This window comes from Dendropsophus ebraccatus, chromosome 1 (assembly GCF_027789765.1).
Source record: "Dendropsophus ebraccatus isolate aDenEbr1 chromosome 1, aDenEbr1.pat, whole genome shotgun sequence".
Classification (NCBI taxonomy): domain Eukaryota; kingdom Metazoa; phylum Chordata; class Amphibia; order Anura; family Hylidae; genus Dendropsophus; species Dendropsophus ebraccatus.
The window spans coordinates 12,298,080-12,442,258 of NC_091454.1; the positions used below are offsets into that span (position 1 = coordinate 12,298,080).

General features: G+C 46.3%; 7 protein-coding genes and 1 long non-coding RNA gene across 14 annotated transcripts in view; 7 read left to right on the forward strand and 1 right to left on the reverse strand.

Annotated features, from left to right (window-relative positions):
- Positions 1-4,404: 4,404 nt before the first annotated feature.
- MRPS33 (mitochondrial ribosomal protein S33) lies at positions 4,405-12,882 on the forward strand. 2 transcript variants are annotated; one of them, XM_069952197.1, is made up of 3 exons: positions 4,405-4,512; positions 9,268-9,498; positions 12,595-12,882. In XM_069952197.1, exons 1-3 carry the CDS (start codon positions 4,433-4,435, stop codon positions 12,695-12,697), a joined length of 414 nt encoding a protein of 137 aa, XP_069808298.1. In that variant the 5' UTR covers positions 4,405-4,432; the 3' UTR covers positions 12,698-12,882. The 2 variants fall into 2 exon arrangements, with proteins under 2 accessions (XP_069808298.1, XP_069808307.1); XM_069952206.1 differs by having other exon boundaries at positions 4,499-4,573.
- A 2,225-nt stretch (positions 12,883-15,107) lies between these two features.
- Positions 15,108-75,292, forward strand: BRAF (B-Raf proto-oncogene, serine/threonine kinase). Of its 6 annotated transcripts, XM_069967368.1 has the most exons (24): positions 15,175-15,334; positions 31,148-31,249; positions 33,422-33,679; positions 36,928-37,031; positions 38,948-39,050; positions 40,328-40,476; positions 40,873-40,992; positions 41,869-42,028; positions 42,946-42,985; positions 46,169-46,288; positions 48,194-48,333; positions 48,409-48,526; positions 48,932-49,016; positions 49,824-50,000; positions 50,099-50,145; positions 50,310-50,428; positions 50,859-50,990; positions 51,196-51,330; positions 52,535-52,688; positions 64,249-64,257; positions 71,556-71,631; positions 73,102-73,290; positions 73,732-73,884; positions 75,230-75,292. In XM_069967368.1, exons 1-24 carry the CDS (start codon positions 15,212-15,214, stop codon positions 75,267-75,269), a joined length of 2,853 nt encoding a protein of 950 aa, XP_069823469.1. In that variant the 5' UTR covers positions 15,175-15,211; the 3' UTR covers positions 75,270-75,292. The 6 variants fall into 6 exon arrangements, with proteins under 6 accessions (XP_069823432.1, XP_069823441.1, XP_069823447.1 ...); XM_069967331.1 differs by lacking the exons at positions 64,249-64,257; positions 71,556-71,631; positions 73,102-73,290; positions 73,732-73,884; positions 75,230-75,292 and adding an exon at positions 58,150-60,824 and having other exon boundaries at positions 15,108-15,334; XM_069967340.1 differs by lacking the exons at positions 64,249-64,257; positions 71,556-71,631; positions 73,102-73,290; positions 73,732-73,884; positions 75,230-75,292 and adding an exon at positions 54,537-54,722 and having other exon boundaries at positions 15,108-15,334.
- Positions 75,293-87,739: 12,447 nt separating this feature from the next.
- On the forward strand, positions 87,740-89,353 carry LOC138772091 (uncharacterized). The gene is made up of 3 exons (XR_011359709.1): positions 87,740-87,825; positions 87,956-88,094; positions 89,216-89,353. It is a non-coding gene; the product is annotated as an uncharacterized lncRNA (long non-coding RNA).
- Positions 89,354-97,123: 7,770 nt separating this feature from the next.
- LOC138772101 (uncharacterized) lies at positions 97,124-98,769 on the reverse strand. Its single transcript, XM_069952241.1, has 3 exons — positions 98,696-98,769; positions 98,319-98,465; positions 97,124-98,177 (listed from the first exon to the last, which is right to left on the reverse strand). Exons 2-3 carry the CDS (start codon positions 98,426-98,428, stop codon positions 97,289-97,291), a joined length of 999 nt encoding a protein of 332 aa, XP_069808342.1. The 5' UTR covers positions 98,429-98,465; positions 98,696-98,769; the 3' UTR covers positions 97,124-97,288.
- A 5,087-nt stretch (positions 98,770-103,856) lies between these two features.
- LOC138788983 (hemagglutinin/amebocyte aggregation factor-like) lies at positions 103,857-110,969 on the forward strand. Its single transcript, XM_069967447.1, has 5 exons — positions 103,857-104,055; positions 105,750-105,825; positions 107,394-107,582; positions 108,033-108,185; positions 110,908-110,969. The coding sequence occupies exons 1-5, from the start codon at positions 103,998-104,000 to the stop codon at positions 110,945-110,947; spliced, it is 516 nt and encodes a 171-aa protein (XP_069823548.1). The 5' UTR covers positions 103,857-103,997; the 3' UTR covers positions 110,948-110,969.
- Positions 110,970-120,900: 9,931 nt separating this feature from the next.
- LOC138788961 (E3 ubiquitin/ISG15 ligase TRIM25-like) lies at positions 120,901-122,832 on the forward strand. The gene has a single exon (XM_069967407.1). It carries the CDS (start codon positions 120,907-120,909, stop codon positions 122,497-122,499), a length of 1,593 nt encoding a protein of 530 aa, XP_069823508.1. The 5' UTR covers positions 120,901-120,906; the 3' UTR covers positions 122,500-122,832.
- A 4,810-nt stretch (positions 122,833-127,642) lies between these two features.
- LOC138788947 (E3 ubiquitin-protein ligase TRIM11-like) overlaps positions 127,643-144,179 on the forward strand; it is a 28,746-nt gene continuing 12,209 nt past the window's right edge. The window contains exon 1 of the mRNA XM_069967382.1: positions 127,643-127,687. The gene's annotated coding sequence lies outside the window, so the exon portion shown is untranslated. The remainder of the gene's footprint in view (positions 127,688-144,179) is intronic.
- Positions 129,825-133,371, forward strand: LOC138788956 (E3 ubiquitin/ISG15 ligase TRIM25-like). Its single transcript, XM_069967394.1, has one exon. The coding sequence runs from the start codon at positions 129,826-129,828 to the stop codon at positions 131,422-131,424; it is 1,599 nt and encodes a 532-aa protein (XP_069823495.1). The 5' UTR covers position 129,825; the 3' UTR covers positions 131,425-133,371.

Sequence of the window (144,179 nt, forward strand, 5' to 3'; positions counted from 1 at the left end):
TTTGTACCCATATGATGCTGCTGCACCCCATATCATCATACTACTACCCCTTCATCCTACCGCTCCTCTACCATCATACTACTACCCTCTTCATCCTCCTGCCCCTCCATCATCATATTACTACCCCTTCATCATCCTCTTGCCCCTCCATCATCATACTACTACCCCCTTAATCCTCCTGCCCTTCCATCATAGTACTACCCCCTTCATCCTCCTGCCCCTCCATCATCATAGTAAAAGCCAGTGTCGGACTGGGCCACCGGGGGACCGGGGATTTCCCCGGTGGGCCCCGAGCAGGAGTAGGCCCCGCCCCCCAGTCAAAGGACACAGGGCTGGAGACCACATCAATGTGGTCTCCACCCAGTAAGCCCAACGGGGCCCCCCGTGCTCCTGGGGGGCCCACTCAGCCGCCGAATGCCGCTCCTCACCCTTTTAACTGGAAGCGATCGCTTCCAGTTAAATGTGGCAGTCTTCCGATTGACAGCGCAAGAAGCCATAGGCTTCCCGCACTGTCAATCACTCTTGGGACCGCAAGCAAGAAGCTGCTTGCGGTCCCAAGAGTGATTGACAGCGCGGGAAGCCTATGGCTTCTTGCGCTGTCAATCGGAAGCGTACCTCCGCCACCCCTGACAGATGTGCAGCTCCTGGTCCCGGGCAGCTCCGTCACCACTGAGCTCTGCGATGCGGCAGCTGGGACTCCGGTACACGCAGCGCATACCGGAAGTCCCAGCCACTGCGGCGCGCACAGAGCTCAGTGGTGACAGAGCTGCCCGGGACCAGGAGCTTCTCGTCTGTCGGGGAAGAGAGAAGAAGAGGCCCGCGACCGACGTCGGAGCGTGGTGACAGGTGAGTTGGGTTTTGTTTTGTTTTTTTATCATAGGGAGACATCACTGGGGGCTATAGGGGGGGGGGGTGGACATCACTGGGGGCTATAGGGGGTGATGGACATCACTGGGGGCTATAGGGGGGGGATGGACATCACTGGGGGCTATAGGGGGGATGGACATCACTGGGGGCTATAGGGAGGATGGACATCACTGGGGGCTATAGGGGGATGGACAATATAAGGGGGGCTATAGGGGGGATGGCCAGCATGAGGGGGGCTATAGGGGGGATGGACAATATAAGGGGGGCTATAGGGGGGGATGGCCAGCATGAGGGGGGCTATAGGGGGGATGGCCAGCATGAGGGGGGCTATAGGGGGGGATGGACAGCATGAGGGGGGCTATAGAGGGGATGGACAGCATAAGGGGGGCTACAGGGGTTATGGACAGCATGAGGGGGGCTACGTGGGGGATGGCCAGCATGAGGGGGGCTATAGGGGGGGATGGACAGCATAAGGGGCGCTACGGGTTATGGACAGCATGAGGGGGGCTACGGGGGGATGGACAGCATGAGGGGGGCTACGGGGGGATGGACAGCATGAGGGGGGCTACGGGGGGATGGACAGCATGAGGGGAGCTACGGGGTTATGGACAGCATGAGGGGGCTACAGGGGTTATGGACAGCATGAGGGGGGCTACGGGGGGATGGACAGCATGAGGGGGGCTACGGGGGGATGGACAGCATGAGGGGGACTACGGGGGGATGGACATCATGAGGGGGGCTACAGGGGGATGGACAGCATGAGGGGGGCTACAGGGGTGATGGACAGCATGAGGGGGGCTACGGGGGGGGGATGGACAGCATGAGGGGGGCTACGGGGGGATGGGCAGCATGAGGGGGGCTACGGGGGGATGGACAGCATGAGGGGGCTACATGGGGGATGGACAGCACTGGGGGCTATAGGGGGATGGACAACATAAGAGGGCTATATGGGGGGGGAATGGACAACATGAAGGGGCTATAGGGGGATGGACAAGATAAGGGGGCTTTAGGGGGATGGACAACATGAGGTGGCTATAGGGGGGGATGGACAACATAAGAGGGCTATAGGGGGATGGACAACATAAGGGGGCTATAGGGGGATGGACAACATAAGGGAGCTGTAGGGGGATGGACAACATGAGGGGCTATAGGGGGATGGACAACATAAGGGGGCAATAGGGGGATGGACAACATAAGGGGGCAATAGGGGGATGGACAACATAAGGGGGCTATAGGGGGATGGACAACATGAGGGGCTATAGCGGGGAATGGACAACATGAGGGGGCTATCTATATTGAAGAAGGACAACATGGAGGGGCTATATATATGGGGATGGACAACATAAGGGGGTCTACCTATATGGGACATGGACAACACTGGGGGCCATCTATATGGAGGACTGAACAAAGGACCATCTATAAGGTGTCTACACAGAGGGGACCATATACTATAAGGGATATATAATATACATATATATATATATATACACACACACACATACATAGAGTCAGGGCTACCCACCAAATGAGGGTGTAATAGGGCCAATTCCGATGTGCAGTTAGTATAGAGATGAGGATGGTGACAGAGTGAGGAGCCTAATATTGTTTGTCTGGCAGATTCTGTGGATTCGTGGCTCGGAGAAGTTCTCATAACGGCCCAGGACAGATGGAGAAGAAGAAGAGGGAAGAACTCTGATCAGAGAAGACGTCCCGTGAGTCACCTGATATAACTGCAGTGTAATGTATATGGTGTATAGAGCCTGTGTAGAGCTGGGTACCTCTATATGACTGGATGAGGTGATAGTGATCTGTGTACAGTGGATTATTCAGTAGCAGCGATGGTATTAGTCAGTATGTGGTGGTGTTAGTCAGTATGTGGTGGTGTTAGTCAGTATGTGGCGTTGTTAGTCAGTATATGGTGGTATTAGACAGTAGATGGTGGTATTAGTCAGTATGTGGTGGTATTTGTCACTTGTAATCCGGTACTGTGTTTTATTGGTCTCAGTATACTGGATTTGGTCAGTAACAATATGGTAGTGATGGTTGTGGTGCGGTGTAATATTTCCCCCTTGTATTCTGGTATTATTGGTATACAGGATTTGGTCAGTAACAGTATGGCGGTAATATGTATGGTGATAATATTTCCCCTTATATACTGGTATTATTGGTAATATCACTCTCAGTATACAGGATTTGGTCAGTAACAGTATGGCAGTAATATGTGTGGGGATATTTGCTCTTTATATACTGGTGCTATTGGTAGCATACAGTAGTATACAGTGTTATCATGCAAAGAAAATTGTCTTATACCCCAATTACACCGGCCAATTATCGGTAACCAGCGCTCCTAGGAAGCCCCATGTAAAAGTGCCAGAGTTCAGCTGACAAGCGAGCAAATGGCCGATAGTCGGCTGATTTGATCTTTTGTGCAGCTGTAAAAATCGTTGTTGGCCGCACATCTCTATGTATTCCTGCCCTGCTGGTTAGCAATGGTTTGCAGCCCTACACTGCCCCATATCACGCTGTGTAACTGGACCCTTATTAATGTTACCATACATAAGTATAGTGGCAGAAGGGTGGGCCCCTAGAATGATTTCCCCTGGTGGGCCCAAGGACTCCAGTCCGACACTGGTACTACCCCTCTCATCCTCCTGCCCCTCCATCATCATACTACTTCCCCCTTCATCCTCCTCCTGTCCCTTCATCATCATACCAGTACCCCCTTCATCCTCCTCCTGTCCCTTCATCATCATACCAGTACCCCCTTCATCCTCCTCCTGTCCCTTCATCATTATACCAGTACCCCCTTCATCCTCCTCCTGTCCCTCCATCATCATAGCAGTACCCCCTTCATCCTCCTCCTGTCCCTCCATCATCATAGCAGTACCCCCTTCATCCTCCTCCTGTCCCTTCATCATTATACCAGTACCCCCTTCATCCTCCTCCTGTCCCTTCATCATCATACCAGTACCCCCTTCAGCATCCTCTTGTTCCTTTTTGTGTAGGGAGTTATGGAAAACAAGGATACAGCTATAGGCCATAAGCTGTATCCATGTTTTCCAGGCAGCCCTACAGCGGCATCCAATTCTCCAGCTGCGGGGGGAATCAAATGGCGACTGTTCAGGTAACGCTGCGGAACCCGAACAGTTTGACAGATCCCCTCAATGCTATTCCCCATCCCCGAGCTGCCAGTCACTTAAAGTATATAATCAGCTATAGATTTGTGAATGGCACCTGCAATACTCATGTAGGGTAAAAGTAGTGCAAAGAGCTGGAGCAGTTGCCCATAGCAACCAAAAGCCCATTGGGAAATGAAAGCAATAAGAGGTTGCTATGGGCAACGGCTCCATTTTTGCCTTTACTGCCGTCTTCCTCTCTGTATTTCTCTCTCTCTCCTATCTAGCTGCTTGTTATCTATTTATCTGGGACAGGCTGCGTCACACACAGGCTACAAAGAGCCGGCCACGTGACCGCGCTGACTGACGTCATTACAGGAGTCAAGCGGCGTCAGGAGGAAAACCCGTTGCCCGGCAACCCTGGCCGCCGCCGTGTGAGAGAGCGGCGCATGCGCACTGCCGAGATCCGGTTAGACAAGCACTTCCGGGGCAGGCAGGCTGCATGGGAGGCAGTGGAGAGGTCACCCAGGTAAGAAGTGGTTCTAGGGCGAGGAGTTAACCCTTTCGTTGCGGGAGGGCGCCGGTCCTGGGTGAGTGTCAGCCTTTCTGACTGCAGAAGATTAGGGAGTCATATACAGGGTGATCCGGTGACTTGTGACACCTTTATAGTGGGTGTCATTGACACTTATGGGCTCATAGAAAGATTATTGGGATGTGTTAGTTATTATATGGTGTGATCATCATATACATCTTAAAACTACAACTCCCATCATGCACTGACAGGTTTCTGGATTGGAGACTATTGCATTAGGTGGTGCAAAACTACAACTCCCATCATGCCCTGCTGATAGCCATCTGGGGGCAATGGGTTGGAGAGGAGTCTATTGTTTTAGATCAGTGTATAGATTTGTAATTTACCTCTATTTAAAAATCTCCAGTCTTCCATTACTTATGAGCTGCTGTATGTCCTGCAGGAAGTGGTGTATTCTTTCCAGTCTGACACAGTGCTCTCTGCTGCCACCTCTGTCCATGTCAGGAACTGTCCAGAGCAGTAGTAAATCCCCATAGAAAACAGTTCCTGACATGGACAGAGGAGGCAGCAGAGAGTACTGTGTCAGACTGGAAAGAAGGACATACAGCAGCTGATAAGTACTGGAAGAGAGGAGATTTTGAAACCTAATGCTGCGTTTACACGGAACGATTATCGCTAGAATTTGCACGAAAACGATCGAACTTGAACGATAACTGTACGTGTAAACGCGCCAAACGATCAAACGACGAGCGAGAAATCGTTCATTTTGATCTTACAACATGTTCTTAAATCGTCGTTCGCAAAAAATTTGCAGATCGTTCCGTGTAAACAGTCGTTCACCGATTTAACCTATGTGCGAGATAGGCTTAAGCGATCGCAAAACGATTTTTCTGTACGATATATCGTTCCGTCTAAACAAGAATCGTTACTTCGAAAGCGTTAATCGTACAATCGGGCGAATTATCGCTCCGTGTAAACGCAGCATAAGTAAGTTACATCTCCAGATCGCATCCACTAGCAGCGAGCTACATCCCGCCAAACATTTAGCGCCGTATCTGCAACACTATCACTAGTATAGTAAGTTACAAATCTATATATCTTTCTGATACCGGTTGATTTGGAAGAAAAAGATTTTCGTTGGAGTACCCCTTTAATGGTGGCCATTCCCACTATGACTCCTACGGTCCATACCCCCAGAACATATAGACTCTCCTGGTTGTGGGAAATTACAAGTGACCAGAAATTTGAATTTGCTATAAACACTTATCTTAGAGGCCTTCTTCTTCAGTGTCAATGGACATTCACTTTGTGTCTGGCTATAAGGTCTACCGTGATAGGTCCACCTGGTCACATGAGCCACTTGGCTGAAGTGTGCGACATACCTTCCATAAGCATTAGTACGAAGAAACCAAAAATGCATGACCATTATGTTTCTAGGCTGTTGCGCTACATGACGCCCAGGATGTCTCATTATGTTATAGGAAGAGAGATAAGGGGAACACTAAAGGCGCTGCATGTGCTGAACGTTACATCTGTGGGCGAGATGGCTGTAAAAGTGCACACTCACCTGTGCAAGTCGTACTATAGGCACATAGAGCTATCAGATGGACTGCTGCCTTCCACCTCCTAATGATAAAGATGGTAGATCCCTTTGGCACAATTCCCTCATAAAGAGGCCAGTGCAGCCCCCAAAACGCTTTGCATCTGAATAAAATGGTTGACTAATCACCGCCCTGGTCCCGGTGCTTTCCTCTGCATTACTTGAAGTCTAATTCACCCGGTTTGTCCCAGATGGAATCGTGCCAAACGGATCTCAGTGGTTTCTATCATTACATTATGTGGATCCCAATCCCAATCTCTTTCAGGATAACAAGTATATGCAAAGCAGTTTATTGATGCCCCCCTTTCAAGTCAGTGTTTGACTCCATAAGAAGGCTTAGGACATGACAGGGGATTTAAAGTGTCACTGTCGTTTTAATTTTTTTTTTGCAGAAATCAATAGTCCTGGCGATTTTAAGAAACTTTGTAATTGAGTTGGTTAGCCGAAAAATGGATTTTTATCATGAAGCAGTTAGAAGCTCTCCCTCCTGTCTTCATTGTTCTCTTATGCAGAGGGGAGGGGCGGAGGCAGATGAGGCATCAAAACAGGACAACAAAGAGTCAATTTACAGCTACATCACCGGGCTATCTCTTCTGACAGTCAGCACTGACCTCTAAATAAAGGCATTCACACAGGTCCTGCTGTGTAATCCTTTGTTTTCTGCTCTCTGCTGGCGACTAATCTCTCACCGCCCTCCTCCCCTCTCCATAGGTTACACAGGGCCAGACTGATGAGTCGAGATTTCCTGATAATGAGCAGTAAATGAGAGGAGGGGGGGAGGGCTGGGGAAAAGCTTTTTGAATGCAGATAATGGCATATTTGCCTAATAAACCCAATCACTGGCCGCGACGGGACCGCTGTGACCAGTGATTGGCTGAGCAGCTTATCACTTCAGAGACTGGCTCTGAAATTGTACTGGTGGCTGCTGGGAGGGTGGAGATGACACTGGGGAGTGTGGAGAGTTAACTATACGGTTTATTATTTACTATATACAGCAAGGGCTGCATGGACATCGCTAACATCTAGCAGATCTGTGCTCGTTGTGATCGGGCAGTGTAATCCAGGAGAAGAGTTTACCCTTCTGTATACAGCCATTTAATACCCCTCATGGGTACAGAGCTGGGGTCTGGCTGGCTGCAGAGAGGCCCTTTCTTGTGGGACCGAAGAGGTAATATTTCTGCTTGAGTAGAGCATCATGATATCTGTGCAGACTAGAGATGAGCGCGACCGGCGCACGCTGAAGTCTGACTGTTTGGAATTTGATTACCAGTAGCTGAAGAAGTTCGATGCTGCACTAGGGGGTCCGGGAAAACATGGACACAGCCTATAGCCTATGACTGGGGCTGCATCCAACTTCTTCAGCCACTGGTAATCAAATACAGAAGGTTTGGACTTGAGCATGCGCCAGTTGCGTTCATCTCTAGTCAGAGGTTTGGATGTTCTTTGCTCCTTCACTTCTGCTTGGCTGTCTAAGACTATCTGTAAGTATAAAGACAAGCACTAAGCGGACCCTCAATAATGAGAACGTGGTTTATTAAGGGGTATACCCCAGGATAGGTGTTAAAGAGGTACTCTGGGCGGGGGTCATTTTCAGTGTACAGCCGGGGAGAGGGGGTGGATATGGAAGCCGCCAGTCGCTTACCTCCCCGGTTCCAGCGCCAGGTCCCGGATCGCGCCGCCCCGTTTTCCCGTCTGGCTGCCGCTTCCTGGTCTGAGCTGCGGTTTGAGACGTGACAGGCAGCTCAGCCATTTAGCGGCCAAGGCGGGACTCCGCTACGACCACTAAATGACTGAGCTGCCTTGAGACGTCACGTCTCAGACCAGGAAGCGGCATCCGGACGGGAAAACGGGGCAGCGCGATCCGGGACCTGGCGCTGGAACCGGGGAGGTAAGTGACCGGCGGCTTCTATATCCACCCCCTCTCCCCGGCTGTACACTGAAAATGACCCCAGCCCAGAGTACCCCCTTTAAGTATCTGACCAGGGCACATTAGAGTCCCTTGCCCATGCTCAGTCCCTGCTGTATTCACTCTTTATGGGTCTATTGAAGGTGATCAAATACAGTGTTCCGATACCAAGTGAAAGGAGCGTCAGGAGATCTGGTGACCACATTGGAAACGGTATCCGAGGCTCCTTGGAATTGACTTGAAGATTTGCAACTAATAAAGATTCCCCAGATTCCTGGATGAGGTGGTTACCCCGGCCCTGCCCTTCTCGTCTGTGTCACTCTAATAGTCTATGACTTTGTCTTTAAAGACTTTGTCATATAGTAAATGTCAGTTTTTGACGCACGGGGAATGTCTGTAAATTCCGTCCCGGGCTCCACCTGTGTCCACCTCACACCTCCATGGCCGCAGCCTTCCTGCCGATGTGAGGTTTTATAAAGATTAGTGACAGGTGTTCACAATATAGCTGTCACCATGGGGACTCATGATATAGTTCACGAGAATCAAACCTTTTTCTTAATTGGACAACCTCTTTAAGAATCCCAATGGAGTTTATGCTATATTAAAGGCGTAATCCTACCTAATAAAGCTAGGATAGGCCTTTATTTTATGATCCTTGATGGTCTGACCTCTGAGAATAAAGGGGCCTGTTCGGCACTGCAGCCGCTTTAAAGTCTTTTTCCTGCCATCCAGGAACATGGTATCAACACTGTGGCCTTCCACAATAAAACAATGCTTTATCATATTATTACAGTATATAACCAATATGGCCACTTTATAGCCTTTAAATAGGGTTGCATTTTTATTCTTCGGGGTAAAAAGTCATCAGTTGTTGGCCACACATCTCCCCGTGTAAGAAGGGAATTGTGGCCGATGGCTGATTGCCTTAAAGGGGCTGCGTAATTATCTTTATGGCCTGACCACATGACTTATTGAGCCTTGTAAAGGCCCTGTAGTCGAGTGCCGATCACTGAGATGAGCTCATGTATCTAATATGACCCCAAGTGAAGGGGTGGACAGGGTTAAACAATCTTTTTGTCTGACAAGTTATAGGGGGGAGGGTCCTGCTGCAGCTACACACAGGAGGAGACTGAGGAGGAAAGAGAGGACATGGCTGATATCCTCGGACACATATAGAAGAAGGGGTTGCTATGGGGAGTATGGTTGCTATGGGCCGCAGTACCTATGGTCTTTCTCTGTTTTACAGACACAGCCACCTCGCCATGTCTTCCCTATCGAGTTACGCCATCCGCATGTCTCGGCTCAGCGCCAGAATCTTTGGGGAGGTGGTGAGGCCGACCAACGATTACTCCATGAAAGTAGTGAAGCTCTTCAGTGAGCAGCCCCTGGCTAAAAGGAAAGGGGTTTACGACTGGTACCCGCCGCACCACATCTACGGGCCGCTCATGAAAAATCTGAGATTTCTCGGCCTTTACAGGTGAGTTCTGTGCTGGAGATTCAGTTCCGTTCGCATTAGTGTTATAAATGGAAACCACAATGCATCTAAGTTTTTCCCCTTAGGTGCTCAGGTCAATACAGAGTTTAATCTGTCACCCAGTCAGTGCCGCACTATGAGACTGCAAGGTGCCCCCAGCCTAGCAAGGGCAACAGCCTTAGAGGTTGCCATTTGTACACCAGGGGACCTTTTACAAGCCAGACCCATGCCTGATAGAAGCCTTGATCTAAGATGCTGGCCAGGGCTACACAAATGATAGCCAGATTGTTTGTGTGGCCCTTCACTTGCCTCACCCTTCCCACAGGGAGAAGTGCCACTGACTAACAATAATGTTTTACACAATTAGAGGCCAACTAATTATATGGGCTCTTCAGTGTTGTCTATCTTGGCTTCATCACGTGATCGGCCTTACCGGGCTTCATCACGTGATCGGCCTTACCGGGCTTCATCACGTCTTCGGCCTTACCGGGCTTCATCACGTGGTCGGCCTTACCGGGCTTCATCACGTGGTTGGCCTTACCGGGCTTCATCACGTGGTCGGCCTTACCGGGCTTCATCACGTGGTCGGCCTTACCGGGCTTCATCACGTGGTCGGCCTTACCGGGCTTCATCACGTGGTCGGCCTTACCGGGCTTCATCACGTGGTCGGCCTTACCGGGCTTCATCACTAGTGTTTTTCTCGTCCTAAATGATCCAATGAAGCCTGGACAGTCAATTTACATGAAACTGCAAAGCTACATAATCCTCTAGGCTCTAATGTAAAGAAAGAAATGCAACAAAACTGCGAATGTGTGAACACAGCCTCACATGGAGGCAATAATGGTTAACGGCCAATCGCGCTTTGGATATTATGTATTTTAAAGCCTGATGTGAGCAAACAGACATGAAGCATAGCCCCCAGTCCCCTGGTCCCCTAGACCCCTGTGGGGGAAGGTAAAAAGTAACAACAAAATAAGTTTTTATTGTGTAAAAATAGTAAAAGAATATATTAAGAAAAAAAACATGTCAACATATTATTGCCGTATGTTTTGCCTTTATAAGGCGCACCTCTGATTTAGACCAAAAACAGGGAAAAAAATTATGATAATATACTTAGTGGTCTAAGGCAGTGGTTGGGTAAATGCAGTGAAGGGGTCAAAGTTAATTGAAATGACAAGTCCACTTTAATACTCTCCGTGGAATTACAATATACCCACAAATATACAGCTCTGCTGCATCATACATACCCACCCAGCCTCTGCTGCTGCATCATACATACCCAACCAGCCTCTGCTGCTGCATCATACATACCCAACCAGCCTCTGCTGCTGCATCATACATACCCAACCAGCCTCTGCTGCATCATACATACCCAACCAGCCTCTGCTGCTGCATCATACATACCCACCCAGCCTCTGCTGCTGCATCATACATACCCACCCAGCCTCTGCTGCTGCATCATACATACCCACCCAGCCTCTGCTGCTTCATACCTACCCAGCCTCTGCTGCTTCATACACACCCACCCAGCCTCTGCTGCATCATACACACCCACCCAGCCTCTGCTGCATCATACACACCCACCCAGCCTCTGCTGCATCATACCCACCCACCCAGCCTCTGCTGCATCATACCCACCCACCCAGCCTCTGCTGCATCATACACACCCACCCAGCCTCTGCTGCTTCATATCCACCCACCCAGCCTCTGCTGCTTCATATCCACCCACCCAGCCTCTGCTGCTTCATATCCACCCACCCAGCCTCTGCTGCTTCATATCCACCCACCCTCTGCTGCTTTATACCTACCCACCCAGCCTCTGCTGCTTCATATCCACCCACCCAGCCTCTGCTGCATCATACCCACCCACCCAGCCTCTGCTGCATCATACCCACCCACCCAGCCTCTGCTGCATCATACCCACCCACCCAGCCTCTGCTGCATCATACCCACCCACCCAGCCTCTGCTGCATCATACACACCCACCCAGCCTCTGCTGCATCATACATACCCACCCAGCCTCTGCTGCATCATACCCACCCACCCAGCCTCTGCTGCATCATACCCACCCACCCAGCCTCTGCTGCATCATACATACCCACCCAGCCTCTGCTGCATCATACCCACCCACTCAGCCTCTGCTGCATCATACCCACCCACCCAGCCTCTGCTGCATCATACCCACCCACCCAGCCTCTGCTGCATCATACATACCCACCCAGCCTCTGCTACATCATACACACAGCTTTAATACATTAACATACCCACAGGCACACACAGTGCTACAACACCAATGTACAGTCGCACACACACACACACAAACAAACAGAAATTTAATACAGGTTGTCCCTTTTCACAATCATGTGACTAATCACATAACTAGAACATCACTGAAGGTCCTGCAGGTCCTTCAGTTCCTGTTGTGGGTGGGGTTCCTATGTTCCTAAGTTCCTATGGGGTGTTACATGTAGGGATCTGGATGTGATGCACTCCTGCCCGGCGCTGATCTCTCTAATTGGTGGCGGGGGGGGGGGGGGGGGGGGAGGGAGAAGACAGGTCACCCAGCAGTTCGGTACAGCGCTGAATCGCAAATAAATGTACCCCAAAACAAAGCAAAAATACATCTGTGGGTTAAAAAAATGTATATAAAGGGGATTGCCCCTTCTAGCCAAGTAATTGACTAAGTGGGCAGTTCCTGTGGGGACAATGTGTCATGGGAAGTAGCAGTGATGGTCAGTGAAGGGTGAGTATCACTTTTTTTTTATTTTAATCTTTTTTTTTAGTGCTCCTAATCATAAAGTTCCAAAATAGCTCATGGCTTATAAGGGGTTAAAGGGGAACTATCAGTAGGTTAGACAAATCTAACCTGCTGATATGTCCCTTTTGCACAGGAGTCCAGATAGAAGGACGGCACTCGGAGGGGTGGTGAAAGATTCCAGCAATATGTAGATAAAGGAACCCGGCACTCACCAGTCAGTTCAATGATTTATTCCGTGCAGAAATGCATCGATATTTACAGCAGTACGCTTTTCGGCCAAGCATGGCCTTCATCAGCTTTAGGATGGTCGAGTGGTAAAGGATCTTGTTCGTTTTTTGCAGGGATGAACACGAGGACTTCAAAGAAGAAATGAAGCGTTTGCGGCGACTGCGCGGTAAAGGATCGCCCAAGAAGGGTGAAGGCAAGAGAGCGAAGAAGAAATAGGCTTCCTGCCATGCAGGCGATGCAGCGACGGACACTTAAAGGGGCAGAATTCACAGAGGATCTGTGCTGATCTGTCCTGAGTACATGGAGCCTTTTTGTGGAGAAGATGTTGGTGTCATGTTTTACACATGTAATTTTTGGGTTGTGATATGCGTCTCCCTTGTAGAATAAAGAGATTCTCTGTACTTGAAGGTGTTTGTCACTTTACACCTAAAATGCCGCCATTCACTCGGTTATCTGACATATTCCCTAACCACAAGCACTCCTGTAATGTATAGTGGAAAAAATCTTGTATATAGGAGAAGTATTATAGTAGTATATTCCTGTATATAGGGAGCAGTATTATAGTAGTTATATTCTTGTATATAGGGGGCAGTATTATAGTGGTTATATTCCTGTATATAGGAGCAGTATTATAGTAGTTATATTCCTGTATATAGGAGCAGTATTATAGTAGTTATATTCCTGTATATAGGAGCAGTATTATAGTAGTTATATTCTTGTATATAGGAGCAGTATTATAGTAGTTATATTCCTGTATATAGGAGCATTATTATAGTAGTTATATTCCTGTATATAGGAGCGGTATTATAGTAGTTATATTCCTGTATATAGGGAGCAGTATTATAGTAGTTATATTCTTGTATATAGGAGCAGTATTATAGTAGTTATATTCTTGTATATAGGAGCAGTATTATAGTAGTTATATTCCTGTATATAGGGGGCAGTATTATAGTAGTTATATTCCTGTATATAGGAGCAGTATTATAGTAGTTATATTCTTGTATATAGGAGCAGTATTATAGTAGTTATATTCCTGTATATAGGAGCAGTATTATAGTAGTTATATTCCTGTATATAGGAGCAGTATTATAGTAGTTATATTCCTGTATATAGGGGCAGTATTATAGTAGTTATATTCCTGTATATAAGAGCAGTATTATAGTGGTTATATTCCTGTATATAGGAGCAGTATTATAGTAGTTATATTCTTGTATATAGGGGGCAGTATTATAGTAGTTATATTCTTGTATATAGGAGCAGTATTATAGTAGTTATATTCTTGTATATAGGAGCAGTATTATAGTAGTTATATATTCTTGTATATAGGGGGCAGTATTATAGTAGTTATATTCTTGTATATAGGAGCAGTATTATAGTAGTTATATATTCTTGTATATAGGAGCAGTATTATAGTAGTTATATCCCTGTATATAGGGGGCAGTATTATAGTAGTTATATTCCTGTATATAAGAGCAGTATTATAGTAGTTATATCCCTGTATATAGGAGCAGTATTATAGTAGTTATATTCCTGTATATAGGGGCAGTATTATAGTAGTTATATTCCTGTATATAGGAGCAGTATTATAGTAGTTATATTCTTGTATATAGGAGCAGTATTATAGTAGTTATATTCCTTTATATAGGAGGCAGTATGATAGTAGTTATATTCTTGTATATAGGGGGCAGTATTATAGTAGATATATTCTTGTATATAGGGGGCAGTATTATAGTAGTTATATTCCTGTATATAGGAGCAGTATTATAGTAGTTATATTCTTGTATATAGGGGGCAGTATTATAGTAGTTATATTCCTGTATATAGGAGCAGTATTATAGTAGTTATATTCCTGTATATAGGAGCAGTATTATAGTAGTTATATTCCTGTATATAGGAGCAGTATTATAGTAGTTATATTCCTGTATATAGGAGCAGTATTATAGTAGTTATATTCTTGTATATAGGAGCAGTATTATAGTAGTTATATTCTTGTATATAGGGGGCAGTATTATAGTAGTTATATTCCTGTATATAGGAGCAGTATTGTAGTAGTTATATTCCTGTATATAGGAGCAGTATTATAGTAGTTATATTCTTGTATATAGGAGCAGTATTATAGTAGTTATATTCTTGTATATAGGGGGCAGTATTATAGTAGTTATATTCCTGTATATAGGAGCAGTATTGTAGTAGTTATATTACTGTATATAGGGGCAGTAACATATTACATTTTTTATATAGTGTGTGTAGTGGGTGTTGTCTTTATGTTTTGGGGTTGGAGTTCCCCTGTAACAGGCAGTAATAGAAGTATCAGTCTCCAGTATTCGTGGTTCTCCATATAATAAGCAGTAGATACCTATCATCTGTAAGCCCCTCTCATTATCTCCCTTCCTTGGGTCTGCTTGCTTTAGAATTCCCACTTCCCATTCCTAGTCTCAGTCAGGAAGTAAAGTGCAGAACTGTGACGTCACGGCCGCAGGGTACAATGACGTCAGGCCCGCAGCGGGGACGCGCTCACTGCACCTGAGCAGGGGGCGGGACCAGCAGGCGAGGGTTCCCCTTGCGTGACGTCACCCACACTGCTTAGACCACACCTTACTCTCCTCCTATTGGTCCACGGTGTACGAGTACGCATACGCCGCCCTCCGGCCCCGCCCCCTCAGGTGACGCACCGGCCAGCTGGGCCGCCTGTCTTTCGTGCTCGCTCCCGCGGCTCCGGATCACTTCAAGATGGCGGCGCTAAGCGGGGGATCGGCCGAGGGGCCCTCACTGCTCAACGGGGACCTGGAGTCCGAGGCCGGGAGCCTGAGCGGAGCCGGGGAGATGTCAGCGGCTGGGGGCTACCCGGAGGAGGTGAGGGGGAGCAGCCCAAAGCCAGCGGGGACCTGCCTGTCAGATACTGCTGCACACAGAGGATGCCCGTGCACGTCGTGACAGGAGGGGGAGGGGTTTATTGTGCACTTGTGTGTCGTGATATGTCGCTGTGGTCTCCGGCTGTCATCTGGGACCTATTCTCTGCATTGTGTGACAGCTGTCATCCTGCACTGTTGTGGCTGTCACATGATATCGCGACATTGGCCTATGGGCTGCGGGGTTTTCTGTACATGTCATGACTCAGTATCTTTCTTCATGACACGTTCGGTTACCTATGTCATGATAGTGTGGTCTGTGTCCCTCTATTATGTCATGTCAGGATATACAGCTATTATTTGTTATGTCACGATATACAGCTATTATGTGTTATGTCACGATATACAGCTATTATGTGTTATGTCACGATATACAGCTATTATGTGTTATGTCACGATATACAGCTATTATGTGTTATGTCATGATATACAGCTATTATGTGTTATGTCACGATATACAGCTATTATGTGTTATGTCATGATATACAGCTATTATGTGTTAGGTCATGATATACAGCTATTATGTCTTATGTCATGATATACAGCTATTATGTGCCTGTCATGATATACAGCTGTTATGTGTGCCTGTCATGATATACAGCTATTATGTGGCTGTAACGTATGGTCGTACGTCTGTCATTCCATTGTTACATTGACTTATGGTCTTGATACGAGACCTCTGTCATGTGGTTTGTGGCCCTCTATTATGTGCATGTCATGATATACAGCTACTGTATTTCTGTTATATATCATTTATCCGTCATTCCATTGTTACATTGACTTATGGTGGTGATACGAGACCTGTGTCATGACAGTGTGGCTTGTGGCCCTATATTATGTGCACGTCATGATATACAGCTACTGTATTTGTTACATATCATCATTCCAATGTGACACTGACTTACTGTCGTGATATGAAACCTTTGTCGTGTGACCCTCTATTATGTGTTATGTCCCGATATACAGCTCCTGTATTTCTGTTACATATCATCATCTGTCATTCCAATGTTACATTGACTTATGGTCGCGATATGAAACCTGTGTCATGACAGAGTGGTCTGTGTCCCTCTATTATGTTGTGATATACAGCTGTTGTGTCTGTGTCATGTCATCATTCATCTGTTATTCCATTGTCATATTGGCTATTGGTCGTGATATGAGTGACAGTCTGGTTTGTATCCCTCTGTTATGTTCATGTCATGATATAGCTCTATTGTGTCTCTAACATGTCATTGTTACATGGACTCTTCTTGGTTATGATATGAGGCCTGTGTCATGATTTGTATTCCTCTGTTATGTTCATGTCATGATATAGCTCTATTGTGTGGCTATGACATGTCATTGTCGCCAATAGGTCATAATACATGGACTGTGTCATGACATTGTGGTCTGTGCCCCTCTATTATGTTCATGTCATGATATAAAGCTATGGTGTGTCTATAACATGTCATTGTTACATGGACTATTGGTTATGATATGAGGCCTGTGTCATGATAGAGGGATACAAATGAGACTATCATGACACAGGCCTCATATTATAACAAATTATTATAACAAATTATTATAACAAAGTCCATGTAACAGTGACATGTTATAGACACACCACAGACTCGCTTTATATCATGACATGAACATAATAGAGGGGCACAGACCACGTTGTCATGACATAGGTCTTATATGATGATCAATGTAACAATGACACGTTATAGCCACACAATAGAGCTATATCATGACATGAACATAATAGAGGGATACAAATGAGACTATTATGTTTATGTCATGATATAACGCTATGGTGTGTCTATAACATGTCATTGTTACATGGACTATTGGTTATGATATGAGGCCTGTGTCATGATAGAGGGATACAAATGAGACTATCATGTCCATGTAACATTGTTACATGGACTCTTGGTCATGATATGAGGCTTGTGTCATGACAGTTGATTATGTTCATGTCATGATATAGCTGTGTGGTGAGTCTATGCCATGTCATCGTTACATTGACTAATGGTCACGATATGAGGCCTGTGTCATGATATTGCTATGAAGATGATGCAGCATCCATGTCATGACTTTGGATCGGGGTCGTCTGTCATATGTGAGAGCGTGTCGTGATATTGTGGCAGTACTTTGATTTGTTATCATATTAGTGTTATGTGTCCATGTTGTCAGATTATAGTATGTCATTATATTATAGAGTCATGTCGTGACATCACGGACTGAAGGTTACATCGCACTGCATTGCAGTAGTAAACAATATAGCTTGTAGACATGGGATATGTCGTGACATTGATATCTATCTCCATGACCCCCCCCCCCCCCTTCCATGTCCGATAACGCAAACTTCATGTCATGACATGGGGGTTGTAGTTTTGCATCCTGATCTATACCGTTGTGATATAACATAGTCATGTGATAACTGTCTCCTATTACACCAGAAGCTTCGCCGTTGCCCCTAATAACCAATCCCAGCACAGTGTTTATATTCAAATCTAAAAGCTGCCCTCTGATTGGACAATACGAGCTCTGTTCTCAGCAGCCAATCAGAGCGCAGCGCTTATGTTCAGGCCTTCTCTACGCTAACGAATGCTGCCTCCTGATTGGACAGTAGGAGTTCCAGTCTGATCAATGGCGTCTGTTGCCCCTGGCAACCTGATAGACTACTGGTGACTTCTTATTAGAATGCAGGCAACAGCCACATTGTCCATCCAGGTTTATGGCCACCCGGGTCAGTTTACTGATCATATCCCATCCTCTCCTAGCCCCCTCCATAGTAGCCGGCCCCATGGACTCCCTCTAGACAGATCGTATGTTGATCTTCCTTAAAGGGGTTGTTCACCGAAATTCTTTTTTCTTGTAAATCAGCTGGTGCCAGAGATTTGTAATTTACTTCTATTTAAAAAAATCTCTAGTTTTCCAGTACTTATCAGCTGCTGTACGTCCTGCAGAAAGTGGTGTACTGTTTCCAGTCTTTGCTGCCCCCTCTGTCCATGTCAGGAACTGTCCAGAGCAGCAGCAAATCCCCTCCTGCTCTGGACAGTTCCTGACATGGACAGAGGTGGCAGCAGAGAGCACAAGAATACACCTCTTCCTGCAGGACATACAGCAGCTGATAAGTATTGGAAGACTGGAGATTTTTATATAGAAATAGAAAATTATATAGATTTGTAATTTGACACCAGTTGATTTAAAAAGAATTTTTTGGGGGGTGAGCAACCACTTTTAAAGGGGTAATCCAGGATTGGAAAAAAAATTATGCCTGCTTCCTTCTGAAAGCAGCGCCACTCCTGTCTTCAGATTGGGTACGGTATCGAAGCTCGGTTCCATTGAAGTGAATGGAGCTGAATTGTAATACCACACACAACCTGGTGATGGGGGTGGCGCTGTGATAACCCATTTTAAGGGAGTTGACTGGGTATAGAATAGTCCGTTGGTCTCCGTTAGGTGGAGATGTCATCCCCGCTAACCCGCCATAGACCAGCACCACATCTATGGAGACAACATGATGGGATACGAACGACGTCCATGTTTCCTATGTTGTCCGTCCATGGCCAGGCTTTTCACTATTATAGTCAAGTGGTCTTTTAATATCAATAGGGGTGGGGGGCATTACTCTGCTCATAGAAGAAGCGGGGGGTATGTAGTACCGAGCCCGTCCACTACCAAATTTATGGGCTGCCGTTAGATCCCCGACTATCTGATATCGATGATCTATGCCCAAAACAGATCATCAAGAGACTCCCCTTTAAAGGGGTTGTTCACCAAAAAAAAGATTTTCTTTCAGGTCAGCGGGTCCTAGAAAGTGCCAGAGATTTGTAATTGACTTCTATTAAAAAAATCTCCAGTCTTCCTGTACTTATCAGCTGCTGTATGTCATGCAGGTAGTGGGGTATTCATTCCAGTTTGGAGAGCAGGAGAGGTTTCCTATGGGGATTTGCTGCTCTGGACAGTTCCTGACATGAACAGAAGTGGCAGCAGAGAGCAAGTAGTGGAAGACTGGAAATTTTTTTTTTTAATAGAAGTAAATGACAAATCTCTGGCACTTTCACTATTATACATTTAAAGGGGTTGTTCATATCAACTAATGCCAGAAAGTGACAGAGATTTGTAGTTTACTTATATTAAAAAAAAATCTGCAGTCTTCCACTACTTATCAGCTGCTGTATGCCCTGCAGTAAGTAGTGTATTCTTGTGCTCTCTGCTGCCACCTCTGTCCATGTCAGGAACTGTCCAGAGCAGTAGCAAATCCTCATAGAAATCTTCTCCTACTCTCCAGACTGGAAAGAATACCCCACTACCTGCATGACATACAGCAGCTGATAAGTACTGGAAGACCCGGAGATTTTTTTTTTTTTTAATAGAAGTAAATTACAAATGTCTGGCACCAGTTGATATGAACAACCCCTTTAAATGTATAATAGTTGAAGGGGTACTCCAGCGGGGGGGGGGGGGGGAGAGACACTTTTTTTTGCTGGGATCGGGGAGGAGGTGGCCGAGGGAAAAGACGTCCACTCACCACCTCTGTTCCAGCGGCGGGTCCCGCATTGTGGCGCTCCGGTGCCCGGTTCCCGGCCACTTGACGTCTCAGGTACGCTCAGCCACTCAGTGAATGAGGCGGGATCTGAGTGGACTTACTATACTTATCAGCTGCTGTATGTCCTGCAGGAAGTAGTTTATTCTTTCCACTCTGACACAGTGCTCTCTGCTGCCACCTCTGTCCATGTCAGGAACTTTTTTCTATGGGGATTTTCTGCTGCTCTGGACAGTTCCTGACATGGACGGAGGTGGCAGCAGAGAGCACTGTGTCAGACTGGAAAGAGTAATATACTTCACGCAACACATACAGCAGCTGATAAGTACTGGAGGACTGGATGTCTTTTTTTTAATGGAAGTAAATTCCAAATCCTATATAAACTTTCTGAAACCAGTTAATTTTAAAGAAATTTTTGCCATAGCACCCCTTAACCCCTAGACGACCCAGGACGTAACTGTACCTCTTGGCATCGCTAGGGGAGTTCAGAGGGGGGCTGCCCGCTCTGAACCGCCGCGATCCCGGTTGCTATATGCAGCCCAGGACCTTGACTATTAGCCACTAATTAGGCATTTAGATGCAGCTGTCAAAGTTGACAGCTGCATCTAAATGCTTGTTCTCCCCCATACCTGGTGGTCTAGTGGCGGGACCCCCAGATCACGGAGGAACGGTCCCTGCTCCCTATCTGGCCGGTGGTCTGTGCCATAATGGCGCTGATCCCGGCTCTGTAATCTATTGCTCTTGGCTGCAGCAGCCAAGAACAATAGAACATCTATCTCATTGATCTATGCAGTATATCGATATTACATAGATCTTCATGAGAGATCAGTGTAGTGATATTAGAAGTCCCCTAGGGGGGATGACTCTAACCCCAGGGGGACTTCTAGTATGTGTGTAAAAAAAAAATAAATAAAAAAAATCCCCTCCCCTAATAAAAGTCAGAATCACCCCCCTTTCCCCATTTTATAAATAAATAAACCTGTTTGGTATCGCCGCGTGCATATTCACCTGAATAATTAAATTATCACATTCCTGATCTCGTACGGTAAACGACATAAGCCACAAAAAAATACCAGAGTGCATAATTGCGCATTTTTGGTCCCATCAAATCCAAAAAAATTGTAATAAAAAGCGATCAAAAAGCCTTATATGCGCGATCAAGGTACCGATAGAAAGAACACATCATGGCGAAAAAAATGGCACCTCACACATAGACCAAAGGATAAAAGCGCTATAAGCCTGGGAATGGAGCAATTTTAAGGAACATTTTTTTTTTTAACAAGGTTTTAATTTTTTAAAAGCCATCAAATAAAATAAGTTATGCAAGTTACATATAGTCGTAACCGTACTGACTTGAGGAACATATATAACAAGTCAGTTTTACCCCAGGGCGAACGGCGTAAAAACAAACCCTTCCCAAATGTTTTTTTCACCACACATATAATTTGTCTTCTGGTTTCATGGCATGTTTTAAGCAAAAATTACTATTGTTTCTATTGTTTTTACAACTCTAATGGCAGACAGGAAGCACTACCTGAGCCTTATCATGTGACTTTCAGAGTCGTGACCAGGTGTCACCGGCCGCCGCGCAATTATTCCCCATTATGAGGCTGTATTCCTGTTTGTATCGTCGTAGCGTACTCGGATACTCCCGGTGGGATCCATCTGCACTTGGGGATAGGACGCGGCTTATCGGAGCCAACAGCTGACACTCTTCTTAGGAGATTGTGTTGTTTGTGGTCTTCTCGTGAAGCTCCGTCTTGGAAGTCTTGTAGGATAGGGCTGAGATGCCCTGAAGACTAATGCTACGTTTACACAGAGCGATAATTCGCCCAATCGATCGTTTAACGATTTTGAAGCAACGATTTGGTTTTTATAACGATCAGCGTTTAGACTAATAAATCGTAAGAAAAATCGTTAATGCGCAACGCAGCGAGCGATCAAGCGATTAGCTAAAAATCATTCATTTTGATCTTTGAACATGTTAATAAATCGTTGTTGTTCATTCGCAAAAAATTCGCCGATCGTTCCGTGTAAACAGTCGTTCACTGATTTTTCCTATGTGCGAGATAGGCTTAAGCGATCGCAAAACGAATTTTCTGTACGATATATCGTTCCATCTAAACGTTGATCGTTATAAAAAAAAATTGTTACTTCGAAATCGTTAATCGTACGATCGGGCGAATTATCGCTCCGTGTAAACCTAGCATAAGGGTACGTTTACACAGACAGATTTATCTGGCAGATTTTGGAAGCCAAAGCCAGGAATGGATTTGAAAAGAGGGGAAATCTCAGTCTTTCCTTTATGACCTGATCCTTGTTTATAGTCTGTTCCTGGCTTTGGCTTCAAGGATCTGTCAGATAAATCTGTCTGTGTAAACGCACCATAAGAAACTATCTAGATCCACAAGGTCTGAGGAAAGATGGCTGCCCAGACATATTATAACCAGTATCTTTATCCCTTCTGTTCAGTCTACATCTCAGCAGGAAACCTACCTGTATGATCTTGATTAATAATAAAGGGTAAAAAAATCTTTTAAACTAACCAGTGTCAGAAAGTTATATGTTTAGAAAACTCCAGCCTTCCAGTTCTATCAGGTGCTGTATGCCCTGCAGGCTGTAATAAATAAATTCATCTGCCACTTCCGTGTAAATAAGGGCCTGCTGCCACCCCAGAAAATATGTCTAATGTAAACACACACGAAAAAAGTTCCAATGCAATATTTTTTATATATATATATATATATATATATATATATATATATATATATATATATATAAACATTTTCAGTTCTTACATGCAATAGACATTTCACCACTTAGCAAATAGCGTTGTAAACGGGGAAGTAATAAAGTCCACGGCTCATACAGAGCTCTTTAGGTCCATTCGGAACAGGGTCTTGACAGAACGTCCACGTTCACATGCTGTGTAGCGACGTTTCGAGAATAATCTCTTTCTCAAGCATGCCCTGCAGGCTGTACTGGTCCAGATCTCTTGAGTCAATGCAGTACATATGCACTGCATTGACCTGTATCTGTATGAGCAATCTAATTATTGACACAGTGCCACCTCTGTCCGTGTCGGGAACTGTCCAGAGCAGGAAAGGCTTTCTATGGGGATTTGCTGCTGCTCTGGACAGTTCCTGACATGGACAGAGATGGCAGCAGAGAGCACTGTCAGACTGAAGAGAATACACCACTTCCTGCAGGACATACAGCAGCTGATACATACTGAAAGACTGGAGATTTTACAAATCTGTATACTTTTCTGACACCAGTTGATTTGAAAACATTTCAACCCCTTTTAAGAAGATAAAAACGTTACCTGAGGCGTCTGCCTGCGACTTTCTCACTCTGAACACATGCACGCTCAGCTGAGTGCGGCCCATTTGGTGCGGAAGAGCTATCGGCTGAACACTTTACGGCTGTTGCATAAGGGTATTCCCATGTGATCTTGTTATCCCCCTCTGTCCAATCTCAAGCTGATCACTGGAGGTAAGACCACGGGTACGCAGTAGTCCATTCGTTCTCCGATTTACCATTGTGCCAACCTTCTCGAGATGACGGGGACCCGCACCGATCAGTTATCTCCTGGTCCCATGGATAGGGGTTAAAAAGGGCAGATGGAATACCTCTTTAATGCTTCACGTACACCTTCAATGATTGCCACCTGAATGCACCTGAATCAGTAGACGGCCATTCCTCTCATCCACTGTCTCTGGTAGGCCAACCATGCAGGGAGAGGGAAGTAGAGACTATTACACAGGATGAATACCAGCTGAACAGGCCACATCGACTTAGAGTCACAAAGAGTCGCTTGGCCCTGATACACCACAGTCCTGACAAAATCAGAGGGTCCCGGATGACTTTGCTCTTGTGTGTTTGGGCTTCTTAAGACTTTCTGAAGATACTGAAGCCTGCAAAGGAAATATGCAAATGGCTTTTGGATCAATAAAAACTTGACGCTCAGGTGACCAGACCAAAGAGTTATCCTCTTCATCGAATCATTGGATGGTGTTCAATGGAGATGGGGAACATGGAAACCACGAAGAAGGGTGTGTGTTGGGAACCTTGGTGACCAGTGCAGTGTTCATGGCTCCCGCCATTGTCGTCTTTCAAAGTAGACTTGCCCTTTACAATGAACCAGGTCTTCCATTAGATGTCCAAAATAAGATGAAACTTATATCAGTATGTAGTTAGGAATTGTGAAGACCTTCCCAATGGGGGGCTTGCGTGGGGTTCCTGGGGGGGGGGTCTATAATCTAAAATCTAAGGAACTCACTGGAGACCATTAATGGAAGTCATACTCAAAGGCCAATGGACCAAACCCTTGATGGTTGTCATGGCCCACTCATGGATGTGACCTCCATCTTTCAATAAACTCCCATTTCCTTGCGTTCCTTTCATACCATCAGATCATAAGGATCCAAAGTTTATATTTTGATGAATAGCTAGAACTAGATATACTTAGGATCTTTGATGGTCTACACTTGGCTGGAGCAGAATACACTTGGGCAACGATCATCTTTCATGCACAGTGTTGGCTGATCGTTGTCTCAAAACATGACCTATCAAAGCTACAGCGATAGCAACGATCTGCTGTCCGTAACTGTGTAATAGGAACGCCTTTAACTTCTACAGAACACCCGTATGATCTAAGGGTTGTCCGGGCAGCCCCTCCACCCCTGCCATTACATGCACAGATATCGAGCGAGGAATGAGGAGCAAGTGAGCGCTGACCTGACAGGTTGGCGTTTGCTTGCTCCTTTATATTGGGCCATGTAAACTGCCCTTAGGGTCTTTGATGGTCCATACTTGGCTATTTCTGGATGTATTTGGGGTCTTTGATGGACCACACTTGGCTATTTCTGGATGTATTTGGGGTCTTTGATGGACCACACTTGGCTATTTCTGGATGTATTTGGGGTCTTTGATGGACCACACTTGGCTATTTCTGGATGTATTTGGGGTCTTTGATGGACCATACTTGGCTATTTCTGGATGTATTTGGGATCTTTGATGGACCATACTTGGCTATTTCTGGATGTATTTGGGGTCTTTGGACCACACTTGGCTATTTCTGGATGTATTTGGGGTCTTTGGGCCACACTTGGCTATTTCTGGATGTATTTGGGGTCTTTGGACCACACTTGGCTATTTCTGGATGTGTTTGGGGTCTTTGATGGACCACACTTGGCTATTTCTGGATGTATTTGGGGTCTTTGATGGACCACACTTGGCTATTTCAGGATGTATTTGGGGTCTTTGATGGACCTCAGTTGGCTAGAGCTGGATATATTCGGGTTGCTGGACGATTCAGTGGTGTATAGAATCGTAGTCTGAATTGGTCTGAATCCCTTTAAAGAATTATTCACAGGGTCTTAAAGCAACAGCAACCTCCCTCCACCTCCAGACCTACATGCCTCACTGGACCATGAACCGTGTTACAGTACTTTGCCGGTTACTTGAAAACGGTCAACAGTCAAGTGTTGACAGATCCTGTTATGAGTCTCCTCCATATCCATGGATGAACAACACCTTAATCCCCATGACGTCCCTGCAGGCCAACACACAGGCTCGGTCATATACTGAGTATATCCATATGGCGTTCAGGCTCTTTGGGTAGTTCATGAGCCAACCAGTCATCTGTCGGCATTAGCCAACCTGCTTTTACCTGCAGTGTAAAACTGAACTAAAAAGTGAAAATGGCAAAAAATTGGACTTGTAATGAGACGGAGAAGCACACTCATTTTGGCATACCCCCAAGGGTAAATTTACATCAGATTGTAATGCTGCAGATACTCCAGACGGGTCAGGAAAATCTTACTCCAGCTGTGGTAGAAGGCAAGTGGAGAAGATGTCTTGCATTGTTTTTGGATTGTCCCTATTAACTTCAATGGGCATAAAATCCACCAGCAGTGTATGGTTGGGAGAACTTCCTGCTACCTGGGACCTAAAGTCCACCAAGAATGGATTTTTTTGGACTCTCTCAGTCACACTATCTGGAAGGTGCAATGAAACTCTATTCACCAACAAGTGTCGTGCAACCAGGTAGCCCTAGCCAATAAGATCCCAATTCATAATATGGAGGCTAATGTTCAGCTTTACAGCAGCCACCTGACATTGGCTTACGCAGGACTGGTGCATTTGCTCTTTGTATATGGAGTTTGAGGTATTTTGAGCTTTCGTACTACCTTGCAGAGTAGGTGTTTGCTCTCCCTAATAAAGGACAATACGTCTGAGATGGTTCCTACGAGCTTTGTGGTTCAGTATTGCTGACTGAGGCCTCACGGGGGGGAAGGAAAGGCTGACAATAAGTCTGGGAATAGTGAGCGGCAAACCTGGATCCACCCCACAGCTGCAGTCCTGACTATTAATCCTCCAGCCAGACACAAAGGTGTCAGGTGTTGTGTCCGACGCTTCATTGTGTCTGCTTACAGATCTCTCCTATATAAGAGGAGAGTCCAGGATAAACATATGATCAATGGAACCCCCCAAGATCACTAGATCACCACATGGCTGTTTCTGTCAGCCTCCTAGACTTTGAATGGTGCCTCAATGACTCACTCGATCGGGATCCCTGTAGGATCTATGGGGTCTTGTCACCTATCCATGTTGTCTTTGCACAGTCATGCCTATGAAGATGATGACACCAGCGTCGCACAATGTGGTTGCTCTCCCAGAGGGTTCTGCGTAAGACTTGCACAGGGGCTCCATTAGGCTTCATCACAGATGTGACGAGGAACCTGCATAGCAAGATAAAGTCTATGGGGTCCATTGGTACTTTCTTATGACTGTTTATGATGGAAAATGTGGCAGATGGGAGCAGTCCATTCCTTGCTCTATAGAAATACTATAATAGTAGCACATTGGGTCATTATATGAAAGCACAGACCATCCTTATGTTAAATGGAGCCTGATTCAGTACCTTCCATACCATCCCTAGCCTTATGATTCTAATGTGGTACCTTCCATGTCATCCCTTTCCCCATGATTCTTATGCAGTACCTTCCATGTCATCCCTAGCCTTATGATTGATGCAGTACCTTCCATGTCATCCCTAGCCTTATGATTCTGATGCGGTACCTTCCATACCATCCCTTTCCTTTATGATTCTGATTCAGTACCTTCCATGTCACCCCTTTCCTTTATGATTCTGATGCAGTACCTTCCATGTCATCCCTTTCCTTTTATGATTGATGCAGTACCTTCCATGTCATCCCTTTCCTTTTATGATTGATGCAGTACCTTCCATGTCATCCCTTTTCCTTTTATGATTCTGATGCAGTACCTTCCAGTTCCATGTCATCCCTTTCCTTTTATGATTCTGATGCAGTACCTTCCATGTCATCCCTTTCCTTTATGATTCTGATGCAGTACCTTCATGTCATCCCTTTTCCTTTTATGATTCTGATGCAGTACCTTCCATGTCATCCCTTTCCTTTATGATTCTGATGCAGTACCTTCCATGTCATCCCTTTTCCTTTTATGATTCTGATGCAGTACCTTCCATGTCATCCCTTTTCCTTTTATGATTCTGATGCAGTACCTTCCATGTCATCCCTTTTCCTTTTATGATTCTGATGCAGTACCTTCCATGTCATCCCTTTTCCTTTTATGATTCTGATGCAGTACCTTCCATACCATCCCTAGCCTTATGATTCTGATGCAGTACCTTCCATGTCATCCCTTTCCTTTTATGATTCTGATGCAGTACCTTCCATGTCATCCCTATCTTTATACACCATTTAGTGAAAATAATAGCCATGCAGTCTACGCTGTCTTTTCATAGGTTTAGGCTTAAAACTAAGCATGACTGTTCAACCCTGGTGCCCACTTCACTGGAGATAAGTGATCGGCCCCTTATGCTAGCGGTACCATATACACAGGCCCTCATGAGTTTAAAAAAGACTTTTAGTTCTACATAATATATTCTACCGACCGTGGTACGATCTGCTGCCTATAAGAAATACATATTTGTGGTTGCATCAAATATAGAACTCTGCTCAACCACCCGAAAGAAAATCCTCAGTATTATACCACATTGCTCAGCCCAGATCAACACCAGTCAGCTGTGAAAGCAGGAGGTAAATACAGCACGGATTATCCGGGGACAATAGCGCCTTCTAGGGGCAGGATGTATTGGGCAGCCATGAACAGTCAGTTGAGCTTTCGTACTGCCAGACTAGGTAATAGGCTGTATCACGGAATTCCAGGCGGTACTCTGGCTGTCTCCACCTTCCCCACAGAACGGGAAGGCATCGGGGATCAAATGCAGAAGGTTCGAGTTAGATCGAACCTAAGATTTCCAGATGTTCGATCATCCCTAAATATGAGTCAGTACCTAGCACAAACTGCTTAAAAAGTTACTGCTAGGTGTGATAGACAATAGAAGGACTCGGGCCTCTTGAACACGTCCAAAAGAAAACTGTCCACAGTTGCACATTAGCAATTACAGACAGTATATGATGTATTCTAGTCTACGGCCATTGAACATGACTGTGAATTCTATGGTCTGTGCATATGCCCGGTCTGCCCAAAAAATAGGACGTCCGCTTATATGGTCCAGATTGCGGTTCAGATTCATGGGAATTTAAGTCTTAACACTTGGATGGATCTGTGCTTTTCCGGACCGTAGAACCATTACAGACGAGTGAACGAAGCAAACCTTAGTGTCAAGGAATTATAATTTAATTTAATTTTTATTTTTTTTGCAGAAATCAGTAGTACAGGCAATTTTTTAAGAAACGTTGTAATTGGGTTTATTAGGCAAATATGCCATTATCTGCATTCAAAAAGCCTTTTCCCAGGTCCCCCCCCCCCCCCCTCAGTCACTGCTCATTATCAGGAAATCTCAACTCTTTTACATCAGTCGGGCCCTGTGTAATCTATGGAGGGGGGAGGAGGGAGATTAGTCAGCAGCAGAGAACAAAGGATTACACAGCCGGACCAGTGTGAAAGCTTCTATTCAGAGGTCAGTGCTGACTTCAGAGGAGATAGCCGGTGATGTAGCTGTAAATTAACTCTTTGTTGTGCTGTTTTGGTGCCTCATTCCCCTCCACCCCTCCCCTCTCCATAGAGAACCATGAAGACAGGGGGGAGAGCTTCAAACTGCTTTTTCATGATAAAAATGCATTTTTTGGCTAATAAACTTAATTACAAAGTTTCTTCAAATCGCCTGTACTATTGGTTTCTGCAAAAAAAGTTAAAAGACAGTGATACTTTAAAAGGTCATCTCAGTGCAGATACCATAGGACACCTTCACAGGTCTTGTGGCGGGTCGTAACGTAGTGGTTAATCGGTGTAGGCTCCAAATCTTAAAGGACACTTCTCACCTGTCTCTTGCACTTGGCAGGTGTCATGTAGAAACTACTAATCCCCATGACGCCCACAATGCTGCAGGGCCTGAAACCTGTCGGATGGAACTAGTATATCTGGTTAGTCTCATCAGACCGGAGCTTGAGGGCGACCCTAGGAATCTCAAGAACTCGACTGTGAGGGAGGCAGAACTAGCCACAGCCCCACTATACTAGGACCCATGGGGATCCCAGCAGTCCAATCACTGTGATCACAGGAGGATCAGGGGTGGTGCGATCACTGTGATCACAGGAGGATCAGGGGTGGTGCGATCACTGTGATCACAGGAGGATCAGGGGTGGTGTGATCACAGGAGGATCAGGGGTGGTGCGATCACTGTGATCACAGGAGGATCAGGGGTGGTGGGATCACTGTGATCACAGGAGGATCAGGGGTGGTGCGATCACTGTGATCACAGGAGGATCAGGGGTGGTGCGATCACTGTGATCACAGGAGGATCAGGGGTTGTAAACTCCGAACTGATTATTGCACGATTTAGTTAGTAAAACGAGTACAGAGGCTAGTCCACCAGAGAGGATGACTACCCCTCGAAGAGCCTTGATGTGGGTGACCACCTAGAGCTGTTTAGCACAACTATACATTTGGACTCTCATGGGATGGTGGCGATCAGGGATTAACCGTATCCGATTATCGGCGTATAACCACAGCCCCAGTATATGCACACCGGCTTCCCATCGTTGCTGGTTGCGTGAGTGGATGAGACGGCTCTGTGACAAATGTGTTTATGGCTCCGCCTCCTCTCCGTTCTGCAGATCCAAACACCCAGATGACTTCTCTCTCTCTCCTTTTTGGCTTCGGTTTTATTTATATTGACCTTTAATCCCTTTAGCGACACAAAGATCAAGGGCACTCGTCTTTCTACGCACAAGCGAGCAAACATCTGTGCAAATAGTCTCCTGGTAATGTCATTCCAAGGATTTCGTATATAAAAAGTTTGGTCTGATGCGGAGGGGGTGACTGGCTTGTAAAGGGGTACTCCAGTGAAAATCTCTTTCAAATCAGCTGCTTTCAGAAAGTTATATAGATTTGTAATTACATTTTTTTTTTTAAATCTCCAGTCTTCCAGTACTTATTAGCTGCTGTATGTCCTGGAGGAAGTAGTGTATTCTCTCCAGTCTGACACAGTGCTCTCTGCTGGCACCTCTTTCCATGTCAGGAACTGTCCAGAACAGTAGTAATCCCCATAGAAAACCCCTCCTGCTCTGGACAGAGGTGGCAGCAGAGAGCGCTGTGTCAGACCGGAAAGAATACACCACTTCCTGCAGGACATACACAGCAGCTGATAAGTACTGGACTACTGTAGATTTTTAAATAGTAGATTACACCCCCCCTTCCCCATATGTAGGACACTTAGCTGTAAGAAAAGGTTTAACCTTCTTAGGAAGAGAGGCGTATTGCTGAGATAATATAATGTAATGTAATCATTGGTGTTCAGTTTCCCTACAGTGCCCCAGCAGGCGAAATGAGGTATTACACTGTTCTCACTCATTGCTTTATGTCCGTGTTCTCTACAACATCTGACTCTCCAGCTGTTGTGGAACTACAACTCCCAGCGTGTCCTGACAGCCGAAGGTTGGACCTAAAGACACAATCAGCCGATGATCGTTGTCTTTATTACACGGAGCGATGATCTGCCCTCAGATTCAGCAGATTATTCCTCCGTGTAATCGGGCCATCACTCTGGAGGACCCGGCGTGTCACCATTGCATTACTCCTACAGTATTGGATTTCATATAGAATTGTGCAGTACCTCTTTCTCCCTGCGGGGGCACAGTGTTTAACACTTTTCCCAAATTTTTGTTGTTCGTATCTCAATCCTTTTTTTTTTTTCCCCTTTCTTTTCAGATCTGGAATATCAAGCAGATGATAAAGTTAACACAAGAGCACATTGAAGCCCTCCTGGACAAGTTCGGAGGCGAGCACAACCCCCCCTCAATATACGTCGAAGTAAGTTCAGTGGATTCGGATGCTTTACTGCTTCCATGTTGAGGAGAATGTACTAGTAACCAATAAATGGGGGTTGTCCCATCAGCTGTTTTATAGTGACCCCCTGTAGTCAGAGCAGGGGTCCACTAAGCAGCGGCTATCCATATATAACATGAATGGTTGTTCATCTCAATCACCGCCATGTATGACTTCTTTTTAAAGGGGTTATCTAGCACTACAAAAACTTGGCCACTTTCCCCCTCTCTTGTCTCCAGTTCAGGTGCGGTTTGCAATTAACCTCCATTGACTTCAATGGAACTGAGTTTGAAACCCCACCCAATCTGGAGACAAGAGAGGGGGAAACGTGGCCATGTTTTTGTTGCGCTGAATAACCCCTTTAAGGTTATCTGTCTCTTTAAATGTTCTAACTCTGCCCTCAGAAGTTTTGATTGATGAGGGTCTTGATGTAGAGACCCCACCAACCCCAAAACACACAGGCTTCAGAGCTCTGCTTATGGTGCAGGGGGGTCTTTTAAAGAGACAGGTACCCTTTAACCTGAAGTGACCACTGCCAGCACTACCAGCATCTCAGCAGCTGGACCCTCAGTATTGATGCAGTAGTTGACATATTAAGGTCTACGCAATAGGGTACTGTGGTCTATTGTATTCTTAAAGGGGTACTCGGGGGGGGGGGGGGGGTTGGGGGGATGTTTTCTGATCAACTGGTGTCATAAAATAATACAGATTTGTAATTTACTTCTATTAAAAAATCCAGTCTTCCAGTACTTATCAGCTGCTGTATGTCCTGCAGGAAGTGGTGTATTCTCTCCAGTCTGACACAGTGCTCTCTGCTGCCACCTCTGTCCAGAGCAGGAGAGGTTTTCTGTGGGGATTTGCTGCTGCGCTGGGCAGTTCCTGACATGGACAGAGGTGGCAGATGACAGCACAAAGAATACACCACTTCCTGCAGGACATACAGAAGCTGATAAGTACTGGAAGAATGGAGAATTTTAAATAGAAGTAAACTACAAATCTAGATAATTTTCTGGCACCAGTTTATCTGAATTTTTTTTTTCCCCCCCTGGAGTTCCCCTTTAATGAAGATGACTATAGACGCTTATACTAAATCGACACCCTTAAGGCATTCTGGGAGTTGTATTTTTGTAAAACAAGGAGCAATAACTTGTATTTAGGTTGAGGTTAGCGTCTCTCTCTTTTACCCGTCGTGGATCCTCGGCTCTGTCAGGGCTACAGGATTTATCCCCCTCCGTGTTATATAAACCTAGGAGGAAACTTCTATAAACTTTGTTCGGAGCTTCCCAAACTATTCTGCCCTCATCCTTCACCCCTGCTATCTCCCCGGACAGCTTGGCCCGGCCGCCTGTTTACTGCGTCTGCTCACCTCCCACCTAGTCTGCCTCATGACTGCCAATTTAAAGGGCCATTAACTCCTAATGTAGACGCAGCTCTGTGTATAACTGGAGGGTCTTCTGGAGGTGTATAATTGGGAACAGCAGGTCCCTGACTTATCCCTTAAAGGGGAACTCCAGATTTTTTGTTTTTAAATCAAATGGTGTCAGAAAGAAAGTGCCAGAGATTTGTAAAAAAAAAAATCAGTCCTCCAGTACGTAACAGCTGCTGTATGTCCTGCAGGAAGTGCTGTATTCTTTCTATTGTGACACAGTGCTCTCTGCTGCCACCTCTGTCCAGAGCAGCAGCAAATCCCCATAGAAAACCTCTCCTGCTCTGGACAGTTCCTGACATGGACAGAGGGGGCAGCAGAGAGCACTGTGTCAGACTGGGAGAATACACCACTTCCTGCAGGACATACAGCAGCTGATAAGTACTGGAAGATTGGAACTTTTTAAATAGAAGTAAATTACAAATCTGCATTTTTTTCTTTCACTTCAATGGAACTGAGCTGCAGCACCACACACGACCTGAGGACAAGAGTGGCGCTGTTTCGGGAATGTTTTTCTGTCCTGGATCACCCCTTTAAAAGCAAGTCTGTAGTCACATGACTCAAACACCAAACCGTATCAGTGGTTGGAGGGGTTTGGTACAAATTCGCTTTTAAGATACGTGTATTATTTTATTATTCATGGACACGTTTTTGTGTTTTTTTTTTCATTTAAGATTGTGTATTATATCCTGTATATTGATTTTAGTGTTGTCTGTCTGTCCCGCTCCCAGGCTTATGAAGAATACACAAGCAAGCTCGATGCCCTCCAGCAGAGGGAGCAGCAGTTACTGGAGTCAATGGGGAACGGCACGGACTCTTCTTCCTCCCTGTCTTCAGAAATGACTCTCTCCTCCGTCCCCTCCACCCTGTCTCTAGCGCCTTCATCTTTATCCGTCCTACAGAACCCCTCCGACCTCTCCCGAATTAATCCCAAGTCTCCTCAGAAACCCATCGTCCGAGTCTTCCTACCTAACAAACAGCGCACAGTGGTGAGTGTCCATCTAAGGCGGGGGTAGGGAACCTTGGCTCTCCAGCTGTGGCAAAACTACAACTCCCATTTGGAGCTTTGGCTGTCCGAGCATGATGGGAGTTGTAGTTTTGCCACAGCTGGAGAGCCAAGGTTCCCTACCCCTGATCTAATGTCTTCTAGTGCATGAAGCTGTCACAATAAAGCAGTGTGGGTCAGAGGTGCAGCCCTGGACTATAACTGAGGGGGCGTTACACTTACACTTACACTATAATGGCTGCCTCTTCCATCCGTCCCATACACGGCCAACCACATATGAGTTCTTAATGGGAGGTAGGGCTGGGCGATTAATTGAATTAATTTGCCTAGATTTTGAGAATCTGCTTCAATTTCTTTGTAAAATTGTAAATTCGATTTTCAAAGAAAAGAAGAAAAATGTACTCCAACCTGCAGGGGGAGCAGTGGGGCTCTGGGCAAGCTGCTCCTCCTGCATGTCAAAGCTGGACTGCACAAAGCCGCCCACCCCCTGCCTACCTACATACACTATCGCCCCTGCCCCATCCACCTGTGGGATCACCACAGTCAGCCCGTGCCCGGAGGTCCGCCGCCGGACCCCATCCACCTGTAAGATCGCCGCCCGCACCCACAAAACGGGGAGCCGCTCCTCCGAGCACCGGAAACATGGAGCTGGTGCCCGCTTTATGGTGTGAGTAGTGTGCCTGTTACTGTGTGCGTCCTCTACTACTGCCCTCAATACTTCTCCCAATACTGCTCTACTACTACCTCCCAATACTGCTCTACTAATACCCCCCAATACTGCTCTACTAATACCCCCCAATACTGCTCTACTAATACCCCCCAATACTGCTCTGCTAGTACCCCCCAATACTGCTCTGCTAGTACCCCCCAATACTGTTCTACTAATACCCCCCAATACTGCTCTACTAATACCCCCCAATACTGCTCTACTAATACCCCCCAATACTGCTCTACTAATACCCCCCAATACTGCTCTACTAATACCCCCCAATACTGCTCTGCTAATACCCCCCAATACTGTTCTACTAATACCCCCCCCAATACTGTTCTACTAATACCCCCCAATACTGCTCTACTAATACCCCCCAATACTGCTCTACTAATACCCCCCAATACTGCTCTACTAATACCCCCCAATACTGCTCTACTAATACCCCCCAATACTGCTCTACTACTACCCCCCAATACTGCTCTACTAATACCTCCCAATACTGCTCTACTAATACCCCCCAATACTGCTCTACTAATACCCCCCAATACTGCTCTACTAATACCCCCCAATACTGCTCTACTAATACCCCCCAATACTGCTCTGCTAGTACCCCCCAATACTGCTCTACTAATACCCCCCAATACTGCTCTGCTAGTACCCCCCAATACTGCTCTGCTAATACCCCCCAATACTGTTCTACTAATACCCCCCAATACTGCTCTACTAATACCCCCCAATACTGCTCTACTAATACCCCCCAATACTGCTCTACTAATACCCCCCAATACTGTTCTACTAATACCCCCCAATACTGCTCTACTAATACCCCCCAATACTGCTCTACTAATACCCCCCAATACTGCTCTACTAATACCCCCCAATACTGCTCTACTACTACCCCCCAATACTGCTCTACTAATACCTCCCAATACTGCTCTACTAATACCCCCCAATACTGCTCTACTAATACCCCCCAATACTGCTCTGCTAGTACCCCCCAATACTGCTCTACTAATACCCCCCAATACTGCTCTGCTAGTACCCCCCAATACTGTTCTACTAATACCTTCCAATACTGCTCTACTAATACCCCCCAATACTGCTCTACTAATACCCCCCAATACTGCTCTACTAATACCCCCCAATACTGCTCTACTAATACCCCCCAATACTGCTCTACTAATACCCCCCAATACTGCTCTACTAATACCCCCCAATACTGCTCTACTAATACCCCCCAATACTGCTCTACTAATACCCCCCAATACTGCTCTACTAATACCCCCCAATACTGCTCTACTAATACCCCCCAATACTGCTCTACTAATACCCCCCAATACTGCTCTACTACTACCCCCCCAATACTGCTCTACTAATACCCCCCAATACTGCTCTACTACTACCCCCCCAATACTGCCCTACTACTACCCCCAATACTAATACTGCTCTACTACTACCCCCCCAATACTGCTCTACTACTACCCCCAATACTGCTCTACTAATACCCCCCAATACTGCTCTAATACCCCCCAATACTGCTCTTCTAATACCCCCCAATACTGCTCTACTACTGCTCTCAATACTGCTCTACTACTGCTCTCAATACTGCTGTACTACTACCCCAATACTACTACCCCAATACTACTAATACTGCTCTACTACTACCCCCAATACTGCTCCTAATACTGCTGTGTTACTACCCCCAATACTGCTTTACTACTAACCCAATACTACTAATACTGCTTTACTACAACCCCAATACTGCCCTACTACTACCCCTAATACTGCTCTACTACTACCCCCAATACTACTAATACTGCTCTACTACTACCCCCAATACTAATACTGCCCTACTACTACCCCCAATACTAATACTGCCCTACTACTACCCCCAATACTGCTCCTAATATTGCTGTGCTACTACCCCCAATACTGCTCTACTACCCCAATACTACAAATACTGCTCTACTACTACCCCCAATACTGTTCTGCTACTACCCCCAATACTACTACCACTACTACCCCCAATACTACTAATACTGCTCTACTACTACCCCCAATACTACTCCCACTACTATTGCTACTATTACCCCCACTCCTGATAGAACTACTTCTCTCAAAACTGCTACTCCCCTTATCTACTACTACACCCCTCATCTTCTATGCTTCTACTGTTACTACACCCCTTATCCACTATGCCTCTACTACTACACCCATCATAATTAGCAAAAAATAATTGAGAATTTATTTTTTGCCCATATCACCCAGCCCTAATGGGAGGGCTAAGCCTCAGCCATAGTGCTCTGGTCTGACCTATCACTTAGGGTTGGGCAGTAAGAATCCAACATGGCCGACCCTTCTCCCCATCACCATCATCATCTGTTGGGAGAGTGGGGAGGCCGCCGCACAGTCAGAGGGTCCGACTAAGGTGTATAGGCGTCGGAGGCCTAGTATCCTGCCTGAAGGTTTCCTTAGTCACAGACTCTGTATCATAGTCAGCGGTCTATTTGCCATTGCAGGTACCGGCCCGATGTGGCGTCACCGTACGGGACAGTCTAAAGAAAGCGCTGATGATGCGAGGTCTTATCCCAGAATGCTGTGCGGTTTACAGGGTCCAAGACGGGTAAGAAAATTCTGTTTTATACGGTATGGGATCAATGTTCAATAGATGGGGGGGGGGGGGGGGTCTCGTCACTGAAATCCCCAGCTATGGCATGCACTCGCTCAGTTAAAGGGGACCTCAAGCAGAATTTGTTTTTCTTTCAGATCAACTGGTGTCAGAAAGTTATAAAGATTTGTCATTTACTTCTATTTAAAAATCTCCAGTCTTCCAGTACTTATCAGCTGTTGTATGTCCTGCAGGAAGTGGTGTATTCTCTCCAGTCTGACACAGTGCTCTCTGCTGCCACCTCTGTCCATGTCCGGAACTGTCCAGAGCAGGAGAGGTTTTCTATGGGGATTTGCTGCTGCTCTGGACAGTTCCTGACATGGACAGAGATGGCAACAGAGAGCACAAGAATACACAAATTTCTGCAGGGTATACAGCAGCTGATAAGTACTGGAAGACTGGAGATTTTTAAATAGATGGAAATTACAAATCTGTATAACTTTCTGACACCAGTGGACTTGAAAGAAAAAAAAAAAAAAAAAAAAAAAGATCCCTTTAAGGTCTGTATGAACCAGGTAGATAGATGCCGTTGTATAGAAGGGCTGCACAGCGCGTTATTTTATTTGTTCCTTTTTTCATACAACGTATTTGTAGATTACAGTGATCTTTGTCGGTTCCTCGGACGTGTTGCAATCTTGTAATTCGTCTAAAACTATAGAAACATTTGGCGTAACTTGCTGTGCATCACTTCTATACAGCAGCGTCTGTCTCTGGGTTCGGAGTGTGGCCAGCGGGCCAGGACATGGGCCCATTGACAGACATGCTTGCTAGAGTTGTATCTGAGCGCGTATCTTGTCTCCCTCTCTGGATCACTATTAAAGGAGAAGTCCGTCAAAATTTTTTATTAAAGTATTGTATTGCCCCAGAAAAGTTATACAAATCACCAATATACACTTATTACGGGAAATGCTTATACAGCGCTTTTTTTCCCTGTTGCACTTCCTACTGCATCAAGGCTTCACTTCCTGGATAACATGGTGCTGTCACTTCCTGGATAACATGGTGCTGTCACTTCCTGGATAACATGGTGCTGTCACTTCCTGGATAACATGGTGCTGTCACGACCCGACTCCCAGAGCTGTGCGGGCTGTGGCTGCAGGGGGATGCTCAGTGTCCCTCCAGTGCCCTGTGTCCCCCTGCCATCATCCTCTCCAGCAGCCACAGCCCGCACAGCTCTGGGAGTCGGGTCGTGACATCGCCATGTTATCTAGGAAGTGACATCGCCATGTTATCTAGGAAGTGACATCGCCATGTTATCTAGGAAGTGACATCGCCATGTTATCTAGGAAGTGACATCGCCATGTTATCTAGGAAGTGACATCGCCATGTTACCCAGGAAGTGACATCGCCATGTTATCTAGGAAGTGACATCGCCATGTTATCTAGGAAGTGACATCGCCATGTTATCTAGGAAGTGACATCGCCATGTTATCTAGGAAGTGACATCGCCATGTTATCCAGGAAGTGACATCGCCATGTTATCCAGGAAGTGACATCACCATGTTATCCAGGAAGTGACATCACCATGTTATCCAGGAAGTACTTCAATACAAAGGACTTCTACTTTAAAGGGGATATCCAGCGCTACAACTATATGGCGGCCTTCTTCCAGAGACAGCACCGCTCTTGTCTCCAGGTTAGGTGCGGTTTGCAGTTGAGCTCCATTCACTTCAATAGAACTGTGTTACAAATCCTGCACCCAAACTGGAGACAAGTGCAGTGCTGTCTCTGGAAGAAAGTGGCCATGTTTTTGTAGAGCTGGATAACCCCTTGAACCCCCGGGTGTCACTATATGGTGGTCTATGTTCTTGTTTTTCTGTAGAGTTTGGACCCCCCTGGTATATAGTATATAACCTGCTTTATCCCAACAGGGAAAAGAAACCAATCGGCTGGGACACGGACATCAGCTGGCTGACCGGGGAGGAGCTGCACGTGGAGGTTCTGGAGAACGTACCGCTCACCACCCATAACTTTGTAGGTACAATGGAAGGATGTGTAATGTCATATTATATCATATATACAGAGCTAAGCGGCGCTATGTCTCTTCCTGCAGAGGAGGGATTCTCATCTCATCCTGTATCCACAGCCATGCTGGTCGGTGGGTGTCCGACCCCCTGGGATCCCCACGATCTGTAGAACAGAATGGTTTTATGGTGCGCCCCCCACACACATTCCCTTCTGTTCTACAGATTGTTTGGGGTCCCAGCAGTCAGACATCTCACTGATCAGCATGTTACACCCTCTGCTGTGTACGGGGGATGACATGCTGAGATAAGACTACTCCTTTAATACCCGGCTGCTGCAAAACATCATAATACAAGCTTCATATTAAAGGGGTATTCCACTCAAACATAACTTCTGATATGTTGCTGCCCATGGTGAGACTAACAATTCACTCCATACGTGTTATTGTCTATTCAGTCTCCTTCCTCCAGTTCTCAGTTGCTGCTTTCTGCTAAAGACACAAGAATCTGTGAGTGAGCTTTAATCTGTCTCCCCTCCTCCCCCCCCCCCTTCTGAGACAGATGATGTAAACAAGTCCCTGGCAGCCTGTACCTGTAACATTGTAGCTTCTTTGTAATGCTAGGAGGGTGAGATCATTAGCAGCTTGACCTCAGAGTAACCCTCCCAGCATTACATAGAAGATACAATGTTGCAGATACAGCCAGCCAGGGACGAGTTTAAATTATCTGTCTCTGTTAGGGAGGGGTGAGGCGGGGGAGACAGAGAGAGGTTCACACACAGATTTTTGTGTATTCAGCAGAGAGCAGCAGCTGAGAACTGGGGGAAGGAGACTGAATAGATGATAAGTATGGAAGGAATTGTTAGTCTCACCATGGGCAGCAACATATCCAAAGTTATGTTTGAGTGGAATACCCCTTTAGATAAGATAAAGGTGTTGGGACGGGAAAGTTTTCTTTTACTCTTCAGCTTTGTGTAAGGATTTGTGAAGCCTCTAACGCAGGATATAAGTAGTATTTCAGGCTCTGGGCTCGGTATACGTCGGGAAGACTCTGACTTATGACACTCCATAGTGACGTCATGTCAGTGTTCTTCCATCCACCAGGATGCCATTTACCTGTGTTATCAACCACGCTGCTCCATCCTTCTACATCCCTATGGCCTTGTTTTTAGGTGTTTTGTTTTGTTTTGTTTTCCTCCAGCAAACCAGCCCCCCCCCCCATGTATGTGTTTATTGTTTAAGTGATGACTTGTAAAGTTTTGACATGACTATCGTTTTGTGTCTCCAGGTACGTAAAACCTTCTTCACTTTAGCGTTCTGTGACTTCTGCCGGAAGCTGCTATTCCAGGGTTTTCGCTGCCAGACATGCGGGTACAAGTTCCACCAGCGATGCAGCACGGAGGTGCCACTCATGTGCGTCAACTACGACCGACTCGAGTAAGTCACATCCCCCCCCTTACTCTATGTGTGATAGGTACCTGTATAAAACTTTTCTGTCGTCTTTCTGCTCTAACATCACTTCATTTCATTGGTGGACAGTGTCAACTAGGCGGAGCTTAATCACAGCTGGTCCCTCTCCCCAGCCAGGAGATGGAGCCCAGGTGACAGTTAACCAATGAAATGAAGCGAGAGTAAAGGGGGTGAAAATATCATTTTAACCCCTTAGATGCCTTGGTCAGTAGTGACTGTAGCAGCTAGGTGGTTATATACTGGCTTCTACACCTCTTCAGTAGCACAGTTGTGTCATGACAGCAGCCATGTTTGTGACCGCATTACACCTTCTGTATACCTCTGGACCTTGCACAACTCTGTCATCTCTCTTTTATCTCCCAGTTTGCTGTTTGTCTCAAAGTTCTTTGAACACCACCCAATATCTCAGGATGAAGGTCCTTTCGAGGAGGTCACCCAAGCCGTCGAATCCTTTTCGCCCTCGCCCCCTCCAGATATCAGCGGGTAAGGTTTAACTGTATTCTTGTCCTTTAGATCCATGGAAATAGAAGGGGGGGGGGGGAGACTGATCCCCAGGAATTGGTCATCCTATTCTGTCTTAATACAAAGAGAAGCCAAAAAGGCAACAAGCTAAAGAGACTTCTCCTCTGTGTAATCTGTGGCCGGTGTCTTGTCGCTTGGGATTATCCCTGGCGCTGGGTACTGTTGACACTACTATTTTGTCTGTTAAACGTATGCTGAAAACGCAGTGTGAACCTAGCCTTACCGTCCCCAGTATTGGACATACCAGATCTCTTGCTGTGTAAGACGCACCCCTGGTTTAGATGACTGAAAACAGAGGGAAAAATCTTTCATGCTAAATAAACTTCCCAGATGGTCTAAGGCAAAGAAGGGGTCAAATGTATTGATATGACAGGTCCACTTCAACACTCTCCATGACAGTACCTTATACTCACTCATGTACAGCTGTGCGCACAGTACACCCAGCTCTGCTGTATCATACACACTGAGCTCTGCTATATGAAAGTACACGTACATACAGCTCCGCTACAAAAAGATATCCACAGACACACAGTGCTACTATACCAATATACAGACACAGGCCTCAATAGACACACACAGCTCTGCTACATAAACATACCCACCGACGCACCCAGTGATCCACATCAACATAAGGACGGACGTCGCCACCTCTTCCCTCCCCGCCTCCTCCTCCCTCCCTCCCAGCCGCCGCCTCCTCCTCTTCCCTCCCAGCCACCGCCTCATTACAGGTCTCCTCCATGTTGCGATGCTCTCTCTCTCTTAAAGGGGACAATGTCCGCCAGCCTCCTGCCCAGGACTATTAATGTGCAGTAACACCTCTCTTTGTTTTCCTCCTAGGCCTCCCGGCCTCCCAAGTAGTTCTCCGTCCAAGTCCATTCCCATTCCCCAGCCATTCCGACCTGCAGATGAAGACCACAGAAACCAGTTCGGCCAGCGAGACCGGTCATCATCCGCCCCCAATGTTCACATCAACACCATTGAGCCTGTTAATATTGACGTAAGTGGTCAGAGCGATGGTGGCTTAAAACCATTGTGGGGTCACCCTGGCTATAAGCTATATAAGTGGTGGGGGGTGACAGGGCAGCTCTCTGGACCCCTCAGTGGGCATTGAATTCAGTAATACCCCCAATCATTTGAATGGACAGTGTAATTCAGTGGTCTCCAGCTGTAACCGAACTACAACTCCCATCATGCAGGAGTTATGGTTCTGCAGAAGATGACTGCTGTAATGAATTAAAGGGGTACTCCAGTGAGAAAACAATGATGGCAGAAAGTTATATTGATGTGTCATTTACTTCCGTTTAAAAAAATCTCCAGTCTTCCAGTATTTATCAGCTGCTGTATGTCCTGCATGAAGTGGTGTATTCTTTCCAGACTGCTGCCACCTCTGTCCATGTCAGGAACTGTCCAGAGCAGTAGCAGCAAATCCCCATAGAAAACCTCTCCTACAGTTCCTGACATGGACAGAGGTGGCAGCAGACTGAAAAGAATACACCACTTCCTGCAGGATATACAGCAGCTGATAAGTACTGAAAGACTGGAGATTTTTTTTTAATAGAAGTAAATTACAAATATAACTTTCTGCCACCAGTTGACTCGAAAGAAAAAGAAAATGTTGAACAACCCCTTTAAGGAGTTCTTTACTCTGGACTATCTTTGAATGGTTTCCTTGGCAATAAGTTGTAATCTAAGCAGAAACCTGGCAGTAAGTGCAGTTTCCTTGCAGAGCCACCACAGGGGATATTTAAGCGAATCTATCAGCTCTAGATCATGTGCCAAGCTGCAGCATGCATGCCTGCTCCCTCCCCCATCTCTCCCTGCCTGAGTAGGGAGAGTACTGGCAGCCATGTACGGCTATAACCTCCACGGACAAACACTGGGATTCCATCTGCTTCTCTTTCATCTCTTTTTTAGGACTTAATCCGGGACCAGGGCCTTCAGCGCAGTGAGGGAGGTAAGTGATCCCCCCCCCCCTATATATTCTCACTGGTAAATCCCTTTAAGGAGGATCCACCCACCCTCACAACATGTCTGTGTTCCCCATGCAGTAACTCTTCTGAGGCCACTCTGCCTTGTACTGCTCCTCCTGGAAATCTACCAATAAATTGACAACTGGGTGTTACCATTTGTTATCTGACAAATCAGGACTGACTATCACAGGGACACGCCTCATTGACAAAGTGGATGGTAACGCCTAGATGTCAAATTTATTCATAGGTTTCCAGGAGGAACTACTGCAGGATGGCACAATGCAGAGAAAAGCTGCTGGGGTTTTCCAGGGACTTGAGGGGGGTTATCCAGCTACTTAAAGCGCCACCACTGTCCTCAGGTTGTGTGCGGTATTGCATTTCAGCTCTATTCACTTCAATGGAATGGAGCTGCAAAACTCACACACCCAAACTGAGGACAGGAGCGGCCATGTTTTTTTTTTTTTTTCTAAGCCTGGATAACCCCCTTTAACTAAGCCAGACGTGGCAGGAGAGCGGACAGCTCGTCTTCATTGATCGATCAGTCTGTGCAACCCATCCTCATGCATAGTCTCCATCAGCTGTGAAGTAACATAGTCTCTGTCCGTGTCCTCATGTTCCAGCTCACATCTGAGGATTTCCCATGTCGCATTGCTCTAGGTTCCCAGACGTCCATAGGCGGCTGTAATCCACACGCTGCCGTTTCCCCTTTTTTTTTTTTTTTTTTTTTTTTTTTCTTAAACTCCCCATGAACTTTTAGATTTTTGTTTTTTATAATTCTATAACTCATTTCATAATGTATAAAGATTTTTTTTTTTCCCCCCCCCCTTCAATTTGCCTGCCCACAGTATAGAAGTCACGGAGCGGCCCAGTTCTCCAGTTTTTCAGCTGTTCTGTTGCTAGAAAAGCTGGGTGAAAACTATTGTGGGGACTGTCACCCGGCTTTCCCAGACACACTTTAAAGTGTCACTGTTGTATTATTATTATTTTTTTTTTTTTTTGCCAAAATCAATAGTACAGGCGATTTTATTTAAGAAACTTTGTAATTGTGTTTATTAGGCAAATATGCCATTATCTGCATTGAAAAAGCCTTTCCCCAGCCCCCCCCCTCTCTCATTCACTGCTCATTATCAGGAAATCTCAACTTTTACATCAGTCGAGCCCTGTGTAACCTATGGGGAGGGGGGAGGAGAGAACAAAGGATTAAACAGCAGGACCTGTGTGAAAGCCGGTATTCAGAGGTCATAGAGGTCAGTGCTGACTGTCAGAGGAGATAGCCCAGTGATGTAGCTGTAAATTAACTCTTTGTTGTCCTGTTTTGGTGCCTCCTCTCCCTGCACCTCCCCCCTCTCCATAGAAAACCATGAAGACAGGGGGGAGAGCTTTAGGGTGCGTTCACACGTGCAGGTTCTGCAGCAGATTTGATGGCAAAGTTGCAGATTCAATGCAAAGTTAACTCTGGGCCATCAAATCTGCTGCAGATCCTGTACGTGTGGACTCGCCCTCAAACTACTTTTTCATGATAAAAATTCATTTTTCGGCTAACAAACCCAATTACAAAGTTTCTTAAAATCACCTGTTCGGTGAAAGTGAATATAAACCATTAGGGAAGGCACTTTTTTAAATTAAAAAAAAAAAAATTACCCAGTTGGCTCAGGCACAGGGATCCCAGTAGCTTGGTCCTTTTTTTTTACAAAATTCTTCCTGATTTCTTCGCTCAATGTTGTTTTGTTCTTGCGCGCCAACCCAGCAATATGCGCTGGAGGCGGGCCCGGCGCCCCCCAGTGTAACAGTATCCCCTCCCCTCAGTGACGTGGCTCCATTAGAATCAATAGGGTTGCATCCTCGAGGTGAGGGGACATCACCTTGGGGGTTGGCGCCAGGCCCACCTCTAGTGCATAGAGGCTAGTGCCAGACCGGTGCACAAGAACAAAATGGTGCAGAACACGGGAACTGGATAGCGTTTTGGAAAAAAAAAAAAAAAAAAAGGACCGTGCCACCGTGATCCCTCAGCCGCCACCAACCAGGTAATGTAAAAATATTTCCCTAATGGTATATTCACTTTAAAACTATTTGAGAGAACTTTTGACATAGGGATGTGCCAGAAGTTTTTATTGGTTTGGTGGTGGTCCAGGAGCCGAGACCACCACTGAGCAGAGAGAAGAGCGGCGCTGAGTGCTTCTCTTCACTGTCCACACACTCGCTGAAGACAGAGCAATAGGTTTTCAGAAGGAGGTAGAAATTGCATTCTTCCTACTCGTTCTAGAGATCAATAAGGCTCTCGGCACCTGGACCTCCAAGACCAAGGGAAAAACTTTAGACGTGTCAAAGTTTCGTACAATAAGTCACACTTTAACATTATTGCCGAGTGAGTTGGACTTTCCTCCCCACTGGGACAAGGCTTCCCATGTGTATATGTGATTGTATCACTAGACATTCCGCAGTCTGGGAAAGCTGGGAACCGTAGGTGGCCACATCTGTTGTCGCTCTGTTTCCAGAACTGATATGTAAAACAATTCTGTATGCTGTATATACTGCATGTTTACATGCTTTATATACATTCTTAATCCATGTATTGCTCCTATTTAATAAAAAAAAAAAAGCAACTTTGAGAAAACTGTGTGTATGTCTCCTATGCAGCTCTATGTCTCCATGGTAACAGACTACAAATGAACCCAGTGTAGTCTGATGCAAAGTCTTGTTACCGATTTCCATCTCTCCATTAGCAACCTGTCCTATGTAGGGAACAAATGATGGGAAGTATAACTGCAGGCTGTGTCTGTAATCTTAGAGACTTATCGATTTGGCATAGGACCTGCATACCCAAAACTGTATTTGCAAAGTTGTCTTTTTTTTTTGGATCCAGATGCGGACCTGCCCTTTAACTCTACAATCGAAAAGTTCTAACCCCTTCCACTTCCATGTAGTAACCAAAGTCATTGACCCAAATTTAAAATCTGTGAATATTAATGTCTGTTTATTGGGATTAATAATTTGCTAATCATGTCTTGTTAATTCTGCCCCCTCACTCGAACTTTTTCTCCCCCCCCCCTCCTTTTCTCCTTTCCGATACTACATTTTAATCCCCCCTCTTCTACTCTCTTTACCCCCTTCCCCCTCCCCATTCTTCATACTTTTTTGCCTTCTTTATGCCTGTGTTTCTCCCGCAGCCCCCCAGGTCCAGCCGACCCGCTGCCTTCGGAAATACCACTCTCGGAACCCCAGCCCACTCCTCCATTCTCTCCCCAGTGAAATAGTCTTTGATTTTGAGTCTGACCCCGTTTGCAGAGGTAGTTGGGCTGTTTTTTGTTTTTTTTATTTTCATGATTTTTTTATTTTTTTTATTTTTTACCTGCCCCCTAATATTGCCTAAAATCACCCTCCTGATCTAGTACTGTATTACTCCCCCCTCCACGTCTTGTACACGGGCCATGCTGGATTAGATGTGTCACTGTAGTCCTGTGTGTAGCCTATCACTGTATCCAGCTAGAACCTGACATCATCACTTTCACCTTTCCTTTCACTAGATTTCATTTTCACTTAAATTTTTTTGCTGTCACTAACCCTCCAAGCTACACGTCACCACTGTCCGTATTCCCATCGTGCATGCCGGTATGTGGTGTGATCCATCCGATGTTTGATTGTAGCATCTAGACCAGTGTTTCCCCAACCGTTGCAAAACTACTACTCCCAGCATGCTGTGAGCTGTAGTTTTGCAGCTGCAGTAAAGCAAGGGATGGGAAACCTCCATCTGTTTCAAAATTACAGCCAAAGGCTGTCCAGGCATGATGGGAATTGTAGTTTTGCAACAGCTGGAGGTTTCCCCATCCCTGGTCTGGACTATAGTGTAGTCCCAGGGGAACCATATCTATAGCTTATATATGATGCCCTTAAGTTTTGGATGACATTGGACAATCTTTAGGGGGTGGGTTCAGACATGGAGGATTTGTTAGTTACTTAAAAACACAAAAACACCAGAATTGTTTTGTAAGGGGCAGGGTGTAGCGATTTCTGGTGGCTGAAGAAGTTGGATGCAGCCCTAAGGAGTATAGTAAAACATGGATATAGCCATAGGCTATAGGTGGTGTCCATGTTTTCCAGGACTCCCTAGGGCTGCATCCAACTTCAGCCACCGGTAATCAAATGCTGAGAGTTCAGGTTTGGACTTGACCTAAAAATTGCCTATAGGGGTGAAATTCCTCCACTGGCCTCACCCTATCCCCACAGACTAAAGCGGTCATTTTATCCATATAGACGGGACTTCTGACCCCGTAACCATCTGACGTGTCATCACTATGGATGATGCATGAACCAGAAATCGTGAAGAGTCCTAAATGGAGATGAGCGATATTTTTTTTTTTTTTTAATTTTTTTTTTAACTGTACGAATCGCCAAATTTAAATCCCAGACAATTTTTTATTTTATTTTTTTATTTTTTTTAGAAAAAAAATAGTTCAGCTTTCCAAGTGTTCTGGAATCTTTGGATTACTTTATGTAGACAAAACAGATTGACCCCTCACCTAAGGTCATTCATTATAAGGCCTGATGTAAAGGAATGGCTAGTTTACTGATAGCATTGATAGGTTCCCTTTTAAGGGATTTTTTTTAAAAACTTCACCCTATCTAATCTATCGCCATCATTTTATAGAGCAGGAAGAGCTGAGCAGATCGATATATATCTTTATGGGAAAAGATTCAGTATAGCTTGGAACATATTGATTGAAATCCCTGACCATTCTGTGAGAAGGAGTCCAGTGGGCGGAGTCACTCAATGCACTGGACTTTTTAGCATGGAAACATCAGTGATTTCACATAAAGATATATATCAATCCGCTCAGCTCTTTCTGCTGTATAACATGGTGCTAATAGCTTAGGTAGCATTTTCACAGTGACGTGTTCCCTTTAAGTGGATAGAAGATGACACCATCTATACGTCTTCATGGTTTAGTAAGACAAACCCCTTTAAGCTGGCACTGCTGATGAACCAGTTTTGCCTTCCTATGGTGTCGGTCCCTTTCCAGTAAGTGATCACCGGGGGTCTCCCACGATCACTTACTGTCAGTGATGGTCACATCCTCACAGGTTTAGCTCCCCCGCCCTTCATTGTCACACATCCTATTTTGCACCTTCCCCTTTGACCTTTTTCTACTCTGCCTCTTTCCTTATTCTTATACACATCTTCTCTTTGCCTACAGGCTCCACCCCAGGCTTATCTGCAACCCCTCCGGCCTCCCTGCCCGGATCCCTCTCAAGCGTTAAGGCTCTCCAAAAATCCCCCGGGCAACAGAGAGAGCGCAAATCCTCCTCTTCCTCCACAGAGGACAGGAGTCGGATGGTGAGTCTGCTTCGGTATCGCAGATAAGTGACCATGTCCTGGTGACCGCTGCACTGACCGGGTTTTCTCTTGCAGAAAACGCTCGGACGTAGAGACTCCAGCGACGACTGGGAAATCCCTGACGGACAGATCACAGTCGGCCAGCGGATAGGATCTGGTTCCTTTGGGACTGTGTATAAGGGAAAGTGGCATGGTAGGTGAAAGAGAATAACACAACGCATCTGAACGCGTTGGGACCAGCAGATTTGTATTTGTCATGGTAGCGCCACTCCTGAATGTCAGGAACAGACTAGAGAAATTTTCAGCGAAATTTACAGCGTTGGAGCCAGGGAGGTAGATGCACGTTCAGAGACCTCCTTCCCGACTCTGTGACAAAAAATGTTTGCCCGCCGGACTACCCCTTTCAAGGGTTTGCCTACAAAAGACACTTGTGCCCTGTCTGCAGGATTGGGTTAGACAAGAATGGACTCCCTTGCGGTAGTCGGACATGTGCTTTGCTGTTCTATTTAGCTCTATCGGCAAAGATGACCGTCCTAGTTTAGGTGAGCAAATACTAAAATCCTGCTATAACCGTCTCCATCTTTTCCTCTTATTACAGGTGATGTAGCTGTAAAAATGTTGAATGTAACTGCACCGACACCTCAGCAACTACAGGCCTTTAAAAATGAAGTTGGCGTGCTCAGGTAGGTCTGTTCGGCCTGCAGGTCTTGTGACTTTATGCTAAGGAAGGGATGGGGAAGCTAAAGCTTCAGCTGTCCGGGCATGATGGGAATTGTAGTTTTGCAACCGCTGGGGAGGGCCTAAGGTTTCCCCATCCCTGTGCTATAAGGTATTGACTCTAGCCACCCAGTGATGCTGTACTGATGCATCATGGGACAGAGAGCAGATTTGAAATAAAAAAAGAGGATGCAGTTTGATATCTGAGAGTGGCTGATCAGAGGTCACATGACCCAGATGCTTCAATGGAATATATGGATGCAGAAGAGCTGGGATGAACCAGACGATACTGCAGGATAGCATAGTGATGACTGCTTTGAGGTCAACCATGTTTTTTTATGTCCAAAGCTAAAGCTTTGGCTGTTCGCGTGTGATGGGAATTGTAGTTTTGCAACAGCTGGAGAGGGTTGAAGGTTCCCCATCCCTGTGCTATCAGGTATCGTATCTAACCGCCCACGTAAAACCATACATCATGGGATGGAGAGCAGATTTAAAAGGGAGAGGATGCAGTTAGATATGTGAAAGTCAAGATAGTGGCTGATCAGAGGTCACATGACCAAGAGGCTGCAATGGAATGTATGGCTGCAGAGCTAGGATGAAACAACGACACCGAAGGATAATATAGTAGTAGTTGCATTGCAGGGAACGACCTCAATGCAGTCATGTTTTTTTGTGTCCAAACTGCAGTTGCGGCCATGTCCTGGGCTCGAATATACATGCTCTTTATAGACTCGTATAGAATAGTCATTTATACCGACTTCTTTGTCTCCTAGGAAAACTCGGCATGTAAACATCCTGCTCTTCATGGGTTATTCCACCAAACCCCAGCTGGCAATAGTGACGCAGTGGTGCGAGGGCTCCAGCCTCTATCACCACCTTCACATCATAGAGACCAAATTCGAGATGATTAAGCTTATCGACATTGCACGGCAGACAGCACAAGGCATGGAGTAAGTTTCTCCCCCAAGATGTCTAATAACGCTTCTCTCCTCCATTGTTGCAAGATTCTACAAAGTCTTTCTCTCTTCTGCTTTTTTTTCCCCCCCAGCTACTTGCATGCCAAGTCAATCATCCATCGAGATCTGAAAAGCAATAGTATCCTTTTTCCAACAAGCAAGGGCTTCCCAGTTGGGGCCTATGAGTACAACGGACACAGACAAACCTAGTGTTTTTAGCCTCTTTCGCCAAATAGCCATGGGGCTCAAGGGGTCATCAGTGTCCCATCTTCTGTTGTCTCCTTAACCCCTTGCTCTCTTTAGATATTTTTCTTCATGAAGACCTCACAGTAAAGATCGGTGACTTTGGCCTAGCCACAGTGAAGTCTCGGTGGAGCGGCTCTCACCAGTTTGAACAGTTGTCGGGGTCCATTCTATGGATGGTAAGAAAACACAGTGTGAATCATCTTCCTTTAAAGAGACACTGTCAGTAGGTTTCAGTAGTCCTGGATATTCATGAGCCCAGTAGTCCTGGATATTCATGAGAATCAGAAAACTCCGCCCACCAGCTGCTGATTGGCAGTTATCTGTCCATGCAGTGTATAGGCAGTTAACTGTCAATCAGCAGCTGGTGGAGGGGTGTGGCAAGAATCCTATTCTCCTGCATATCAGGAGTACGGCTGAACAGAATGATGTAAGTAATACACTAATCTGTTCAGCAATTCTGTCTATAGTTTATGCAGCCCTAGAATAAACCTACTGACAGATTCCCTTTAAGGATGAATGTCTAACCTTAATCCAGGGGACCCCGATCCCATGATCCCTAGCGTTCTCAGACCCTACTGACATCACTGACGTCTCTTCTTACCACAGGCCCCGGAGGTGATCAGAATGCAGGACAAGAATCCTTATAGCTTTCAGTCTGATGTCTACGCTTTTGGAATAGTTTTATATGAATTAATGACCAGTCAGCTACCGTATCAGAATATCAACAACCGAGACCAGGTGAGAGGACATTCTGGGAAATACAATGGAGCAATGCCTATTGCCACGACTAATATATATATGTATGTGTATGTGTATGTGTATATATATATATATATATATATATATATATATATATATATATATATATATATATATATATATATAATATGTGTGACTGCATTTTTTTTTTTAATAAAAATTTTTCTTAATGCCATTTTTCCAGATTATATTCATGGTAGGAAGAGGATATTTGTCTCCAGACCTCAGCAAAGTTCGGAGTAACTGTCCCAAAGCAATGAAGAGGTTAATGGCCGACTGTCTAAAGAAGAAGAGGGATGAGCGGCCCTTATTTCCACAGGTAACGCAATGTGATCAGGAAGGGATTGCCAGGTCTCTAGACTTCTTGTAAGTTTAGTAGTCTGATGCTGTTGATGGAATCAAGGGTGAGAAGAATAAAAAGGGTATTGCGCCATTATATATGATGTGTATATGTGGGTTTTTTTTTCCCTTTTAAATCTAAAAATATTGTTAGATATAATATTTTAACATTTAAACATTTTTACTTTGAGCTATTGGCAGTAGTAAGGGGTGACGTGGTCCTCTGCTGTCCCTAATGGCGTTGTCAGGTACTGCAGGGCTGCAAAATCCCTGGTCCCAACACTGAGCCTTCTGTGATGTCTATATAATACATGTTTGCATTATAACAGATATTACACTAGGGGAAGCTTCTGTGTCACTAGTGCTTCAGCCTCCCCTGATGTCTATATAATACATGTTACCTTTAGAATACACGTTAAACATGGGGAAGCTGTCTGTGCCACTAGTGCTAAAGCCGTGGCACATTGTAGCAGAGCAGGTGGTGATTGACAGTTATACACTGTCATTCTGCTACACTGCAGCACTGACACAGATAGCTTCCCCAATGTAATGTCTATTTTAATGGTAACATATAGACATCAGGGTAGGCTGCAGCACTACTGACACAGACAGCTTCCCCAATGTAATGTCTATTTTAATGGTAACATATAGACATCAGGGTAGGCTGCAGCACTACTGACACAGACAGCTTCCCCAATGTAATGTCTATTTTAATGGTAACATATGTTATATAGACATCAGGGTAGGCTGCCGCACTACTGATGCAGACAGCTTCCTCAAGTGTAATCTTCTGATGTCTGTGTAATACATATTAGCATTAGAATGGACATCTACTCAATTGCAAGCAACAGAACTAGCGATATGTAATCATGCAAAGACCAGGGCTTGAGCAACCTTGCAGTTCCTGACAAGATTCTGGCAATTCTGCATTCCCGGTTTCCCTTGCAGTCTTCTCTGTTGTAATAAATCCGGCTTACTCTGAGTTGGTATTGAGCGGAGTTACTAAACTGTTCGAGTTCAGCAACGTTCTCCGAACCGCAGCACGCGGCATTTGACTGGATACCGTCCCAGAAAAACACGAATACAGCAGCTCCGCTCAGCACTACTCTGGATACGTTTCTGGACTGCAGAAGGTGTAACCATAAGCCTTTTCTAAAATGTTTTTCCGTTGTTGTCGCCATCAGATCCTCGCCTCCATTGAACTCCTGGCCCGGTCATTGCCAAAAATTCACCGCAGTGCATCTGAGCCGTCGTTGAACAGAGCCGGCTTCCAGACAGAGGACTTCAGTCTGTACGCTTGTGCTTCTCCAAAAACGCCCATCCAGGCCGGTGGATATGGTGGGTTCACGATACACTGACCATGTGACCCGACCCCCTTTAAAATACAAAAGAAACACAAGTACTTGCACCCCCTGCTGGCAGGAGTTTATAAATGTCTGTGTGACTGGTCTATTGTTACATATAGAGAATGTATATTGTAAGATGGTGGCTGCCTTCTGTTTTAATGGTTGTTATATTTGTGGAGGTTTTATTTTTTATTTTTTTTTTATTTTTTTTTGGGTTAAGACACAATGTAATAAAATATTTATCGGTGGTCCCTGCAGATCCACTACTACATAGAGTAACTTAATATCCTCCGGGTCTGAGCCCGGCCTGTCCTTGTGGTGGCTTGCTGCTTTCCTTTCTGGCTGTTTTTTTTTTCAAAGTCTGAAGATTTGGTTTTTGGTATTGCTGTGAATGAGTTTGAGAGGCTTTGGAAGAAAGCAGCCATTTTTTTCCCCCTAGTGTCTACAATCCCTTTAATAGATTTAAGATGACAACTGTGTGCAATCGGTGGGGCGCCAGCCGAACGGGGGGGGTCCAAGTGCTCCTCTTGGAATGGAGCCGTGAGTGTAGTATGTCATAAGGAAAATATTATTTACCATGCTCAATCCCCAGGAGGTAGGCATTGCTTGAAGTGCATGGCAGCCTCTTATCCCCATTTTCTTAAATGTTTAGAGGGTCATTTTGTGGTGGAAGAGAGTTGTTGACCTTTCTCTATGGCCCACAATACTGTTATACAAACTGTACAGGGATGAAAGTGTACTCATTATATAAACACTTTTGACCTCGGGGAAAAAAGTTGTGGTCTGAATAGTCAGACACCTACCAATCATTAAACAAGTGGGGTAGAAGAGACGAACTGAATGTAGTTTCTCCCTGCTCTTTGCTTAATACGGGCCTATAGACTCTGTCTTATTGACAGAGCTTGGAGTAAGCACACATCTTCATAGATAGAAAATATAAAAAAAGTTGAGGGCACTCACCATAAAAATTGTAGCTTTATTGAAGAAAGACTAAAACGCCATGCAGTATAAAGCAGACAGCGAGGACGCCAGTGCCCAAGGTGTCCTTTAGCACTGGCGTCCTTGCTATCTGCTAAACCCTGCAAGGCGTTTTAATTTTTCTTCAATAAAGCTACAATTTTTATGGTGAGTGCCGTCAACTTTCTTATATCCAAATCTTCATAGATAGAAAAATATAAGAAAGTTGGGGGCACTCACCATAAAAATTGTAGCTTTATTGAAGAAAAATGAAAATTATTTGCAAGGTTTAGCAGACAGCGAGGACGCCAGTGCTCAAGGACGCCTTGGGCACTAGCGTCCTCACTGTCTGCTATACCTTGCATGGCGTTTTAATTCTTTTTCAATAAAGCTACAAGTATATAAGAAAGTGAGTGCCCTCAACTTTCTTAGACTTTTATCCAAATCTTCATAGATTAAAAAATATATCAATGAAGTGAGCACCCTAGTTACTATAGTGCAATATGTGAATGAACCTTGATTTCACCTGGGTAGGGTTTGCATATGTGTTGTCGGGGTCCGGGGGGCCGGTTAGATGGCGCATTACGGGCACAGGGAGAGGTAAGGAATGCTTCATTGAAAAATTAGCTGAGGTCGGACTTCTCCTTCAAATTCTCAAAAACTCCTTTTGTAACCTAACATCTTAACCCTACTTGATTTTTTGTAACCCCTGCCTTGTGTGTACAGATCATTCCGCACCTCCTGTGTCGTTGAATATCTGTTGTTGCCGTACGTGTCGTGTTTCTTGTGCTCGCACTAACCTGTCTAGCTTGTGGTACAGACAAGCGTCGGACCTATTTCTGCTTTTAATCAAATTTTAATTTCTTTTGTACCCCCTCTGCAGGAGAATTTACAGCCTTCAAGTAACGGCACAGTCAGCACAAGCACCTCTGTTACTACTTTAAGTCTCGTGTTCCTCTAGTTTCTTAGCGCTGGGACTACATTACAAAAAAACAAAAAAAAAAAAAAAAACATGCAGATAATACACCCATATTGTAAGAGGGAGCAGCATGAACCATCAAAGGATAAAAACATGGGGGGGAGGGAGGGGAAAGGGACCAGTTGAAACCCCTGTGTTCCTCTAGGGAGTGGCTCAGCACGGCACGCCCCACAGCTGAGAGGAGTAGTCTTGGCAAAGGGGAGGCGGAACTTCATTGCAGAGACTCTTTCTGACTGTCTAAAATACTAACCCACACATTCTATGTGGATCCTGCTCTAATCATGATGGGAACTGTCTGCAAAATTTTTCTTTATTTGTTTTTTGGGAAATAAAATGCTGGATCTCCATATCTCCACCCCCCCCCCCCCCCCCCCCAACTCCCTTACCCGTGGTTTCCTGCTGGTACGGTACAAACTCCCCAATGTATCCCTTAACACACCTGCTAGACTAGTAATCAGCTCTTTAAATTCATGAAGATTTTAAGAGACTCTCCCTAAGGCCACTGAGTGAGTGGGGCTGAGCTGCAATACTAGATACTGCCCATGGACAAGAGTGGTGCTGTTCCTCGGGGGCGGTAAAATGAGACCTAATTCCCTATAAGCCCTTCAGTTTCAGTTTAAGCCCCTTCCCCCAACCCCCGCTTGTGTGCACTTACTGTATTAATGCTTCCAATCCACTATTTCGAGCACTGATCTGGGCCCGCACTTGTTTCTATAACTGTCTGACCCCACAGATCATTTACTCGCTGAAATACTCCCCTAAGGGATGAGCTAGATGTAGTTGTCCACTGTCCAGCCCTCCTTTTCCCTATGCGGGGGTGGGGTAATGTTTATGATCAGCAAGACCACACAATAGTTTACTACTGGATGAAATGGAGATTCTGCATTTTATTCACTGTCTAACAACTTAATGCAAAAACTATCCATTCATCTTTTTAAAATTAATATATAACGTCCATTCCTTGGGGGAGGGGCTAAGAGGATTCTGTTGTCAACATTCTCCTCTCTCATCTGCTCTGGTATTTCATTCCTTTTGGTGAGGCCTTGCATGGACTGAAATGGAACTGTTGTGTGTTTTCTGGACTTTTACAATTCAATTCATATCCTACACGGTCAATGGGTGGCACCCAAATCAAAGATTTAAATTCCTTGCTGGTTGGTCACATGGTCATAGTAAACCCTCCCCCGCTTAAATTCTTTTCTTGGCCTCACTCTCTCTTTTTATGCTGTTACTTTGGAATCCCTGAAAGATGTGCCCTAGTAGAGCAAATCATCATAATTCACTCTCTTGTCTTGACCCGCCAGGATTTTTTTTTTTTTTTTTGGGCTTGACCAACAACACCCGTAAAAGCGTGGCAGGATTTTAGCGTGTGTGAGCGTACGTCTGTGAGTGTTCATGCTACTGGTATCAACGTTACGACTAAATATTTATACTCCAAAGCCTAAACCAGTAGCTACCTACGAGGTCATAATTTTAGTTTATTTTTGTACAGTTTGAATTTTTTTTTTCTTTTTCTTTTTTTTTTTCTTTTTTTAAATTGCTATTTATTTAATTTATTTTGCTATGTAAATGTGGAACGCTTTTGGAGTTTGGCCAGAGTTTGTATATGAAAACTAGACCAGTTGCTTGTGTAATGGACTTGCCTCCCACCCCCTTCTCTCATTGCTTGACTCTTTATGTTGGGTTCCGTCTGCGGGACGGACGCCATGTTGTGGCCACGACATAAACTGCCCCAGTAACTGATGTACATATCTTTTTAGAATATTCACAGAGATTCACTACTTTGAAACACATTTTAGGAAGAAGAATGTTTGTTTTTTGTTCTTGATTTTTCCTTTTTTTTTTTTTTTTTTTTATCCACCAAAATGCTGGAATACTTGTTCGGAATTTTTTTTTCTTTCATTACAATAGGGCATGTAGTCAAAAGTGTTTTTTTTTTTTTTCTTTTTAATCCAACAATCCCCCAACATTTGTTTAATTTTTTTTTAGTTGTGTTTCCTCCCCTCTAATCTTTCATTTTGTGGAGACACTAGGATAGGCCATCAGGGAAAGTCTGAAATTACCTTTTAAGCTAGGCCTACAAGGCAATTCCTGGTCACGTGACTCCATCACTCATACAAGTCAGTGGGGTGGCCTTGACTCAGAAGCGGCCCTGCCCACAATGTTGAAGTCTCTTGTGCGGCTTGTGAATTACAACGTGACTTGTGACAGGCAGTTACCACGTGGTGGTTCTTGGTCACACGTCCGGGAATCCCTATGTAGCCCTAGCCTTAAAGGGGCTGTGAAAGACTGCAAAAGCCGCCTGCTTCCTGGTTCTCATTTCTGGCGATTCTATATCTTGGGAGTAAGCCTTCTGAGTAGAGATGAGCAATGCGGGCTTCGTTAGGGTTCATACAAAGCTGAATGTTTGGCATTTTGAATACCGCTATCTGCCCGCTCTGTGATGAAGGTGGATACAGCCTGAGGACTGCCTTTATCACCATAGTCTGTATCCATGTTTTCCAGGCGGTCTCAGGCTTTGTCCACCTTCTCCACAGTGTGGGAATCAAAAGCCGATCGTTCCGCTTTGTACGTAACGTAGCCCGCTTCACTCAACTCTACTTCTGAGATGTGATGGGGCTAGTGCATATTAGTATCTATATCCTAGTATCTGCAACACAATACCATGTGGGTATGGTTTTCGTGATGATCGGCATATGGCTTACTACTAAGATGTGGAATCACCGGAAGGCTTCAGACATCATCTGCTCTCAGGCAACCGCTTTAATTTTGTGGTCCACAGAAACATTTGCCTAGTGTGGCGCTCCCTAGTCGCAGGGCATGCTGGGAGCATTTCTGTATTCGGACATTCTCAAGCTTCACGGCAGAGCACAGAAACTGATGGCCATATCCATAAGAGGGCGGACGCACACGGCGTCCTACAGACACCAATGATTATAACGCACACAGTAGCGCTACATGCTGGTTCATTTTTTTTCGCCAATCTGTGGCGAAGGCTTCTAACGGAACCTCCAACGCAAATGTGAACTGGGCCTTATTCACACAGGACTGAACTTTAAAACTTTGTTTGTTTTGTTTTTTTTGTACTAGAGATTTCGATTTTCTCTTTTGTTGTGTTTTGTTTTTAGTTTTTTTTTAAATTCCTCAAGCCTTCTGCAAATCCTATCTCGTTTTAGTCATCTTCTTCCTGTGTGTATCTACATATAGCACGTCTCCAGCACTGGGTCTTGTATCAGAAGGTTCCAATAATAATCCTGACTACGACTACGATAATAATGCACCCGTATAAACCGAATTCTATGTTGCTGTACATAACTGTCAGTCACTGACTTACAGTGCACATTCAGGTTGGAAATACTGGGGGATATGTATAAAAGTGGTGTGTAAATTATAATAAAGACCATATTTCCAAATGTTTACATTGTGTCCATTTACCCCACCTAGTCTCCAAGCCGAAGCTTTTTAACTTTTACGAGAGGAAAAAAAAATTATTTTATGACTTTCTCTATTGTTTCAGGTATTTTTGGTTCCTTCCGTTCAGATGTCTCATAATAAACATTCCAGCTGTGTTCTTGTTCTTTTTCTTCGCTTAAAATTATTTGAAATTTTCAGAAAAATCTAATTTAAAAAAACTCTAATAGGAAAGGGCATAATGTGACCACTGCCAAGCTGCCTTACCCCTTCTCTGTCATCAAGGCAAGAATATTTCACGAATACAGCAAAACAGGGGTTGTTATGGGGATATTCTGGACACCGACCCTAGCAACTGGTCTGTCCCAGTCAGATTCGGAGGCTTGACTGGACTCCGGTTTCTTTCATTACCAAGTTTTTTGTAAAGAAATAAATTTAGGTGGAGAACTGGTGGGTTCTGTCGTCTGGAGTAACTTTTTCGACATGGCACCAGACGTCAAAAGTTACTGATCGCACCAGGTTTCACCCACTGCAATTCTGAGGAGAGTGTTTCAGGATGGTAGTGGGTCTCTGGGAGTAAGGCTGGGTTCACACTGCATTTTTTTTTTTTATTAATTTTTTATATATCCCTTGTATGCAAAAAAAAAACAAAAAGGATTTGAGTGCATCTGTTTTTTGATCAGTTTTTTCCTTGACTTCTATTATAAGGGTACGTGCACACTACAAAATGGCAATGGAAAATTCATTGCGGATTCCACAGCTGCGGACCGTGGCGGGCACGCGCATCTCTGCCCGTGTCATAGACTATGGGCAGGACAATGAACAGGTTTATTCTTTGTACGGACAACAGAATGCGCCCATGCATAGAATGGAGTCTATGACACGGGCGGAGAAGCGCGCCCACCACAGTCCGTGAGCGGGCTCAAGCTGCGTAGTCCACGATGGTGACCCACGTTTTTGTTTACGTTAAAATAAACTGATGCATTTTGATTCTTTTTTTTTTTATATAAAAAAACCCCTTTTAAAGTGTTGCTGTCATGTCAAAAGTTTCTGATCTCACTGGGTCTTACTCCTGAGACTCGCTGCCGTCCTGGGATACAGCTGGGAGCAGTGCAGGAGGGAAGATTGGGGAGAGTTAGGAGTGAAATGTTGAACCAATAGCATGAATAAAACAATTTAGAAATTTTTAGTTCCGATACTGCTTCATGTGAATCGGTAAAAACCTATTTTTATATCTGTGGTAAGTTCGGGTTATCTAAGCATATGTGATTGGTATACACTTGTCTCTATCAGCTTGTTATGCAACTCTCAATTGTATAGGCTCATGAAGCAGCAGACTGGCATTGAGCACTAGCATTTATTGTACTTTTGAAACTTTTGTATATTAGTGGGGGGTTTTTTTTGTTTGTTTTTTCCTTTAGATTTCGCCTGTTTTTGTTTTTTGGCTCATACCTAAAACAACAACAACAAATTTTTATTTTTGTACCGAATTTTTAAAATGAAACCATTCCACTTGCCATGAATTATGTTACCACATTTCCTTGCTTTCCATTTCGAGGATTTTTCCACTATGCACTTTACAGTTTCTGTTGAAATCGTAAAATAATGTTGAATGTTTTTCATTTCTAGGTTATAAACAGTTTTTGGGGAAAAGCAACCTAGGGTATTCAGAGCCCCAAAGTCTCGGGATACCCTAGCAAGTAATGGGTGAGGGGGGCCTTTCTTTTAGGCTATGTCCGGAAGATAGCCGCCATATTGCAAGTTTTTTCTAATCAGAAAGTAGCATATGAGTGCAACAATTCTGGTCTTCTATCATATATCTCTTTTGTGGTTTAAACACTATTGTAAACTCATAAAGATTGGATTCAGCTCTGTGTTCGGCACCCTAGAAAGCACGTCAAATAGCTTTGCTTCAAAGGGAATGTTCCCAATCGATGCAACTTTATATGTTAGTTTTTAAACCATGAGAGATTTTGATAATCAGATTACGACGATCGATTTCCGAGACCTTTCTTGTCATCTTTATATGTTACATGTCCATTTTCCCTTTAGAAAAACTATCCCTTGATCCAAGATGGCGGCCATGTTCTAGTCATAGCCTAAAACATAGCCCCTCCTTTACCTATTACCTGCTGGACTATACAGATACTTTTTTTTTTGTTTGTTTCTGAAATATAAGGGTGTCCTTAAACTTTTCACTCCACTACAAGGTGGAAATCTTCGTTTTAAGTTTTTCTCTTTTCCACTCCTGGTTTTGGCTGCGAATACTGTCCCAAAATACTGTGTATGTGTGTGTGAACACACCCTAAAAGGGTGCCTTTGTTACATATCCTTTTAGGAGTGTTTGATCAGTGTTTTGATCAGTTATTTGTTTGAAATGTATATGATTCTTTGTCATCCTTGCATTTATCCTCCTCGGATCCTAATCCACAGCCATTACAGCACCAGATCCACCATTTTAGACTCTGATATTGGATTAGGGCCTATGTCTCTGCACTACAAGGTAGATTTGCTACTGTGCTTAAGCAGCCATATTGAATTTTTCCCAACTTTTCCTGCTACTGAAATAATGTAAGGGAGAATGTCAAGGCCCATTTCACTGTAAACTTTATGAATTTAGAAAATTCTCTATCTTGTGTGTTTTTTGTTTTTTGTTTTTTTTCCATGTCAATGTAAAATATGTGTATATATTTATCTATGTTCATACGGTGACATTTTAGTTTAGAACATTACTACAGCAAGTGCAATAAATTACCAAAAAAAACTAAAAAAAAAATACAAACTGTGAACAATTAAACATGTGCACCATCACCATTGCTGTCCATTGTATCTCATTTCATGTGAAATAATGCATGGTTTGTCTTTTTATTGTTTTTAGAATTGAATTTTATTTTTTTTCTAAGTTTAGTTTTTCAGAAAAATTGGAATACTATTATAATCAGAATCATACATCTTAAAAATTCGGTAGGAAAGCTAATTTAGTTTCTTTAAAGTGACTCTGTACCCACAATCTAACCCCCCCCCCCCCTTCCCCAAAACCACTTGTACCGTCAGTTGCTTTTAATCCAAGATCTGTCCTGCAGTCCGTTCGGCAGGTGATGCAGTTATGGTCTTAAAAAACAACTTTTAAACTTGCAGCGCTGTGTCAAATTGATGTGGCTTAGCCCTAGGTCTGCACTGCCTCTCCATCCCTCATCCCTGCTCTCCTCATCAATAGAAACGCCCCTGGGTAGCATTGTCACCTGTCTGACCACAAAAGTGCCTTCACGATCCAGCACATGTGTTCAGACAAGTGATAATTAGGAGAAATCCTGCCCAGGGGTGTTCCTAATGATGAGGAGGGATGGGCTCCAGCTTGGACTTTTTTTTTTTTTTTCCTCCAAAAGAGTCGAGGAGGAGGTGGCTGAACATAAACTTGAACCTACCTCCCAAGTGTTTGTCAAGGTAAATATATTCATTTAGCACACTTTGTTTCTCACTTTTTCTTTAATTTAGTCCATGGACAGATGGGTAGTTGTTTAAGGAGAGCAAAACTGAAATCTGCCCCTCCCCTCCTACCTGGGCACACAACCTAATGGCTAGAATGTACAGCAGGAACAGGAAGTGGCACAGTAATGACAACAGGGCAGACATTTTGCCTCAGAAGAAAAAGGAAAGCATGAAAGATCACAGAAAGTCAGTAAAATAATTTTATTTACCAATTTGTAGTCATTTATCAGTTGAAGATGGGTCTCATAAATGGAAAACACCTTTAAACCTTTTTATTTAATTTTTTAAATATAATGCTTTAGCTGACCTTACAGAAAAGACTAAGGGATTGAGAGAGAGAGAATGGTGAACCAAACAAAGTCAGCTGACAGCTTTCTCGATTTCCCACCCCCTAACCCTTGTCAGGTTATTGATCACAGAGGGTCTTACTCCTGTGACCTGCTGTGATTAGGAGATATAGTCAAGGAAAGAGCGTGGTAGCAGCGCCATCCACTCCCCGGAGGTATTTCCCTAACTGCTCAAACAATGTATATCTATGAGATTACATTGTCAGAATTACTGGCTGGTTGGGGAATGGACCGTGGCTGCTGGTGTACTCGCTCTCCCCAGCTATATCTTCTGGTGACAGCGGGCCCCAGCAGTGAGACCTGCAGTGATCAATAACTTTTGACATGTATGATGACGAAGAGAGAAAGGTCCAACCACATCGGAGAAGTGATCAGATCTACATAATCCAGTTAAAAGAATGCAACGTTTTGACCACTATGGGTCCCCACCCCCCACATATGCATAAATAAGTCTTGGGGTGCTGTTAGACCTTCGTCTCTTCAAGTCTGTACACCTGCATATGTGATTGTACACTTTCCAGCGTTCATCCAGTCTGTACCAGGACAACATTGGATCCGGTTCCTCGGTGCTGTTGGACTCCTGCTTCTGGTTAATCCTGATGACATGTCAAAAGTAAATCTATAATTAAAATAAAAATAAAAAAAACAACACTTCTATGATATTTTAAGTTTATTGGTCCCGCTTCTTTTTTTGAGACAACTACATTCAATTTTATGCCATCTGGTTCACTGTTAGGTTTCATCCAACGGACCTTTTCCACATTTGTTTAGTCTTACGTATAGTTTTCTATCTCGTCTCGGTGCCCCAATTACGTTCTAGCAGGTAGACCACCATTCTCCGTTGACTCTTATAGTTCACACTTTCAGAGAACTTTCAGAGAGTTCTTCCCCCCCCCCCCCCCCATGACTTTGTATTAGATGGTGCGAGCATGTCTATAAATTATTCTAGCCTTTTTAGGTAGTAGTGGAGCCAATGCTTTGTCAAGTTTTTAACTTTCCAGTTTCTTTTATTTTTCTATTAGTCTTACTGTCTTGGGGAAAGTTGGTGATAAATCTTGGAATTATCTCGTCCTCCTTATTACTCTTCCCTACAGTCTCCCTATCGATCAAGTTGACTTCTCTAGCTGTTTAATTTTTCTCTTCGACGTTATTTCTCAGAACCAGACTTTGCTCCTCAAACTTAATATACTTTTTTTCTTCTTTTGTAGACCTTCAGACACTTTCAGGAAGGTTCTTAGAGTCCATTTTCTTAAAGATTTTTAGTTTTTTGCCTTGAAAACTGCGATGCTCCACTCATTGACCTAGCTCCTTTTATTCTCTTTCGTACCATGGCGCTATAAACAGGTTGTAAGAGTAGGGATTGACACGGGGGGTGCACATGGAAGGGATGTTTCCAGACTCGTATAGTAAAGATGAATCCTGACACTCACCACTTATGATTAGAGATGATCAAACTGCTGATGTTTAGGTTCGTACGAACTTGAACCATCGGCATTAGGTAATAGGCTGTATCCCTGTTTTCCAGGCGGTACGCAGGCTGTCTCCACCTTCCCCACGGAACGGGAAGGCAGCGGGAGTCAAATGCCGATGGTTCGGTTCGAGTTTGTACGAACCTGAACATCAGTGCTGTTTGATAATCTCTACTTATGATGAACTTGGACATTTATTGTAGATTCGCATATCGCAATGTTCACAGGACACGCTTTAGCGTTCCTCATCAACTGCCACAGTTGGTAAAAGAAAATGCCAAACCGCATCCTGTGAACATTGTGATATGGGATTCTACAACAAAAGTCCAAGTTCATCATAAGTGGTGAGTGCCAGGATTCATCTTCATCTTTACTACACATAGGTTGGCGTAAGCGGGGGGGGTAAGTTTTGCCCCCATCGCTGTACCTCCACTCCAATACAGTTTAATGGATTCCGTCTGTTCATCTCAAAAACTCCAGTCATACTTAAAGTTAAAATTAAAAACGCCAAGAAAATCTTTGGCAATTTTCTGGCTTTTTTTTTTTTTTTTTTTTTGGAGGCCAGGAATAAACCACACAAAAACTGTGTGTGAAGCTACCCTGACACAAGTATCATATAGATTACAGCCTCAAGCTGTGACCTTGAAACTATACTATCGGTTGAACATATGTGCAGGGAAGGAACACTTCCTTTTGAACTGTATACGTTTGAAGCCCAATTTTTTTTTTTTTTTTTTTTTTAATGCCGAAGATTTATATTGGATTCACTTCTCTTTTATATCACTGTTGGCCATTTGCAGCCAAGTGTCATATGTGACCAGAAGTAATAAGGTCCAGGGCTTTAGCCTCATGAGTCAAACACCATCGTGTATGGACATCTTTTATTTTTAGTCTTTTTAGAATTTTCCAGTGACCTTTTTGGGTTATACTTATAAAACTTATATAAAGAACATGAGTTACTTATATAAAGAGTATAATTGTATAACTATTATTTGCACAACACCACTAGCCCTGAACATAGATAATACATTTTTACCGTTCCTGACTACTTTGGACCATGTTTTTGTTTGCAATTCTTATCTTCTATATTAACAGGTGTTCTGCACTGTGTATGTTCTCACTGTGTGTATACATATATGTACATTAATTTCATTTGCTTCTATGAGCTAAAAGGGGTTATCCAGTGCTACAAAAACATGGCCACTTTTGCCCCACTCTTGTCTCCAGATTGGGTGAGGTTTGAAACTCCGTTCCATTAAGGTAAATGCCGCTTAATTGCAAACCACACCTGAACTGAATACAAGAGTGGGGCAAAAGTTTTTGTAGTTCTGGATAACCCTTCTAAGCAATTTACAAGAAATAAAAGTGAAGGACGCCTCTTAGTGTAATAGATTCAAACAAATGCGTAGTGTGGATAAAAGGAAACGTATTCCAGCAGTCCAATAAAATCTGGTATTTATTGTGTTAATTCCGTAAAATCGTTACATACAAAAAACATAGAAAAAAATGCTAAATGCTTATAAATGCGTAGTGTGAACAGGTTCCAATTGAAAGGCACTCATCTATGTTAATTGTGCAGACACCAGGTACAACATTATACTACGCTTAGATTGGGGCAGATGTCGCTCACGAAGGTTCGCTACCGGAGGATTCCAAGGCGAGGACAGTGTAGCAATGGCTCACCTGGACCAGGTAAGACTAAGAATGTTCCTCCTACAGGCAAGCACAGCTGACCAAAGATATCTCCAAGAAAGAAACTTTCCATGTGAACCAATTAGAGATGAACGAACTTCGAGCATGCTTGAATCGATCCGGACCCGAACTTTCGGCATTTGATTAGCGGTGGCTGCTGAAGTTGGATAAAGCCCTAAGGCTATGTGGAAAACATGGATATAGTCATTGGCTGTATCCATGTTTTCCAGACAACCTTAGAGCTTTATCCAAGTTCAGCAGCCCCAGCTAATCAAATACCAAACATTTGGGTCCGGATTGACACAAACCCGATTTGCTCATCTCTACAACCAATATTAAGGAAACACAGAGACGCTTCTACAGATCAAAAGGCTTTTATTGTTTAAAAAACAAAACAAAAAAAACAATGCATTTCGGCTTGAGAATTATACAGAGCCTGAAGACGGCTTGGTATAAGTGCCTTATTACACGGACAGTTCTGGTCCTGGACAGTGATTGGCTGAGCGGCCCGTCAGCTCAGACAGGCCACTCTGAAGCTGCGGTGCGGGGGAGGAAGCAAAGCCAGGAGAACACAAGAAATATCGACTGGTAATGTCCATGCAGCCCTCACTAAACAATTATCAGGCCATGTAATAGGCCCAGTAAACGAGCACCGGTCTAGCAAAAGTTTGGTAAAAGAGTCTGTGCCTCCGTAACATCAGTTCACACAGATATAGTTTCTTTTTTCTATCCTGGAGATACCTTTGTCACCTGTGTATGCCTGTACGAGGAACGTTCATACCCCCACCTGGTCTAGGTTAACCATTACTCTGAAAACGCCAGGTGTAAGGCTGGGACCCAGAAATACAGGACAAGTGAATCCCTAACCCTGGCACCTGACCCGCTGCCCCTTCCTTTTGGAGTGATCGGCTCCTTAGCAGGCTGACCCTAAAACTAAAGACTGGTCACTCTTCTAGGATAAGTGGAACACAGAGACAAGGACAAGTAAAAAAAAAAAAAAACACAATATACTTAGGGTCAGCTAGCTGGGTCAGAACCTATCGATGGTCAAAAAGTTAAGCCAAAATCTAGAAACCAGGAAATAACGCTAGCTTAGCCACTCTCAAAGAGGCTCTATTGCAGTCAAGGGAGCACATGGGGCAGTAGTCTTACGGAGGCTTGAGTTCCAGCCCCAAGGTGTGATTGGGGCAGAGACCCCAGACCCCAAACAGATCTGACTGGCGGTGATGGCCACCAGTCAGCATTAACATAATTGCAAACACTTAAGCTGTTCGGCCAGGGGGCAATGAGGCCACAGCAACAAATCGAGGATGCATCGGTGTGCCATAACAACCAGCCGGGCTGGTTGCCAGGGAATCCATCGGCGCACCCCTAATGGCCAGCTGGCCACATGCTCTGGCAGTGCTGGGAGCTGAGCGTGAGGGCCGGCTTCTAACACCAGGATGGCTTTCACCCGACAAAATCAGACCAAGAAGAATCATTGCATAACGTTTTGCAACTGTAATGTCACCTATAATCTTTACAGATCAATAAATCTCCACACCTTTGCACTAATACATTGTTGATATACAAAACACAAAAGACACAGACACAGGATTATAGGAAAATGGAAATGCTTTATTTAATTATAACATGTATACAACAACTGACAAAAAAAAAAACCTAAATCCAAGGGACCATTAAGAATATAAACGGACCCCAGAACACATCGACATGATTATTGGAATGGACCAATGGTGACCTATAACTGAAGCCCTGTTAAAGTCCAAGTGCTATTGCATGAAAACAACAATATAAGGAAAAGATGAATAATAATAGCCTTCCATGAATGCAAAAACAAGCAGGGGGAAAGGTAAAAGTAAAATATGATCCAATATACGGTATTTCAAAATATTGTCGGCGTTCAGGGAATTCCACGCGTTCCATCCCTTCCTGGAGAATGATGGTTGACCTTAGGGAGATCAACCAAAACACCGCGGAGACACCATCACGTGTTTCTTAACGTCAGTGAATCTAGGAACATTGCCCCCTGGGAAATCAAATATGCAAAAGTACTGGGAGACACCATCACGTGTTTCTCAACGTCAGTGAGCTAGCCAGACCTTCCTCTGGGAAGGAACAACCAAGCCAAAGGCGTTCTCCAGTCACGGAAACCACCTCAGCAAGGTATCCATCCACAGACAGCTGTTTTGGGTTTTTTGCCCCTCATCAGTGTGGAGTAGGTTTCTGGCTAGTGGGAGCAAAGCCTAGTAAGTGCATTCAAGAGAATGATGGTTGACCTTAGGGAGATCAACCAAAACACCGCGGAGACACCATCACGTGTTTCTCATCCCTTCCTGGAGACTTGGATAATGTCTATTATTGTATTGTAAATATTTATAACAAACCACATTAACCAAGATAATGAACAGTTGTAATAATCCTACCTGTGTGCGGGCGCCTGATGAGAACCTGAGCCTCTGGCAAAATGGCTGCGGCATGCAAAGTAAAGTGCATGGCCCTCCCTTATCGGTCACCTGATCACGCCTATACATCATCAGTAGCTTAACATGAAACTAACTTTTTTTTGACCTTCTTCAGGTCAACCCATAGATTTTCAATTAAGTTCAGGTCTGATCCATTCCAAAACCAATTCTGTTGTTGATGGGGGGGGGGGGGGGATGCTATTTGGAACTGACCATAATTCCTGTCACCTTGTCTATAGCCTTAGTTACAGCTGCAGATAAACAGCCCCAAAAGCATAATATCGCCTCCACCATGCGCCTCTGTGGGTATGGTGATCTTTTGGTGATGTGCAGTGTTGGCTTTGCATATACTCTTTGGAATTGTGGAATTGCCAAAAACATGATGTAGATTTGGGCAAAGTATAGCCAGGTTTAGATGTTTTTCTTTGGAAAAAAAAAGTTTTTTTTCTTGCCATCCATCCCACACCCCCAACATATGAAGAATACAGGAAATTGCTGTCACATGCAGTACACAACCAGGACTTGCCAGAAATCCCTGCAGCTCCTTGTTATAGGTCACTTGGCGCCTACAAGGCCAATTTTCTTGTCTTTTCATCAGTTTTTGAGGTGTGTCCAGTTCTTGGTATTTTCAGTGTTGTTCCGCTCTTTATCCACTTCTTGATGACCGTCTTAATTTTGTACCATGGTATAACTTATGCCATAGAACTGGCCCTCTGACAAGTTGTTTTGATCCACAAAGTAACGACTGGAGTTGTGGATCTGCTGTACCATCGCTAGCGATGGCGTAAGCCGCACCAGGGAACGGAGTCCAAGAGGCCGCTGGTCTTCACCAGTGCCCACTGCAAGGCGGAAGGACTTGCTGCGGCAGGTGACCCCCGGGTCACTATCCCTGGCTAGGCTTGCTAGCGGCGGCGGGCGAGGTGCAGCTGGAAACACATAGGCTGACAGCAGGAACATAGGAGGACTCACGGCTGGAACTACAAGTAGGAAGAACACAGCAGGATGGACAGCTGGAACCACAGACAGAAGGAATCATGGAGAGCTGGGACCACACACTATGGGAAGCATGCAGAGGCTTCAACAGGGAATGTCAGGGCAGGTGTTTGTGCACTTAACCAGTTAGGGATGCACTATTCCTTAAAATCTATGACATCTGGTGCGCACCACCCAGGACAGCGGGGAACAGGAATGTGGAACAGTAAGACGACCCCAGGGGCGGAAGCAGCAGTAGCAGTGCCGGGCCCCTGCACGTGGGCTCTGGTGTCTGAAGGAGACGGCCGGCGGAAGAACGGGTGTGGTGACTGCCCGAAGCATGGGCCGCCGCCGCAGCCCTAACACCCAGGATCCTTTTCTCTGGGTGTTTTCCTTGATCACACCATTCTCAATATACTCTCCACTTTACTGCTTGAGAAAGCCCCACAAGGGAGGTCGTGACATCTTGGCCCAATGGTGACCAGACCAAACTTCAATAGCTAAGATTTTCACACCGACTCTCCGGGGTCATGGTCACAACCAGGGCAAGTGCTTATTCAGTGTATATTGTTACATAATTTCACATATTGTCTATGTTTGTTTTCACTGCTTATATAATAGTAATGCACATCTGGGTGTAACCTTCACACTTTTGGATATCAGTATGGCTGCAGATGACTGAAGGACGTCTGGTTAATGTGTAATAACGTTCCTTCAGTCTGCTGTATATAAACCAGCTCAAAACTCAGCTCTTCGGACAGCTCCTCTACCTCGTGGCATCTCAAGACTCCTGAGGGCAAAGAGCGCCCCCCTCCAGCCTTGTCATCATGCAGCTTATTCTGACTCTACTATTGGGGATCACAGTGGTCTCTGCAGCTCCCGAAGGTAAAGTTAACGTCTCTTTTATACTCACTACATACTAGTAATAAGTAAGAAAAATACCAATAACTTTATAGGCAAAAAAATTCATCAATTCCAACAAGATAAAAAGTTGCATTGTAACTGCCTGATGTATCTTATTGTAAAAAAAAATGTAGGTGAAGTTCCAACTCATTTGCTCCATAGACCGTGGTGAAGTTGGATTTGATTGACAGGAGAAACACACCCTTCTTCTCGCTAATAACACGTCAAAAGTTACTACTAGTGATGAACAAAACTTTTCAAAAGTTTGGTTTGGCAAGTTCGCAAATTATTGGTGTAAAAATTTTTAATTCCAAAACCTAACCTTAACAAACCACAATTACCAATACTTACCTGTCAATACTTATCTGCCTGTGCTCACCAGGTGTCCTCGGTCTCTGGTGTCCTCCGCAGCCAAAATCCCGCTCAGCCAGTTACTGACTGAGATGGGACAGTACAGAGGCCAGTGACTGGCTGAGCGGGCCATCACTCTTGAGACACAAGAGTGACAGCCCACTCCGCCAATAACTGGCTGCCATGCTGTCCTGTCTCAGTCAGTCAGTGATAGGTTGAATGGAGTGTCACTCCAGAGAGGAGAGTGACGGCTGGCTCAAGATGGGAGAACTCCGTGGCCAGCGATTGGCTGAGCAGGCTATCACTCTTAACTCTTCTCTGGAGAAAGACAGCCTGCTCAGCCAATCACTGGCCACAGTACTGTCCTTTCTCAGTGAGTAATTGGCTGAGCGGGCTGGAGACACTAGAGAAACAGAGGAGGACACTGGTGGAGCACAGACAGGTGAGCACACATTTTTTTTCTGCAGCGGCCATTTTTATTGAGCAAATTTAAACACAAAGCTTGCAAAAATTCGGTTACTTAAAGAAACAAATTTTTTGCAAACTTCGTTGCGAATCCAGCTTTGCTCATCCCTAGTTGCCACAAATAACGGTAACACTTTAAGGTTTTGTCCTGTGATGTTTACCATAGCCTGTGTTCTGCTATAACGCTCCTTGGTGCCAACCTTCATAAACTTGTAGTTCTTTTAGCTCTTGTCTTACTATGGCACAGTGTCTCCAGCCAAAACTTTCTGGGAACTGTAGGAATGCAGGAGGGTCTTCCTCTTTTGCCAGGGGTTGAATCGGGAAACCCCTATCTATGCTCAGTCCTCACTCACAGGTAGTAAGAATAAAACAACTAAGTATATTTTTTTTTTCTCAGGAAGTTAAAGGGGTCAGCCAAATTGGGCAGGACTCTTCTAAGAAACGTGCCTGAGGAGGGGGTAAATAAAAAAATAACACGTACCTCCTTTGCTCTTATCCCCGTTGTGCAGCTGCTTACAGGTTTGGGATGTGATTCAGCTGTCCTTCTGATTGGCTGAGTCCCTAAACCTAGAAACGGACGCACAATGAGGACTGCAGCTGCATAGTAATGATGAGATCCAGGGAGGTAAGTACATGTTTTTTTTTTTTTTTTCACTCACCCTCTCCCGCGTACATCTTAGAAGAATTATGCCCGGACAACCTCTTTAACCCTCCTAGGACAGGGAAGAGTGCTACATATCATGCACAACACAACTATGAAATTTTATGATTATACTCCAAGTGGTGGTAAAAGGGCTATATACTACTCCTAATATACCAGAGCCATACTGGTATATTATGGTGGGTTATGGTGGGTTAACCAAAGGTTGTGAAAACAGTTTCTACCAAACACATACAGTAGGTCCATGACACATAATTTATGATGATACTCCAATACTACACACCTCACGTGTGGACACACAATCTCCACCCCTCCTGGACGGTCTCCCGGTAAAAGCAAAGAGGCGATGGTAGTACAATAGAAGGGCACCACACCAGGAAGGGAGAGGGAGAACAGGTGGACTCACAGGCGCCTACGGCCTCGGGACAGCCGTTTCACACCGACTGGCGCTTCTTCCTGCCAAGGAGTCCAACGGCTGTCCCGAGGGCGTATGCACCCGCAAGTCCACCTACCCTCCCTCTCCCCTCCTGATGTGGTGCGCTGAATAAAGAGTTTGAAGCCTGAAGATTCGGTGAGTGCCCTGTTGTCTTCTATTGTACGACCATTGCTGTGACCATACCACAGATAGCAGGTGCCTCCACAGAGTTCCAGTTTGTTACAATCAATTTGATTTACAATACTCGCTTTATATTCTTCAGGTCGATGGGTCAATAACTACGATCAAGTTCTCCACTTTGAGTGTCAGCGTCATCAGAGCATTAACTTAGTTTACAGGTAAAGTGGGGTATAATAACGGGGAAGGAAGAGTAACGGCAAGGCATGTGCAGTTAGTCCTGCCTTTATTGGGGGGGGGGGGGGGGGGGGGATGCCTTGCATAAATGTTATAAAGGGAATGGCGATTTCACTCACCAGTAAAGGTAAACACCGATGACATATGAGTAGTGATGCGTGAACTGATTTGGAACAAATTGGATTTGTTCCAAATTTCACAAAATTTTTTCGTTATTTTCTTTCGGCCTCACTATGGCGTATCCTTGAGATGTTTTGTAAAAGTACTCACCTGCTCCCTTATTCCTATCTGTGGCCACGCCTGGACTGGTGTTCTCCACCTTGGCTTCTAGTGACCATTTAGTGATCAATAAAGCTCTGTAGGGTTTTTTCTTTTACAATGCTAAGTAATGACTAGAGACCAAAGATGACAATACCAGTCTGGGTCTTGCCCCAAAGAGGAGCAGGTGAGTATTTTTACAACACTTTGCAGTAAGGACTTCATGGTTCTCAATGCATTGCCGTTTATTGTTTATGTCTCATGAAGGAAAGTAGTGACATCATCACATAACTCTTTAAACTCAAATTCAAAACAAATTTGATGTCCCTATCACAGCTGCATTGCCATCCCCGGCCGCGGTTCCTCTCTCATCCCACGCCCATTACCTCCTGCCCAGTGGTTCCATACTTCCTCCTCCTCCTCCCTCTCTTCAGACCAGTACGCGTTCCCGCCTCAAAGGGCGCATGCACCAGCTCTGCTTAGATTTAAAGGGACAGTGCATTTCTGATTGGTTTGCACCAAATCACCTGTGCACTATAAATACCTGCACCTGTCCTGCCCTTCCTTTGTTGGTGCCTCTGCATGCCTCCTTTAGCGTGTTATCCCAGCTCTCTGTTGTTCCTGTCTGCGGTTCTAGCCGTGTGTCCTGCTGTGTTCCTGCTGTCTTTAGTTCCAGCCGTGAGTCCTACTGTGTTCCTGCTTGCACACGTGTCTCCAGCTACTTGTGGCGGGCACTGGTAAAGACCAGCGCCCCCTTAGACTCCACTCCCTGGTGGGGCTTGCGCCATCGCTAGCGGTGGTACATCGGATCCACGACTCCAGTCGTTACAGTCCCCATCCGGTTGAAACCTCCTGAAACAAATATCCAAAGGTTTACTTATCTCTTTTAAAACACTGTTGGTAAGGGTGTGAGGATTCCGATGACCTCTTATGTAATATTGATGGCCTATCCTGAGGATACGCCATCAATGTTTGAAACTAAATAACCAATTTGGAGTTCTTCCAACAGTAGCCGATCAGTCCCAATAGTATCCAGGGCCCATAGCAAGTACTATGGCTATGGTTACACTCAAGAGTCACTTGGTGTCTCCTAATACTCATAGGGTATTACAAACCACTGTAAAAACTCCAAAATATGACTATTTTATTTGAATCCTGCCCAAAAAGTATTAATACCCTCTTATGCCTTCCTCCAGCGTCCATGACAATAAGCGCGAGGATCGTGTCTGGGATTTCGGCTGCCAAAATACCTTCAATGCAGCAGGTAGCTGTACCTGGACAAGTTACGTCAATGACTTCGACCAAGAGTTCTCTTACATCTGTCCATTCGGCTCTGTCCTGAGTGGAATGGATAGTTATCATGATAATGGAAAAGAAGACAGGAGGTAAAAATATTTTTCAGTTAAATGGGATTTTCAGTACTTACTCCAATTTATATTGATTGAAATTAACCAAACTTCTTCCCAGACTTGTTGCTTGAACACAGGGCCAGGTTTTCATCTACAGTATGTCAGAGGTAGTGCAATTTCTCCCTATAAAATTATAGATACTATGATGGAAACCTGATGTGTAGGTCGCTGTTGGTGTTTCTCATTTGACAGGTTTCAACTGTAATGTTCTGAGGATGAGGACACAGTGGCTCTGGGCCAATATTCCAGTACATGTGCCCTAGATGCTCTGGTGCTAGTGACACTTCTTATTTTAGAAAAAATTGGTGCATGTCTTAGGTCAGTGATCTCCACCAAAGTCATGTCTATGTGATAGGGCATTCCTGAATCTAATGTGCAAAAGATTTGAAAGAAATCCTGACAATTTTTTTTTTCTAGGTGGAAATTCATGTGTTGTCAAGGAGATAGAACCGTTCAACGTAACTGCAAATGGAGCGACTACGTTAATGACTTTGATAATTACCTGAGATGGGATGCCCCTGCAAACTATTACCTTACTGGGGCTCATAGCTACCATGATAACAGCAAAGAGTAAGTATTTTGACTGAGATAGGAGTCAATAGGTTCATCTCAGCGACATAGTAGGTGTTACTCTAATGGCCCTACATGGGCACCATTATGCAGCATATGGACTACCTGTTATTATGTAGCCACTTGGACTTATAGAGACTTGTGTTTCACACAATGCTCCCAAGTCTGAGTAAGATGCACCAGATGCATTCAGAGGTGCAAAATTCTTTCTGTCCACATGCAAGACTCTAAAATCCACTTAATCTAAATAACTGGCGAAGATTTCTCTGGTAAGTAGAGGTGACGGGAGACGTTCTCTATGCTTGTATCCATGTCTTACAGAACTCCCATCCAACCTAGGCTGTTACAGAACCGAGCAGTTCGAGAAGCGAGTTGTGTGTTCCCATAGGGAACAATGTAGATGTGTTTAATTGTTTTTTACCCTCCATGGGTCAGATGGGTTAGGGCTAGAGATGAGCGAACCCGCCGGATTTCTGGTTCGTTTCCCAGGCAGTCCTTAGGCTGTATCCACCCGCTGCACAGAGCCTGCAGACAGCGGGAATCAGACGCCGAGAGTTCTGGTTCATACAAACCAGAAATCCGGCTGGTTCGCTCATCTCTAGTTAGGGCGCCCTGCCCTCAGAGTCTAAAGACTAGCAGTAAGTAGTGATGCACCTTGCACCACTACTTACTGTAAAGGAGCAGGGATTCTCGTCATAATGAAAGGAATCCCCGCTCTAAATGGGTGTTCCCCACGGCAGAGAAGCAGGAGCTGGGCGGCTGTTTGATCTTGGCACCAAATTCAAACTGGCTGGCGCTGAGTTCTAACTGGGGGAGGCCATCAGCGGTGTTGGGAGAGGCAGCAGCAGAGGCCGGGAAAAGTGTGAGCCTGCTGCTGCTGGTTGAGCGGTGCGGAAGGTGTCTGGCGCTGGAGATCGGTGCCTGCAGCTGGTGCAGCTCCCCCAGCAGCCACCGGCCACATTGTCCGCATTGTGCATTGCACACCGGCCACTGTTAGAACTCGGTATGGGGCAAATTTGAATTTGGCACTGAGTTCTTACAGCGGCCGGTGTGCGGCAAGTTCAAACAGCCGTCCGTCTCCTGTCTCTCTCTCACCCCACCACAGCTGCAGAGAACACCTGTTTAGAGTGAGGATTCCCGCCATTATGACGGGAATCCCCGCTCCTGTAACCTTGGTTTCCAAACACCTCAATACCTCTCAACCAAACAATAGTTCCGCTGACCATTACCTCCCCTGATTTTGTTCGGATACCAAAGTGTGCAGACACTAAGATATTACTATATTACTATTAGCATCATCCTTTTTGTTTCTTTTGCTTCAATATAAATCTGTTTTGTTTTGCAGGGACAGACGCTGGAAGTACTACTCATGTGAGAAGAATTAATAAAGCAAAATTATCATAGCAGAACCTGTCCTGTCCTATCATTGTGATCCATGTAACCTTTGGATGGCGCCGTGTCTTGTTTTATAGTAGTTTACATGGTACATTATACTATAGTATGGTGTAGGGTAGCCAAATAGAAAAAATACACACTATATGGCACAACATGTCCCGTTATCCTTAGGTGATATGAGAGTGAATGTGCGGCCTAGAAGCAGCGGGGTTCTACGCATCTTACACTCTGACTCTCTTTAGTTCGGTCACTTTGTGGCAGTGTTCACTGAGCAGGAGGCGTACAGAATAAGCCTTCTGCTCAGTAAGTAGTTTCCACAGCGCCCTAGTATAAGGCACCACCTATAGCTGCGGGGACTCCTATGGAAGAGTCCATCTCCTCTAGAGTAAGTTGCCATGAGCTGTGCATTATCTCATCACTCTGTGGACCAGAGAGTGTTGGGCCGAATCCAAGTCAGTTGTTGAATTTGTTTGAATTTGAAACCTTGCCAAAGAAATCTCAGGAGGTTTGTTCATAAATAACAATAGAGTCTTCTTTTATATCCCTCTACTAAAACATATACCAGGGTAAAACCACGTCAGGCCCAAGACCATAAGACCGAACACAAGTAGACAATGTGTGATCTGTTCAAGACTAAACTGCAGCTGACATATCCGCCTCTTTTGCTCTGTGTGCATGGGCCCTAACACATACGGAAGAGTAAAAACCATAGATAACTCCACCATGAGGTAGAACCACAGTCCACAGCTTGTGTTCACTCACTTAGTACAATACATAATACTGTCCCAAACTTGCTCATATACTGCCCTGATACACATTGCCCAGGATGGAGCTAAACAGAGGGCACTGCTATACAGACTGAATGGTTCCTGCCACTGTGCAGCTTCTCCTGCTTCCCTGTCCTCCTTAAAAAGATGAAGCATGGAGGTCCAGCATTGGAAAGAAGTCAGGAGAGCAACATGGCAACTCTCCTCAATCCCTGAGGCATTGTAGGTTGGAGGCCTGTACTGGTAGGGTGACCTCAATGATAGCATGAGCACAGTGTGAGTACCCCCATAGAGACCTAACCTGGGGTTCACATACCATGGTGGTTTGATGCTAACATCCACTGGTCATGAAAAGGGAAGGGGTTAACAATAACATACTGGTTCTGCGTAGGAGAATGATGGGTTAATATATCACAGTTATATCTGATCTATATGTGATTGTAGGTTCTTCTATATATTCAGTCCGTCAGCTTTCAGGAACAATGTTGAGTTGGAGAATACACTTAGGCCCAGATTTCTCAAAGGATGTAAAATATGGACTGGTGTAAACTTCCCACAATAACCAATCACAGCAAAGCTTTTAGCTCTGGTAAAATGAAAGCTGAGCCGTGATTGGTTGCTGTGAGCAGTTTACACCAGTCTATATTTTACATCCTTTGATAAATTTGGGCCTGAGTGTGATTTTTGTGCTTAAAAGGGGTTATCCAACGCTACAAAAACATGGCCACTTTCTTCCAGAGACAGCCCCACTCTTGTCTCCAGCTTGGGCGGGGTTTTGCTGCTGAGTTCCATTGAAGTGAATGGAGGTTAATTGTAAACCGCACCTGGACTGGAGACAAGAGTCGCGTTGTCTCTGAAAGAAAGTGTCCATGTTTTTGTAGCACTGGATAACCCCTTTAACATGTCCCCCTCCAAAAAACCTGCACCCAAACTGGAGACAAGAGCGGTGCTGTCTCTGGAGGAAAGAGCCCTTGTTTTTCTAATGCTGGATAACCCCTTTAACCCTTCAATTCTCAAATATTTGTACAGCAATACCTCTAAATAATCATATGCCCACGATACCTTATTGATATAAGCCTACCAGCCACAATTACATATACTGAAAACATGGCTTAAGGCCCTATTACACAAAGTGGTTATCGGCCGTATTAAGCCGATATTGGCCGTTGTGGCCAATAATCGCGTAGTGTAATAGAAGACAACATGCACAATGTCGGCTGATTGTTGTTTTTTAATATGTTGAAATGGCAAAGATGAGGATGGCAGCTCCCTGTGGCCTCCCCGCTCTTACCCACTCACTGCCGACGCGTGTTGGCAGTAAGCGAGGAGCAAGCGAGCGCTTACATGACAGGTCGGGCTTCTTTGCTCCTCTGAATCGTCCTATGTAATAGAGGCTTTAGGCTTTGTTCACACTATGTCAAACAATGGCTGCTGTCTTACATGTTCACCTGGCCGATACTGCAGTATCAGGTGGATGAACATCATTTAATTTTAACTGTAATGCAATCACATTGAAGTGTGCCCGCAATCCAATTAAACCATTGACCACAGTGTAAAGTAAGGCCGGAAACCGTACTTTACACTGTAAAAAAGAAAAATGGACTGGAAATTGGAGCGTAAATAATATAAAAAAATTACACAATTTCAGGAATTTGTTCAAATTTTCAAACAGCAATAGCATCGGTATGATGTTTACTTCTGAGATTCACCATTGACAGTTACATTTCTTGGATTTTACCATTTCCCTGGGGCCTGATGGCAGCGCCCATACTAAAGTTTTTCACAAACGCACGTCGACCAACAGCTTCCTAGAGTGGCAAAGTCATCACCCAACCCTCCTTAAAAAGGGGATACCGGTTGAGCAGTATTTGAGGGCGAGGAGGAATTGTTCTTCATATGAAGCATTCCTACAGGAATCCCACATACTGCACAATAGATTTGTGGCCAGGGGTTACCCTAAGGCTGGGTTCACACTGCGTTTTTGCAATCCGTTTAACATATACGTTTTATGGGGAAAATGGATGCAATTTTGTGTCATCTGTTTCGATCCGTCTTTCCATTTACTTCCATTACTAAAAAAAAGTATCAAAACGGATGTGTTTTTTTAACGGACACAAAAGTAGTGTTGAGTACATTTTTTCTGTCCGTTAAAACTAACCAATTGAAAAGGGATACGTTGAACGCAAAAACGCAGTGTGAACCCAGACTAAGAAGGGCATCTGCCAGGGCCAGCGTGACTCCCCGGGAAGAATTATTGAGACCATCGAGTCGAGGCAAGTTCATACGTTGCATTGGAACTTAGGATCAACACAATTTTCAGGTTAAGAAAATTCTTGCAAGATATTGGCCTATATCACTAGCCGACTCTTATCTGAAGAAAGTGGTCACTCCTAACCCAAAAATTACCTATAGGAGGAGTATAAATTTACATGAGGATCTCGTTAAAAGTAATTTTTAAGAAAGTTTAACATCTACGTGGCTGACATCAAGACTTGTGGGCTCTTACCCCTTTTTGCAAGTACATGCCCAAGAAGAAAACCATTACAAATAACTCTAAGCGTCATCTATATTCTTTCTTTAAGAGCTCCAAGTTTTACGTAGGCTAATTGATCCAACCTCTGCGGAGAAGGATATGTAAGCATCTAAGTAATATAGAGAAAGAGAGTTCCACCACCTGACAAGTGAAAGAACATCATGGTGGCTCCCCCGTTGGTCTGACATTCTGGGTTTGTTTACAATTAAAATTGGGTCTCCACAGAGGAAATTTGGATCGTAGGCTCCTGCAAGAGGAAGCCAAGTGGATCCATCGTTTGAAGATTCTGAGCCCCATTGGGTTAAATGAGGGGTTTAATTTTGTAGCATTTATTTAATTTACCTTGACTTTGATTTAAACCTGATTTAAATTGGCGGTTTGGTTTGGGACACTCACTTCTAGCGCATCTACACTATCGGAACCCCCTTGGCGGCATTGCACATATCCCTGGGGAATCCCAATGACGCCGGTGAAGTGGGGAGGCCCAAGTAAACGTCACAGAACACGTTTCTCTGATGATTTGCCCCATGTGACTACCCTTGACCAGTCCAGAGCTCCGATACTCTGTGTCTGTTTATTGGTCAATGTGTTCTTCTTGACCATTGGTAGATTCTCCCCTTGATGCTCCTAGAGCTTGTGGTGATTGGCCTAGCGGTGTATAGTCTTCTCTGACTGGCAGCAGAGGATAAGCTGTCAAACAAAGGTTATAAAGCTCTCAATATGGCGTTCTAATCAGTCTGCCCGCTGCCTCTTGACATGTTGAGGGGGGCAAGCTGTATATTTTAACGGCGCTGACCTGTCCATCCATATATACTGACTGCAGCTGAGCCATTACTACCATTCATATTACTATACATATTATTATAGAATCAACTATTAGGACATGTCGAGAACTATGGAATCCCGGCGGATCACCCACCACGGATTCCACAGCTCCCCCTGCTCACGGTTGCGTCCATCTCCGCTGGTTCTATAGGCTTCATTCTATGGTTTGGCAGATTCCGCCATCCGCCCGAAGAATGAACCTACAGCTAGTGATTCTTTCGACTATCAGTAGATGGGAGTGTCGGTGTGTTTTTAAAAGTGTGGTTTCTATTAAGTTTAAATTTTTTTAAACTTAGTTAATAAGGGAAAATTAGGGTAATTTGGGCTGCCGTTAATAGGTAGCTCTTGGGTTTATTTGTACTTTACACTGTAAGCAAAACCTATTTTCTGCGGCCACTGTTCACTGAACTGCAGCCGTAGAAAATAGACATGTCAACTACTTTCGGCGGCCACGTTGAACTACAGTGTGTATACACTACGGACGTGGTCCCATTGAAATCAATGGGATTGTACTAATTTCATTAGGAGTCATCATCTTTAGAAGGTTTGAGAGTGTCGAGGGGCCAGTTTTGTAGACTTCTTCCTAGGCTGAGTTGAAAGCAATCTTCTCGGTCCGATCCTCTTACAGCAGACGCACTCCTCACTCATGGTAGTGGCTGTAGCAGTAGTAGTAACAGGTGCTGGAGTTGTGGTCTCAGCAACGTTATAAGTGACCTGAGGCTGTACTTGGAACACTGTGCAGACGTCTGTCACAGCTGCAGCAGGAGGGGCAGCAACGGGTTTCCGCCTGACATCTTGTCTGGTTGGTGATGGAGCTTTGGATCTAGTGGTTGTAGCCACAACAACTTGCCTGGCGGGCTGTTTGAAAGTTGTGGCATAGTTGTCAAGTAAAGGATACAGTCCCGGGCAGGGGCGTAACTAGAAATGGCTGGGCCCCATAGCAAACCTTTGATTGGGGCCCCCCCTACCCCAAATCCACCCCCACCCCTGACCGACCACTACGCCATCAACACACCCAGATCTACACAGGTTCTGTACTCCATATAAATTACAGTGCAGTTACATCAGGTGACTCACAGGGGACGTCTTCTCTGATCGGAGTTCTTCCCTTTTCATCATCTTCTCCATCTGTCCTGGGCCGTTATGAGAACTTCTCGGAGCCACGAATCCACAGAATCTGCCAGACAGACATATTAGGCTCCTCACACTGACACCATCCTCATCTGTATACAAACTGCACATCTGTAATGGCCCCTTTGTACCCTCTTTCAGTGAGTAGCCCTGACTCCTTGTATAGGAACATATATATATATATATATATATATATATATATATATCCCTTATAGTATATGCCCCCCTCTGTGTAGACAGCTTATAGATTGCCCCTTGTTCAGTGCTCCGTATAGATGGCCCCATGTGCATCACCTATATCAGGGGTAGGGAACCTCGACTCTCCAGCTGTTGCAAAACTACAACTCCCATCATGCCTGGATAGCTAAAGCTGTAGTTTTGCAACAGATGGAGAGCCGAGATTACTTCTGTGTAGTCCTCTTAGAGATGACCCTGTATGTTGTCCACTCCCCCATATAGCCCCCTTATGTTGTCCAGCCCCCATAAAGCCCCCTTATGATGTCCAGCCCCCCCTCCCCGTATAGCTCCCAGTGTTGTCCATCCCCATCCCACATAGCCCCCAGTATTATGCATCCCCAGCCCCCACATAGCCCCCAGTATTGTGCATCCCCTTCCCCACATAGCCCCCAGTATTATGCATCCCCAGCCCCCACATAGCCCCCAGTATTGTGCATCCCCAGCCCCCACATAGCCCCCAGTATTGTGCATCCCCAGCCCCCACATAGCCCCCAGTATTGTGCATCCCCTTCCCCACATAGCCCCCAGTATTGTCCATCCCCAGCCCCCATATAGCCCCCAGTATTGTGCATCCCCAGCCCCCACATAGCCCCCAGTATTGTGCATCCCCAGCCCCCAGTATTGTGCATCCCCAGCCCCCACATAGCCCCCAGTATTCTGCATCCCCAGCCCCCACATAGCCCCCAGTATTGTGCATCCCCAGCCCCCACATAGCCCCCAGTATTGTGCATCCCCAGCCCCCACATAGCCCCCAGTATTGTGCATCCCCAGCCCCCACATAGCCCCCAGTATTGTGCATCCCCAGCCCCCACATAGCCCCCAGTATTGTGCATCCCCAGCCCCCACATAGCCCCCAGTATTGTGCATCCCCATCCCCACATAGCCCCCAGTATTGTGCATCCCCATCCCCACATAGCCCCCAGTATTGTGCATCCCCAGCCCCCACATAGCCCCGAGTATTGTCCATCCCCTTCCCCATATAGCCCCCAGTGTTGTGCATCCCCAGCCCCCACATAGCCCCCAGTATTGTGCATCCCCTTCCCCATATAGCCCCCAGTGTTGTGCATCCCCAGCCCCCACATAGTCCCCGGTATTGTGCACCCCTAGTCCCCACATAGCCCCCAGTATTGTGCATCCCCTTCCCCACATAGCCCCCAGTGTTGTGCATCCCCAGCCCCCACATAGCCCCCAGTATTGTGCATCCCCTTCCCCATATAGCCCCCAGTGTTGTGCATCCCCAGCCCCCACATAGTCCCCGGTATTGTGCACCCCTAGTCCCCACATAGCCCCCAGTATTGTGCATCCCCTTCCCCACATAGCCCCCAGTATTGTGCATCCCCAGCCCCCACATAGCCCCGAGTATTGTCCATCCCCTTCCCCACATAGCCCCCAGTATTGTGCATCCCCTTCCCCACATAGCCCCCAGTATTGTGCATCTCCTTCCCCACATAGCCCCCAGTATTGTGCATCCCCATCCCCACATAGCCCCCAGTATTGTGCATCCCCAGCCCCCACATAGCCCCCAGTATTGTGCATCCCCTTCCCCATATAGCCCCCAGTGTTGTGCATCCCCAGCCCCCACATAGCCCCCAGTATTGTGCATCCCCTTCCCCATATAGCCCCCAGTGTTGTGCATCCCCAGCCCCCACATAGCCCCCAGTATTGTGCATCCCCTTCCCCACATAGCCCCCAGTACTGTGCATCTCCTTCCCCACATAGCCCCCAGTATTGTGCATCTCCTTACCCACATAGCCCCCAGTATTGTGCATCTCCTTCCCCACATAGCCCCCAGTATTGTGCACCCCTAGTCCCCACATAGCCCCCAGTATTGTGCATCCCCAGCCCCCATATAGCCCCCAGTACTGTGCATCCTCAGCCCCCACATAGCCCCCAGTATTGTGCATCCCCTTCCCCACATAGCCCCCAGTATTGTGCATCTCCTTCCCCACATAGCCCCCAGTATTGTGCATCCCCATCCCCACATAGCCCCCAGTATTGTGCATCCCCAGCCTCCACATAGCCCCGAGTATTGTCCATCCCCTTCCCCATATAGCCCCCAGTGTTGTGCATCCCCAGCCCCCACATAGCCCCCAGTGTTGTGCATCCCCAGCCCCCACATAGTCCCCGGTATTGTGCACCCCTAGTCCCCACATAGCCCCCAGTATTGTGCATCCCCAGCCCCCACATAGCCCCCAGTATTGTGCATCCCCTTCCCCACATAGCCCCCAGTATTGTGCATCCCCTTCCCCACATAGCCCCCAGTATTGTGCATCTCCTTCCCCACATAGCCCCCAGTATTGTGCATCCCCATCCCCACATAGCCCCCAGTATTGTGCATCCCCAGCCCCCACATAGCCCCCAGTATTGTGCATCCCCTTCCCCATATAGCCCCCAGTGTTGTGCATCCCCAGCCCCCACATAGCCCCCAGTATTGTGCATCCCCTTCCCCACATAGCCCCCAGTACTGTGCATCTCCTTCCCCACATAGCCCCCAGTATTGTGCATCTCCTTACCCACATAGCCCCCAGTATTGTGCACCCCTAGTCCCCACATAGCCCCCAGTATTGTGCATCCCCAGCCCCCATATAGCCCCCAGTATTGTGCATCCTCAGCCCCCACATAGCCCCCAGTATTGTGCACCCCTAGTCCCCACATAGCCCCCAGTATTGTGCATCCCCTTCCCCACATAGCCCCCAGTATTGTGCATCCCCTTCCCCACATAGCCCCCAGTATTGTGCATCTCCTTCCCCACATAGCCCCCAGTATTGTGCATCCCCATCCCCACATAGCCCCCAGTATTGTGCATCTCCTTCCCCACATAGCCCCCAGTATTGTGCATCCCCAGCCCCCACATAGCCCCCAGTATTGTGCATCCCCAGCCCCCACATAGCCCCCAGTATTGTGCATCTCCTTCCCCACATAGCCCCCAGTATTGTGCATCTCCTTCCCCACATAGCCCCCAGTATTGTGCATCCCCTTCCCCACATAGCCCCCAGTATTGTGCATCCCCTTCCCCACATAGCCCCCAGTATTGTGCATCTCCTTCCCCACATAGCCCCCAGTATTGTGCATCTCCTTCCCCACATAGCCCCCAGTATTGTGCATCTCCTTCCCCACATAGCCCCCAGTATTGTGCATCCTCAGCCCCCATATAGCCCCCAGTATTGTGCATCCCCAGCCCCCACATAGCCCCCAGTATTGTGCATCCTCAGCCCCCATATAGCCCCCAGTATTGTGCATCCCCTTCCCCACATAGCCCCCAGTATTGTGCATCCCCTTCCCCACATAGCCCCCAGTATTGTGCATCCTCAGCCCCCACATAGCCCCCAGTATTGTGCATCCTCAGCCCCCATATAGCCCCCAGTGTTCCCCTCTGATAAAAATAAACAAAATACAACTCACCTAACCACACGCTCCCCCGTCGGTCGCCGGTCTCCTCTTCTCTCTTCCTCCGACCAATAAGCCGCTCCCTGCTGAAGTCCCAGGCAGCGCCATCACTGAGCTCAGGCTGCGCCCCGGTGGCTGGGACTTCCTGTACAGGGAACACAAACCGGAAGTCCCAGCCGCCGCGGCGCTCAATGATGGCGCTGCCCGGGACTTCGGCAGGGAGCTGCACATCGGGCGGGGGCCGGGCGGAAACTCTTGTGATCGCAAGCAAAACGCTGCTTGCGGTCACAAGAGTGATTGACAGCGCGGGAAGCCTATGGTTTCTCGCGCTGTCAATCACGACACTTAACACCCGGGAGGCCCGCTCGGCCCCCGGGTGCTTCAGACAGTCAGCTCTGGGGGGCCCAGGCCACGGGCCCCCTGGTGCCAGGGGCCCCGTAGCGGCCGCTACGGCTGCTACGGCGGTAGGTCCGCCCCTGGTCCCGGGATAAAAAAGACGGCTCCCCAACTTTTATGAGCACTGCTAGGATGGCCTGCTCTGGGGCACTTATCTTCAGGGTAATAGGTGATGTTATGTTTAGTCCTTGGGGAACTACAGTGACAGTAAGTATAAAGTACACAGTTCTGTGCAATCTTTACATAGTAAAGTACACACCGTGCACAGTTCCTTACAGTAGCAAAGGTACACAACAAGACTTGAATCCTGTTCGTGACGCCACTTCTGTGGTGTCTTGCTTCCTTCTTATGCAGGGTTCTAGCTAAGACTGAACTACTCTTCCTGTTTCTCACGTGACTTCCTTCCCTAGCGTAACTAACGTGCGCTGTGAGTGGGCGAAGAGTGCAATAGAAGAAGTAAAGAGAGAGCTGATAGGAGAGAAGAACAGATTCCTACTGGTCTGAAGATTCGTGTAACACACAAAGAAACAATAGACCTTTACATCTTTCAGCTGTGCGGCTTCCAAATACACATAACTAACACAGTGACATCTAGTGGCGAAACTTTAGTACTACTTTCATCACCACACAAGTACAATAAGTACAGACTTTTACGAAAGGTGTATAGATCAGAAACACCCGTGGTAGGACACCACACTATGAGATTCCATTGTCAGAATTACTAACTGGTTGGGGAGTGGAGCTATATCTTCTGGTGACAGCGAGTCCCAGCAGTGGGACCTGCAATGATCAATAACTTTTGACATGTATGATGACGAAGAGAGACAGACAAATGCCAAAAAGGAACCTGTGAACATTGTGATATGTGATCCTGAAACAAAAGTCCAAAAGTCCAAGTTCATCATAAGTGGTGAGTGCCAGGATTCATCTTTACTATACATAGGTTGGCGAAAGCAGGGGGGGGGGTAGTTTCGCCCCCATCGCTGTACCTGTCACTCCTATACAGTTTCATGGAATCCGTCTGTTCGTCACAAAAATGCCAGTCATACCTAAAGTTAAAAACGGCAAGAAAATCTTTGGCAACTCTTCTAGCGTTTTTTTTTTTTTTTTTTGGAGGTCAGGAAGCCACCCTGACACAAGTATCATATAGATTACAGCCTTAGGCTCGATTCACACGTAGTAATAGTGCGTCCGTATGTACGGATGTAATAGTGCGGCCGTATATTTGATGTTTGGTGTGTATGCTGGGAAGTATAGGATATGCGGCTGCACAGTGCACACTCCGTATGAGTTTCTGGCCTGATTGTATCCGGGTCCGTAAAAAATGAGCAAGACCATTATTTCCGGGCCGAAATGGTCCAAGTCGACCGTAGGAAGTAACATTCGGGCCTGGCGGAACCTCTGATTACTGCCGGATCAATCTGGATTCTCATTAGAATAATTCATCAATGCGTAACGCCCCTTCAGTTTAAAAGGCCCAAGTGAATGGGCTTCAATAGGTGACCATCCTTTTAGGTGTCCCGATCTGGAGCGATGGCACGGCGAGCGGAGCATGGTGGTGCTGGTCGTGGGCGACGTGGTTCCTGGCAGCGGGACATTGATGTTCCACGCCTGATCGCAGAGGTAAGTTTGATCGAAGAATTACACTCATCTTTCTAGAATGGTTTTACTTGGAAAATAGGATGTGTAGTCTCTTTCTGTGTATCTATTTATCCCTCTCTCTATCTATATATCTATGTAAATATATGTCTAATAATATGTAATGTATGCGAACCCAAATACATATCTCTGTTAATATATTTATGTGATGTGTTAAAATGTTTTACTTGGACTTAGAAATGCACATGGTCGTCTCGGCCAACAAACACGCACCTAAGCCACATGTAACACACATATGAATGTCAACACTGTTAGTGGTCTTAAATATAATCGTTTTAGTCATGCGACACGGGCGTGGGAATGTGGCCTGCAAAAAACCACAAAGTATCGTCATGTGTTTCCTTATCTGCTATAGTATTAATTTCGAGTGCAGTTCCCATATAAAACCACTACTTACATATGTCGAATTTAGTATCCCTATTGAGTGTAGGGTTGTTTGATTTCTTACATGTATCAATTGTATTTAATAACAGTGACATGTGTACAAATGTAGACAATTTTTCTGCACAAATCAGTATAGTGCGTTTTGGATGCGTTTTTTGTGTGATATAGTGCATGTGAATCTGAGTAAGCGTGCGCACTACACCGTACACAGTATAGTCAAGTAATGTTTGTGGAATCTTTTGGAAATCGAGTCGAGCAAGGTTGCGTTTTTGATGCGTTTTTTGTGTGATATAGTGCATGTGAATCTGAGTAAGCGTGCGCACTACACCGTACACAGTATAGTCAAGTAATGTTTGTGGAATCTTTTGGAAATCGAGTCGAGCAAGGTTGCGTTTTTGATGCGTTTTTCATGTAGCTCGTTTTTGCACGTAGTTTCATGTTATTGTGTGCTCCTCCTCGAATGTTCGACCTAATGCTATACCTAACCTTACATGTATTTAATTATTAAAATATATTTGTCACTCTATATCAGCGACTGTTTAATACATAAATGTTGACCATAGTTATTACAAAATGTCGAGATCTCTAACCATAGTCGTTGTGACATGTTTTATCCACACACTAAGATAACAAAACACCACACACACACCAGAACAAACACCGCAGCAGTGAAATAGTTAGCTTCACTCGTTTGCACATGTGTTCATGTATTTTCGAAACAATGTTGATTTTCTCTTTCATCAGGTGTGAATGCAAAGCTGGCATTGATCTGGTCTTGTGGCCTACTAATTAGTGCTAGTTAAGATACAAAGCCTTTCCTAAATTCAATCATTAGACACCAATCTTGGTATGTTTTCAGAAGTGTGTTCAAAGAGTTCTGGCATTCCTTGGTTTAGTGAGTCTTGGCTCAGTGGTTATTAGGCTGTGTTCCTTAGATTACACAGGTGGTCTGTTGGAATCCCAACACCACTCTATGTAATGTCATAATGGAAAACATGTTCTTATTCTAATCGATGTAGACACACAGAGAGGTGAAGTCAGATGGAGATGTCTAGTGATTTCTGTCTTTCTATATAATTTTTCAGGTGCGGTCCCGTCCCCATTTGTGGGACTTGACTGTGCGTGGCTACCACGACCGCGTCCTGCGTCGCGAGACGTGGGAGACGATAGCGGCTGTGGTAGTCCCACAGTGGGGCGATGTGACGGACAGCGAGCAGCTGCGGATGGGTATGTCGTGTTGTCAAATAATGTATGACATAAAATTGTGAGAACAATGTCCGATATTTCTACCAAGACCTCGAAATATCTATCAATGATTAAAATCTATCTATTTCTAATAAATCTTTGCTTTTGTCAGTCCGAGCAGTGGAGACACGCTGGTCTAGTGTCAGGGACCAGTACCAACGGGCGATACGCACGGAGGAGAGGGGTGGGGAGCCGATCTCCATGCGCTATGCGCCTTTGTTGGATTTTATCCCGAGCCGCAGTCAACGGCAGTAAGTATATTTTTCTTATTCCATAATGTATATAGTATCATATAGTGTACAATATGTAATACATGAGATAAAATGTTATATGGGAGTAAGGAATTTTAATTCTGCCTTTGGTTGTTCAGCAGAACCTGGTCCATACTCACTAGCAGATAATCTCATCCGATTTCACCAATCTGCCTCTTTATGTATATGTTTTATAGGAATGTGCAGACAATTATCTTTAATGTATCCCGATAATTTGACTACATACACTATTGCCATTCTTTATAAGGCCCTAGTTGTGTCATGTTTGTTAGCCTTCATGCTGGTGTATGTGACTGTCCAGAGAGGGTTAATGTATCCTGACCAATCACAATAGTCCCCTTTGCTCACACTCAAACAAATGCTTACACACCACTCTGACTCGTGCTTCAACATCCTGTCATTTCTCTAAAATATGTTAGTTTCTGTCATGGCGCTAGAACAACATCTCGTGATTTTTGCAGATCACGGTCACTCCCTCAGTTGTTTAGCGTGTGCTGTAGGTGGCAGAGCCAGTAAGCATGGTGAATGAAATGGCTGTTTCTATGCAGCGGATAATGTTTTATATTTAGTGTCCTACAGTACTAAGCAGTCCGAGAGCTGTTCTCCGGCCCACACTATTCACTTCCTTTATACTCAATGCTGGGCGGCCTGCTGCTCTGTCACTGTCTCAGTGTGGCCTGCGGGGATCTATGACAGGTACACAGGCCTCTTACTGGCCGCTTGTGTATCTGGTCACATGACTAACTCAGGCTCCTCTCCCTGCTGGGCCACATTAAAAAACACTTGTTGTTGTGTTGTCACCAGAATGGTTCCATGCCCACAACATGCCCTGAAGATGAGAGCATTGTTTCCACACTCAGAACGGGGAACATTTTTGGCTAATGTTTTTTTGTTTAAGTTTATTAGAAAACACTAATGTGAATGAGTTAATATAAATAGTTGTATGTCCTAACATAGGATGCGCATAGTACTACATAATGTCTTCGTGTTACCAAAACACACATTTCGACATACTGTATGTTATCAAAACTTAAACATTCGATATATGAAGTACCTTTATGAATGTGTCCATATTAGCTAACCTTTCTGTCTCTCCACAGAACCAGTGGCAATTTCGCAGACCCACCGGGAGGACAGGATGCTGCTGGTTCTGATGTTGCAGCATCACAGCAGGAGGGGGATAGTGCCACGCCACCGCCATCACAGGAGCCTGGCAGTCCTACTCTTTCTGAGGGCACGGAGCCGATGCCAGGACCTTCTGGCTCGACTTCCATGCACGAAGAGGAGGAGGCTGCAGCACCATCAACATCTGGTGCAGGTCCTAGTGGTGTGCCCCTGGCAGCTCGGCCACGTCAGCCACTCACGAGGCCCACTACTACCACCACCAGGAGGCGTCGGGAGCAAGAAGAAGCTCATTCAGCACTGAGTGAGTTGGATCAATCTGTCGTCAACTTTGTCAGGCGGTTTGATGGAGGAGATGATCAGAATGATTTCTTCTGCTACTATCTGGGAGTCCGTTTACGGAATCTCCCTACTAATCTGGCACGTAGTGCGCGGATGGTTACAGAAGTGCTGCTGTCGTGTCACGAGCAGATTGACCCCGATACTTTCCCCGACCCTTGCTATGTGGGCGTCCTCCTACAATCTGTGTATGGGTTACACTCACGGAGGCCACATATCCCGCCGGAGGGCTTTCTTTTCCCCGAGACCACTGCGCCCCCACCTGTGCCCCCACCTCTCTCCCCCCTTGTCCCCCCAGCATTGTCCCCAGAGCCACCTGGTGCCATGCCCCCTCCATCTGAGGGTACTAGGGCCGTTCCTAGGCGCCAGCCACGGCGTGGACGGCGCTCTCGGACATCTCGTTACCCACGACGTTTATGATTTCTACTATGTGATGTATGAGGCAATACATCATAATATTATTATATTTTTTTGGTTTAATTTTTCTTTTTTTTTTTTTTTTTTTTTTTTTTTTTTTTTTTTTTTTTGGTTTATGGCAAGTGGTCTCCTTTTTCAGGCCCAGAGAGGTCATTTTGTGTTAGGGTAGAGTAGGGTCCATGTCCCTGAGGACACCTTACCGGGGTGACATGGTACACTCTGTTTGAAAAAACAGTTTGCTAAGATCCTCATTTAAAAGAATCTATAGAAAAAAGTAAAATCATAATGTCTTTCCTTTAGCTATCTCCAGGGCGAATGGTTCTTGTGTGTAGGGGCCCTTGTTAGCAGAACCAATATGTCACTACATTTAAACGTCAATAAGGAAAAAAAAGGACTGTCATACAAATAGATGAGTTCCTAAATGCAAGTGTCTGATGTGTCCGGTTTTTACATCCATTACTGACTTTTGTTGCCTATGTTTGACTCAGCATCTTGCACAGAAGGTTGATTTGTGAAATGTATCCTTTTTGTTAACCTTTATACACAATAATGGGTTTAATGTGATATTTCATACAGAACATGCAGAGTTTGGTGTAAAATTATTTTAGATATAATATTTAATTCAACATTATAAGTATTTTAATGATCAACAATAAAATCCAAACTACATTTGGCCTGGAGAAAACAATGCTACATTGTGTGTGTGTGTAAGTCGAATAGTTGACATTCTTCCACACACATCTGCGTTGTTCTCTCTCGATTGGGAGGTGTAATGTACTGATTTGGCTCAAGGTTACTAAAGTACCGCGCGCTTACACAATGTACTGTATCCTAGAATAAAATCCACATTTTCACACATGGAGAGGCCTAAAGCCTTGCCAAGGATACATCAAGGATCTATTCACATGTTTTCAGTTGAAAAAGCTAAAAATTAACCATTATTATGTTTGTATTGGTTTGGCCTTTGCACATAGTGCAGTTAATGGATGTGTTGACGATATATATGTAACATTTCCCACAAGTCTCAGGCTTTTATTAACATGTTGTGTCACTACGCTAATCATTGACTCAGTGTGTGCTGGATGAATATCTGATAGTCTGCTCCTAGACTGGCCCACGAGATCGGCCTTTGGGAGCCTGCAGCAGAATGCAATGATCTGTCTGCAGTAAGCTGCAGCTTCATGCGCCCTTCCCCCTCTGTCCTAATCTAACTTTGACTTTACTATTGTGACATCATATTGCTTGGCAAGTCTGAGAATGTTTTTGAATAAAATTCCTTGTGTATTTATATAATCTCTCATTTTTTCACCTCTCCCAGAAAAAGCTTAGCTGGTTGTGCACTTTGTTTCGCGTAATGATTTGCATTAATGCGACATGCCTATTTTAGCCATGTATACAGATGGCAACACTTTATCAGTCTGAATACAAAGCCTCTATTTCATATGGTAATTCAAAATTTCGTAACCCTGTCAGTAACCAAAGTGAAAACTAACGTTGATTTCTAGTCAACAGTGGCCTTTTCCGCCAAGGGCTGGTTATTTGCATATGTAAATGAGTGTGTTCGCTCACATATGGAGATAGTGGCTGGGCTGATCCACCGGTTCGGTAGCTCCAATATAGAATGGATCACAGAAATCGTGGGGCCCAAGCGGCAAGCAGGTACGACATGGTGCAAACAAAGGGGTGTAAGGAATGAATCTAGGAATAACAAACGTGTTGTTCTGTGGTCATTTCATGGCTGAGCACCAGTTTTCTCCTTCTGGAGATTACACCTTAGTTTGCAGTTAACTGACGACCAGTGAGTGCCTGGCCTGAGGGCTGGGTATGAGGTATCGTTGGTACAGGTGTGCTCTCGGCCTTGTCAGAGAGTGGACATGTGTCCTGGACCTTTGCAGGTGCCTTTTGGGCCGGAAGGGAAAGGAATGTTGTGTTTGTGGTCCATTTCTTGGAGAAGTGGCCAAATGTTATATAGCATTGTTAGTGCATGTATCTGAGTGCCACCCTGCACTGTGGCTAGTTGCACCTGTGTGATGAGAGCAGGATTGCCATTTGGCCTTGACATAGGATGATAGAAGAAAGGAATTATTTATTTGAAGCTTAGCCATGAGAGAAATATTGTTTGCCACACATTTCTCACGGTCTTATTTTGTAATTGTCCTTGTATATTTTTAAATATAACTCAAAATACAGGGATGAATGTAACAACTGTTTGTGTCCAGGCTTCACCTAGGCCGTGTCCGTGACTGGATGGAGATAACAAATGTATCATTTTGAGTTCCTATGGGTAGAAGCCAAGGTTATTTAGGATGTGTCTGCATTGTAAGAATCTGCACTTTGAAAACCGTCGCTGGAAGAAGAAGTGATTTGGACAACAAAGCCGGAGTGATTCATGGAGCCCGAGATGTATCCTGATCGGTCTGTTATAGCCGTCGGCCAGCTGATCAGTGAAGTAAGTATTTTCTGGAGCTGTTGGGAGTGCTTTATACATAGATAAGATCATCGATAGAAAGATTTCGATCGTCCTTTGGACTCGGAGAAGATAGTTGTGTGGCCGTGACTTAATGTATGACTGTCATTTGTTGTGTGAGTCACATTTACATACATGTAATTTACAAGTCTTGTCTTTTATATCGCTTTTTGTGATGTCCAAAAGTCACATCTGTAATTGCATCCTGTTTAAGTGGTAAATAATTTAGTGAAAACAAATCGATTATGTAATGATCAATAGATGCTAGATAATATTTATTTTATGTGTACGATTGTCTATAGTCATTTAGTGGCACGATACATCGCTCCGAGTAGTTTATGTAAGTACGATTGTGTGTAATTCCTATGTGTTTGCCATCAGGGGGCGCTTGAAATCCAGCAATGACTGCATGAGTCTTTTCAGATGTGTGTGTCTCCTCCAAATCTGTGAATGTGTTAGCTCTTTCGGACCATGTAACGCACATCGTATTTTAGGCGAGATTTGTAAGTAATGGCTGGTCGAGGAATTGTCCTTGTAATAGCACATGTTGTTGGGCAAACAGGGCGTGACTTAGGATTGCTCTTAGCGAGATGGCCGTGCAGCGAACTCTCTCCCTCCTCCCTCCTCCCTCCTCCCTCCTCCCTCCTCCCTCCTCCCTCCTCCCTCCTCCCTCCATGATGGTTGTTGGCGGCACATACATAGTAGAAATCCTACCATATAATGTGCTGATAGTGTCATCATAAGGAGGTCGCTTAAATAGTACGCAAATCACGCACAAGATCCGGCGCAGGCTGATGATGCTATAGGCTAGCGACACAGCGTGGACACGCCCCCTCTCTGTAGTACATGCACGTCATCAGTGTGCGTAGCGGGGTTGTTGTTTAGCCGGAGTGTTTGGTGTGCTGTGCTAATTCTGTTCACTGCTCGGCTAATGAGTATTTTGGCTTTTAGCGCTGCTCTGCTTTGTACTTTGTCAGGCGTTGTAACGTCGGAAGCACACACAATCCGCAGCAGCCACGTTCAAAGAGGCGTGGCCGACCATTATGGCACTTGTAGTGCAGCGGCTTACGACGTGACAATGCCGGACAGAAATGGGTAAGCTGAGCATCGTTACATGGTGTCACATAGCAATTCGCCGAGCACACGACACGCAATAGTTAACCCCCCCCCCACCCCCGCTACGCCCAGTGCTGAGGTGGCGAGACTACAGAGAGGAGGCGTGTCCCCCCGTGTCGCTATCCGATCCCAGACCCCCGCGCCGGATTGTGGCCTTCCATTCCCTAGTAGTAAGCACATATATTTAGGGCAAATACTATGAGGACATGATGTGAGTAGTAGTGTACTGTGTATATGATATGTGGCGCCAGCAAACATCATGGAGGGAGGGAGTTGGCTGCAGGTGAAGCTGGAGACCCCACCCACATAAGTGACGTACTATTTACAATCAAACATGGCGTGTAGCATGTGACATGGGTGTAGTAGCTATGACCTTATTGACTAATAATTTCTAAGACGTTACTGTAATTATTTTGGATTTTCAGGTCCATGCTCGGCCAGTGCTATGGGACGGCCCTGCGCCTGGGTACAGAAGCCGGCTAACACGGAGTGCCGCATGGAGGGAGGTTGCCCGGATTGTATACCCAGATTGGGACCAGCATACTAGATTACAGCAATGGATAATTGGTAAGTTGTTTAGCCACTGTGGCAAACCATTAACTCGAGTGTTATGGTCACCTGACGCTGATATATTCCTAATGTGTGGATGCTTTTGCTTGAAGCTAACTATGTGGAGACCAGGTGGTCCAGTGTGAGGGACCGATTCATCAGGCAGCGACGGCAGCTGATCAGGCGTGGGGCCGCCCAAGAAGAACTGGCCGCTTTGCGTTTTGCCCCAATGCTGGGTTTCATTTTGAATTCCCCCAGACGCCGCAGGTAAGTGTGTGTGTTAATTGCATGTGTCCATGGTAGTAGCAGATGATGATGGAAGTAGCTCAGTGTCTTATGTGTGCAGACATAGACATGTGTTAGATTTATATAGATTGTATACATCGAGGCTCAAGCAGGGGGAGCAGTATATTTAGTGAACACTTTAGAGTAATCTCGATTTCGGGAAGATGAGGCGCCCCCTGCTGGACACCAGATAACTAACAAATGCAGCCTGGCCTAACCGCTTTGGGAACAGCTTTTGATCCCTCCAGGATCTAATCCAGAACATGAAATGGCAGTTATGCCAATAGCGTGGACTGTCTTCATAATGTTTAAACAATGTACGCAATGTGTCCATAGAGTAAACTAATGTTCCACTCGGGTGGCCTTGTGAAGACCCACATTTTGGGTCAACAGTGTGTGAATATATTGTAAAAAGTTCTAGTGTGGCACCTCGTACATAGAAAATAGTGTGAAAGCAGGCAGAGTGTAATCCTGCATTGGATGCCTCCATTTTAGTTATCTGGCTAAATATGTCCTTAAACAAAAGTGCCATCTTAGATAGTGACCAGTGTTGTTTTCTCCTCAGACCACAAGTAGTTCAGCAACCAGCAGAGGCCTCATCGGATGAAGAGAATGAAGAACCTAATCTGGCAGAGGGGTTGGCCAGGACTCCACCACCAAGATGTCAAGAGGGTCCTGTGGAGCCTGGCGAGAGAGAGTGACATGTGCCTTGACCGTCCAACAACATTTGTGTTTGTTCCGCACTCCCTCTCCTCAGCTACACCAACACCACCCCTTGTCTGCTACACTGTAGGGCCTTAGTGCCAACCGCGCCTTACTAGCATTAATAATTTCCTAACATTTGTGTGCACCAGGACCACATCAATAACACACTGTTTAGAAGGTCTGGCATCACATTAGCTAGGGATGACAATAACAGCTTGGGGGGATTGGGATGTCCCTTTTATTTTTGTGGTGCCAGAATACAGTCAGGCTGGCTGTGTCCTTCACATATTGCCCACACTATTGCCTCTGCACACTATTCTAACTTCTGTCAACATGGTCCAAAGTAGTCTCCACACACCCTCGCCCACATCCACCCACACACACTATCATGTGAATGTTTTATTTTTTGACATGTAATAAATCCATTGCGACATATCTTGTTGTTTCCCGAAATCTTATTTTTTACTTGTTTATGTTTTAGTGTTTAAGGGTTAAAAAAACAAATGATTATTGACTGCCACTAAGGAACTACGAAATACGCTTCAAAATACTTAGTGGACTTTGTTTGCATAGAAAGCTGTATTGAATGTTGCTATTGTGTCTTATAAAATTTTGTTGTATGCTTTACGTTAGTAGAAAATGAACACATGCTGGATGTCCTTCAGGAGAATATTTCTAATCATATGTGAGACATTGCTGTATGTGTTAAAATGAATGTGTCATGATAGGAAATATTATAATGTAGTTAAGTATTTCATTTATCAGGCCAACACTCTCCTGCTGTGGCCACTTCCTGCCTTGGCCACAGATGGCAGCAGAGAGCACTGTCATACATGACAAACAAGGAATCGCAACATTCACTACATGTTCGTAGTAGGTTCACAATACGTGTATTTGAGTCAGTATATTTTGGTCAGTATTGTTAACAAAACCAGTAGTGGCTTAAAAACACAAAGGCTGTGTTCACACAATGTAGAAATAGAGTGGCTGTGCGCCATTTAAAGTGAAATATTGCTAAGTTTTTTTCTAAGAATGGATGTTATTTGGAAATGTCCTTATTTAGTGTTTTAATGGCGCACATCCACAACATTACAACATTGTGTCGAGATCCTTTGGGTGTTTAGAATCCACTGCTGTTTTTGTTAGCTATACTGAGTGAAATACACGTATTGTGAAGCCACTAGCGAAGATGTAGTGAATGCTGCGATTCCTTCTTTTTGAGGTCTGAGCCTGCTCTATGCTGACATCTGTAGCCAAGGCAGGAAGTGGCCAGAGCAGGAGAGGCTTGTGATGAGCACTAACATATTTTGGGACATTAATGTTATTATCATGACACTATCATTTCCACATAGAGCTCTATGTCCGATGGTAGTAGAAATCTCCTCCTGCAGGACATCCAGCATGTGGTCATTATGTACAAAGTGGAGGATATATAAACGTACACACAATAAACTACATAATGTAGCGTTTACACTGGCAGATTGATGTGATGGATTTTGGATAAGAAATCCAGGAGATGACTGTAGACAAGGAACAGGTGATCAAGTAAAGAGCGAGATTTCTAATCTTTGAATACACTCTTCTGTGTTTTACAGAAAAAAAATGGATGATAAAATAATATTTTTGAACCGCAACCTAAGTAGACCACATCCAGCTGGCGCACCTGGGTGATGTGTGGAGGGATATATGTGGTGTGTTAATAGTGATTGTTAAGAAGTGAGATGGACTGTGGCACTAGAAGATATCAGATCCTGTTACATATCCCACACTAGAAAGTTAGACATATAGTGCGCACCCTGCTGGTCACTCCATAGGAAATGCACATGTTTTGATCACATCAATCTTTCAGCACACTAGGTTCAAAGGACTATACAATTAACATTAGCATGATGTGACCATGCTCGATAATTACTGGCCAGTAGTATATCGAGTGAGGTAATGTGTATTTTCGAACACTACTATGTGGGAACACACAACATGTTTTACATACATTGAAAAGGCAGACACATTGTTTAGTCGAATAAGAAAATATATTTTTTGTTTTAGTAAAAAGAGAATGAAAATTAAATATCAACCAATACATCGGGTTCAAACAACAAAAGAAAATAAAAAAACACACATCCCAGAGACAGGTGACATACATGCGGGAAAACATCAGTCCTGTGGCCGTGGCTCATAAGGGAGGCTGTGAAAGGGGCACGGGCACGGCGCCTTCAGGAGTCATGAAGTAGTCAGCAAAGAGGTTCCTGACCACTATCCCGCGGTTGAGTTGTCTCCCTTGGCCATAGTTGATAGGGGCACTAAAAGCTGGCAGTGTCTCCACGTTCACCTCCGGGGTGGGAGCATAGTCCCGAAGGTAGTTGTGGAGAACACAGGCAGCTTTAATGACCATGTCAACTGTGGCCAATTTCAACTGCAGGGCAGTGGTAAACACTCTCCACTGACTAGTCATGATCCCGAAGGCGCACTCCACGAAGTTACGTGCCCGGCTCAGCCTCCGGTTAAATAGTCTCCCCCGTTCATCCAGCCCTCTCCGTGGGTAAGGGCGCAGCAGGTTGTTGAGTAAAGGGAAGGCTTGATCCCCTACCATGACGAATGGAGCGGGATGCGTGGTACCCGGAAGAGGAGTGGGAGGAGGTAGAGTCACGTGATCTAAGAGTATGCGCCGCCCAAACTCTGATCTCAGTAGCGCCCGGGAGTCCCCAGTACTGCCATAGGAGCCGACGTCGATGGCAAGGAAACGATACGTGGAATCAACAACCGCGATCAGGACCACAGAAAAAAATTTCTTATAATTGAAATACTGTGATCCTGATCGCGGTGGTTGCTTCACACGTATGTGCTTACCATCAACCGCCCCTATACAGTTGGGGAAATTGGCCACAGACTGAAAGCCTGCTGCTGACTGCAACCAAATCTCCCGGGTCGGACTGGGCATCACGATGGGCTGCAAATGCTCCCAGATCACGGCGCACGTGCAACTCACAATTCCAGAGATGGTGGACGTACCAACCCTGAATTGGAGGTGCAACGATACATAACTCTCCCCTGTCGCCAAGAATCTGTGAAAAAATGAAAAATAGTATTTTATGATTCTATTTCACATTCAGCTACATATTAAATTATTACATATTTTAACACTATATTAGATTTCACTACAATTACATGAACAAATAGTTCGCATTAAAATAAAGCATCTTCACCTTAACGTTATGAGCAGACGTCCCACAGGAGGGATGGATTTCCGCATGTAGGTGTCCTGTCTCTGGAGATGTGGGGTCAAAATGGAAAGTAAATTATCAAAGGCCTCCATAGGCAGGCGCACGAAGTCCTGGAACTTGTCAGGATGTCTGCAACAAATTAAGAAAAATATTGATCACTAATATTACACACAAACACACATCATAGGAAGATGTCATACGGTTTACAAATGTTGAAATTAACATCAAACGTTGTAAGGATAAACAAAAAACATAATAAAATTATGGACTTTGGGGTAAACATTTGTGGACAGTAACCTTTACATTTGCAATATTACATTCAAAGATTTGACGACTTTGATGTATTCAAATCGACATACCGTCGCAAATCATCATACAGGCAACCAATGTGGCCCCGGGTCTCCCTCCGAACATTGATGGGGTGGACCCAATATCGCCGTCCCACCTCCTGCAGACGGCGCTGCTCTGCGTCTTTTTGCCTCTGAGAAGAATTTGTAAAAAATTACATTTATTATTTTTAAGACATCTCAATTAGTCACAAAATTATTACACAGTTGCATTTAAGGACCTTTGGTCAACAGTACTTAAGGGAGCTTGCATAAACAATACATTTAAATCAATGTTTTACGGATTATAAGCCTAAACAGTTTGTAAGGCTAGTTTGAAATAAGTTACATAAAGCTTTAAAAAAAAAAAAAAAAAAAAAAAAAAAAAAAAAAAATATATAGAGACTTACACACAAACGCTGGTAATAATTACGCATCTTCCACAGGATCGAAAGCACCACGAGCTGGTGCTTGCGGCGCAGCCTCATACGCCGGGCTGGCCCATAGGGCGCATTATTAGCGCCATCAGACATCTTTTTTTTTATTTTTTTGCCATTCAAAACACTACAAGCATATGGGCGTACTTCGCGAGTGGGCGGAGATTTTATAGGGATGTGGGTGTGCTTATTTGGCCCGGGGGCAGATTCATGAATCAAATACATGCTTTTGAGCGGGGCCAAACAAGCCAAGACACATCATGACACTACGGCCGGACTCTTACGATAAGACCGTAAGTGGTTTTCAAATACAGCCGCCAGACCACCCGGAGATGTACGGGACAGAAATTTTAACGCCCGCACTGTTACTACGTGTGAAACCGGCCTTAAGCTGTGACCTTGAAACCATACTGTCAGTGGACATATGTGCAGGGAAGGAACACTTGCTTTTGAACTGCATTACATTCGAATCCCAATTTTTATTTATTTTTTTATACCAAAGATTTACATTGGATTCACTTTTCTCTTTTTTATCACTGTTGGCCTTTTGCAGCCAAGTGTCATATGTGGCCAGAAAGAAGAAGCAAGTGATAAGGTCCAGGGCTTTAGCCTCATGAGACAAACACCATCATGTATGGACATCTTTTATTTTTAGTCTTTTTAGAATTTTCCAGTGACCTTTTTAGGTTATACTTATATAACTTATATAAAGAACATGAGTTACTTATATAAAGTGTATGATTGTATAAGTATTATTTACACAACACCACTAGCCCTAGATAATACATGGATAATACGTTTTTACCGTTCCGGACTATTTTGGAACATGTTGCTTTTGTTTGCAATTCTTATCTTCACCTGGTCTAGGTTAGCCATTGCTCTATGACACTCTATGAAAAGGCCCGATGTAAGGCTGGGACCTAGGAACACAGAACAGGTGAATCCCTAACCCTGGCACCCGACCCGCTGCCCCTTCCTTTTGGAGTGATCGGCTCCTTAGCAGGCCAACCCTAACCTGAATATTGGTCGCTCTTTTAGAATAAGTGGAACACGGAGACAAGGACAAGTAAAAAAAAAAAAAAACACAATAAACTGTCACAGCGGGCAGGGGCCCCCTAGGACGCAAGGGCCCCCGGGTAGCCGCCTACCATGCCCAATGGGTAAGACAGCCCTGAGCGCCCCCCCTTCTCTCTCTCTTGCGACCGCAAGCACTTTCTTGCTTGCGGTCGCAAGAAGAAATCAGGCCCCCGACTGATGCGTCGCTCCCTGGGGGAGCGCACGCATCAGGAACCTCAATGTGCATCGCTGGGACTTCCTGTACCGGAATACCCGTCCCGGGGGCACACTGAGCTTCTATAGGGGGGGATACAGGGGGGAGCCATCTATAAGGGGGGGAATACATGGGGAGCCATCTATAAGGGGGGGATTCAGGGGGAGCCATCTATAAGGGAGGAATACAGGGGGAGCCATCTATAAGGGGGGGATTCAGGGGGAGCCATCTATAAGGGAGGAATACAGGGGGAGCCATCTATAAGGGAGGAATACAGGGGGGGCCATCTATAAGGGAGGAATACAGGGGGAGCCATCTATAAGGGGGGATACAGGGGGAGCCATCTATAAGGGGGTAATACAGGGGGAGCCATCTATAAGGGAGGAATACAGGGGGGAGCCATCTATAAGGGGGGGATTCAGGGGGGAGCCATCTATAAGGTAGGATTCAAGGGGGAGCCATCTATAAGGGGGGGATTCAGGGGGGAGCCATCTATAAGGGAGGAATACAGGGGGAGACATCTATAAGGGGGGATACAGGGGGAGACATCTATAAGGGGGTAATACAGGGGAAGCCATCTATAAGGGGGGAATACAGGGGGGAGCCATCTATAAGGGAAGAATACAGGGGGAGCCATCTGTATGGGGGGAATGCAGGGGGAGCCATCTATAAGGGAAGAATACAGGGGGAGCCATCTATAAGGGGGGAATACAGGGGGAGCCATCTATAAGGGAGGAATACAGGGGGAGCCATCTATAAGGGGGGAATACAGGGGGAGCCATCTATAAGGAGGGGATACAGGGGGGAGCCATCTATAAGGGGGTAATACAGGGGGAGCCATCTATAAGGGAGGAATACAGGGGGAGCCATCTATAAGGGGGATAATACAGGGGGAGCCATCTATAAGGGGGGATTCAAGGGGGAGCCATCTATAAGGGGAAAATACAGGGGAAGCCATCTATAAGGGGGGGATTCAGGGGGGAGCCATCTATAAGGGGGGAATACAGGGGGGAGCCATCTATAAGGGAGGAATACAGGGGGAGCCATCTGTATGGGGGGAATGCAGGGGGAGCCATCTATAAGGGAAGAATACAGGGGGAGTCATCTATAAGGGAAGAATACAGGGGGAGCCATCTGTATGGGGGGAATGCAGGGGGAGCCATCTATAAGGGAAGAATACAGGGTGGAGCCATCTATAAGGGGGGAATACAGGGGGGAACCATCTATAAGGGAAGAATACAGGGGGGAGCCATCTATAAGGTGAGAATATAAGGGGGGAATACAGGGGGAGCCATCTATAAGGGGGGAATACAGGGGGAGCCATCTATAAGGAGGGGATACAGGGGGGAGCCATCTATACGGGGGGGGGGGATACAGGGGGAGCCATCTATAACGGGAATGCAGGGGGGAGCCATCTATAAGGGGGGGAATACAGGGGGAGCCATCTATAAGGGGGTAATACAGGGGGAGCCATCTATAAGGGGGAAATAAAGGGAGGAGCCATCTATAAGGGGGATAATACAGGGGGAGCCATCTATAGGGGGGGGATACGGGGGGAGCCATCTATAAGGGGGTAATATAGGGGGAGCCATCTATAAGGGGGGAATACAGGGGGGGAGCCATCTATAAGGGCGGGATTCAGGGGGAGCCATCTATAAGGGGGATAATACAGGGGGAGCCATCTATAAGGGGGGAATACAGGGGGAGCCATCTGTATGGGGGGAATACAGGGGAAGCCATCTATAAGGGAAGAATACAGGGGGAGCCATCTATAAGGGGGAATACAGGGGGAAGCCATCTATAAGGGAAGAATACAGGGGGAGCCATCTATAAGGGGAGAATACAAGGGGGAGCCATCTATAAGGGGGAGAATACAGGGGGAGCCATCTATAAGGGGGATAATACAGGGGGGATCCATCTATAAGGGGGTAATATAGGGGGGAGCCATCTATAAGGGGAGAATACAAGGGGGAGCCATCTATAAGGGGAGAATACAGGGGGAGCCATCTATAAGGGGGTAATATAGGGGGGAGCCATCTATAAGGGGGATAATACATGGGGGAGCCATCTATAAGGGGGTAATATAGGGGGGAGCCATCTATAAGGGGGTAATATAGGGGGGAGCCATCTATAAGGGGGTAATATAGGGGGGAGACATCTATAAGGGGGTAATATAGGGGGGAGCAATCTATAAGGGGGATAATACAGGGGGGAGCAATCTATAAGGGGCCAATACAGATGTGCAGTGTGTAGAGAGATGAGGATGGTGCCAGAGTGAGGAGCCTAATATGTCTGTCTGGCAGATTCTGTGGATTTGTGGCTCGGAGAAGTTCTCATAACGACCCAGGGAAGAAGATGAAAAGGGAAGAACTCCGATCAGAGAAGACGTCCCCTGTGAGTCACTTGATGTATCTGCACTGTAATTTATATGGTGTATACAACCTGTGTGGAGCTGCATCCACCTCTATATGACTGGATGAGGTGATAGTGATCTGTGTACAGTGGATTAGTCAGTAGCAGTGGCGGTGTTAGTCAGTATGTGGTGGTAATATTTGTTGCTTGTTATCTGGCATTGTGTTTTATTGGATTTAGTATACTGGATTTAGTCAGTAACAATATGGTGGTGATGGTTGTGGTGTGGCGGTAATATTTCCCCCTTGTGTACTGGTATTACCATAAATTGGTATATTGGTAATACCATATATATACCAATAGCATGCTCTTGGTCGAGGAAGGGGAGGGCCATGTTGACAGTCTGCAGCCCTCAGGATATGCTGGGAGTTGTAGTACACCGTAGACAGATGTATTGCTGGACCTTCAGGGCTGATGGTTGTCACCCACAGATTGCAGCCACCAGGAGTTTCTGCACACGCTGATTTCTTAAAAGGTTTTGCCCTCAGAAACTACAACTCCCAGCATACCCTGAGAGCTTTATAAATGTAGGGGGTTCTGAGAGTTTTAGTTCGAAAATGAAAATGTTGTTCACAAGGGATTTGTCACAGATACAGATGAATCCAGGAAAAGAGCGGGGTCAGCATGTCGTCTCACTGGTTCTATGTTGGTGGGCCCCAAGGATCATTTCCTCTGGTGGGCCCCAGGTACCCCAGTCCGACACTGCCGCTGTGACATATTCCCTGTCCCCTGTCCCCAAGCAAGCTCCCTTGTAGGTATTGTGCCTGTGCTGCCGTAGGGGGGGCAATTCGCACCTCTGCCAGGGGGCCCATAATGCTGTTAAGACGGCCCTGCCCCACGCCGGTGGTTGTGAGATCTGGACCAGACGGTGACCAGACCAAACTTCAATAGCTAAGATTTTCACACTGACTCTCCGGGGTCATGGTCACAACCAGGGAAAGTGCTTATTCAGTGTATATTGTTAGATAAATAAACATTGTCTATGTTTGTTTTCACAGCTTATATAATAGTAATGCACATCTGGGTGTAACCTTCACACTTTTGGATATCAGTATGGCTGCAGATGACTGAAGGACGTCTGGTTAATGTGTAATAACGTTCCTTCAGTCTGCTGTATATAAACCAGCTCAAAACGCAGCTCTTCGGACAGCTCCTCTACCTCGTGGCATCTCAAGACTCCTGAGGGCAAAGAGCGCCCCCCTCCAGCCTTGTCATCATGCAGCTTATTCTGACTCTACTATTGGGGATCACTGTGGTTTCTGCAGTTCCTGAAGGTAAAGTTGACGTCTCTTCTATACTAACTACATACTAGTACATATTTTTGGTGTAAAATTTTTTAATTCCCAAACCTAACCTTAACAAACCACACTTACCAATACTTACCTGTCAATACTTACCTGTCTGTCACCAGGTGTCCTCGATCTCTGGTGTCCTCTGCAGCCAAAATCCTGCTCAGCCAATTACTGACTGAGACAGGACAGTACTGAGGCCAGTGATTGGCTGAGCGGGCCATCACTCTTGAGACACAAGAGTGACAGCCCGCTCAGCCAATAACTGGCCACCACGCTGTCCTGTCTCCATCAGTCAATGATAGGTTGAATGGGTGTCACTCCAGAGGTGAGAGTGACAGCTCGCTCAGCCAATCAGTGACTGATTGAGACGGGAGATCTCCATGGCCAGTGAATGGGGGAGCAATCGATCATTGTTCTCTGGAGAAAGACAGCCCGCTCAGCCAATCACTGCCCACAGTACTGTCCTTTCTCAGTCAGTAACTGGCTGAGCGGGCTGGAGACACCAGAGAATTAGAGGACGACATTGGGGGAGCACAGACAGGTGAGCATATTTTTTTTTCTGTTGCAGCGGCCATTTTAAGCTACCAAATTTAAACACCAAGCTTGCAAAAATTTGGTTAGATAAGGAAATAATTTTTTGTAAGCTTCGTTGCTCATCCAGCTTTGCTCATCCCTAGTTACCGCGAATAACAGTAACACTTTAAGGTTTTGTCCTGTGATGTTTACGATAGCCTGTGTTCTGCTATAACACTCCTTGGTGCCAACCTTCATAAACTTGTAGTTCTTTTAGCTCTTGTCTCACTATGGCACAGTGTCTCCAGCAAAACTTACCGTTGTGCAGCTGCTTACAGGTTTGGGACGTGGTTCAGCGGTCCTTCTGATTGGCTGAGTCCCTGAACCCCTGAACTTGAAAGAACTCTGCCCAGACAACCTCTTTAACCAGTGATGGGGTGAGAAATAGGACAGGGAAGAGTTTTACATGTGACATTGCACGACACAACTATGAAATTTTATGATTAAACCCCAAATGATGGTAAAAGGGCTATATACTACTCTTAATATACGTGAGCCATACTGGTATATTAACGTATGGTGGGTTAACCAAAGGTTGTGAAAACTGTTTCTACCAAACTACCATACAGTAGGTCGATGACACATAATTTATGATGATACTCCAATACTACACACCTCATACCTTCCGGCCTCTGTCTCTTGCTATTGTCCTCACGTGTGGACACACAATCTCCACCCCTCCTGGAGGTGCTCCCGGTAAAAGCAAAGAGGCGATGGTAGTACAATAGGAGAAAGACAACGGGGCACTCACCGAATCTTAAGGCTTGAAAATCTTTATTTAGCGGACCACACCACACACAGGTGGACTCACAGGGGCGTACGGCCTCGGGACAGCTGTTTCACGCCGACTGGCGCTTCTTCCTGCCAAGGAGTCCAACGGCTGTCCCGAGGGTGTAAGCACCCGCAAGTCCACCTATCCTCCCTTTCCCCTCCTGATGTGGTTTGCTGAATAAAGAGTTTCAAACCTATAGATTCGGTGAGTGCCCCGTTGTCTTCTATTGTACTACCATTGCTGTGACCATACCACAGATAGCAGGTGCCTCCACATTGTTCTAGTTTGTTACAATCATTTTGATGTACAATACTCGCTTTATATTCTTCAGGTCGATGGGTCAATAACTACGATCAAGGTCTCCACTTTGAGTGTCAGCGTCATCAGAGCATTAACTTAGTTTACAGGTAAAGTGGGGTATAGCTACGGGGAAGGAAGAGTAACGGCAGGGCATGTGCAGTTAGTCCTGCCATTATTTTGGGGGGGGGGGGAGGGATGACTTGCATAAACGTTATAAAGGGAATGGCAATTTCATTCACCAGTCAGGTCAAGTAGTGATGCGTGAACTAATTTGGAACAAATTGGGTTTGTTTCAAATTTCACAATTTTTTTTTTGTTATTTTCTTTGGGCCTCACTATACTGTATCCTCGAGATGTGTCGTAAAAGTACTCACCTGCTCCCTCATTCCCATCTGTGGCCACGTCTGGACTGGTGTTCTCCTCCTTGGCTTTTAGTGACCATTTAGCCATCAATAGAGCTCTGTAGGGTTTTTTCTTTTGCAGCGCTAAGTAGTCACTAGAGACCAAAGATGAAAATGCCCGTCCGGGTTTTGCCCCACAGAGGAGCAGGTGAGTATTTTTACAAGACTCTGCAGTAAGGACTTACGTAGTTGTGACAAGATTCAGCGTTCTCTATGCATTGCTGTTTATTCTTTATGTCTCATGAAGGTAAGTAGTGATATCAACACATAACTCTTTAAACGCCATGGGCTGGGCATTCTGGGAGGCTGAATCCAAGTTAGCACCAAGTTCAAAACAAATTTGATGTCCCTGTCACAGCTGCATTGCCATCCTCAGCCGCGACTCCTCTCTCATCCCACACACATTACCCCCAGCGGTTCCCTGCTTCCTCCTCCTCCCTCGGCTCTCTTCAGTCCGTCGTCCCCGCCTCCTAGGGTGCATACGCCGGCTCTGCTTAGATTTAAAGGGACACTGCGTCCCTGATTGGTTTCCACCAAACCTAAACATACCTGCACCTGTCCTGCCCTTCCTTTGTTGGAGCCTCTGCATGCTTCTCTTTCTTTGTGTGGTCCCAGCTCTCTGTTGTTCCTGCCTGTGGTTTCTGCCTGCGGTTCTAGCCATGTGTCCTACTGTGTTCCAGCCGTGAGTCCTGCTGTGTTCCTACTTGCCCATGTGTCTCCAGCTACACCACACCCACCACCATTAGCAAGCCTAGTCAAGGGTAGCGACCTGGGGGTCGCCTGCCACAGCAGGAAAGTCCCGCCGGGCACACTTTGTAAAGGCCAGGGGCCCCTTAGACTCCACTCCCTGGTGTGGCTTACGCCATCGCTAGCGGTGGTACATCGGATCCACGACTCCAGTCGTTACAGTCCCCATCCGGTTAAAACCTCCTGAAACAAATATCCAAAGGTTTACTTATCTCTTTTAAAACACTGTTGGTAAGGGTGTGAGGATTCGGATGACCTCTTATGTAATATTGATGGCCTATCCTGAGGATACGCCATCAATGTTTGAAACTAAATAACCAATTTGGAGTTCTTCCAACAGTAGCCGAGAAGTCCCAATAGTATCCGGGCCCCATAGCAAGTACTATGGCTATGGTTACACTCAAGAGTCACTTGGTGTCTCCTAATACTCATAGGGTATTACAAACCACTGTAAAAACTCCAAAATATGACTATTTTATTTGAATGCTGCCCAAAAAGTGTTAACACCCTCTTTTGCCTTCCTCCAGCGTCCATGACAATAAGCGCGAGGATCGTGTCTGGGATTTCGGCTGCCAAAATACCTTCAATGCAGCAGGTAGCTGTACCTGGACAAGTTACGTCAATGACTTCGACCAAGAGTTCTCTTATATCTGTCCATTCGGCTCCGTCCTGAGTGGAATGGATAGTTACCATGATAATGGAAAAGAAGACAGGAGGTAAAAATATTATTCAGTTAAATGGGATTTTCAGTACTTACACTAATTTATATTTATTGAAATTAATCAAATCCAATGGAGACCAGTCTTCCTGCTTGAACACAGGGCCAGGTTTTTATCTACAGTATGTCAGAGGTAGTGCAATTTCTCCCTATAAAATTATAGATACCATGATAGAAGCCTAACGTGTAGGTCGCTGTTGGTGTTTCTCATTTGACAGGTTTCAACTGTAATCATGTTCTGAGGATGAGGACACAGTGGCTCTGGGCCAATATTCCAGTACATGTGCCCTAGATGCCTGGTGCTAGTGACACTTCTTATTTAAAAAAAAAAAATTGGTGCATGTCTTAGGTCAGTGATCTCCACCAAAGTCATGTCTATGTGATAGGGCAATCCTGAATCTAATGTGCAAAAGATTTGAAAGAAATCCTGACAATTTTTTTTTTCTAGGTGGAAATTCATGTGTTGTCAAGGAGATAGAACCGTTCAGCGTGGCTGCAAATGGAGCGACTACGTTAATGACTTTGATAATTACCTGAGATGGGATGCCCCTGCAAACCATTACCTTACTGGGGCTCATAGCTACCATGATAACAGCAAAGAGTAAGTATTTTGACTGAGATAGGAGTCAATAGGTTCATCTCAGCGACATAGTAGGTGTTACTCTAATGGCCCTACATGGGCACCATTATGCAGCATATGGACTACCTGTTATTATGTAGCCATTTGGACTTATAGAGACTTGTGTTTCCACACGATGCTCTGAAGTCTAAGTAAGACTCTTGCTGTCTACATGCAAGACTCTAAAATCCACTTATCTACATAACTGGAGATTTCTCTGGTAAGTAGAGTTGACGGGAGACGTCCTCTATGCTTGTATCCATGTTTTACAGAACTCCCATCCAACCTCTGCAGCCGCTGGGAGTCAAATGCCGAGAGTTTGGGTTCGGAGAACATTGCCGAACCTGAACAGTTTGGCATCTCCGCTCAGCATTACTCGTAAGTTATCTTTGAACAGTCCCCACTGGCCCGGCCCACTTGAACATAAAATTTGGCTGCGTAATAAGGTTAAAGGGAACCCAAATGTGCTGATTGGTTCCCTTTAAACGTTGTAAATGTTTGTACAAAACAGGACCTTAGGGTAGCTTCACACACACCACATTGCAGCGGATCTGATCTAAATAACTGAACGCAGCATCAAATCTGCTGCAGATCTTGTACGTGTGAATTCACACTTAATATAATTTTCCAAAAAGGCTTATAAGCAGAATACAGACTGTACACACTGTATGGGCTCTGAGTATGAGAGGTTCCCAGTCTAGCTTTAACACTAGTGTCGTTATTTCTAAACAGTTGTTGTTATTATTACAGTGATACCGCTGTTCTGGAACACAATCGGTTTTGGGCGGCTGTTACAGAACCGAGCAGTTCGAGAACTGAGTTGTGTGTTCCCATAGGGAACAATGTAGATGTGTTTAATTGTTTTTTACACTCCATGGGTCAGATGGGTTAGAGCGCCATGCCCACAGAGTCTAAAGACTAGCCGTAAGTACTGATGCATCTTGCACCACTACTTACTGTTACTTTCATTATGACGAGAATCCCCGCTCTAAATGGGTGCTCCCCGCGGCAGAGAGGCAGGAGCTTGGCGGCTGTTTGAACTTGGCACCAAATTTAAACTGTATGGCACTGAGTTCTAACAGCTCCTGGCGCACAATGTGGACAATGCGGCTTATGGCTGCCTGGTGAGCTGCACTAGCTGAAGGCACCCAGCTGGGGGAGGCCATAGGAGGTGTTGCTGGCGACGGGGAGAGGCAGCAGCAGAGGCCGGGAAAAGTGTGAGCCTGCTGCTGCTGGGTGAGCGGTGCGGAAGAAGTCTGGCACTGGAGCATGGGCACCGGCCGCCTGTAGAAGAGTCCCTGGAGGTCTTTCAGGCTAGTGGAGGTGTTGCTGGCAGCAAGAAGATTGGTGCCTGCAGCTGGTGCAGCTCCCCCAGCAGCCACTGGCCACATTGTCTGCATTGTGCATCTCACACCGGCCAGTGTTAGAACTCGGTATGGGGTAAGTTTAAAGCGACTCCGTACCCACAATCTGACCCCCCAAACCACTTGTACCTTCGGATAGCTGCTTTTAATCCAAGATCTGTTCTGGGGTCCGTTCGGCAGGGGATGCAGTTATTGTCATAAAAACAACTTTTAATCCGGCAGCGCTGTGTCTAACGACCGGGGCTTACATTTGTATATGCATTAGGCTGGCACAGCCTCTCTGTCCTTCCTCCCCACCCTCCTCATCATTAGGAATGCTCCAGGAACATTTACTGCTGTTTGAGCTTTGCACAGGTGTCTTAACGGGCTGCCACGGGTGGAGAATAGGACGCAATCTACCTGGAGCTTTCCTAATGATGAGGAGGGTGGGGAGGAAGGACGGAGAGGTGGTGCCAGCCTAATGCATATACAAATGTAAGCCCCGGCCGTTAGACCCAGCGTTGCCGGATTAAAAGTTGTTTTTATCACTATAACTGCATCACCTGCCGAACGGACCCCAGGACAGATCTTGGATTAAAAGCAGCTATCTGAAGGTACAAGTGGTTTGGGGGGGTCAGATTGTGGGTACGGAGTCGCTTTAAATTTGGCACTGAGTTCTAACAGCGGTCGGTGTGTGGCAAGTTCAAACAACCATCTGTCTCCTGCCTCTCTCTCCCCACCACCGCTGCAGAGAACACCGTTTAGAGTAAGGATTCCCGCCATTATGACGGGAATCCCCGCTCCTGTAACCTTGGTTTCCAAACACCTCAATAACTCTTAACCAAACAATAGTTTAGCTGACCGTTACCTCCCCTGATTTTGTTCGGTTACCAAAGTGTTCGGACACTAAGATATTACTATATTACTAAAGCGTGTAGAGGCAAAAATCTAATGCACTCACCGGTAGTAGCGGTCTTTAATGGTTTATTGGATACAGATCATCATCGGGAGGGGAAGGGTGGAACAGGTGCGGGAGCGAGTCGCTCCCGCACCTGTTCCACCCTTCCCCTCCCGATGATGAACTGTATCCAATAAACCATTGAAGACCGCTACTACCGGTGAGTGCATTGGATTTTTGCCTCTACACGCTTTTGCCATATACAGTCTCCTTTTCCTCCGTTGCACCCCGGCCTCTGGTCCACTGGATATTCATCTGTCTACATACCTATCCCATATACCGCATAGCCTTTGACACCTCTAGTGCGGGCGCTGCCTTCTACTGACTTGTCCATTACTATATTACTATTAGCATTGTCTTTTTTGTTTCTTTTGCTTCAATATAAATCTGTTTTGTTTTGCAGGGACAGACGCTGGAAGTACTACTCATGTGAGAAGAATTAATAAAGCAAAACTATCATAGCAGAACCTGTCCTGTCTTATCATTGTGATCCATGTAACCTTTGGATGGCGCCGTGTCTTGTTTTATAGTAGTTTACATGGTACATTATACTATAGTATGGTGTAGGGTAGCCAAATAGAAAAAATACACACTATATGGCACAACATGTCCCGTTATCTTTAGGTGATATGAGAGTGAATGTGCGGCCTAGAAGCAGCGAGGTTCTACGCATCTTACACTCTGACTCTCTTTAGTTCGGTCACTTTGGGGGAGATTTATCAAAGGGTGTAAAATTTAGACTGGTGCAAACTGCCCACAGCAACCAATCACAGCTCAGTTTTCCTTTCAGCACTGCCTACAGCTGAGCTGTGATTGGTTGCTGTGGGTAGTTTGCACCAGTCTAAATTTTACACCCTTTGATAAATCTCCCCCTTTGTGTTTGGTCCAGACAGTGTTCACTGAGCAGGAGGCATACAGAATAACCCTGCTGCTCAGTAAGTAGTTTCCACAGCGCCCTAGTGTAAGGCATTAATGAAATCACCTAGAGCTGCAGGGACTCCTATGTAAGAGTCCGGCTCCTCTACAGTAAGTCGCCATGAGCTGTGCATTACCTCATCACTCATTATACGGGATGGGCCAGAGAGTGTCAAGTCAGTTGTTGAATTTAGTGGCGTAGCTATAGGGGTCGCAGGGGTCGCCATCAGGGCCGCCATCAGGAATTTCGGGGCCCCATACAACCAAAGTGTCTGGGCCCCCCACATTAATAAAAAAAAAATTGTGTGTTCGCCCCACGCCTTGCTGGGAGGTATAATTTGGTTCCGATCAATTCTAGAGAACTGGCTCATATACCCCATTTTCCCCAGTGGCTTAAAATGTAACCTCTGTTATACAGTTATAAAATTGTAGAAACTAAATGTGAACAAGGTGCAATTTAAATGTCACCATACAGACACTTACTTGTATAGCTGCCTCTTGTGCTCTGTATGCAGTGCATTATATTCACCCTTGCAACGTACAATTTATAGCGTGTCTACAAGCCCAGCGGGGCTCATTATGATGGAGACTAAAACTTATACAAGAGTGGGGTAGGGGTTCCCCTGTATTCAGAATGCTGTTGAGTACTAGGCAATGCCCCGTTTGGGGTTATTGAATTTCGAGGGTCTGGGGGGCTGTTTGATTTGTATATGTTCACCAATAATAATGCCCCCAGAGGTGCCCCCATACACTAATAATGCCCCCAGAGGTGCCCCCATACACTAATAATGCCCCCAGAGGTGCCCCCAATGAGATAATAATGCCCCCAGAGGTGCCCCCATGAGCTAATAATGCCCCCAGAGGTGCCCCCATATACTAATAATGCCCCCAGAGGTGCCCCCATATACTAATAATGCCCCCAGAGGTGCCCCCCATGAACTAATAATGCCCCCAGAGGTGCCCCCATATACTAATAATGCCCCCAGAGGTGCCCCCATATACTAATAATGCCCCCAGAGGTGCCCCCAAGAACTAATAATGCCCCCAGAGGTGCCCCCATATACTAATAATGCCCCCAGAGGTGCCCCCATATACTAAAAATGCCCCCGGAGGTGCCCCCATATACTAATAATGCCCCCGGAGGTGCCCCCATGAACTAATAATGCCCCCAGAGGTGCCCCCATATACTAATAATGCCCCGAGAGGTGCCCCCATATACTAATAATGCCCCCAGAGGTGCCCCCATACACTAATAATGCCCCCAGAGGTGCCCCCATACACTAATAATGCCCCCAGAGGTGCCCCCATGAACTAATAATGCCCCCAGAGGTGCCCCCATATACTAATAATGCCCCCAGAGGTGCCCCCATACACTAATAATGCCCCCAGAGGTGCCCCCATGAGCTAATAATGCCCCCAGAGGTGCCCCCATATACTAATAATGCCCCCAGAGGTGCCCCCATATACTAATAATGCCCCCAGAGGTGCCCCCATACACTAATAATGCCCCCAGAGGTGCCCCCATATACTAATAATGCCCCCGGAGGTGCCCCCATGAACTAATAATGCCCCCAGAGGTGCCCCCATACACTAATAATGCCCCCAGAGGTGCCCCCATGAGCTAATAATGCCCCCAGAGGTGCCCCCATATACTAATAATGCCCCCAGAGGTGCCCCCATATACTAATAATGTCCCCAGAGGTGCCCCCATATACTAATAATGTCCCCAGAGGTGCCCCCATATACTAATAATGCCCCCAGAGGTGCCCCCATATACTAATAATGCCCCCAGAGGTGCCCCCCATGAACTAATAATGCCCCCAGAGGTGCCCCCATATGCTAATAATGCCCCCAGAGGTGCCCCCATATACTAATAATGCCCCCAGAGGTGCCCCCATATGCTAATAATGCCCCCAGAGGTGCCCCCATATGCTAATAATGCCCCCAGAGGTGCCCCCATACACTAATAATGCCCCCAGAGGTGCCCCCATGAGCTAATAATGCCCCCAGAGGTGCCCCCATATACTAATAATGCCCCCAGAGGTGCCCCCATATACTAATAATGCCCCCAGAGGTGCCCCCATACACTAATAATGCCCCCAGAGGTGCCCCCATATACTAATAATGCCCCCAGAGGTGCCCCCATTAACTAATAATGCCCCCAGAGGTGCCCCCATACACTAATAATGCCCCCAGAGGTGCCCCCATGAGCTAATAATGCCCCCAGAGGTGCCCCCATATACTAATAATGCCCCCAGAGGTGCCCCCATATACTAATAATGCCCCCAGAGGTGCCCCCATATACTAATAATGTCCCCAGAGGTGCCCCCATATACTAATAATGCCCCCAGAGGTGCCCCCATATACTAATAATGCCCCCAGAGGTGCCCCCCATGAACTAATAATGCCCCCAGAGGTGCCCCCATATGCTAATAATGCCCCCAGAGGTGCCCCCATATACTAATAATGCCCCCAGAGGTGCCCCCATATACTAATAATGCCCCCAGAGGTGCCCCCATATACTAATAATGCCCCCAGAGGTGCCCCCATATACTAATAATGCCCCCAGAGGTGCCCCCATATACTAATAATGCCCCCAGAGGTGCCCCCCATGAACTAATAATGCCCCCAGAGGTGCCCCCATATGCTAATAATGCCCCCAGAGGTGCCCCCATATACTAATAATGCCCCCAGAGGTGCCCCCATATGCTAATAATGCCCCCAGAGGTGCCCCCATACACTAATAATGCCCCCAGAGGTGCCCCCATATGCTAATAATGCCCCCAGAGGTGCCCCCATATGCTAATAATGCCCCCAGAGGTGCCCCCATATGCTAATAATGCCCCCAGAGGTGCCCCCATATACTAATAATGCCCCCAGAGGTGCCCCCATACACTAATAATGCCCCCAGAGGTGCCCCCATACACTAATAATGCCCCCAGAGGTGCCCCCCATGAACTAATAATGCCCCCAGAGGTGCCCCTAAAAAAACAAACATCCTACTCACCTAATCCGCGCTGTGCAGGCAGCAGCTCTTCCTCCTCTTCGGGCTCCATCTTGCGAGCCGCAGGGACGGGACTTCCGGCAGGCGTGATGACGTCACATGATCACGCCTGCCAGAGAGGTCACAGCCCGGCCTCCCATAGGCTGCTGGTATGAAGTGCCGGCAGCCAGGCCTGTATTTAGAGTTTATGCTGCCCTAGGCACTTTGCACGCTGAGGCGCCCCCCCCCCCCCCCCATTACTGTACATGCATGCTATATACCCTGGCACTTGGGTGTCGCTGTGCTTAATGCCCGCTGTTCTCATCAAACAAATGTGATGGAGGAAGGAAGGAGGCCGGGGACGTCTTAGTTTGTGGGCCGCTTCTGTCCAGTGTCGGACTGGGGGACCTGGAGCCACCAATATAGAACCAGTGAGACACGACATGCTGACCCGCTCCTTTCCTGAATTCATCTGTATTTGTGACAAATCCCTACATTTATACAGCTCTCAGGGTATGCTGGGAGTTGTAGTCTCTGAGAGGACAACCCTGTAATAAATCACTGTGTGCAGAGTCTCCTGGTGGCTGCAATCTGTGGGTGACAACCATCAGCCCTGAAGGTCCAGCAATACATCTGTCTACACTGTACTACAACTCCCAGCATACTCTGAGGGCTGCAGACTGTCAGTACATGCTGGGAGTTGTAGTGCCTGCAGCTGTTGTAGTTGGGTCCTATACACTGGATGCTTTGTGGCATATAAGAATACAAAGATCTGTGGGGGCTCAGTACAGGGAAGTGACCCCAGAACAGCACTAATAGGGGATAGAACAAAACATCTCCCCCTATCCCCTATTAGTGATGTTCTGGGGTCACTTCCCTGCACTGAGCCCCCACAGATCTATGTATTCTTATATGCCACAAAGCATCCAGTGTATAATGCACCTAGGACCCAACTACAACAGCTGCAGGCACTACAACTCCCAGCATTTACTGACAGTCTGCAGCCCTCAGCATATGCTGGGAGTTGTAGTGCCTGCGGCTGTTGTAGTTGGGTCCTAGTTTAAAAGTTTGCGCTAGTGTACTGTAGTGACCGCGGGGCTGTGTCAGTACACTACCGCAAACAATACACTGACCCATTTAGACCCCAATGGTACACAGGCTCTGCACACTATAGAAGTGATTACAGTGCAGTTACTAATGACTCACAGGTGACGTCTTCTCCGATTGCCGTCGCTTCTTGCTTTCTTCTCCATCTGGCGCAGCAATCAAGAAGACTTCTCCGACCACAACTAGTCTGCAAGAAGGCAGCTGGGGGTGACTGGGGAAGGGAGGCAGCTGGGGGTGGCAGGGGAAGCCGCTGGGGTGAAGGGGAGAAGCTGGGGTGACAGGGGGAAGGAGAGCAGCTGGGGTGACGGGGAGGGGGAGCAGCTAGGGGTGGCAGGGGGAGAATCTGGGGAGGCAGAGGGAGCAGCTGGGGGCAGGGGGAGTAGATGGGGGCAGGAGGAGGAGCAGATGGGGGGCAGGGGGAGCAGCTGGGGTGAGAGGGGCAGGGGTAGTAGATGGGGGCAGGGGGAGCAGCTGGGGTGAGAGGGGCAGGGGGAGCAGCTGGGGGGGCAGAGGGAGCAATGTAGGGCAGAGGGATCAGCTCGGGGGCAGCAGCTGGGGTGGCAGGGGGAGTAGATGGGGGGCAGGAGGAGCAGCTGGGGTGGCAGGCAGGGGGAGCAGATAGGGGGCAGCTAGGGTGGCAGGGAGAAGATTGGGCAGCTGGGGTGGCAGGGGGAGAAGATGGGGGACAGGCGGAGGAGCAGATGGGGCAGGGGGAGAAGATGGGGGGCAGGAGGAGCAGCTGGGGGGCAGGGAGAGCAGCTGGGGGTGCTGGTGGAGAGGCTAGGGGGTGCAGGAGGAGAGGCTGGGGGGTGCTGACAGAGAGGCTGGGGGGTGCTGACAGAGAGGCTGGGGGGGTGCTGACGGAAAGGCTGGGGGAGAGGCTGGGGGTGCAGGAGGGTAGGCTAGGGGGAGAGGTTGTGGGGTGCAGGAGGAGAGGCTTTGGGGTGCAGGAGGAGAGGCTGTGGGGTGCAGGAGGAGAGGCTGTGGGGTGCAGGAGGAGAGGCTGGAGGAGAGGCTGGGGGTGCAGGAGAAGAGGCTGGGGGGTGCAGGAGAAGAGGCTGTGGGAGAGGCTGTGGGGTGCAGGAGGAGAGGCTGAGGGGTGCAGGAGAAGAGGCTGGGTGAGGCTGTGGGGTGCAGGAGGAGAGGCTGGGGGGTGCAGGAGAAGAGGCTGGGGGAGAGGCTGTGGGGTGCAGGAGGAGAGGCTGGGGGTGCAGGAGGAGAGGCTGGGGGGTGCAGGAGGAGAGGCTGTGGGAGAGGCTGGGGGTGCAGGAGGAGAGGCTGGGGGGTGCAGGAGGAGAGGCTGGGGGAGAGGCTGGGGGGTGCAGGAGGAGAGGCTGGGGGTTGCAGGAGGAGAGGCTGGGGGGTGCAGGAGGAGAGGCTGGGGGGTGCAGGAGGAGAGGCTGGGGGGTGCAGGAGGAGAGGCTGTGGGGTGCAGGAGGAGAGGCGGGGGGGGTACAAGAGGAGAGGCTGGAGGGGGTACAGGAGGAGAGGCTGGAGGGGGTACAGGAGGAGAGGCTGGAGGGGGGGTACAGGAGGAGAGGCTGGAGGGGGGGTACAGGAGGAGAGGCTGGAGGGGGGGTACAGGAGGAGAGGCTGGAAGGGGGGTGCAGGAGGAGAGGCTGGAAGGGGGGTGCAGGAGGAGAGGCTGGAGGGGGAAGGGTACAGGAGGAGAGGCTGGGGGAAGAGGGAGCGGCCGGGGGAGCAGAGGCAGGTGAGGCAGGTCCCCCCTTCCCATGCAGCTTTGGTCCAGTGAGCTTCCGGAACACGTTGCCTCTATCACTTGCCGGAAGCTCATAGCTGCAGCCCCCCGGTCCAGGAGCTTCTCTCCTGCTCGGCGCGATGACGTCACGTGCGCCGCTGCCGAGCAGGAGAGAAGGACCGCAGGCTGCAGCTGTGAGCTTCCGGCCAGTGATAGAAGCAGCGTGTGCCGGAAGCTCACCGGACCGAAGCGGCACAACCCCCCCCCCCAGGTGGCAAGGGGGGCCGTGCGGGCCCCCCTATCGTAGCGGTCGGGGGGGCGGGCCCGCCGGGCCCCCCCCCCATGTCTCTTAGCGTCCGGGCCCCATACGGCAGTACCGGTTGTACTGCCCTATCGGCGGCCCTGGTCGCCATGGCGACCGGACCCCTACGCTAGGGGGGCCCGCACGGCCCCCCTTGCCACTTCCTCCTGTGCTCCCCCAATCCGGGGGGGCCGCGGCAGGGGTGGGCTGGGCCGGGGGGCATATGCCCCCGGCTCGGTCCCCCCTGTGCAGTTAAATGGCCGCGGCCGCCGGACCTCTTTAAGTTCAGTGAGCTTCCGGGATGCCGGCCCTGGGCGGAAGCTCACTGATGCAGGACCGCGGCGCCCGGACTTCTCCTCCTCGGCAGCTGACATGTGACGTCATCACGTCACATGTCAGCCGCCGTGCAGTAGAGAGGAGAAATCCGGGCGCCGCGGTCCTGCATCAGTGAGCTTCCGCCCAGGGCCGGCATCCCGGAAGCTCACTGAACTGAAGAGAAGCTGCCAGGCCTGAGGGAGATCAAGGATCCAGGTGAGGTGAGTTTATTTTTTTTTTTTCATTTTTTACATAAATGTTGCGATGTGGGGGGCTGCACAAGGGGTTTTTACTATGAGGGGGGGCTGCACAGGGGGTCTATACAATGGGGGGGTGTCTGCACAGGGGGTCTATACTATGAGGGGGGGCTGCACAGGGGGTCTATACTATGAGGGGGGGCTGCACAGGGGGTCTATACTATTGGAGGCGGCTGCACAGGAGGTCTATACTATGAGGGGGGCTGTGCAGGGGGTCTATACTATGAGGGGGGGCTGCACAGGGTGTCTATACTATGAGGGGGGCTGCACAGGGTGTCTTTACTATGAGGGGAGCTGCACAGGGGTTCTATTCTATGAGGGGGGCTGCACAAGGGGTCTATACTATGGGAGGGGGGCTACACAGGGGGTCTATTCTATGAGAAGGTTACACAGGGGGTCTATACTATGAGAGGGTTACACAGGGGGTCTGTACTGTGGGGGATCTACACAGGGGGTCTATACTGTGGGGGGCTACACAGGGGGTCTATACTGTGGGGGGCTACACAGGGGGTCTATACTGTGGGGGGGGGGCTGCACAGTGTGTCTATACTATGAGGGGGGCTGCACAGGGTGTCTATACTATGAGGGGGGGCTGCACAGGGGGTCTATACTATTGGAGGCGGCTGCACAGGGGGTCTATACTATGAGGGGGGCTGCGCAGGGGGTCTATACTATGGGAGGGGGGCTACACAGGGGTTCTATACTATGAGAGGAATACACAGGGGGTCTGTACTGTGGGGGATCTGCACAGGAGGTCTATACTATGAGGGGGCTGCGCAGGGGGTCTATACTATGAGGGGGGCTGCACAGGGTGTCTATACTATGAGGGGGGCTGCACAGGGTGTCTTTACTATGAGGGGAGCTGCACAGGGGGTCTATTCTATGAGGGGGCTGCACAAGGGGTCTATACTATGGGAGGGTTACACAGGGGGTCTGTACTGTGGGGGATCTACACAGGGGGTCTATACTGTGGGGGGCAACACAGGGGGTCTATACTGTGGGGGGCTACACAGGGGGTCTATACTGTGGGGGGAGGCTGCACAGGGTGTCTATACTATGAGGGGGGCTGCACAGGGTGTCTATACTATGAGGGGAGCTGCACAGGGGGTCTATACTATGAGGGGGGCTGCACAAGGGGTCTATACTATGGGAGGGGGGCTACACAGGGGGTCTATACTATGAGAGGGTTACACAGGGGGTCTGTACTGTGGGGGATCTACACAGGGGGTCTATACTGTGAGGGGCTACACAGGGGGTCTATACTGTGGGGGGGCTGCACAGGGTGTCTATACTATGAGGGGGGCTGCACAGGTTGTCTTTACTATGAGGTGGCTGCACAGGGTGTCTATACTATGAGGGGGGCTGCACAAGGGGTCTATACTATGGGAGGGGGGCTACACAGGGGGTCTACACTATGAGAGGGTTACACAGGGGGTCTATACTGTGGGGGGCTACACAGGGGGTCTATACTGTGGGGGGCTACACAGGGCGTCTATACTGTGGGGGGCTACACTGTGGGGGGCTACACAGGGGGTCTATACTGTGGGGGGCTACACAGGGGGTCTATACTGTGGGGGGGGCTACACAGGGGGTCTATACTGTGGGGGGCTACACAGGGGGTCTATACTGTGGGGGGCTACACAGGGGGTCTATACTGTGGGGGGCTACACAGGGGGTCTATACTGTGGGGGGCTACACAGGGGGTCTATACTATGGGGGGGCTACACAGGGGTCTATATCTACATTATCTGTATTCAGAAATATAACTGTGTTGTCTGTGTCGTTACATAGGACTGCAGGTGACTACTACATTATCTGTACTCAGAGATATCACTGTGTTATCTGTGGTGTTACATAGGACTGCAGGTGACATCTACTGCATTATCTGTACTCAGAGATATCACTGTGTTATCTGTGGTGTTACATAGGGCTGCAGGTGACTACTACATTATCTGTACTCAACACAGGGTACAGATAATGTAGTAGTCACCTACAGTCCTATGTAACACCACAGATAACAGTGATATCCCTCTGAGTACAGATAATGTAGTAGATGTCACCTGCAGTCCTATGTAACACCACAGATAACACAGTGATATCTCTGAGTACAGATAATGTAGTAGTCACCTGCAGTCCTATGTAACACCACAGATAACACAGTGATATCTCTGAGTACAGATAATGTAGTAGTCACCTGCGGTCCTATGTAACACCACAGATAACACAGTGATATCTCTGAGTACAGATAATGCAGTAGATGTCACCTGCAGTCCTATGTAACACCACAGATAACAGTGATATCTCTGAGTACAGATAATGTAGTAGATGTCACCTGCAGTCCTATGTAACACCACAGATAACAGTGATATCTCTGAGTACAGATAATGCAGTAGATGTCACCTGCAGTCCTATGTAACACCACAGATAACACAGTGATATCTCTGAGTACAGATAATGTAGTAGATGTCACCTGCAGTCCTATAAAATCCATAAAATCACAATTTTGGTGATTTTATGCTTCCCTAGGCAGTGAATTTTTGATAAATAATTGGGGAACAAATTTACCCGAGTAGGCAGTGATTTATTAGCCCAATCAGCATAAATGAACTGATAGGTTCCCTTTAAACAGTGCTGTGTGTATGTATGCATCTACAGGATATCTACAGTCACATATATTTATTACAACCACATTTAGTTATACAACATACTATATGTTACAGAGAGGACTGAAGACTTGTGACAGGTCAGCCGCACCCTGAGTATAAATAGTTAAACCCGCCCTCTGGTTTCTGTAGTTTCGTTTCCCTCTTCCTCCTCCGTCAGCCATGGCGTCTGCTGCTCTGAGAGACGAGCTGGACTGTTCCATCTGTCTGATCACTTATACAGATCCTGTAATGCTGAGATGTGGCCACAACTTCTGCCGGCTCTGTATTGGTCGTGTGCTGGATACACAGGACGGGGCTGGAGTTTATTCCTGTCCTGAATGCAGAGAAGAGTATCAGGAGCGGCCTGCACTGATGAGGAACATCGCTCTGTGTAATCTAATGGAGAATATACTGCTGACTCCTCCAACACCGACAGAAAGCGGGATCTGCTGCACTTACTGTGTGGACTCTGCTGTACCTGCTGTGATATCCTGTCTGCACTGTGAGGCTTCTCTGTGTGATAAACACCTGAGATATCACAGCAAGTCACCAGAACACGTCTTATCTGAGCCCAGCACTTCCCTGGAGAAGAGGAAATGTTCTGTCCATAAGAAGATGCTGGAATATTACTGCACTGAGGACGCTGCTTGTATCTGTGTGTCCTGTTATATGATTGGAGAACACAAAGGACATACAATGGAGTCACTGGATGAGGCCTCTGAGAACAAGAAAGAACAATTGAGAAATGTTCTCCAGAAACTGATGACAAAGAGAGAGGAGACTGAGGAAAGAGTCCGGAGTGTGGAGGAGCGCAGGAGAAAAGCTCAAGAAAAAGCAGCTGGAGAAGCAGAGAGAGTCACTGCCCTGTTTACAGACATCAGGAGACGGCTGGACGACCTGGAGAAGAGGGTCCTGAGCGAGATCTCCAGGCAGGAAAAGGAAGAGTCACTGCCACTGTCTGCTCTGATCCAGCAGCTGGAAATAAAGAAGGACGAGCTGTCCAGGAAGATGAGACACATTGAGGAGCTGTGTAACATGGCGGATCCACTGACTGTCTTACAGGAACCAGACACAGGTGACTTGTGTGATCCTGAGGAGGGGGGAGGTGATGAGGACACAGGGGGACATGATAGACAGCCCCATGATGTAGATGATCTGGATGTGGCTGTGATCTCAGACACATTACGCACATTATGTGACATAATATCAGGTATAAGGATCTATGGGGAGGTTCCTGCAGACATATTACTGGATGTCAACACAGCTGATAATAATCTCCTTATATCAGACGACCTGAAAACTGCAACCAGGACACGAGAGAAGCAGAATCGTCCAGAAACAGCAGAGAGATTCCAGTGTCCTCAGGTGATGGGCAGCAGGAGATTCTCCTCAGGGCGACATTACTGGGATGTGGAGATCAGTAGATCAGTATATTGGAGGGTGGGGATGTGTTATCCCAGTATAGACAGGAGGGGAGATCAGTCACACATTGGAAATGATAAGTCCTGGTGTATGGGGAGGTGTGATAATCAGTACTCAGTGATACATGGCAGTAAACGGATCTTGTTACCTGACAATATCTCCAGTAATAGAGTCAGGATCTGTCTGGATTATGAGGCCGGGCAGCTGTCCTTTTATGAGCTGTGTGACCCCATCAGACACTTACACACCTTCACTTCCACCTTCACCGAGCCCCTTCATGTTGCATTACGAGTATCGAAAGGTTCTATAAGGATATTAGGGGGAGGCAGCAACTGGAGGAAACCATTATAGCATAAACAAATCGAAGATAGATGAGATAATAGATAAGGTCAGGTTAAATCTGACTTTTGTGTTGCATCTGATAATAAATCCCCCCCCACACACACACACACACAGTTTTGGAAGAATAATCAGTGTATAATCTATAAATTATTGCTCAATTGTATTTCTTCATTGTAATATGCACAGTTCAGATGGATCTCCACTACATATAGGGTATCTGCAAACTTTATCTCCTACTCATTTCCACAGGTCGGGTGCAGAGAGATGCAGCGTATTCATTAGGAAAGGTCTTATACCTGGAACTTTTTTGGACGTCATACACTTCTGCAGGTGTACTGCCGACTGCGGAAGGCATCTCTCTGGGGTTACAGAGCAGGTCCCCGTGCCTGCACTCCATTAAAGGGAATGTGTCATCAGAAAGTGACCTATTCTGTTAATCAAATTTTACATTTAACATATTTTATAGAATTCATTGTTATGCTTTTTTCTCATTTTCCATTTTACTATTTGCATTTATAAAATATTCCTGAAATTTTGCAGTTTTCATTCTCACCATTAGGCCAAAAACTAAACTGAGACTTTCTGTTCTCTCTGTGATGATAAGGAGGAGGCTGCTGGACAGTATTACAGAGAAAGGAAAGATTTCAATGAAAATCTAGATTTTCACATAGCAAAGCTAATAACGTCAGATGTGTATTACACAGGTATATGTAAAGGAGTAGAAATGTGCCATTTTTAAAGCGACTCTGTACCCACAATCTCCCCCCCCCCCCCCCCCCAAACTGCTTGTACGGTCAAATAGCTGCTTGTAATCCAAGATCTGTCCTGGGATCCGTTCGTCAGGTGATGCAATTATAGTCCTAAGAAACAACTTTAAAACTTGCAGCATGGCCTACAGTACCCATGCCCTAGGCCTGCACCGCCCCTCTGTCCCTCCTCCCCGCCCCCCTCATCATTATGAACGCACCTGGGCAGGATTTTTTCTATTCATCACTTGTATGAACAATGCACAGGTGCATTAACGATCCGGCTCATGTGCAGTGTTCCAACAGGTGATGAATTACAGAAATTGTTCTAGGGGCATTCCTAATGATGAAGAGGTCGGGGGAGGAAGGATGGAGGGGTGTCGCAATCCTAAGGCACAGGTACTCTAGGCCACGCCAAATTGACACAGGGCTGCAAGTTTAAAAGTTGTTTAATCTGTCCAAACTAAAAAAAAAAAAAAAAAAAAAAAAAAAAAGGTTATCAAAACACTGCAGCAGGCACATAGAGGATTAGTAGATACTTATGACATATACAACAATTTATATCTATTTAGCATAAGGAGAAAACTGAATGTGACAGCTCTGTGCTCTCCTGTACACAGAGCTATCGCTACAATCGGGCTGTCTCATCCATGTGTTCTCTAATAGTTTACAAATATTTCTCACCCACTCACAGCACACTTTAAAGATGCTGTAGAAAGAAGTCACATGGGGATAGTAAGTGTAGCCACACCTTAGTGAGACTCTGGCATTTGTAGAGTAAGGACGCAAGTCAGAACGGTTTCTGCAGTAGCCAAGAAGGGCCCTGGCTTATGCTAGGTCCCCTGTGGACTAGTTCTGGTTTGGTCTCTGTAGTGAACAGACGTACATGAGACACCTTAGCACTCTTTCCTTGAAAGCAGAACTTCTATATACAATGCAGTGCTGAACGCACACTTAAAGAGGACAAGTCAGGGATCTTCCCAACCCACGCCTAGAACCAGTCTAAACGTGCAGGACAGTATCCTGAAGAAAGAGGAACTGATCCGGATAGAGCAAAGTTGCTAGAAGCCTACGTACTCTAGCTCGCAGAGCGGGTTTCATCAGAGAACTCTGACCACTCTGCTCATCCCAGGTAACAAGGTCTGGAGCTTGTGTCACCCTCTAGGATGGGTCGCCCGACACTGGTGGGCAATAGGTGGTGCAAAGAGTCAAAACACGGGTACAAGGATTCTCTCTGCTCTCAAGTATTCTACTTATTCTCCTTCTAAAGTTCCGGCAGAACACACTTCTACCCTGGGTTGGGACTCTCTCGACATCCTCCTCTCTACTCCTCTGTGCCTCTTCTACCTCTCAGCACTCAACTCAGTCAGCACGACTGAACCTCTCCTTGAGCTCACAGCACAGATCGGGTCACTAAAGAGTATTTTGTCAAGTCAAGATCCTACTGTACATCACTGTACTAAGCCTTTCTGCAGTAAAGACGAGTTTATTTATTCTAACTGGACTCAGTGGTTATTCGCTAAGCACCTACACAGCCATTGCATCCTCCTTGGGTCATCTCCCCTTTCTGTGGGTGGCGGTACCGATAGTCCAGGTGGATCACAACTCCACTCCGGACCACCGTGATAAGTGCCCAAGGGACCCCCTCACATCCCGGCAGGTCACCGACCACCATACCTGTGTGTCCAACCGGCACTGGCGTCACAACAACCTAACATCTGGCTGAGCTATATTCTGACCAACCACCACATGAGTGGCTTCACCCGTTACCATCTAGCAAGTGACCAGTCGAGCGTATTCCACACATGTAGGTTTGGGTTTATGGACCTTACTCTACTACAATACCTACTCATGGTATATACTAGTATACTGTGCCATATTTGCTGTGTAGATTGTGTTGCTGTGCAGGTTATTGTTCTTGCTGTGGTTACAGTTGACCTCATGTCAGCAGGGAATTCCAGTAACAGGAAAAATGAGTCATTCCAGCAGCTTTCAGGTATATTTCCCCATGTTTAAGTCTATATACTGTGTGTAACAGGTAAAACAGGTACATTTGGATGTGAAGCCTAAAATGTACAATAAATATATATACTCAAGCAGATCACCACATAGACCCCAAGCCCAGGAGCCCTTGTTCTTTTGCTCTGATTGTAACCAGTTCTGGTATATGTCACCATTACTATGCACCAACTACTATCACCCCCATCTGTCCCAGTCACCCCCCATCTGTCCCAGTGATCCCCCATCTGTCCCAGTGATCCCTAGCTGCCTCAGTCACCCCTCATCTTTACCTGTATTACTACTACAACCCTCATCTATACCTGTACTACTACTACCCCACTCATCTGTACCTGTACTACTACTACACCACTCATCTATTCCTGTACTAGTACTACACCCCTCATCTATACCTGTACTACTACTACCCCACTCATCTGTACCTGTACTACTACTACACCCCTCATCTATTCCTGTACTAGTACTACACCCCTCATCTATTCCTGTACTAGTACTACACCCCTCATCTATTCCTGTACTAGTACTACACCACTCATCTAATCCTGTACTACTACAATCTATACCTGTACTACTACTACACCACTCATCTATTCCTGTACTACTACTACTACACCCCTCATCTATACCTGTACTACTACTACACCCCTCATCTATACCTGTACTACTACTACACCCCTCATCTATACCTGTACTACTACTACTACACCCCTCATGTATACCTGTACTACTACTACACCACTCATCTATTCCTGTTCTACTACTACACCCCTCATCTATACCTGTACTACTTCTACACCCCTCATTTATTCCTGTACTACTACTACACCCCTCATCTATACCTGTACTACTACTACACCACTCATCTATTCCTGTTCTACTACTACATCCCTCATCTATTCCTGTACTACTACTACACCCCTCATCTATACCTGTACTACTACTACACCCCTCATCTATACCTGTACTACTACTACACCCCTCATCTATTCCTGTACTACTACACCCCTCATCTATTCCTGTACTACTACACCCCTCATCTATACCTGTACTACTACTACTACACCACTCATCTATTCCTCTTCTACTACTACACCACTGATCTATACCTGTACTACTACTACACCCCTCATCTATTCCTGTACTACTACTACACCACTCATCTATTCCTCTACTACTACTACACCACTGATCTATACCTGTACTACTACTACACCCCTCATCTATTCCTGTACTACTACACCCCTCATCTATACCTGTACTACTACTACACCCCTCATCTATTCCTGTACTACTACCACCACACCCCTCATCCTATACCTGTACTACTACACCCCACTACTACACCCTCATCTTTACCTGTACTACTACACCCCTTATCCACTACTACACCCCTCATCTATACCTGTATTACTACACCCCTTATCCACTACTACACCCCTCATCTATACCTGTACTACTAAACTCTTCATCTATACTGTACCTGTACTACTACTACTACTACTACTACAATGAGATTTAAATCGAGAACCGTCCAAAATCTAAAAAAAACATACAAAATAAATTTTAAACATACAAAATACCTGTAACCAGAGGTGTATGTAGATAATTCCAATAGTCTAGAAGAAACATAACCCAGCATTCTATGTAGGTCATAAAATCTTCATATTTTTGGGAAGCAAATAAAATTGACACATATTGGATATATTAATCCTATCAAGTCATAATGTGGCTTCTTACATGTGGAACTCGTATATAAACCTCATAAGCCCCACCTCTAATTGACTTCATACTCCTTATCAGAAGTATAAAAACAATAGTAATACAAAAGTACATAATTACATAAATTCACTATAACACCAGAATAACAGGTGTAAAAATTAATAGTACAAAATCAAATCTGATCGGTAGTTCAATCCAAATGGCTTTATAGTATTCATCATAAGGATCCAGTGTGTTTGACTGTTCAAGAGGACATCGACTGTTCAAGAGGACACGTCTCCAATCCCCTCCCCTGTGAGGTCTCATCTAAGAAGCCAGATTATGACTAAGGATTCATATATATCCGAAACGCGTCAATCGTTCTAATTTCGTGGAGAGAATTCTCTACTTTGATGTTCTATGGTGTGCACCGTTTATTATATACTTTTAATAAATATGAAGATTTTACAGAGAGTGTGGAATTATTCTTGTTCATGCGTGAAGTAACCCCTATATAGGAACCTTCATTGGGTGACCACTGACCACTGAGAAGAAGTAGTCAGTAATGTCTTTCTAATCGTCAGCTTTGGAAGATCAGCTGCTTGAAGGAGAGTGTATATATTTGTTAACGCCTTGTCCATGTTCTCTGTACACAACAGGGGCTCCAGGCTAGTGACAGAAACTGAGACCAGCACTGAATAAAACTCAGCCCGAACCATATGCTGCAGCTGAAGGTATCCAAAGAGGCTCAACTTAGAAAGAGGTAGCTAGGCCTTCAGGGCCTGGAAATGGATGAGTTTGGTTTAAGAACTTTAGCCCTTATAGTGTCACTGTCGTTTGCCCCCCCCCCCCAGAAATCAATAGTCCAGGCGATTTTAAGAAACTTTGTAAATGGGTTTATTAGGCAAATATGCCATTATCTGCATTTAAAAAGACTTTCCCCAGCCCCCCCCCCCTCTCTCATCCACTGCTCATAATCAGGAAATCGACTTTTTTACATCAGTCTAGCCCTGTGTAACGTATGGAGAGGGGAGGGGGGAGGAGGGAGATTAGTCGCCAGCATGGTATAGTCCTGCTGGTGTAAAGGGGTTACGATCTAGGTATGGCTCCCTGATGTGGAGGGGTAACCATCTTGGTATAGTCCTGCTGGTGTAAAAGGGGTTACCATCTTGGTATGGCTCCCTGGTGTGGAGGGGTAACCATCTTGGTATAGCCCCCCTGTAGAGATGAGCAAACCTTTTGGACTGAGCCAATTTCCATTTTTGCACTTTAGTTTTTTCCTCCTTGTGTATATAAGACCATAGCACTTGCATTTTTCACCTAGAGACCCACATGAGCCCTTATCTTTTGCGCCACTAATCGGACTTTGCAATGACAGGCTGAAAATACGCTGTGAAACCAGAAAAAAATTATATGTGTGGTGAATTGAAATTGAAAATGCCAGGAATATCCAGGAACATTTACTGCTGTTTGAGCTTTGCACAGGTGTATTAACAATCCAGCCCATGTGTCAGGCTGCCACAGGTGGGGAATAGGAAGCAATCTGCCTGGAGTATTCCTAAAGATGAGGAGGGTGGGGAGGAAGGACAGAGAGGGTGTGCCAGCCTAATGCATTTACAAATGTAAGCCCCGGCCGTTAGACACAGTGCTGCCGGATTTAAAGTTGTTTTTATCACTATAACTGCATCCCCTGCCGAACGGACCCCAGGACAGATCTTGGATTAAAAGCAGCTATCCGCAGGTACAAGCAGTTTGGGGGGGTCAGATTGTGGGTACAGAGTCGCTTTAAGCATTTCAGTCTTCAGTATGAAGCAGTTGTGACTCCGACTTGAGACATTGTAGGGGGTGTCTGATCCAACCAATGCTGTAGGACGCATTTAAAGCAAATGTACCATCAGGTAGATCGTTTTAAGCTTTTACATGAACAGAACAGTTCCGGGGTCCTTTTTGTGAACCATAGCCTGATTCCCGCACATGGCGCTGGTCTGATAAAATCAATGGAGCTGCATCACAGAGGGAAAGGGTTTCGTCACACCCGGGGAGGGCAGGCCCACCTCCAGTGCTTCAGGCCAGACCAAGCGCGGGAAACGGGTTGTGGTTCTAAAGAAGGACCAAGGCATCGGCATCCATGCACCAGCGCAGGCCTATTTGTGTAAAAAACAATCCAGCTTCACTCCATAAAGGCTTGCTTTGTGCGCAGTCCCATATACTATGAAAAAGATAAGCCTTAGGTAAGAGGCATTTGGGGCAGTGTCTTAAATTGTCTTAAAAGTGTTTACAGATGCATTTCACATCAAGTCTCACAGACCACAGTTTTTCTGACCAAACAGAGTCCTTTCAAGAGCTTGGAGCATAATTCTGGGGTTGCCAGTTGCCCTTCCCATGAACTAAAGACCCCCTGAGAAGCGGCCTCCAAGGCATATTCTTTAAGCTGTACATACAGTTCAGAAAGAGACATATGTGTATTGTCAGAGCCATTAAGGTGATCAAATTTTTTCTGCTTTTGCAGGTGACTGAATCTAAAATGTACATTAGAAGCTATTTCTTTTTGCTTGATGTGTAAAAGAGCAGAGCGCCCAGCATATTCTAGAGCCCAGTATCAGATACTGGTATATTCCCCAAATGTTAAGAGAAAATCTTAACAAATGTGTTATTGGCCATGAAAACCTGTGGATTTTACATTCCATTAGTTCCTCTGGTTTCTAAACATCAGAATTTTACTTTGTTCCTTTCTTCCTGTGTCAGCCAGGACTGAAGACTAGTGACACGTCAGCCGCTCCTGATACTCTTCTCTGCATTCAGGACAGGAATAAACCCCAGACCCGCCCTCTGGTTTCTGTAGTTTCGTTTCCCTCTTCCTCCTCCGTCAGCCATGGCGTCTGCTGCTCTGAGAGACGAGCTGGACTGTTCCATCTGTCTGATCACTTATACAGATCCTGTAATGCTGAGATGTGGCCACAACTTCTGCCGGCTCTGTATTGGTCGTGTGCTGGATACACAGGACGGGACTGGAGTTTATTCCTGTCCTGAATGTAGAGAAGAGTATCAGGAGCGGCCTGCACTGATGAGGTGTGTAGCTCTATGTAAACTAATGGAGAATATACTGCTGACTCCTCCAACACCGACAGAAACCGGGATCTGCTGCACTTATTGTATTCACTCTGCTGTACCTGCTGTGAGATCCTGTCTGCACTGTGAGGCTTCTCTGTGTGATAAACACCTGAGAGCTCACAGCAAGTCACCAGAACACGTCTTATCTGAGCCCAGCACTTCCCTGGAGAAGAGGAAATGTTCTGTCCATAAGAAGATGCTGGAATATTACTGCACTGAGGACGCTGCTTGTATCTGTGTGTCCTGCAGTTTGGCCGGAGAACATCGGGGACACCGGGTGGAGATGCTGGATGAGGCCTCTGAGAAGAAAAGGAAACTATTGAGAAATGTTCTCCAGAAACTGATGACAAAGAGAGAGGAGACTGAGGAAAGAGTCCAGAGTGTGGAGGAGCGCAGGAGAAAAGCTCAGGAAAAAGCAGCTGGAGAAGCCGAGAGAGTCACTGCCCTGTTTACAGACATCAGGAGACGGCTGGACGACTTGGAGAAGAGGGCTCTGAGGGAAATCTCCAGGCAGGAAAAGGAAGAGTTACTTTCACTGTCTGTTCTGATCCAGCAGCTGGAAATAAAGAAGGACGAGCTGTCCAGGAAGATGAGACACATTGAGGAGCTGTGTAACATGGCGGATCCACTGACTGTCTTAAAGGAACCAGACACAGGTGACTTGTGTGATCCTGAGGAGGGGGGAGGTGATGAGGACACAGGGGGACATGATAGACAGCCCCATGATGTAGATGATCTGGATGTGACTGTGATCTCAGACACATTCCGCACATTATGTGACATAATATCAGGTATAAGGATCTATGGGAAGGATCCTGCAGACATATTACTTGATGTAAACACAGCTAATAATAGTCTCCTTATATCAGACGACCTGAGAACTGTAACATGGACCCGAGAGAAGCAGAATCGTCCAGAAGCAGCTGAGAGATTCCAGGATTATTCTCAGGTGATGAGCAGCAGGAGATTCTCCTCAGGGCGACATTACTGGGATGTGGAGATCAGTAGATCAGGAAGTTGGAGGGTGGGGATGTGTTATCCCAGTATAGGCAGGAGGGGAGATCAGTCAGGCATCGGTAACAATACCAAGTCCTGGTGTATGATGGTATCTAAGAATCAGTATTCAGTGAGGCATGAAAATAAAGTGATCCGGTTACCTGGTTATATCTCCAGTGATAGAATCAGGATCTGTCTGGATTATGAGGCCGGGCAGCTGTCCTTTTATGAGCTGTGTGACCCCATCAGACACTTACACACCTTCACCGCCACCTTCACCGAGCCCCTTCATGCTGCATTATGTGTATGGGGAGGTTCTATAAGGATATTAGGGGGAGGCAGCAACTGGAAGAAACCATCATAACCTAAGAACCACAACTTATAGAGTATTTGCAAACTTTATCTCTTGTCCATTTCCCCAGGTTGGGTGTAGAGAGACGCAGCCTATTTATTAGGAAAGGGCTTGTATATGAAGGAACTTGCTAGGTATCATACACCCAGCATGGACTACATCTCTCTGCATCCAAACTGAAGGAATGGGGGGGGGGGGGGTAAATTAAATTTGCAGTTACCCTTTAAAGTGTCACTGTAATTTCTGAAGGTTTTTAACGTGTCATAGAAACACATCAAGCGTTTTCATTGGAGAGATGAAATAAAGTGAGTGAGGGGCAAGTGATTAGTGTTTTGCCTTTCTCCCACCATCTCGCTCCCTCCTGATCGTTGGGCAGATCTCAGAGCAGACCCATGAAATAGGTTTCATAGAATGTCTATGGCTTTGTCTTCATTGTGTGCGAAGTCAGCAGAGACATACAACGCTCAGATGAGGGCTCCATTCCACTCTTTCTAGCAACCATTGTGGATCTCAGACCCAGATCCCACTAATGTAAACTGTTACATGTCTATGTGATATCCCAAAAGATTTCTAACACTTACACTGACACTTACACTTCAACCCCATTTCCACCGCATCACATTAAGGGGTGGCAGATTGAAATCTGGTTAAATATGGAGAAAGTTTCCCTTTGTGAAAATCATAGATTAACGCAGTTTAAAATAATCCATCATCGTTATTATGATCCGAAAAGACTATGGGTCCTATTCCACGGGCCGATGGGGGCCCGATCAATAATGTAAACGAGTGCCGATCTGCTAGACCGGCACTCGTTTACTGGGCCTATTACACGGCCCGATAATCATGGGGTTTAAGTATAGGTTATCGGAGCATCTCCGGTTACTTAGCCATCGGGACCCCCGCAGCGTGTCTGCGGGCGTCCAGATCACATTTCCTGACTGCCGGAGGGCCTCTCCTTACCTCCATGCAGTCCTGGGTTCCGAGTTCTGATTTAGCCTGCCACAGGCCACAGGCAGGCTGAATCAGAAGATCACAGATAACACTGATCTCTGCTATGCTATTGCATAGCAGGGATCAGTGTGAGGAATCCAATGTATAAATGTGATAGTTCCCTAAGGGAACTATAAAAGTGAAAATAAATGAATTAAAGTTTTACAAAGTGCCCCAAAGTCCCTCCCCCAATAAAAGTGTAAATCACCCTCCCCTTCCCATTTCATACATAAAACACATAAAAATAAAGTAATTACATAATATACCGTAGCGTGCGTAATCGTCCGATCTATTCAAATAAAACAATACTATTCCCGCACGGTGAACGGCGTGAACAAAAAGCGGTAAAAAAAACGCAGAGATTGCTTTTTTTAAATGACTTTTATGTATAAAAAATTGATTAAAAGCGATCAATACGTTTGATCTAGAAAAAAATGTTACAAATAAAAACTAGAGATCATGACGCAAAAAATAACACCCCATACAACCCCATAGGTGAAAGAAAAAGTGTGACATAGGAGTTACAATAGGGCCATTTTAAATATGCCTAAAAAATGCACAAAAAAATGCACAAAAAAATGTTTTACTGCTAATAAAAATAGTAAAACGTTAGAAACCTAGTAAACCTGCATATCGCTGTGTTCAGACAGACCTATAGAATAAAGGAAAAATGCCAGTTTTACTGTTAAGTGTATTACGTAAACATGGAACCCCCAAAAAATTTGCGGAATCGCATTCTTTGACCCAAATTCACCCCATAAATGATATTTTGGGGGTTCCGTCATTCATTTTATGGCAGATTGAAAGATGCCATTACAAAGTACACCTGTTCCTGAAAAAAACAAGCCCCCACATGGCCCTGTAGGTGGAAAAAAAGAAAGCGTTATGGGTCTTAAAAAGCGAGGAGGAAAAAACTAAAACACAAAAGTGACAATTGGCCCGGTCCTTAAGGGGTTAAACTCCATACATTACCTCACCAGGCTGCAGGTCTTCTCCTGCGCTCCTTCTCCCCAGGTCCCGTGCACAGCATGAGCTTCGGAGTGGTCTGTCTGAGCTGACAGGCCGCTCAGACAATAACTGGCCGCGGCGGTCCCGGACAGTGATTGGCTGAGCGGCCTGTCAGCTCAGAAAGGCCGCTCCGGAGCTGATGCTGCCGCGCGGGACCTGGGGAGAAGGAGCGCAGGAGAAGACCTGCAGCCTGGTAAGGTAATGTATGCTGTCTGTGGAATCGTCGGTCGCCTGCCGCGCACCGCTATTCCACGTAGCGATGCGCGGTGGGTGACCGATGATTTTAGGTCTGGGCCTAAATAAACAATCAGCCAATGACATGATCATCGGCTGATCGTTCTCTCTATTCTACGGAGCGATAATTATTATTATTACGATTACACTGGTCAACAGCCAAAAAGATTCCGACATGAAAACAGTTGAACTTAACTAATTTTGGGGGTGCTGAGATCGAAAATGATGTTCAAATTTTGAAATTGACTCTAATTTTCAAGATATAGACGTACTTTCTATACTTCTCACAGCCTGTGATACAATACTGGGAAAAGTTTGCATCATCAGTATTACATCATCAACTGGTATATTGCATCATCTTAGAATGGCCAATAGGTATGGTATAAGGCTAGGTTCACACTGCGTTTTTGCTATCCGTGTTTTTGCGAAAAACAGATGCATTTGTGTGCATCCGTTTTGATCTGCTTTTCCATTGACTTCCATTGACACAAATGCATCAGTTTTTCATCCATTTTTTGCAAAAAACGGATTGCAAAAACGCAGTGTGAACCTAGCCTAAGGTATCGGGGTAAATGGAACGCATCAATGCTTGCAGAATACTGTTGGACAGTAATCAGAGACAATCCCATGTATGAATACAAAAGACGTGTAAATGCACCAAGAAGCCATTGAATAAGGAGCTACTGTACATTCCAGAGTTCAATAAACATAATAAATTTGTAAAAATTCTTGGATATGCCTGTAAATTGTAGTTGATTTCAGATAGAACAAAGTTTCCTATGAATGTATTTCAAAAGTTTTTGAACAATAAACTTGCCTCCTTATGATTGCAGAAATAATAAATATGTCGGCTATTATACTGTATTCTATACAATTCACAAAACAGTAACATGAGAACTCTTCCATATCATAGAAACTAGAGACAATTCACATTTTTCCTTGTGATATTTGAATTCAGCACATAACAATCATTAAGAAATGGATAATTTTATTTATGGCTTTTGTTATCGCTCCGTGTGATTATAACAATTACGATTATCGCTCCGTGGAATAGGCCCCTATGGCAAATGGGTATTAGACATAGCAACGCATGTTCTAAATGTGGACAGATCGAGGCGGACTCGTTGCACATGTTTTGGCCGTGTCCGGTAACACAAGTGTTTTGGAAGGAAGTATGCAAATGCCTTGAACAGAGGCTGGGGTTTAAGAGAAATAGAGACTCTGGTATTAGGAGACCTGAGTGTGGTAGTGATTGGGAAACCTATGGTTTGTAAAGCAATATTTTATGCTTGGTTAATAATATTAACCCTTTCCCGCACGAGGACGTAACTGTACGTCCTCGCGCGGGCGGCGGCGGTGGCGGTCCCGGGTGCCGCTTGTAGCCCGGGACCGCCGGTATTAGCGGGCACGATCCGATGCCGTGCCCGTTAATACAGTAATCAGATGCAGCTGTCAAACATGACAGCTGCATCCGATTACCGGATACAGCATTTCCCTGGTGTCTAGTGGCGGAGATCGCTCCTCCGGGACGTTGTCCGGGAGGAGCGATCTACGTTACTGAAGCCGGCCGGGGACCGCTCCAAGATGGCGCCGTCCCAGGCTCGGAACTCGTTTGTTTTCGGCTGCAGCAGCCGAAAGCAAACGAGTGCCGATCTCATTGATCTTTGCTATATATCTATACAGCAAAGATCTCAATGAGAGATCAAAGTATATATACTAGAAGTCCCCTAGGGGGAATAACCCTAACCCCAGGGGGGCAATAACCCTAACCCCAGGGGGGGAATAACCATAACCAGAGGGGGGAATAACCCTAACCCCAGGGGGGAACAACCCTAACCCCAGTGGGGAACAACCCTAACCCCAGGGGGGAATAACCCTAACCCCAGGGGGGAACAACCCTAACCCCAGGGGGAATAACCCTAACCCCAGGGGGGAATAACCCTAACCCCAGGGGGGAACAACCCTAACCCCAGGGGGGAATAACCCTAACCCCAGGGGGGAATAACCCGAACCCCAGGGGAATAACCCTAACCCCAGGGGGGAATAACCCTAACCCCAGGGGGAATAACCCTAACCCCAAGGGGGAAATAACAATAACCCCAGGGGGAATAACCCTAACCCCAGGGGAATAACCCTAACCCCAGGGGGGAATAACCCTAACCCCAGGGGGAATAACCCTAACCCCAGGGGAATAACCCTAACCCCAAGGGGGAAATAACCCTAACCCCAGGGGGAATAACCCTAACCCCAGGGGGGAGTAACCCTAACCCCAGGGGGGATAACCCTAACCCCAGGGGGGCTTCTAGTATATATGTTTAAAAAAATAAATAAAAAAAAAGTGTTGTTAATAGTAAAAATCCCCTCATAAAAGTTTGAATCACCCCCCTTTTCCCAGGTTTTAAATAAAAATAAATAAATAAACATGTTTGGTATCGCCGCGCACGTAATCGCCCGAACTATTAATTAATCACATTCCTGATCTCGCACGGTAAACGGCGTCAGCGCCAAAAAATCCCAAAGTGCAAAATTGTGCATTTTTGGTTGTATCAAATCCAGTAAAAATGTAATAAAAAGCGATCAAACAGTCGTATATGCGCAATCAAGGTACCAATAGAAAGAACACATCATGGCGCAAAAAATGACACCTCGCACAGCCCCATAGACCAAAGGATAAAAGCGCTATAAGCCTGGGAATGGAGCGGTTTTAAGGAACATATATTTGTTAACAATGGTTTGAATTTTTTACAGGCCATCAGATACAATGAAAGTTATACGTTATATATCGTTGTAATCGAAACGACTTGAGGAACATGCATAACAAGTCAGTTTTACCCCAGGGCAAATGGCGTAAAAACACATTCCCCCCAAATAAAAGAAATGCGTATTTTTTTTTCAATTTCACCATACATTGAATTTTTTTCTGGTTTCGCAGTGTACTTTATGCAAAAATTCAGCCTGTCATTGCAAAGTACAATTAGTGACGCAAAAAATAAGGGCTCATGCGGGTTTCTAGGTGGAAAAATGCAAGTGCTATGACCTTTTATGCACAAGGAGGAAAAAACGAAAACGCAAAAACGAAAACTAGGCTGGTCCCGAAGGGGTTAATCAAATGAATGTATGCACAGGGGGCTGCCATTTTAATAGTGCCTGTGTGTGACGTCATTTCACGACACACACACAGACACTATACGGCACCTCCATTACATTGGAGTGAACCGACGGAGTCCGTCTGGTTCACTCAAACTGGAGGCTCCGTCACTGTGTACTGCCCATGTGCAGTACACAGCGGAATTACCTGGGGCGGGGTGGCGGCGCCATTTTTTTGGAGTCCCAGGAACGAGAACGGGGGAGGAGAGAGACCGCACAGTGACTGGGCAGGAGAACTGTGCAGCTCTCCCCCCCCACACACACACTTCCAGCGTCAGACTGGGCGTCCGCCCCCACTAACCTTCCAGCAGACCGCAGACCAGCCAGGGGTGGGCTGGATAGGACGGTCCCCCCCAGTACAGTTAAGGGGATGCGGTGAGCTTTCGGCACGGACAGGCTGTAATACACCGGCCCGCAAGCTCACAGCTGCAGCCCCTCAGTGCCCGGACTTCTCTCCACGTGACATCGCGACGCTGCAGAGCAGGAGAGAAGTCCGGTAACCGAGGGGCTGCAGCTGTGAGCTTTCGGGACGGTGTATTACAGCCTGTCCGTGCCGAAAGCTCACCGCATCCCCATAACTGTACTGCGGGGAATCAGCCTGCCTCTACAGCGCCTCCTCCCCGTGCCCCACGTAAGCTTCTCCCCTGTCACCCTAGCCTCCCTCCTCTCTCCACATCAGCTTCCTCCTGGCACCCCAGCCTCTCTCCCTCCAGTCACCCCAGCCTCTCTCCCTCCAGTCACCCCAGCCTCTCTCCCTCCAGTCACCCCAGCCTCTCTCCCCCCTCTGTCACCCCAGCCTCTCCCCCCCTGTCACCCCAGCCTCTCTCCCTCCAGTCACCCCAGCCTCTCTCCCCCCTCAGTCACCCCAGCCTCTCTACCGCCTCTCTCCCTCCAGTCACCCCAGCCTCTCTCCCCCCTCTGTCACCCCAGCCTCTCTCCCTCCAGTCACCCCAGCCTCTCTCCCCCCTCTGTCACCCCAGCCTTTCTCCTCCCCCCTCTGTCACCCCAGCCTTTCTCCTCCCCCCTCTGTCACCCCAGCCTCTCTCCCCCCTCTGTCACCCCAGCCTCTCTCCCCCCTCTGTCACCCCAGCCTCTCTCCTCCCCCCTCTGTCACCCCAGCCTCTCTCCCCCCTCTGTCACCCCAGCCTCTCTCCCCCCTCTGTCACCCCAGCCTCTCTCCCCCCTCTGTCACCCCAGCCTCTCTCCCTCCAGTCACCCCAGCCTCTCTCCTCCCCCCTCTGTCACCCCAGCCTCTCTCCCCCCTCTGTCACCCCAGCCTCTCTCCCCCCTCTGTCACCCCAGCCTCTCTCCCCCCTCTGTCACCCCAGCCTCTCTCCCCCCTCTGTCACCCCAGCCTCTCTCCCCCCTCTGCCACCCCAGCCTCTCTCCCTCCAGTCACCCCAGCCTCTCTCCTCCCCCCTCTGTCACCCCAGCCTCTTTTCCCCCTCTGTCACCCCAGCCTCTCTCCCCCCTCTGTCACCCCAGCCTCTCTCCCCCCTCTGTCACCCCAGCCTCTCTCCCCCCTCTGTCACCCCAGCCTCTCTCCTCCCCCCTCTGTCACCCCAGCCTCTCTCCCTCCAGTCACCCCAGCCACTCTCCCCCCTCTGTCACCCCAGCCTCTCTCCCCCCCCCTGTCACCCCAACCTCTTTCTCTCCAGTCACCCCACTCTCTCTCTCCCCTCTGTCACCCCAGCCTCTCTCCCGCCTCTCTCCCCCCTCTGTCACCCCAGCCTCTCTCCTCCCCCCTCTGTCACCCCAGCCTCTCTACCGCCTTTCTCCCCCCTCTGTCACCCCAGCCTCTCTCCCCCCTCAGTCACCCCAGCCTCTCTCCCCCCTCAGTCACCCCAGCCTCTCTACCGCCTCTCTCCCCCCTCTGTCACCCCAGCCTCTCTCCCCCCCTCTGTCACCCCAGCCTCTCTCCCCCCTCTGTCACCCTAGCCTCTCTCCCCCCTCTGTCACCCCAGCCTCTCTCCCCCCTCTGTCACCCCAGCCACTCTCCCTCCAGTCACCCCAGCCTCTCTCCTCCCCCCTCTCTCACCCCAGCCTCTCTCCCTCCAGTCACCCCAGCCTCTCTCCCCCCTCTGTCACCCCAGCCTCTCTCCCCCCCCTGTCACCCCAGCCTCTTTCCCTCCAGTCACCCCACTCTCTCTCTCTCCCCTCTGTCACCCCAGCCTCTCTCCCCCCTCTGTCACCCTAGCCTCTCTCCCCCCTCTGTCACCCCAGCCACTCTCCCTCCAGTCACCCCAGCCTCTCTCCTCCCCCCTCTCTCACCCCAGCCTCTCTCCCTCCAGTCACCCCAGCCTCTCTCCCCCCTCTGTCACCCCAGCCTCTCTCCCCCCCCCTGTCACCCCAGCCTCTTTCCCTCCAGTCACCCCACTCTCTCTCTCCCCTCTGTCACCCCAGCCTCTCTCCCCCCTCTGTCACCCCAGCCTCTCCCCTCCTGTCACCCCAGCCTCTCTCCTCCCCCCTCTGTCACCCCAGCCTCTCTACCGCCTCTCTCCCCCCTCTGTCACCCCAGCCTCTCTACCGCCTCTCTCCCCCCTCTGTCACCCCAGCCTTTCTCCCCCCTCTGTCACCCCAGCCTCTCTCCCCCCTCTGTCACCCCAGCCTCTCTCCCGCCTCTCTCCCCCCTCTGTCACCCCAGCCTCTCTCCCGCCTCTCTCCCCCCTCAGTCACCCCAGCCTCTCTCCCCCCTCTGTCACCCCAGCCTCTCTCCCCCCTCTGTCACCCCAGCCTCTCTCCCCCCTCAGTCACCCCAGCCTCTCTCCCCCCCTGTCACCCCAGCCTCTCTCCTCCCCCCTCTGTCACCCCAGCCTCTCTCCCGCCTCTCTCCCCCCCTCTGTCACCCCAGCCTCTCTCCCGCCTCTCTCCCCCCTCTGTCACCCCAGCCTCTCTCCAGCCTCTCTCCCCCCTCTGTCACCCCAGCCTCTCTCCAGCCTCTCTCCCCCCTCTGTCACCCCAGCCTCTCTCCCCCCCTCTGTCACCCCAGCCTCTCTCCCGCCTCTCTCCCCCCTCTGTCACCCCAGCCTCTCTCCAGCCTCTCTCCCCCCTCAGTCACCCCAGCATCTCTGGGAGTGCAGACAAGTGTGTATCGTCCTTTTAATTACTCTGTTACCTAGGCCAGACCTTTAGGCACTTGGGACTAGTTTGCTTAGATTTAATTCGCATTTTTCACGAACGTCACAGATTTGACATCCACAAAAAACATGGATCCCATAGACTTCTATTAATAATCAGTACCGCAATAGCATTCCGCAGGTCCTAGTTTTTTATGGAACAGACTGCCCATCGAAATTAAAACGGACTGTATGAATAGCCCTTTATAAATCAATGTACACTACGTTGATTGGGATATAACACACTATGAGTTGACGCCCACTAAGGCCTTATTCTCATATTACACAAAATTGTCTGTAATTGCGAAATCACGGTTCAACTTAGTGCACATTGATTTGTATTGGGCTATTTGTACAGTCTGTTTAAATTTTGATCCGCAATCCGTTCTGTAAAAGAAGGAAAAGGACATGTCCTTGTGCGGACTGTGATTGCAGCTTGGATTACCAATAGAAGTCTATGGGATCCATGTTTTTTGCGGACGCCATGTTTGTGACATCTGTGAAAAATGCGCATCAAATGTAAGCAAAGTTAAATTCTTTTAATCAGTTCAGTATTTTATGCAATTACGGATGATTTTACACAATATGGGGGATATTTATTAAGTCCGGCGTTTTCTGCTTAAATATTTCCCTGCCGCTCCGACAGTACGGAGATTTGTGTAGAGGCGTGCTGCCTCTACATAAATCCCGTGCGCACCAGTGTGTGCGGCAGGAAACCTACGCCAGCTCAGAGCTGGCGTAGGTGTCCTGATTATTTTTTTGCAAAAAAAAATGTCTTCACTGGTCCTGGTGACTTCATATAAAGCACAACAGGCACCTAGTTACTTGGTAAACTGGATACTGGCTTAACAGCTTCCACAGAAAATCACCCACAACCCACATTACTGTATGACCACCATGTTTAGCGAAATTTTCTACTTTTATAAAACTATGATAAAGTGTGTAAATGTGAACAATAATGGCTTTATCTATAGATCTCGTGGGAACTACAGACAAGAAACAGTATGTTTGCTGATACTGACATACATGACAAAAATAGACAATACAAATAACAATCAAAAATCCAGATTGAAGGCAGCTTCCTGTATTCACCATATTTGCTTTAGTAACGGAACGTACAGTCTGTTAAAAATCAAGTTGCCATTGAGACAAATGCAAGATAAAATCATAAAATTAAAAAATGCAAAAAAAAACTGTTTGCACACCGGAATGTGTAATGGAGACGGAGTCTTGTTTACAGTCTGCGGCATTCACAGAGCGGAGCGACTGTCCATAATAACAATAGTAAGAGATCCCCAGTTACATTAGCCTCACAATGGTGACTACATTATCATTCATTCAGATGGTAATTTGTCTCGCACCAGCTGCAGCTCACAGGACAGGGGGTTGGGGGAAAATAAACCAAAAAAAAAACAACTTAGAGTTTAGATTTTCACCAAACCACCCCCCAACCGAACATTCTAACATTTAGGCTTGTCCTTAAAAATGAAAAAAAATATAAAAATTGTAAGGTCGTGTATTATTCCTTAGAGGGAAATTAACCATCTGCTATGGAACCTGGTGGAAACATCTAATACGGCCTCTCTGCCATCTTGCCATCTTGGGAAGAATTTTCCATTTAAGTTTCATTTTCCGGTGGCTTTATATCCCTTATATCACTATTTAGGCTATGTCCACACATTGTATGACGGTCACGGAACGTCCGGTGTCAGATAAGATCATCCCGGCCGGTACTGCAGATCTTTAGCTTTAGAACTCTCCACTGAACTCAATGGGGCGTGCGACCGGAGCCGCATGCTCCATAGTGTGCACTGACAGGGTTTTCTGTGACTGCTATTCATTGAATAGCGGCCGCAGAAAACTGACATGTCAGATCCTTGCGGCGCCGCTAGGGATCCCAGCCGGAGTGTACACCATGCAGCACAACGTAAGTACTGCAGAAATCATGGCCGTTGTAACAACGGCCATGATTACAGCGGAACTTACGTTGTGTGAACATAGCCAAGTCATCCAAACATTTAACTTGGTTGTGTAAAATATTATTTTGCTCCTTCAGCCTTGAATACTGTTCTGCTATCCAACAGGCAGCAAAAACTAGAGCGCGTTCTCCATCAGATTTTGCGAATTTCTTGACCATAACTGCTTCAGTCACCAAACCTTTCGGCTGTTACCATGGATCTGCAGATTCCTCCATAACATTTACAAGCGACTTAGTAGCCTTGACTTTAGTGATTCTACTCAAGAAGCCTCCATGTTACAATCTACACAGCAAAAAACGAACCAAAATAAATTCAATACTCCACAACAGACAGTATTTACACTCACAAATTTACCCTCAACTGCGCTCCAACCTCCTGCCTGGGCTCACCAAATTATGTAAGAATTATTATGTATAGATAAATACCTAGCTTCGAGGTTTGGCAAGTAAGGCTGGGTTCACACTGCGTTTCTGCAATCCGTTTTCTTCATCCCTTTTTTTGCAAAAAACGGATGAAAAACGGATTGCAAAAAACGGATGCATTTGTGTGCATCCGTTTTGATCCGTTTTTCCATTGACTTCCATTATAAAAAAAAACAAAAAACGAATCAAAACGGATCCGTTTTTTTTGACGGACAAAAACGTTGCTGACACTTTTTTTTTGTCCGTTGAAAAAACGGATCCATTAAACGGATTGAAAAAACGCAGTGTGAACCCACCCTTAATGAAATACAGGCGTGAGTGTAAAATAAATAATGTATTGCTTTTATAGTTGGTATTAGATAGGAATATATAGGAAATATTGCCTTTATAGTTTTTTTATTAGCTTTATATCAAGGAATAAAGGAAGCAGACAGAAATATTAATTGCAATAACACAATACAATATAAACCATAATGAACATTAACCTATATTAAAATATTACAACAACAACTATAAATAACTAATGGAGAAACATGGATTTGTTTCGATTTCATAGTTACTACACACAAATCGGCAGTAACACAAGTTTTATGTTTTGTTGTCAGTCTCCCCTAGTCTTTAGCTCCCATCTCTTCCATATTCTCTTCCTGACTCTCCCCAATGAGCCATGCTTTTTCTTTATACCAACCATGCTATTTTGTTTTCCACCCCATCACGTAGACATCATGTCTCACTACATCAAAGAACTCTCTTGACCATCACAATGACAAATTATCAGTCGGTATCAGATTATTTAGCATATGTAAGCAATATACCAGTGAAATCAAGTGACCTATTGATGCGACAGTACAATGAGTATTTACAATCCAGACATGCAATACACATGATCCTCCATCTATAAGTCTCATAAATGAATATTATACCTTACTAGAAAATGTACCCGGCGCTGCCCGGGTATAAAGTGTCAGTGTGTTAATTAGATTTGTTCTAAAGTGCCCAGGAGGCCAAGCTAAAGGTATTGTTTTATCTGAGTTAATCAGTGGAATTAGTGTATACCTGTAGTGCATAGTTGGAGGGGTTCTTTATACCCACAATGTATAGTTTTTAGGGGTCTCGCATATCTGTAGTGCATAGTTGGGGGGGCTGTATACCTATAGTGTATAGTTAAGGGAGGTCCTGTATACCTGCAGTGTACAGTTGGTGAAGGTCCTGTATACCTGTACTGTATAGTTCGGGGGTCCTGTATACCTGTAGTATATAGTTGGTGCTGTATACCTGTAATGTATAGTTGGTGGAGGTCTTGTATTCCTGTAGTTTATAGTTTGAGGGTCCTGGATACCTGTAGTGTATAATTGGTGGAGGTCTTGTATACCTGTAGTATATAGTTCGGGGGTCCTGTATACCTGTAGTAAATAGTTTGAGGGTCCTGTATAACTATAGTACAGAGTTGGTGGAGGTCCTGTATACCTGTAGTGTATAGTTTGGGGTCCTATATACCTGTAGTATATAGTTGGTGGAGTTCCTGTATACCTGTAGTGTATAGTTTTGGGGTCCTGTATACCTGTAGTGTATAGTTTGGGGTCCTGTATACCTGTAGTATATAGTTGGTGGAGGTCCTGTATACCTGAAGTATATAGTTGGTGGAGGTCCTGTATACCTGTAGTATATAGTTTTGGGGTCCTGTATACCTGTAGTGTAAAGTTTGGGGTCCTGTATACCTGTAGTATATAGTTTTGTGGAGGTCCCGTGCACTTGTAGTGTATAGTTTTGGGGTCCTGTATACCTGTAGTGTCCTGTATACCTGCAGGGTTGTATTTACCCGTATGGCAGTGTTATTCAGTCAGTGTGTCGGTATTGGTCATGTCTGGTAT

What these genes read in the sequence shown, in the direction of transcription:
- MRPS33 (XM_069952197.1), top strand. Translation starts at nt 4,433, where the DNA reads ATGCGCACTGCCGAGATCCGGTTAGACAAGCACTTCCGGGGCAGGCAG. An exon ending in GCAGTGGAGAGGTCACCCAG is followed by an intron (nt 4,513 to 9,267) that starts GTAAGAAGTGGT and finishes TCTGTTTTACAG; the next exon opens with ACACAGCCACCTCGCCATGT. An exon ending in AGATTTCTCGGCCTTTACAG is followed by an intron (nt 9,499 to 12,594) that starts GTGAGTTCTGTG and finishes CGTTTTTTGCAG; the next exon opens with GGATGAACACGAGGACTTCA.
- LOC138788956 (XM_069967394.1), top strand. Translation starts at nt 129,826, where the DNA reads ATGGCGTCTGCTGCTCTGAGAGACGAGCTGGACTGTTCCATCTGTCTG.
- LOC138788961 (XM_069967407.1), top strand. Translation starts at nt 120,907, where the DNA reads ATGGCGTCTGCTGCTCTGAGAGACGAGCTGGACTGTTCCATCTGTCTG.
- LOC138772101 (XM_069952241.1), bottom strand. Translation starts at nt 98,428, where the DNA reads ATGGAGGCCTTTGATAATTTACTTTCCATTTTGACCCCACATCTCCAG. An exon ending in CGTCTGCTCATAACGTTAAG is followed by an intron (nt 98,178 to 98,318) that starts GTGAAGATGCTT and finishes ATTTTTTCACAG; the next exon opens with ATTCTTGGCGACAGGGGAGA.
- BRAF (XM_069967368.1), top strand. Translation starts at nt 15,212, where the DNA reads ATGGCGGCGCTAAGCGGGGGATCGGCCGAGGGGCCCTCACTGCTCAAC. An exon ending in CAGACAGCACAAGGCATGGA is followed by an intron (nt 50,001 to 50,098) that starts GTAAGTTTCTCC and finishes TTTCCCCCCCAG; the next exon opens with CTACTTGCATGCCAAGTCAA. An exon ending in AGCATTAACTTAGTTTACAG is followed by an intron (nt 71,632 to 73,101) that starts GTAAAGTGGGGT and finishes GCCTTCCTCCAG; the next exon opens with CGTCCATGACAATAAGCGCG.
- LOC138788983 (XM_069967447.1), top strand. Translation starts at nt 103,998, where the DNA reads ATGCAGCTTATTCTGACTCTACTATTGGGGATCACTGTGGTTTCTGCA. An exon ending in GGTTTCTGCAGTTCCTGAAG is followed by an intron (nt 104,056 to 105,749) that starts GTAAAGTTGACG and finishes TATATTCTTCAG; the next exon opens with GTCGATGGGTCAATAACTAC. An exon ending in AATGGAAAAGAAGACAGGAG is followed by an intron (nt 107,583 to 108,032) that starts GTAAAAATATTA and finishes TTTTTTTTCTAG; the next exon opens with GTGGAAATTCATGTGTTGTC.